This window comes from Tasmannia lanceolata, unplaced genomic scaffold (assembly GCF_043159265.1).
Source record: "Tasmannia lanceolata isolate RefF3 unplaced genomic scaffold, GAP_Taslan_0.1 ptg000005l, whole genome shotgun sequence".
Classification (NCBI taxonomy): domain Eukaryota; kingdom Viridiplantae; phylum Streptophyta; class Magnoliopsida; order Canellales; family Winteraceae; genus Tasmannia; species Tasmannia lanceolata.
In genome coordinates, this window is record NW_027518682.1 from 1,008,387 (window position 1) to 1,142,680 (window position 134,294).

General features: G+C 38.7%; 6 protein-coding genes, 1 long non-coding RNA gene, 1 other non-coding gene and 2 pseudogenes across 11 annotated transcripts; 6 read left to right on the forward strand and 4 right to left on the reverse strand.

Annotated features, from left to right (window-relative positions):
* Nucleotides 1-10,654: 10,654 nt before the first annotated feature.
* On the reverse strand, nt 10,655-11,904 carry LOC143876446 (protein transport protein SEC13 homolog A pseudogene; annotated as a pseudogene).
* Nucleotides 11,905-11,999: 95 nt separating this feature from the next.
* Nucleotides 12,000-12,073, forward strand: TRNAV-CAC (transfer RNA valine (anticodon CAC)). The gene has a single exon. It is a non-coding gene; the product is annotated as a tRNA-Val (tRNA).
* Nucleotides 12,074-17,114: 5,041 nt separating this feature from the next.
* On the forward strand, nt 17,115-25,795 carry LOC143876998 (Calcium-binding EF hand family protein). 2 transcript variants are annotated; one of them, XM_077378696.1, is made up of 4 exons: nt 17,115-17,286; nt 22,408-22,566; nt 22,672-22,744; nt 25,291-25,795. In XM_077378696.1, exons 2-4 carry the CDS (start codon nt 22,424-22,426, stop codon nt 25,558-25,560), a joined length of 486 nt encoding a protein of 161 aa, XP_077234811.1. In that variant the 5' UTR covers nt 17,115-17,286; nt 22,408-22,423; the 3' UTR covers nt 25,561-25,795. The 2 variants fall into 2 exon arrangements, with proteins under 2 accessions (XP_077234811.1, XP_077234810.1); XM_077378695.1 differs by having other exon boundaries at nt 17,133-17,286; nt 22,440-22,566.
* Nucleotides 25,796-31,763: 5,968 nt separating this feature from the next.
* LOC143876999 (uncharacterized) lies at nt 31,764-36,233 on the forward strand. The gene is made up of 4 exons (XM_077378698.1): nt 31,764-32,027; nt 32,767-33,351; nt 34,595-35,091; nt 35,897-36,233. Exons 2-3 carry the CDS (start codon nt 33,005-33,007, stop codon nt 35,085-35,087), a joined length of 840 nt encoding a protein of 279 aa, XP_077234813.1. The 5' UTR covers nt 31,764-32,027; nt 32,767-33,004; the 3' UTR covers nt 35,088-35,091; nt 35,897-36,233.
* Nucleotides 36,234-36,594: 361 nt separating this feature from the next.
* On the reverse strand, nt 36,595-37,074 carry LOC143878056 (18S ribosomal RNA; annotated as a pseudogene).
* Nucleotides 37,075-48,570: 11,496 nt separating this feature from the next.
* Nucleotides 48,571-72,113, forward strand: LOC143877000 (GPCR-type G protein COLD1). Of its 2 annotated transcripts, none has more exons than XM_077378700.1 (13): nt 48,571-49,043; nt 54,158-54,258; nt 55,700-55,807; nt 56,207-56,327; nt 57,816-57,945; nt 58,411-58,489; nt 60,976-61,064; nt 63,800-63,892; nt 67,466-67,492; nt 67,662-67,748; nt 68,357-68,428; nt 68,927-69,057; nt 71,804-71,943. In XM_077378700.1, exons 1-13 carry the CDS (start codon nt 48,829-48,831, stop codon nt 71,895-71,897), a joined length of 1,347 nt encoding a protein of 448 aa, XP_077234815.1. In that variant the 5' UTR covers nt 48,571-48,828; the 3' UTR covers nt 71,898-71,943. The 2 variants fall into 2 exon arrangements, with proteins under 2 accessions (XP_077234815.1, XP_077234814.1); XM_077378699.1 differs by having other exon boundaries at nt 48,572-49,043; nt 71,893-72,113.
* Nucleotides 71,070-71,637, forward strand: LOC143877001 (uncharacterized). The gene is made up of 2 exons (XR_013250510.1): nt 71,070-71,403; nt 71,485-71,637. It is a non-coding gene; the product is annotated as an uncharacterized LOC143877001 (long non-coding RNA).
* A 2,467-nt stretch (nt 72,114-74,580) lies between the features above and the next one.
* LOC143877002 (uncharacterized) lies at nt 74,581-77,766 on the forward strand. Of its 2 annotated transcripts, none has more exons than XM_077378702.1 (4): nt 74,581-74,984; nt 75,858-75,947; nt 76,029-76,077; nt 76,214-77,766. In XM_077378702.1, exons 1-4 carry the CDS (start codon nt 74,685-74,687, stop codon nt 76,306-76,308), a joined length of 534 nt encoding a protein of 177 aa, XP_077234817.1. In that variant the 5' UTR covers nt 74,581-74,684; the 3' UTR covers nt 76,309-77,766. The 2 variants fall into 2 exon arrangements, with proteins under 2 accessions (XP_077234817.1, XP_077234816.1); XM_077378701.1 differs by having other exon boundaries at nt 74,589-74,984; nt 75,852-75,947; nt 76,214-77,756.
* LOC143877003 (Prefoldin chaperone subunit family protein) lies at nt 76,707-83,792 on the reverse strand. Its single transcript, XM_077378703.1, has 4 exons — nt 82,712-83,792; nt 82,502-82,555; nt 77,062-77,131; nt 76,707-76,969 (listed from the first exon to the last, which is right to left on the reverse strand). Exons 1-4 carry the CDS (start codon nt 82,778-82,780, stop codon nt 76,920-76,922), a joined length of 243 nt encoding a protein of 80 aa, XP_077234818.1. The 5' UTR covers nt 82,781-83,792; the 3' UTR covers nt 76,707-76,919.
* Nucleotides 83,793-86,126: 2,334 nt separating this feature from the next.
* LOC143876447 (transcription factor MYB1-like) lies at nt 86,127-89,341 on the reverse strand. Its single transcript, XM_077378142.1, has 3 exons — nt 88,726-89,341; nt 88,140-88,269; nt 86,127-86,856 (listed from the first exon to the last, which is right to left on the reverse strand). Exons 1-3 carry the CDS (start codon nt 88,856-88,858, stop codon nt 86,310-86,312), a joined length of 810 nt encoding a protein of 269 aa, XP_077234257.1. The 5' UTR covers nt 88,859-89,341; the 3' UTR covers nt 86,127-86,309.
* Between the last annotated feature and the right edge of the window lie 44,953 nt (nt 89,342-134,294).

Sequence of the window (134,294 nt, forward strand, 5' to 3'; positions counted from 1 at the left end):
AAACGAACAGAAAATGGAAAAGAAATAGAAATGATATGGAAAGAAAAACCTATGAGATGCGTTAGCCAGAAAACTTGGAAAATAAACAGAAAATAAGGAAAATTGACATGATGGAAGGGAATAAAAGAAAGCAGATGAAAAGAAAATTGAAATATAGAGCGAAAATGGGTACTGATATTGACACTACCATGCTTTAATAATTGCACAAAGTCAGCTTGTCTTTCCTTTTTTTCAATGGGCTTCTAAGAGGTTTTTTTGGGAACTGTAATAACTGTTGACAGAAAGACAGATGAGTTAGTGCAATTATCAAAACATTGTAATGCCAATATCAGTAGCAAAAAATAATAAGTAAACAAATAAAGAGAACCACGATTCCAAACGAAGACATCCCAATTCCTTTTTGTTTTGATTGTAACTTCCAAAATATTGAATGATTGAATCACCATTCAGGATCACAGCCAATAACCATGATCCTTATGTGCCTGTGGCATCCCCACTTCTCATAATCCAATAATTCAACCACATTTCTCTCCCTCAATATGCAGAAGAATGCAGATAGGAGAAGAGTGGAAAAATCAAAAGTCATACTGAAATCGAAAAAAAATAAATTAAAAGAGATCTTCCCTTACGTTGGGTGTTGGAGGCCACTGATCTGGTGGCCCAAAATGTTAACACGCTAAGGCCTTAAAATGGGGCCAATCAGAGCAGTATATTCTGCATATATTTTGCAAGTGCATGCTGTCAGGACACTGAAAACCAATTGCCTTTGGCAAAACAAACAAAAATATAATGAAGAGATTTCATATTCAAGACCAGTGTCACACTGTCACATCAATATTGGCTTTGTTGACTGTTCAAAGATCCTAGATTGGGTCACAGGCTCACAACTTCAGGATTCTGAATTGGATGGCTCTTCATGAGAACATACCAGAATTAAGTCTTCATAGGCATATCTGGTTTACATGTGTTAGACTGGCATCAACAAGCTGTTACTGAAATTCTGATATAACGGTCTCTTATTGGCCGAGATATTGGATTTTATGACTTCCTTTCCCTTTTTTTTGCTTAAAAAGAGAATTTTGACTGGCAAATCTGATAAATAAGAAGTTTATAAATTGGAAATTTTTTCAAAAACAAAATATGGGCTGATGGATTGATATGAGCTCAACTCCTTTCATAGAACACTAAGTGTTTTCATCATAAGGGCATGTTATCAAATGGAAAATTCTAACACCTTCACTTTGAAGGGCTGAAATATTCGGGGTCTTAACCTATGCTATAGGATTTTTTAATAGAAAGACTACAATAAAACAAGCAGTTGAAAGAGCTACGTGGATAACATCTAAATTTTACCTGCCCCATCCACCACCTCGCGGCAAATATTTCAGAACATTGTCAACTGTTGCTATGAACTGAAACCCATATCCTTTCTAAGAGAAAAATATTCTGGTCGAGTAACTTCGGACAAAAAGGACAGGGAATTTCAATGTCATTGCAAATATTTAAGATGAAACATCACCACAAATGAATATTTGTAAAACTAAAAAATGTCAAGGGGCAATGAGAAAATGAAACAAAGAAAGATCAGTGGGAACGATTCAAGATGAAATAGAAAAAGGTGGTTAGATTGCAGCCTATAGCAAAATTGTCTGATGATGGTATGAACAACTCAAAGAAACTAAGAGATGAAGCACAAGAGGCTAGAATATTTGTTGAAAACAAAAGGCCAGCAGAGATCAAAGTCCAGAATCCATAGATTGAAGGAGATACATGTATTCATTTTAATAACCATCCCCAAGAGTAGAGCCCAAAATAATATAAATCAACTGCATGCTGACGGTGGATTATTGAAACAATAACAGACATTCACTCGAAAGTCAAGAATGTACTGGGAAATGCATAATCAGTCTGAAGGACAAAAGGATGCAAGAACTAAAAGGTGATGAAAATAAGATATTCTTCAAGTCCAGAGAATCATTGCCGAATCAATCAATCTGAACCCTTACAAGAGCCATCATTAGAAGTGTTTGAAAGCATGGTCTACTAAATGGCATCATAACGTACACTGGTTATTGAATTATTTACCTCCCTTCAACTGTCGAATTAAAAAAATTGAGAAGGGTTGATCAACATCCAAGGATGTAAATCTAACTGGTGGATTACTCCGATACACAAAAAGTAAATGTGGTAAAAATGTCTTTTGATAAATGTCTGATAAGTAAGATGCCGCTCAAGGTTTTGACTCGATTAGCTGGGGATCCTAAACCGTCACACTCCTGAACTTCTCATCGGGGACATTTCCTAAATGGTGATAGAGATGGACCTTTCCATCATAAGCATTAATATCATTTAAACTGCTCTTCCCATGATTGATAATCTGATAGTCTGGTACAAGCTCGCCTCATGGTATTTTATCAAACCATTAATCGGCATAACATGTACAAAGAAGGGATGAAAAGATAATAGAACAAAAGCAGCAAAGCAGACGCACGTCGGGGGAGGGGGGGGGGGGGCGCCAGACATAAAGGAATGCCATGTAGAGATCCAATGACCAAACATAAAGGAATGCCATAGATCTTCAAGCTTTCATCTTAAACGTTGTTTCTTCCATACCTCAACAAAAACACAGTATCACGTGCCTTTCAGGGATATAATTTCAAACAAAACAAACTAGGGAGTCGTGGGGCCCAATTCCATTCCGGCAGGCTCGGAGTACCTAAAATGAAAGAGCAGTGGGAGAATGATGGAGAGAAGCAAGAGTGTCGGGGCCGACTGATGTAGTCTTAATTGAAAGAAAAGCTTAAAGCCCAAAGAAAAGCAATAGGAAGAAAACAGTGGCTACTATCTAGGATGTAAAAAGGCGGAAGAATATGAAGATGCTAGGGTGGAAGAGGTAGAGGAGATGGAGCACCTCAAAGAAGAATACAACCGTATCATCTTCTCTTTTTTTTTGAAATAGAAAGAAAAAAGACAACAGTATCATCTTTCAAGAAGAAAACTCTTAGCGACAAAGATCTAGAGCGAGGTGACTAAAGGAGACAAAAACACAACTTATTTTCATGGGATCGCTAGTGTAAGGAGAAAAGAACCAACATGATTATAGCCTTACAGGTCGGGAATGAAGGGGATGAAGTACAAGAGGATAAGGAGACTATCGTGTAGTGGTACTAGACTTACCCAAGGAATTGTCTTCATCATAGGGAGGGGATCGCCCTAAATCTTTTTACAACCACCTTGTACCTCCTTCTGGGCCCTCCATCGAAGCTAAAATGTGGAAGAGCAAAGCGCCACCAAGAGTATGTATATTCAACTGGGCCGCATGCCGTGGGCGAATTCAAACGATTGATTTCCTTCGAAAGAGAGGAATGTCGCTAGTGGGCCATTGCCCATCATATCTTTATCCACTGCAAGGTAGCTAGAGCAGTCTGGAGTAGGATTTTATCAAGGTTCGGCATATGTTGGGTCTTTCCATCCAAGGGTTCGGAGTTGGTGGAAGCTTAGGGGGTAGCCCCATAGAGGAAAAAAGGAAAAGTACTTTGGAACATCACCCTAGTAGCAACCAAGGTTTTAAATTTCGGTTTCGGGATGCATTTCAGGCCCCAGCGAAACCAAAATTTCACCAGAAATTTTGGAATTTCGGACGAAATCCCGTATTCCGTATAAAAATCAATATTATATTAAATATAAAATTTCGGTCGAAATTCCAAAAACTTGGGGTGAAATTCCCAAAATTTTAACAAAGTTACTTTTTAATTAAAAAACCAATTTAATATTTAGTATTATTAAATTTCGACTGAAAATGGTTAAATACTTGAGGATAAATTCAACCCCTTTAACGCTTTTCTTTGCCTTGAAAACTGTACATATCCGACGGTTCGGATCCTTTATTTTGGGAAATGATATGCCCTAAACGGAGAAAATCTCCCCCTCGCCCCCCAAACAGAGAAAATGATATCCCTTAATTTGAGTTGGAAACCTACTACCGGTTACTCCGCTTGCCTCTTTCCCCCTTTTAAGGCTGAAAATCTGTTTCAAAAGGGCCGAAAATCACGAAATGATATTTCCATTTTCGCGAAACCTCTCTCATCTCTTCTTTGCCGAATAAAACAGGCGAGGAAAACATGCATAACAGAAAACTTCGACTAATCTCTGCGGTGGAACTCTCTGTAAATGCGAAGTTTTCTTTGAGATTTTCCTCACTGGTGAAATTCTTAAGAAAGATATGAGAAAGGAGTTCCCGAAAATGGAAAGATGAGATTGAGATCTATATTTTGTGACAATTTGCCTTAAAAAGACGGAAAGAGGGCAAAATGGCCTCTTAAAATTCACCCCCTTTATTTTTTCACAATCTTTGTTGAGATTTCCGAAGACCGAAATTTCAGTCCACATTTGGAAAATTTCGTCCAGATTTCATTGAAATTTCAACAACATTTGAAATTTCGAAAATTTTGGGCGAAATTAAATATTTACAGAAATTTAAATTAATATCGTTTCGGATATGTGGACTTTCGATTTCAGATAAGACCGAAATCCGAAATTTCGGTCCAAAATTTTGGATTTCGGCCGAAATTTAAAGCCTTGGTAGCAACTTTGTTGGGGGCCACACAGTCTCCTCATTTGGAAAGAAAGAAACGCTAGAATTTTGTAGGGGGCCGCAAAGTCTCCTCATTTCTTTTTTTTGAAAAGGAAAGTCTCCTCATTCCTTATTCATCAAAGTAATAGCATTGGTGATTGCTTGGGTAATAGTCATATCTTCTTTCTGTTTTGTCTCAGCTTATGGCCTATGGGTAGGGCTGCAAATGAGCCGAGCCGAGCTTTGGGGTATTCGGGCTCGGCTCGTTTAGTTTTTATGAAGGCTCGTGTTCGGCTCGGCTCGTTTAGTTTTTGAAAAAGCTCGGCTCGGCTCGGCTCGGCTCGGCTCATGAAATATTCGAGAAAGCTCAGCTCGGGCTCGGGCTCGGCTCGTTAAGTGGAACGAACCGAGCTTAAGCTCGGCTCGTCTCAAGAATGTTAAAAACATACATTTGTGGGATTTGAACCCAAGACCCCTCTAAATCCAACGCCTTAACCACTCGGCCAAACTTTCATTTGTGATAAACAACCCACATTCTTTTACTTTATATATATAAAACAAACATAATCCAAGCTTTAAAGCTCGACTCGGCTCGGCTCGGCTCGGCTCGTTTATGAACCGAGCCTAAAAAACTAGCGAGCTTTTCCGAGCCGAACTATACAAACCTCAAGTTCAGCTCATTTATTTGGCGAGCCTAATTTTTGGGCTCGGGTTCGGCTCGTTTAGTAAACGAACGAGCCCGAGCCGAGCTTTTAACGAGCCAAACCCAAACATGTTCGCGAGCCGGCTCGGTTCATTTGCAGCCCTACCTATGGGAGGGATGGAAGGAGGAATGCTCTAGTATCGAGAGTATCGACCATCATCCGTCTGTTGTCCGAGACTTGAAGATATGCTTGACCAACTTGCCGACTCTCAAGTTTTGCACAGTTGGATCTTAGGAGTGGCTATGGCTATCATCACATCCGGATGCGACCCGGAGACGAATGGAAGACTGCATTTAACACTCCGGATGGATTATATGAATGGCTTGTTATGCCATTTGGGCTTTCAAATGCTCCAAAGTACCTTTATGATCCTAATAAATCAATTCTTCTAGACCTACATCAGTAAGTTTTGTTGTATATTTTGACTACATTCTTATTTATAGGAGTCAAGAAAAGCATTTGGAGCATCTTCGGCAAGTTTTCACTACGCTTCAGGAGGAGAAGCTACATGTGTGAGTTCTTGACCAATAGTCTCATCTTCTTAGGCTATGTGATCTCAATTGAAGACATTAAGGTTGATCCAAAGAAATTAGAGGCTATTACAAGTTGGCCAGTGCCCCGCAACATTCATGAGATCCAAAGCTTTCATGGTCTAGCAACCTTGTATAGGAGGTTCATTCGACATTTTAGTTCTGTGACGACTCCTCTAACAAATTGTCTCGAAGGAAAAGTTTTCCAATGGGCCGAAGTTGATGACAAACGCTCCTTTACTCGCTCTCCATGACTTCGATGAAAAATTTCACGTGGAATGTGAAGCCTCCAATGTGGGGATTGGTGAGGTTCATTGTCAAAAAGGATGTCCTATTGCTTTTTTTAGTGCTAAGCATGGCGATGGGCGGAGAAACTATTCTACCTATGATAAAGAATGTTATGCTATTGTAGAAGTCATCTGTTATTGGCGTCATTATCTCAGAAGGAGTTTGTTCTTTACTCCAACCATGAAGCCTTGCGTTATCTCAACGGACAACACAAATTAAACGTTCGACATGCTAAATGGGTGGAGTTCATTCAATCATTTAATTTCCTCATCCGTCACCAGACCCTCAGTCAAAATCAAGTGGTGGGCTCTTAGTCGTATGCATGGTTTCAAATTTCGATTTTGGAATGCATTTCGGTCCACTACAAAACCGAAATTTTGAAATTTCAGCCGAAATCCCACGAAATAAAAAATACGACTATTTTATCTCCTACAAAATTTCGACTGTTGGTAATTTCAGCTGAAATTTTGGAAAAATATTAAATAATTATCAAAATCCAGATTTTTTTGGGTGAAATGCCTTAAATTTCGGACGAAATTATCGAAATTTCGGTTGAAATAAACGACGGTTTCGAATAATATCAATTTCGGTTTCGTTCTCGACCGAAACCTGAAATTTCAGATTTCGGTCGAAATTTAAAACCATGGTCGTAGGCACTCTCTTCTCTCCACTGTTGGAGTTAGAGTCATGGGTTCCGACTTCATCAAGGATCTTTATGTTAAGGATCCACAATTCGGCAATATTTGGTATCGGTGCCAAGAAGGTCCTTACTAGGATTACTCAGTCCATGAATGCTATATGCTCAAAGGAAGCCAGCCTTGTACGCATTCCACAATGCTCTCTTTGACAGGCCATTATTAAGGAGGCCCACAATGGAGGGCCTTGGTGGGCATTTTGGAAGAGACAAAACAATATCTCTTATTAAGGAACACTTCTTTAGGCCAAAAACTGGTAAAGACGTGGAACGTCATCTCCAACAATGTCGTATTTGTCACATGCCTAAAAGCATGGTGCAAAACACCGGTCTCTATACTCCTCCTACCATTCCTCAAGCTCCTTGGGTGGATGTGAGTTTAGATTTCCTTGCACACAAAGTAAGAAAGATTCGGTCATGATAGTTGCTGATCATTTCTCTAAAATGGCACATTTTGTGGCGTGTGAAAAGATCAATGATGCATCCAAAATAGCCAATCTCTAATTCTGGGAGATTGTTAGGTTGCATGGTAGTACAAAAACTTTCACGTCGGATAGGGATCCGAAGTTTGTTGGTCATTTTTTTAGAACATTATGGGCAAAGATGTAGACTAAGCTCCAATTTAGTTCTTCTCACCATCCTCAAACAGATAGCCAAACGGAGGTGATCAATCGGACTCTTGGCAACCTCATTCGGAGCTATGTAGGTGGCAATAAGAAACAATGGGATCTTGTTCTTGCACAGACTAAATTTGCATATAATCACTCTACTAGCCACACCACGAGTGTTGGTCCTTTTTAAGGTAGTGTATGGTTGTAATCCTCAGGGCCCTCTTGATTTAATTCATCCTCCTCTTACTACTAAGTTGGGTAGTGATGCGGAGGCACGAGCAAAGGAAATTACGAAAATTCATGAAAGAGTCCGATGCAATATTTAGAAGAACAACCACAAGTATAAGGCACAGGCGGACCAGCATAAGAGAAAGGCTAATATCAATGAAGGAGATAGTTGGGTAGTGATGCGAAGGCACGAGCAAAGGAAATTATGAAAATTCGTGAAAGAGTCCAATGCAATATTTAGAAGAACAGCCAGAAGCATAAGGCACAGGCGGACCAACATAGGAGAAGGCTAATATCAATGAAGGAGATTGTGTATGAGTAGGGGTGTAAACGAGCCGAGCCGAGCAGAGCTTGGCCAGGCTCGGCTCGGCTCGGGCTCGAACCAGGCTCGGGCTCGGCTCGGCCAGGCTCGCGAGCCTTACCGAGCTCGGGTTATATTAAGTTCACACCCCTCATCTTCCCTGGACAGCCCTATCTAGTGTAATTTGACTACTTTTTTTACACTATGGGGGTTGGTCCAAGTAACAAATGGGGTTCCAAAAATGAAGTGACATATTTTGCCTCCCCCTTTCACTCCCTGGACAACCCTTTTAGTGTATATATTAATATATAATATATATATATATTTAAATATATTAAATTCTTAACGAGCCTTAACGAGCCGAGCCTGGCCTAAATCGGGCTCGGCTCGTTAAGCTTAACGAGCCTGGCGAGCCGGCTCAGCTCGGCTCGTTAAGGATTCGAGCCGAGCTCCAGCCGAGCTTCCGAGCCCGAGCCAAAATTGACACCCTTATGTATGAGTTCATCTATGCAAGGAGCGTTTTCCTCCATGAAAGTTCAGCAAACTCCACGATCGTTCAGATGGTCCTTTTCAAGAGTTTAAGAAAATTAGGGATCAAGCATTCAAGATCGAATTATTTGGTGATTACGGCGTTTCAGCTACTTTCAATATTTCTGATCTTATCTCGTATCATGAAAATGACCCGGCCAACTAAGGAAAGTGTTGAACTAGGGGAGATTGATGTAGGTACATTCCCGCCATAATGCAACAACTAGATTTTGAACTTAACTTTTGGACTACTAAATGGAAGAATCTCGAAAAGCGGTAAACTAGGAAGTTGTAGATTTTTTTGTGCTCTTTCCAACAAGTATAAGAACTCGTAAATTGGACAAGTGGTTGGAGAGTCATGACAGTTTTTGAAGACTGTGTCTGTGAGTTTCTAAGCTAATTATACGCTTAATGCTTGTGAGTTCCTAAGCTATTTATGAGTACGCGAGTCCCTAAGCTAGTTAGTGGAGAAGCTTGGACATTTTTTTCTCAAAGATTGCTTCATTTAAAGTGATAGCAACCATCTGTAAAAGGAGGTTCTTTGAAGAAGAAGAAACGATTTTCTAATTATTTGGCAATAATTTTACTTTTTGTTCTTCCTCCACAACCCAAAAGATTGAGTTCGTCGATCCGAACGGTATCATGTAGGGAATAAGGAGATAAGCAAACACTCTAAGTCCTCTCTCGGGCATTATTGGAATGTGATTCATGATGGTTCGATTACAATCAATCACCCATCTCCCCAATGGTTCCCTCCATCCCATATGTTTATTAATTTGAAATTTGATGGTTCAATCTTGGAAACCCAAAACCAATTGGAATGGGTGTACTTACGGGCCACTATGGTATGGTGAGATGGGCTTTCTTCGGATGGTTGAATTCATGGAGTTGAACGAAGCTGAGGCTCTTGCTCTTCTATCGCAACATCCTTTGTGTTGATGAAGCTGAGCTTGATTCCTTTTTCATTGAACGTGTACATGAATGTGATCCAATGGTCAAAAATGAAAAGGGCTTTCGGTGGATATTTAACGATCTCGGTCATATTGACAACATTAGGTCACTATTCAGCACACCTCTTCTTTGGCTACTGGGGATGCCAACTCACTTGCTCGTAGTGGGACGTATGGGAGAGTTTAGTCGTATATTTAACGATCTCGGTCATATTGACAACATTAGGTCACTATTCAGCACACCTCTTCTTTGGCTACTGGGGAAGCCAACTCACTTGCTTGTAGCGGGACGTATGGGAGAGTTTAGTCGTATATGATCATATGCCTCTTGAGGTATGAGGGGCTTTCCTATGCCATTCCTTTCTATTGTGGGCCTTGGGCATTCTAGGTCTTGGTTTTCTCCTCTCTCATTCTTAATAAATTTCATTTTATCATATGAAAAAAGTGACACATAGAGCACCGAAAAGTGCCTGCTCCAAGTCTTGGTACCTTAGATGGGTGACGCATTCTTATCCATTATGGTGCCTCAGTGGAGATTTGGTAACAGGGGTGGCGAGAGAGAGAGAGAGAGAGAGAGAGAGAGAGAGAGAGAGAGAGAGAGAGAGATTGTTCATGGCCTCCAACTTTCTTGCAATTACTTCCCCTCATTTTAACAACTTTTAAGAACTCAAGACGAACCAATTTTAATGACTCCACACTATGTACCTTGAAAACTAACAGATTCAGGAGCAAATTTAAATTCTAACGCAGTGCTGGAAATTTTATTCAAACTGCAAGGTGTCTCAACAGTTCTTCCACCAAACTTCCTTCCAATTTTATTCAGTTTCAAAGGATCAGCAGCAAATAGCTTTAACTCAATAGCCCACAGCAGTAGATTTCGCATAGTGCTTCTATGAATTAATCTCTAATCGGAAAGCCACTAATCAACTAAAGACTTGTCGCAATTCATCCTTTCATCACAGCATAATATTACCACTTATTTCATAGCATGACAAATCCCAACTTAGAAACACCAACAAACTTTTGGTTTTCCTCGTCTTCTACTTCATGTTATTATATTAGCCACATTCCAATCTCCCCTTGGTGATACAAGAGTGAAAAGGAGAATGAAAAGGGAAGAACCCCTTACCTATTAGCCTACAATAACCACTTCTATAGAGTCAATCAAAATGCATGCATATAGTCAAATAAATTTGGACAAAGGAGCCATGACAATTTATCATAAAAACAGGGCTAAAAATGTGATGTAATAAAGCTAAAACAACAGATCTTGAATGAGATTAATTACTTGCAAACCAATTAACAGTACCGGGAAACTAATAGTTGCAAACCAATTTATAGTCCCATAGAAAGCTATTCAAATCACAAACAGAACAAAAAAAAAAGACTAGTAAGCAAACTAAATTGCAACGACCACTGAACATGAGGGAATAATGGTGGAGTGAGTAGCAAAAGAAGAACCCAAAAACCTGGATCTAGGGCTCGACTGTAGTGACCTGCTGCCACTCTCCATCAACCGCCGCTTTCCACAATGTCACGTTATTCTTCCCATCAGCTACAGCCAGCAAATTCCCAGTGAGCGACCACGAAACCCTCCACGCCGGCGTCTGGAAATCCTTCAAAACCTTCCCTTCCCATTGATCTCCTTCCTTGCCCACTGTCCATATAACCACAGTCCCATCCTGGGACGCACTCGCGATCGTTGATTTCGGAAGCCCTAGATTCGGGGCCCACGCATCAGGAGCGCCGGAAAGCAATCCAATTTCCAGCTCCCGTTATAAAGCTTCCAGATCTTGACAGTGTTGTCACATCCTCCTGAGGCAAGCTTCTGGACTGGAGGATCGGATCCAGATCCGACAAGGGATCCGGGAGCAGTAGATGGGGCCCATGAGACGGACGTGACCCCAACGGGATGGGCCTGATCGATCCGGGTAGTGTCCCAGGATCCATCGGGCCGGGCGGTGAAGATGGAGATGTTACCGTCAGAGGAGGTGGCGGCAAGGCAGAGTCCGATCTCGTATGGGACCCAGGAGATGGAATTGATGGAGGATTTGTGGTCCGAGAAAACGTGGGCTTGGATCCACTCGTTAGGGTTTTGGCCTTCCTTCACGCGGCCATCGTAAGAGCAGGAAGCGATGATAGATCTGAATTTAGGGTGGGCTCAGGCGACTTGCCAGACCGGGCCGAGATGGCCGGTGAGGGTGGCGAGGTGCTGTTGGGAGGAGGATGTGACGCCGATGATCTTGATTGTGGCATCGGAGGAGGCCGTGGCGAGACGCTTCCCATAGTAGTCCATGGCCACGTCGTGCACTGTCTCTTGGTGGCCCGTTTCGATCTTCTGAGAAGGCATTTTTTTCTCTGAAATTGGAGACGCTGATTAGGGCTTTTTCTCTCTTTTCAGTGCTATATCTTTCTTCTCTCTCCCTTCCCTTTGTCAATTTAATCTGGGGCTAAAACACAGTTCCTCTTTCTTTTTAGAGGCTGATTAAGCCTAATGATCGACAATGAATCATATCACTTGGGAAACTAGTTTGGTTTCTAGTGATCTTATTAATGTGTCAATTAATATTAAAAGTTTCAAGTTCCAACAAAGTCTGGGTGGTGTAGTTGGTTATCACGCTAGTCTCACACACTAGAGGTCCCCGGTTCGAACCCGGGCTCAGACACAATTTATAATTTTATTTTCGATTTTTTCTCTTTGCGAAAGTGAACGTGGGCCCCACTTGTTTTATAATCGAAACTATTTCAAACTTAGATGGCCAAAAGGAAGGAGAAAAGAAGCTCACAAACCCATCAATAATGGTACTCAAAATTAGGGCTAGCAATTTCACCAGGGAAAGCGGGGATCCGCCGCCTGGGGAGAGAATTCCCCGATTTGAGCGGGGAAGGGGAAGAGGATTTAAAAAATCCCCCGGTGCAGGGAAGGGGATGGAGTTGGCCCCGCCCTGCCCCACCTCATTAATGCCATTTTTTTCTTGTATTTTTTTAAGTGTTTTTTTTTTTGAAAAACTACTAGAAACCCCTTGGATCAAAACATATCTACAAGATTCCCCCAAAATTTTCATAATTTCCATTAGTACAGTTTTGTCCCTGAAATAGCTTTTTATATTTTCTTTTACCCATAATCCATTGGGCATTGTCCCTCATTATATTAGTATATTACTCTTAGAAATCCCTTAAATATCTCCATCGAACCATCACTGTAAGGCAACATTAAATCCTTTGAAAATCTCCCTCCCCCAAATAAAGGCAATATCTCTCTGATGAGTGAAGAGATTTTTATATGGTGTGCGCTCGTGTAGTCCATTATTTTTCAAACAGTTATGTATGGGCTATGCCTTAGGATGATCCAAACCGTCCATTTGATAGGCTACAATTTAAAAGTGCTTTACAAGCCACACCAGGGATATCCAAACCGTCCATTTGTTTGGCCACAATGTAAATAGATTGTAGCCCAAAAATCATTTTCATAGGATGATTGCAACCCTCCGATCTATAAGAGGTACCATAATATGCAATTCCTCTATAGATCAGAGGGTTGGGATTATCCTATGGAAATGATTTTTGGGCCACAACCTATTTATGTTGTGGCCCATCAAATGGACAGTTTGGATCATCCTAAAATGTGCCCATCAAGTGGAAGGTCTGGATCATCCTATGCCTATGGTAGTACGGTGTGCCCATCAAATGGACGGTTTGGATCGTCCTATGGTGTGGCACGTACAGTATTTTTTGTTTAGTGGGATTGGTAATTAGGGATCTGCTAGGGACTATCGATCAATTAAATGAATCTGAGAGCAACTTCCTTTGTCCCCAGGTTAATAAAATGAATAAGACAAAATCTTAGCCTGCGTGGGTTGTGTGGCTACTCTCACATGCAACAGTCAAGCCGCAACATGTCTGAAGTGATTGTCCCTAGCAGATCTTTAGTTTTAAACCTAACATTTTAACAAATTAAAGTGATTGTCCCCGAAAGATGCAGGGCGGGGAAGGGGAGGGGATGGGGATTAGATATTCCCCGTGGGGATGGGAGGGGAATTCCCCACGATCCCCACAGTGGGGAGGGGAAGGGGAGGGGGAAAATTCCCCGCAGAGGGGAAGGGGGTAGGGGACCCCAACATCCGGCCCCAACCCGCCCTGTTGGCAGCCCTACTCAAAATCCAAAACAAATGAGCAGTTTTTTTGATCTTTTGTTATAAAGGGCTTCAATCTTCGACCAATCGTCTTAGGAAGGAAATGAGACCCAAGTTTTTGGGATTGAATGATCTCTTCACGTTGCTATCCCGTTGGTTTACAAGGCATTACTCTAAACCACTTTCAAAACAGAGTTCCATTGAGAAAACAAATACGAAACTAAAAATCACCAAAGATTTGACTGGATTTGTGCTCTCTTAGGCCCTTTTCATTTTAGGGCCTGTTTGTTTTAGATTATGACACATAATCTAAAAGGGAAATGATATATGCCCCAATTGTTTTGATAAACATGCGCTTCACTTGTTTGTCGTGTAGTATTTAAAGGAATGTAAGAGGATATTAAGGTTCTAAAGAAGCTCTCTTAAACCCTTTAAATACTAGACGACAAACAAGTGGAGCGCATGTTTATCGAAACACCCGGCCCAGATATCATTTCCCAATATAAAAATATGCTAATAGTTTATATCTTATGTAGGGATGGCATTGGACCAAGACCATGTGGGTTGCCTGATGATAGTGACAAGATCGATGGTCTTGATTGCATACATGTCCCATAGAATTGATCATTTCCATTGATGGTGATGTCTTAAAAGCCGTTCACTTCTTAGACTATCCTTGCCATTAATGGTGATGTCTTGATTAACATTCTTTTATTAGGCTAAAATTTAGGCCATATGTGGCAGATGCGAAAGTTTTTTCCATGGAATATCAGTTTAACAATTCACCCCTTTTTTTTTTTTTAACTCGGGACAACCCTTCTAACATATTTACGAGTTACAACTTCTCTTTTATGCTCTGTTTGGATGCTAGGTTTTTTTTGTTCCCAGGATTTATGTGGGTAAAGTTTTAGTGGTCACATCAGCTTTTTCTTGCTGACATCAGCAAAATCTTCTCTTGAAAATGGTGTTCTCTCTTTCTCTCTCTACCCTCTCTCTCCACTCATCATAATATCTTTCTCTAATTAATGTTTGTCCCCTCTTTTGTCTCCTACTTTTACCCACATAAATCCCAGGAAAAAAAAAAAACCCGGCATCCAAACAGAGCATTAGACTAGCAGAGGTTGTCCCAGGTTTTAAAAGGGCAAATATATCATTTCCGAGAACACTATTCAAATGAGAGTTTTACCCCTTACTTTTCAGCCATACCGCACTATGTCCTTACCGGTCCCCCACACCCCCACGCCCCTCACCCCCCTCTCTCTCGCTCTCTATATCTCTCTCTACACTTGGGCATGTTTGGCTACCATTATTTTTTTTCCCATTATAAATAGGTGTCTCTAAGTTGAGATGAGGGTGAAGTTGCTAAAATTCAGGAAACAAAATCCAGTAAACCAATGTCAGGAAACATATAAGTCTACTTAAAATCGACTTTTATCTGATTTCCAGCAACTTCTCATCACCGCTACTTTCCGGGATTATATTTACTGATTTTTAGCAACTCTACTCGGAGACACCGATTTATGATGAAAAAAAAATCCCTGTAGTTTGGCCCGACTTAAACGGATCCTGTTATGTAAACGAGGCACCAGCGGCCCGATAAAGTGTTTGTCACTGAAAAGCCCAACAGCCACCCTCTGTTGAGCATCGAAAAGCAGCTAGGAAGACACGCCCGTTTTAGGGAGCTTCGTGACAGCCTTTCAAGTTCCACACAAAGCGGTGAGCCACATGATTAATTTTGTTCAAATCAGTGTGACAGGTGTCCAATTCTAAGCAAGCACGAGACAAATGGCGACTGTCTACTTGTTTGCAGGATTGTTATCCTCTCAAATAATATATGGAACAATTACCAATGGGGGACAAAAATTAGGCCGAATTATCAATAGGACTCATGCTTTTCTGAAATACGAGGGACAAAAGAGATCTCGTCAGTAAAAGCTGGGCGAAAATGCTATTTCCTTAAGCAACATGTTTTGTATTTTCACTTTTCCCTCTTGTCTCTTCTTTTCCTTTTTTTTTTAACCTTTCCATTTTCAACTTTGTTTTATTTTACCCTACCAATCATCTTCTTCATCGTCTAGCCACCATTGGAGGTAGGAAGCTCGAAAACTATACAAGTGATTTCATTCCCACCTATCTTTTTGTATCTAGGTTTCGTTTTTCATTTGTTTTAGGGTTTTGCATTTCCCCTTCTCCCTTTCAATGACAGATGAGGAAGATGAATCGTAGGGTAGAAAGAAACAAATGGTGAAAATGAACGAGTGAAAAAACAGGATGTAAAAACGTGTTTATAAGGGACTTGATAAGCCCATTCGAAAATTGGTAACCCCATTTTGATACTGGATAACCCTAATCCTAGAGACTTGAAAACCCCCTTCTAAAACTCCAGTTCCCTCGGCCAATTCTAAGGGACATGATAAGCCCATTCGTAAATTGGTAACCCCATTTTGATACTAGATAACCCTAATCCCAAAGACTTGAAAACCCCTTCCAAAACTCCAGTATCTTTGGCCAATTTTCAGGGACTTGATAAGCCCATTTGGAAATTGGTAACCCCATTTTGATACTAGATAACCCCAATCCCAGAGACTTGAAAACCTCCTTCCAAAACTCCAATGTCCTCGGCCAATTTTCAGGGACTTGATAAGCCCGTTCGGAAATTGGTAACCCCATTTTTTTACTACATAACCCCAATCCGAGAGACTTGAAAACCCCCTTCCAAAACTCCAGTACCCTTGGCCAATTTTCAGGCACTTGATAAGCCCATTCGAAAATTGGTAACCCTACTTTTGAGAGTTGCTAACCCTCTTACAGAGAATTGATAAACCCCCTCTACTACAAAACCCTCTGCCCATAGCGACTCTTCTAATGGCGTTACAATTATGCTCATGATAGAAATAACAAAAGAAATGATGTTGTCTTCATTAAATGTGTTTCATGTATTACATCCCAATTTGTGTATTACAAAAAATTTAAGTATATAAAAAAAATGTGTAGCCATCCATTCATGTATTACATCAAAATTTTCTTATACAACCACTTATTGTCCAAAAAGTGAGTGAAGCCATCCATGCATTATCTCTAGAACACACCCTAAAATATAAACCGCTTAAACCCTAAACAAGATAAATAAGAAATAGAGGAATGAAAAATAATGCAAAACTCTAAAAAAAGAAAAGAAAAAGAAAACCTAGATATGAAGAGATATGGTAAGAACTCAACATTCAAGTTTTCAAGACTTGCAAGCAACAATGGTGGATGAACAAGGAGGAAGATAACTAGTATGATAAAAAATTCAAAAAGTGAAAATGAAAGAGTAAATGAAGAGAGTGAAATGAAAGAGTAAATGAAGAGGGAAGAAGGAAAAATGAAGATGAAAACGTGTTGTAAATGCCAAAAGGGCATTTTCGTCCAGCTTTTACCGACAAGACTTCTTATGTCCCTTGTTGGTAATTTCTGAACAGCATGGGTCTGGTGATAATTCCGCCTAATGTTGTCCCCATCCGTAATTTTTCCATAATAAACTCGCCCTCTCGTCTTCGTTAAACGCCGCTCCCAATTCGATGGTGCCACGTGTACTGATACGGAGTATCTTGTTAGCAGATTCTCCGGTTCGCTTTCTCCTATTTTGAAGGTTTTCTTCACCTTCTTCACTTCACAGTTAACACGCCTAGGCATTCAACTCTCTCTCTCTCTCTCTCTCTCTCTCATGGGGCAGGTTTTCGCAAGCATTCAAGGAAAATTCCAAGGTATTTATTTTTCTTGTTTTTCTGATTTTCTTTCTTGCCGCTTGGTTCTCTGTAATTCATTTCTTTCAATTTCTACGAGTAGTTCCGAATATTTAAACGTCTTCCGTTATTTTTTGTGGTTCTCTTTTTATGGTTTTGGGATATTGTTTTAGGATTTTGGCGAGACGTGATTTTTGTTTTTCTGCAAAATCTTGCTCTGATGTGTAAAATATTTTATGCTCTGGATGTTTATCTTTTTTCGAATTCCATGAAATGTAGGGTTTTCATCTATCCATTGTTTAGGAGATCTGTTTTGGGGTTTGATTTCTTCGACTTTTGTGCTTTGGATTCAGTTGAATATTACTTGCGATTTTTGGATCGGGTGGAGATTTGGATTTTTCCCCAAGGTTTTTGGATTCTTTTTCTTCCACCCTTCGGCTTCAAACACCTAACCCTGCTCCTTATCATCCCTCTAGCAGAGATTCATTTTTTTTGTGTAAGGTCTTGATTGTAGACCTTTGATGTGATTTTGTAATGAAACATAGTTACAAAAAACTTCTTAGTTGGATGGTGAACTTAGCTTCCCAATTTTAGGGTTAGTCGCTTCCTATGCTTTTCCTCTTAATTAAGAGTACGCTTCCTATTTAGGTTATTTTTCTTCCTAAACGAGTATATTCTACTTTTGCTATTGCTAAAGGAGCGGCTTTAAAGAAAGAGTGCATTTAAAACTTGAAAACTCATCTCAAGTTTCAAATGAAAATTGTGTGGATCTTTTTTAAGATCTCAACATTAAATATGCATGAATAAAACATGTGAAACTGTAAATTCCTAAAACTTGTAATTCTAACTGGTCGCGAGGTCTTCTTTTTCTACTCATAATCCTTCCCTATTTTAACCCTTCCCCACCTAACCTACTACAATCCTACTATTTTTATGTATTTCTTGTTTGCTTCCATTGGGTTTATTACATGCTTTATCTTGACTTTCAGTGACGATTCCCACGGATTTTCTATTCACTTTTTTTTTTTGGAGCTTTTCGTTTCCCGCATTCTCTTTTCTAAATCCCTTCCTTCCTGCTTTCCCTTCCTGCATCTCTTCTCGCACTCGCTTCCCACTCAGGCCACTATGTGTGCAAGCCGTTTGATTGTTTTTACCTTTGATACATTTAAGTAAGAAGAACACAAAATAATTGGACAAATCCCACGTCTGGGGGAAACCTCTTAGAATAACTTTGTTGATTTCATAAAAAAACTGCTGATTACATGATCTCCTGCCCTTTTATTCCTCACCCCTACCTCCTAACTTTCACAACTCTCAAGCTGTCATTCAACAACTACATCTAACTTCAACTAATCAAGATCAGGCCTCTACTACCTTTAGCTTATTTTGATATGGACTGACTCCTAACAACTCATCCTAAGATAAGATATCTCTGATGTCTAAGGTGATGAGATCTCACAACCAACACTATCAACCTTGATTAATGCGTGGAATTGAAAAGATTCCCCAACAATCACGCAACATCATTTCAACGCGATTTAGACTGTGACCCGTACATGGTGGCCTACATCAAATGAATACAATCACTGCACAAATTAGATTGCAGCAGTGTACCGACTTTCTTAATTGGAGGACAACCATCCTATTAGCATTTATCTTTTGGAAAATGCTAAAAAGAAGATCTTCATTGGGTTCTTTCCACAGTCATCTTTAGGTTTTTTCCACGATCATTGGGCATTTTATCTTTTGGAAAATGCTAAAAAGAAAATCTTCATTGGGTTCTTTCCACAGTCATCTTTAGGTTCTTTCCACGTTCATTGTTAAGTTCTCTCCTTATGATTACTTTTTGGGTCCCACCTACGCGCGGATGCTATCCAGCCTGTTGATCCAACTAGTGAACACAAGTCTGGCCCATTTCTGTTGCCCTTGCCCTGATCGGATGATCATAGCCCCTTGATTTGTTAGGCCTTGTTCAAGGTTCTACCAAGTGATGGTAACATGTTGATATTTACGAGCCTTAATCTTATGGATTGAGTATCTGTTCGGCATGGGATGAGGAACATGCAGGTTGCCTCGTGATGGTCCACGGTCCACGAGATCAGTGGTCTCGATTACACAAGTAATATTGATAATTAGGATTGATCCTAACAGGGATCATCTACGTAGTTGGACTTGTATCTTGTCAGGGTTGAATAAAATTTTCACATGCATTTATCTAGCAGGCAGAAAACCCCCTTAATGATCTCATGGAGGGCTTGGCAAAGTGATATTTCATCAAACCTCTTAATGAGGGGTTGGGCCTGTAGGTCAATGGTTGAGGCTTCATTTCTCAACCTTGAGGTCCCAGGTTTGATCCCAGCTTACCAACCAAAAAAAAAAAACACTTAATGAATGCGCGCTATTAAGATGTATTTTCCCTTTTATTAACTCGTTTGTCTCTTTTTACTTTTTTAATTTACTTGTAGGGGATAATAAATGGTATTTAGTCATATTAATACTTAGTTGTAGTGAGAACATAAAGGAGAAACCATTACATGTAGAAGAGGACCCTTTTTGTTTCTTTTCTTTTTAATTGAAAAAGACTATTAAGCTTGAGGGAGCCTTCGAGCTGGGATCTCAGAACCTCTTTCTAACTCTCTTCTATCTCTTCAATAGTTTGGTCACGCTGATCATTCTTTTTCTGCATCATTTGGTATAAAAGCATGTTTTTACGCGAGTTCAATTCACCAAGAGATGTGCATGGATTGCAATTTATGATGGTTACGGTATGAGTCAGAGTTGCTTGTCACACTCATGCTGTGGATGCAGTGATAATTGAGTCAGTTCAATAAGTAAGGGGAAAAGGTGGTGATGTGTATTGTGTAGGCATAGATAATAGAGTCATTCCAAGAGTAGGGGGAAAGTTGGTGATGTGTATGCAGAGATGATTGAGTCAGTCCAAGAAGTAGGAGGAAAGGTGAAAAGCCGAGACTGGAATCAGCCAATGTTATTTTAAAAAAAAATGTTGAAGGATCCAATTTTATGAAATCTGCAGAGTTCCAAGCTTGTTTTTCAATCTCTCAAGAGGATGATGCACTTAAAGAGTTTGCAGTTAACGAATTCTGATACTTGTGATGACGATGATGATTCTGGAGTTCAAGAGAAATCAATATAAAAAAAATTCCTGGATCTGATGTTTATGATGATTATGACAGGAGCTTAGGTTTTTATCTGGTTTTAGAGGTCGTGCGAAAAGGTGGAACACCATTGGAGGTTGTCATAAAACTAGCGAAGTATTGCAATTAACTTGTTTGACAAAAACACCAAAGGGGTGTGTGGTTGTTGGGCATTGAACTGAAACCAACATCATATATGATTCATGGCAAATGCTAAAGAGGGATATCGTTTTTTTTTTTTAATGGCAGAGGGATGTAGTTTTCAAGCAAGTTATTCTTAAAGGCAATATGAATTTTATTCAAGTTAGGGGTGCACACGGAGAAAAATAGATAGTATAATACTTAAGCTCATAGGTAGAGAAAAATTGGCATGAGTTTCTATTCCAGATATTTAATTTGATGGGAGGGATTTCCTCAATAGATCTCTTCAAACTCTAATCTCTAGAGTCGAGTTTCTCCAATTGTGGGAAAATGATGCAATCAAAGAAAACTCATGAAAATTGAAATGAGTCGTCTACCCAGATATCTAATTCGATGCAAGGTATTCCCTCAATTCTTCTATTCAAACTCGTAGGAGTTGAGCTTCTCCAATTGTGGGAGAATGGTGCAATCAAAGAATGTGTAGACAAGTGATGACCTCATCAAGCCTCTTAATGGTGGGGCAAGCTATTAAGGAGACACATTTCCCCTTATATTATTTTATTTTATTTTTTGCTTCTTTACCTTGGTTTCTTTATTTACTTGCACATGGGGCTAGGAGATATTAAAGGGCACTGTAACCATTTTCATATTTAATTGTAGTGAGGATAAGGCAGCCTTTTTCTGTTGAACAAAAGCCTTTGAGCTTGGATATGTGAATCTTTCTCTATCCCCTCTCTCTTCTTGTGTAGGTTGATCAAACAAGGCCCTGCTCTCCCTTAGACCTCCTGCTCTAGATAGCCTATCTGCCTTGTATTTTTCGATCTCCTTACATGTCGATGGGAAATATCGTAATCCCTTGCTATGTCCATTATTTCTTCGACGAATTGCGCAAATCTCCATAGGTATGGATGGCTACCCTCCAACCATCTTATGACATTTAAAGTCACTCTCCACAATTAGCTTAGATAGATCTCAGATCTTCACTCTCCACTAGTCTGAATCCCTGAATTACTGCTCTGACTTCTGCTTCATTGGAATCCGTGATTCCTATTGGGCCTGAAAAAGCCCACCCGGTTGATCCTCTCTCGTCCCTATGTAAGCCTCCTTCCCCATCCAGTCTTGGGTTTCCCAAGCTTGATCCATCGAAGTTGAGCTTTAGTTTTCAAGAATCAGGGGGTATCCATCTAGGAGAGACAGTCTCTACTTCCCTAGCAGGGTTAATCTCTCTCCAACTTCTCCAAATGTTTGTGTATGAGATGAACCTGAAAGAAGGTAGGGTTTTCACCCACGATATAGTTAATGCTATCACCTTTATGTACATGTGGCATGGATTTGAACTTTTGCCTATGAAAATTCTTGCATTTCTTTCTTTCCAAATCACTAAAATAGTGGCCAAAATTACCACTCTCCATAGTTTTCTCCCCTTCTCCAGCCATGGATCGAGATAGCAACTCTAAATGAGTTCTGCTACATTCGATGGGAAAACTCATGAGATTCCAACTCTTGATAATATATGACACCAAATCTCTCAGACCGTTCTGCAATTTATGAGTAAATGATCTACGGACTCCCCCGCCTCCAAACACGCAATGATCCACTATAATGATTATGTGGCTTCTCAAATGGTTTACAGTGAGAATTTTGTCGTGGAAGGCCGTCCATCCAAATGCACAGACTCTTGGAAGCGATTTGTGGCTTTATTACTTTATAGTCCAATTTATGTGTTCGTGAGTTTCTTGATACTTTGATGGGGGTGTTTCTTTTTCGATTTTATTTTCCACGCTCAACTCTTTAGGTTTAAGGTGTTTTTTATTCGAACTGATGTGACTTTTTTGTGCCATTTTAGATTCTCCTAGAATTGAATGTTTATTTCGGCAGGTAAGCAATGGCGGGAAAAGCAACTAAGAAAAATAACAGATAGGGTTTTCGATCATCTTAAAGATGACTCTGGGAAGGATCATTTGGTGTTTGAAGATCTATATATTGCGGTCCTGTTTGTCTACAAGTAATATTTTGCTTTCTCTTCAATAAAAAAAATATTGACATTTGGATTTCTTTCTACCATCATTTGAGTGATTGTTACCAAGAACCAATGCTATCTTTGCTGCAGTGATATCAACAAGCATTTGCCTGGGCCACACATTGATCCCCCCTCTAAAATAAGTGTAAAGGCGATGATGGAGGTATGCATTATTTAGATCCTGGTCACCATGTTTCTAATGTTTAAAATGACCTTTCATGAAGTGCAATTGAGTGCTTGTAAGACAGTTATCATCAGTCAACACATAAATGATATTAAAATGCATGATTTAAACAAAAGGGTGAGTCATTTGATTGCCGGAAATGATTATATCATTCTTGAGGTGTCTAGATTCAGAAATGGATTAGAATACGCTTCTCCATTGAGTTATCAGCTGAAAACATTATCACCAACACAAAAACCCATTTTCATTTATCCATCTTCATCACCCTTTCACATTCAAGAATCGAAATATCCATATGGCACCCTGTTCTTGGCAGTCTCCTTGTTAAGCAAGCCCTCAGTTGCGGCGCAACATGGTCTTGTTTTTTTTTTGTCACTTGGCCCAGCAGCATTTGTGGCATAAGTTATTCAACTATAGCCTTTCTACCATAAGAAGGTCAAGCATAAAGGAAATAATAGCTCGTGGGAAGTTATTTGCCTTTTCTAGAAAGTAATTACTTTTTTATTTTTTTTAAATGATAGCCAATTTATTGATAGACGACCGAGATGGTCAATATACATAGGATCAAACCAAAGAAGTAGACACATAAGCAAAGATACAGAATTAAGGGGGGAGAGAATCATAAAGAGCTAACACATAAGCAAAGATACAGAATTAAGTGGGGAGAGAATCATAAAGAGCTAACACATCCTTAGAAACCCCAATCCTCGCAAGACGATCGGCCACATGATTCGAGAAAGTAATTACTAATTCTTTTTCACTTTGTTTCTTCATGTAATAAACTTGCAATAATCTTGTTCGCAAGTTTAAGGCATGAATAGAGAAGGTTTTGTAGAATAGAAATGAATGCAAACAAACAATGTCCAACTTAAGGAAATATATCTGCATCGATTCTGATGAAATTATTAGATTTGAATGGTAAACCTCGCAAATTTGATCCGTCCTTTGTTTGGACTGATCTTTGATAAATATATATGATGTGTGTGTGTGTGTGTGTGTGTTGGGGGGGGGGGGGGGGGTGTTGTACTAGAGCAGGAGCCTACATCTGACTATTTTTTTATGGCGCAGTGTATCTTTGAATGATTTATAATCCCTATTGTGCTATTAAATTAATCAAATTTGTTTTTTAATGGTGCCCCGAATTAATCAAAATTGTTGAGTTGAACCTTTAGAAAATTAGCTAGATTTTTGGAGAAAGTTTTTTGATAACAGGGAAACGAGACATCCTTTTTGGGGTTTTCTGGGAAAGGAATAAAATTTGAGAAATTTATCATTGAAGACCGACTGGAAAATGGAATGGCTTGCAAGTGGATGATCTTCCAGACTGAGGAGGGGTAGTTGAACCGTAGATTCCCACCGCAATGATTGTTCCAGTTGGTGATATTGCTTTCTGTGTAACATGGTCTCTCTCTGTTTTTTTTATCTTGATTGAAGCATTGTCTTTAACTGGACTAGAGTATGGAAGAGTCGATCAATTGTGTCTTAGAAAGTGCATCACTTACACAGGAGAATGGCAATCTCTTCTTCTTCTCTTTTAACACCAAAAAGGGCAATCTTTGAAAACATAAAAAGTCTTCCCTGTATAATTTTGTGAAGATGATAAGACGTTTATACCCCCTGTAACATAGGCAGAAGCCAATATGCATATCAACTCGGGACTAATTTTAACAGCAAGTTAACAGTGGTAAATAAACAAAGCATGGATAACCACAACCTTGAGTGCTTTAAAGTTAGGCCTTTTTCAGTGGGGCAGAGGTTATCAGAAATTGGAAGGTGGTCACATTGGTAAATACACAAAGCATGGATAACCACAACCTTGAGTGCTTTAAAGTTAGGCCTTTTTCAAAGGAATGTGGGGCAGAGGTTATCAGAAATTGGAAGGTGGTCACATTGATCAACTGCATGGTGGTAAGGGATACTGCATTAAAAATTGATTAGTCCATTCATTCGAAGACTAGCATGAGATACTAAAGAGAAAGAACATTTTCACATATAATAGTGTGTAGTTGGGCTTGAGTTTCCTCAAGCATGCTTTTGTGCCTGACATTCTTAATATTAACTTCATAAGAATAATATGCATTTTTCAGATACCTAAGGCTTTTTATCCGGAGAAACTGAAACTAGATTGAAATGGAGTTTTCATCCTTGGACTGTGAGTTTTCAGATTTGATGGTATTTCAACTGCCATAATCAGCAGGTCTATAAGACATGCATCGATTTGGCATTACTCAGTAAGGCTGGACATATCTGTTAATGTTCCCAATATATAATTGGCAATGATATCTGCACTCCTTGTTTTGATAATGACACTCAATACTTCATCAGGCACTTTTCTGATTGGCTCTTAGAGGTCATTTTTGGGAATAACAGATTTTAAAAGCTGATTAGAAAAGTGTAAATTAAAGAGTGGTTTCATTATTGAAACAAGGGAGTGTGGGCAATGTTTTCTTCATTACTTGATGTTACTGGAATTTATACTGATTTAACAAAATGGAGAAATGTTCCCTGACTATTTGTATGTGCAGACATATGACTCTGACCTTAATGGGCAACTCAACCGGGAGGAGTTTGCCGAGTTTATTCAGAAATTGACTGGTGATACATTGTGTGTGGTCAGTCGGAACTTGATAATCGCTATGATTGTAGCGCCGGCAGTGGCAGTACTTACAAAGAGGGCCACAGAAGGGGTGCCAGGTGTGGGGAAGGTGGTACAGAGGATCCCCAATTCGATTTTTGCCTCCCTCGTTGCTCTTGGAGTCATGTTACTCCAAAATTCTGGCGAGGAGCTTGAATAGGTGCTGATTATTTGTCGTTGGATTTTAGGTAAGGAAACGCTGTAATTTTCTTCAGTTTGAAGAAGTTACAGTTGTAATAAATGTGTTCATATTGATAGGAAAACTCTGCTGTTATTATTTGCTTCCAAACTCAAACAAAACCTTTGGTGCAAATATTTGATTGTGATTTGTAAGAATATCAAATAAATCTGTAAATATTCTCTGATATAAAACGATATTGCAATGGCTTTCTGTATTTTCAGGTAAGAGGTTTGTTGTGATGGTTTTGGTCGTTGTTTGGGCAGAAATTGCATTGGTTTTATTCTTTTTGCCAGGAAGAATATTCTGGGCGAAATTTTGAGCTAAACAACTGCTAAATGCCATCCGTGATCCGACCACCAAACTCACACTGATAATATTCAAACCGGCCTTCACCTAAACTTCACCTACTAGGGGGAAAGGGATAAATAAACTTAGTTTAAAGAAGGGTGCAGGGGTGGGAATTTAAATTTATTATCCTATGGGCGACAAATTTAATGTGAGCTGTGCCGTAGCAAGCCCCCACGTTAAATAAAACCTTCTAAATATAAATTCCCTTAGCCTTAGGCGATGTTAGGCAGCCGTGAATATTTTTTTTTTATAGAATATTATATTACCAAGTGTTTTGAGAGAAGGGGGGTATGGGAGAGAGAGAGAGAGAGAGAGAGAGAGAGAGAGAGAGAGAGAGAGAGAGTTGACAGGGCATGAGAGATGAGATGATGCATTGTGATAATGGCAGAAAAATAAGGAAAAATAAAACTCTATTTTGAATAGAGTTTTTCTCTGGGGAATGATATTTCCCCCTCTGTGACGGATAAATTCCTTCCCCCTCCCTCCCTCCCTCCCTCCCACCACACGTTATTTCGATAAGTTTTAAAGGCAAAGAAAAATGTTAAAAGGGGTCAATTTATCCTCAAGTAGTGGACAATTCTCACAGCCGTTAAAGGGGGAGGGGAGGACATCATTTCCCTTCTCTTTTCCCTACTTTCAACCGCTTCTGTCTCTCTTCACTCATGTCCTCTAAATTCTCTTAGGCCAGGTTTGGATACCTACAAGATTTAGATTTGGATTTCTCACATTTGAAGTTGTGATTTGGAACTGGATCAGATCCTTAGATTTCCAAATCAGCTACAACAGTGGAAACAATTCAATTATCAAATCTGTTGCCCAAGAGATTATTTGGAAATCAATATTTGTGGCAAATTACCTTCACCATCGCTGCTCCTTGACCTTGCTGCTGCAGCAGCCAGACAACTGTCCGTCCGTTTGTCCCTTTCTCTCCCTCTCCCATTCAATTATCAAATCTGTTGCCCAAGACATTATTTGGAAATCAATATTTGTGGTAAATTACCTTCACCATTGCTGCTCCTTGAGCTTGCTGCAGCAGCAGCCATCTGTCCCTTTCTGGTACAACATGAGCATGAGGATGATTGGTGTATTTTGTATCCAAAACTCAAATCCAAATCCAAACACAAAACATAAGGTATCCAAACGTGGCCTTAGTCTGTCATGGCTGCCAAACATGGCCTTAGGGTCCCTTTCTTTTGAGGTAAAATGGCCACAAAATTTGTTCTACTTCACATGGAAAGAAATAGAGATTTTTTTTTTCCTTTTATCTTTTTGGTGAAACTTTATTGCTAAAGGGCAACCATGTCCAAGACAGTCATGGCCCCAAACTCATTAACAGTACAAGAAGCGAATGGAGATTTGTTTTACACCCATTTTACGTTGTAACAAAACAAGCCTTGGCTATTAATCACTTAAAAAGAGTAATTTGAATGGAGGAGTCCTGTTTTAATTTTTGGAAGTAAGCTTTGTCTCAGCCGGCGGGTTGCACGAGAGGGCTACTGAGGAAAATTGTCTCGGTAAGGACAACCACGACTCAAGCGTGTCTTCATATCGTATTCCATTGCACAATTTGAAGTATTGGCTACATAAAAATCACATATTTTTTGAATAAATCACGTTCACTCATAGCAGATGATGTTTTCTTGTGTAATTAATGGAAAATTTAACCCTTAAGCTAAACTAACATGTCAATCAGGCTAGTAGTGTGGGAGAGTCAGCAAAACAGGAAAAACACAAACTCCTCTCTCACCATCACCCATCTATCACAGCTTCCCCCACTGATGTTCCATGATTTTTTTTATTGTTGCCAAACATACCCATAGTAAATTTCCTCCATCATGGAGCATGTAGCATTTGTCCGTATATAACAGGCCCTAATGAATATTACTAAGCTTACACAGGCAACATAATAGGGTATATTTGTTACATTCTGAACAGTCCATCTACCAACTTATACACCCGAGGGACTTGCAGTGCAAGCGTAGTACCAAAAATACAAGATCCCACATGAAACGATGATCTGAAGCTTTGATTTTTTTGGGCCCCGCAGTAGGTAGGCCGTGCCAAGAAAAAGGGCGCCAGAGGATCTTCCCAACCCTTCAATTTGTGGGCTCAAATTATGGACGGCGTGTTAATTAAAGCACCACAAATTGAATGGTTTGGACCATCCTATCTTATGGGTTATGGCTCCAATTTTCGGCCACGGCCTATCTAATTCTATCGCAGGGCCCAAATATTGAAGGATTTTGAAATCATCCATTCGTGCAAGCATGTGTGGCCTGGTCTACCACCCCCCCCACCCCCGGTACGTGATTTGTAGAAACCCAGCAAATGGAGGCTATGATGATAGATCTCATCACTTTCTTAAGGAGTATACTTATAATAGATTTTTTTTTCTCCTGTGAAACAGCTTGATCTATGATCAAAATGCTGTCCCACCCACATTTTTGATAAATTAAATAAATTGACGCCAAAAATATTCGCTTTCCAAGTACTTTCTTAAGTATGAAGTGCCCCAAAAGAACGATGAGTAAAGGGCAAATATTCAATGAATCTTTGGAAAAGTTTCAATGATCTCCATGCAGATATTTTGTTTAGTTAATTGACCCGTGATAATTTAAAAAAGGCTACTGGTTTGGGCACAACCATGTTTTGATAATGAAACCGAAGTCACCTTGTATTATAATCTTTAGGAAAAATTCTCAAAAAAATGTTTTTTTAATCTGAAATTCTCAAAAAGGGGTGGAGTTGGCTAATTTCTCAAAAAGGAGTTAAACTCATCCCAATGAGTGTTTTAGGACAAAAATGCCCTTGTGTTGGTTTTCCCTCCAAGAAAGTAAGCAACGGATCCCAATGCATTTCACCTAACACAGTTTTACCTTTTTATTACCTTCTTCTTCCCCATGCCAAAATAAAACTCCATTATTTGTTATAAAAATCCATTGAAAATCCATTGCAGAGAGGTGAAACTCCACTCTCACAAAATCTAGATTTTATTTGATCTCTTTATTTTTCTTTAGCTATCAAACCAAAGCTTCTCAAGTAGGTCCATTGTGATACATTTGCATAGGTTTAACATGTTTCTTACAATGCTATGGTGTATTGCCATCATCTTGTTTATTTGTCAGGGATTTGTTATGGTTTTGTTAGACATTTGTTATTGTTGTCATGGGGAAGAAGAAGGTAACAAAAAACCGCAAAAAAAAAAAAAAAAAAAAACCATCGACCTTTCCACCATCCCGTCAGACAAGTTTAAAACATATGAAAATGTTGACCGGTTTTTTGCGATTTTTTTTTAAAAAACATAACGTCGTTTGCAGAAACCACTCCCCATAAAGACCAATTCCACACCTCCCCCCATTATAACCATGTGTTTCCTCCCCAAACCCTAAATCCCTCCACTCCCCTCCCTCCACCATAACATCTGAGGGTTTAAGTTAATATTTTACAATTGTACATAAATTCATGACAACTTTTACGCCCAATGAAATACTATTAGATTGTGTGAAGTAATATTTAAACCTTGGAACCACTATTTATACCTTGGATCCACTATTTATACCTTGGAACCATTACCTAATGAACCATTACCTAATGGTAAATAGTGATTCCTAGGTATAATTAGTAGTTCCTAGGTAATTGAAACCCTATAAATATAACCACTATAACTTTTTATAGTGGTTTTGACTGCATAACTTCTTGTAATCACAATTTAAACTCTCCGAATACGTATTGGGCCATCTAAACTATGAACCACCATAAGATCTGACTGTTTAGACATATATTTAGCCTATTATTCATAAATTCATTGCAACATTGACACCCAATGAAGTACTATTAGATTGTGTGAAGCAATATTTCTACTCTGGAACCACTATTTATACCTCGGAACCACTACATAATGATAAATAGTGGTTCCTAGGTATAATTAGTGGTTCCTAGGAACCACCACATAATTCATTGCAAGATTGACACCCAAATGAAGTACTATTAGATTGTGTGAAGCAATATTTCTACTCTAGAACCACTATTTATACCTTGGAACCACTACACAATGGTAAATAGTGGTTCCTAGGAATCACTACATAATTCATTGCAAGATTGACACCCAATGAAGTACTATTAGATTGTGTGAAGCAATATTTCTACTCTGGAACCACTATTTATACCTTGGAACCACTATTTATACCTCAGAATCACTACATAGTGGTAAATAGTGGTTCCTAGGTGTAATGAGTGCTTCTGAGTGTTTAAAACCCTATAAATACAGTCATTCTCATTTTTTATAGTGGTTTTGACTGCATAATTTTTTCAATCTCATAATTTAAACTCTCGGAACAAGTATTAGGCCATATAAACTATGAACCACTATAAGATCTGACAGTTTAGACAACTATTTAACCCACTATTCATTCATTGCAACTTTGACACCCACTGAAATAATATTAGATTGTGTGAAGCAATATTTCTACTTTGGAACCACTATTTATTTATACCTTGGAACCATTACTTATACCTCGGAACCACTACAGTGGTAATCCTAGGTATAACTGGTGCTTCTAAGTGTTTAAATATTGGTTCCTAGATATCAATAGTGGTTTCGAGAATAAAATATTGCTTCTACACATTTAAATAGTGGTTGTAATTGTATAGACATGATTTTCATCCAGGTTTGCTCTAAATAGAAATATAGAGGGCAATAGAGAGATAGAGAGATTATGACAATACACCATAGCATTGTAAAGATGACGATGACAATAGCAAATGCCTAACAAAACCATAACAAATCCCTAACAAATACACAAGATGATGACAATACACCATGGCATCGTAATGAACATGTTAAAACTATACAAATGTATCACAATGGACCTAGAAGAGAAGCTTAGGTTTCATAGCCAAAGAAAAATAAAAAGATCCAATAAAACCTTAGATTATAAGAGAGGGAACTGTGTAATGGAATTTGAATGGATTTTTATAACATTTTCCTAGACAATGGAGTTTCATTTTGGTGTGGGGAAGAAGAAGGCAAAAAGTCAAAATGTAAGGTGAAATGCATTAGGATCCGTGCTTATCTTATTGGGGAAAAACCAACACAAGGGCATTTTGGTCCTAAAACAATCCTTGGGATGCGTTTCACCCCGTTTTGAGAAATTAGCCAACTTAACCAATTTTTGAGATTTTCAGATAAAAATCACATTTTTTTGAGAATTTTCCCTAATCTTTAAGCATCTGGCTACAATTTCCAGGAAGCTCTGAACAACTTTTGATAGCTGCTTAAAGAATATAAGACAAGGTGACTTTGGCTCATTATCAAAATATGGTTGTGCCAATATCAGTCACCTTTAAATAAAAATGGTAAATACGAAATAACAATAACGCAACTGTAGCCCGCCCATACGTCAATCAAAGATTCTTCTTAGACTGATTATTCTTCATCGATCTGGTTCGTTGATCCTACTAAGAAATACGATCCCACATAGATCAGATTGTCTATCTATGCTACCTATTCCATCAATCATGTTCCACAAAGAAAAGATAATAGTTGATTTATTTATGAAGACCAGTATGGGTCGCCTTATGATGTTTTTATAAGATCAACGGTCTCGATTGCAAATCATTAGCATTGATCCTGACCGTAAATATTCTCCTAGTCGGCCTGAAATGAAATAGAACCCGTAAATAAATTATGAATTCGTCATTCGTGAAAGGCGTGCCAGAGAGTCAAACGGGCGTTCGGCAGGCAAAAACATGAAATAATGAAACTACCAATCGCTAAGCGCCACGTAATCGCTATGATCTACGTTATTGATAGCGACTCCGTCTAACGAAACCAAAATGAGAAAAACAAAAAACCCTAGTGAGATACTTGAGAGAAGAGAAGAAAGGCCCACGGCTGCTTTTTATAATTTTTCTTCGCTGCGTTGGGACCGGAAATCGATTCCACCCCTTTCCGTCCTGATTCCTTCCCTTTTCTCTCGTTCTTCAATCAATCGAGGGTTTTGATTCTCAGAGATCTTTCCCATCGTAATCATAAGAACTCAGGAGCGTCTGGATGACGAATTTCATGCCATGAAGAACTCTCTCTCTTTCTATCGTTGGTACGTAAGTCGAGACCAGAAATCTTATCAAATATAAGAATAAAAACACTCAGATCGTTTGTTTGTTTTTTTTATGATTTTGCTTCGGCCATTAGAGTTTCTGTTCGAAATTTAACAGCTGTAATTTTTCGGTGTCATGTCACTTGAACTCCGTTTCCAGATTCCAGATTTTTTTTTTACTCTAGTTTTCAAAGCTCTTTTCGGAGTTTCAGAGCTGTAGATTGATGATTCTGCTTTAGTGCTCTGGATCTGAACTTTTTCCGTTTTTCGTACCATTAATAGAAAGATTCGATTTCTTATTATCTGGATCTGTATTTTTTTCGCCACTAAAGTTCCTTTTCTTTTTTCCCCCCGTGAAACAGGACCTTTTGATGTTCCTCTGACTCAATTGGTTTATAAACGACGGTCTTTTGTGTCCTCTTTCTCTATCCAGGCTCTGAACCCTCGTTTTCTAGATGCTTTTATATGGCATTGATATGAAGCTTTACAACTGGTCAAAGTCGAAAAGCGGAATATTTCTTTTTTCAATTTTTCAAATTTTTTTTTTTACCTAAAGCAGCAGCCTAGAAATTTTTTACTATTAGGCGTAAAATCCAAGCAAGGTGTTTGAAAATCGCAGCCATCTTTAATTCAACGTCGCTATAGTCTCCGGTTCCAATTAAAGAACCAGAAATTAATCTTTAGAAAATTTTCAGCCTGAAAAGCCTCTAAAAGTATTTGTTTTCGTTGATTTTTGCAGAGCGAGAAACAGAAAGAGGAGCTATCTAAGAATTCAGTTTTTCTGAAAAGGCTGATTTTTTAATTCGTTTTCCATAAATTTCCTTCAGAAGAAGAACAGAAACACGAGTCAGAACCATTGACTTGGATCTTGAGTCGGAAGATTTCATCCTTAAACCGATTTTCATTGGAAAACTACAGGTTATTGCTGTAATTTTGCGAAATCTGGGGTGTAATTTTCAGGTTTGTAAAAGAAAAAGATGGGATCTTTCAAAGGTCACGTTATTCCAGGGACTCTGTTTCTGTTAGTTGGGGTGTGGCATATATGGAGCTCGGTGGTGAGGTACGTGTCGAACCCAAAGTCGTTTAGGGTTAGGGTTTGGAGCCCAGTTCAAGGGTTTGGTGGGCGTCTGAAATACTTAGAGCTGTATGTTGTGTTGGTGGGGGCTTTCATAGACATGTGCATCGAGTTGCTCTACTCTACCCATCTCAAATTCTTCGTCAATGGTGTTTTGAACCCTTCCCATATGAACGATTTCGAGCACTCGGGCATGCTTCTCATGTTCTTCATCTTTGGATTGGTTGCCCTGCTCAACGAGAAAACCAGGTGAGAGAACTAACTCAGGTTAATCATATGGTACCAAAATGCCGCTGATATTTTTTTTCATTGGGGAAAAGTGTTTATACAGTTAGGTTTTTCCATTTAATTCAATGAGCAACCCAGTCGAGTCAATGTTTTAAACTCACTGACAGAAACAGAGAGGCCCTAAATCTGATCTTTTTTTTTATCAGCAGACCTTTTTTTTTTTTTTTTAAATGAATTCACATGGTTTCTTTATCTTGACTGTTGATTGATGAAAATTGATATGTATTAAGAGATAAAAGAGAAGGTACTCCCTGGAGTAGATAACTTATTTACTCCCTACCTTAAAATAACAGTTGATGCTACATTGTTTGGGTAATCCAAAGCATTCATTTGATGGGCCCTCACATAGATAGGGTGTGCCCAAAAAATAAGCTCGATAGGATCATCCTAACCCTATGAACTGTGGAGGCAAAAATAGACGTGTATAAACCTGCACAAATGTGGAGGCAAAAATGTATAAAACTGTCCATTTTTTGCCCCCACAGTTCATAGGGTTAGGATGATCCTATCGAGCTGAATTTTTGGGCACACGCTATCTATGTGAGGGCCCGTCAAATGAATGCTTTGGATCACCTAAACAATGTGGCCCCAACTATTATTTTAAGGTAGGGAGTAGATAAGTTATCTACTCAAGGGAGTACCTTCTCTTTTCTCTATGTATTAATTCTCGGTTTTGCATTGGCTGATAAAAGTACCCATCGTCCCATCTAATATTGGGATGTATCCCAGGATAACTCGAACCGGTTTTTTAAACTAAATGCTAATAACCTATGTCAAATGATATTTCCACCCCTTTTGTATGTCTCTTCCCGATAATATCCATAGTCATTTTGTGGAAGAGACAGCATTGGCTGATATTGTTGGAATGCAAACAGGGTCCAGGGGATGAAATTGTTGGAAAAGGGAATGGAAATATTGTTTCCCAAAACTAATTAAATAGACTTCATCTTTTAAGAAAAGGTTAGAAAAGAATTTTCAGCCATGATACACTTGTATGTGCAGCAAGTGTCTCAGATTTTATAAACCTCTGTATGGGACACGCTGACGCATGACATTAGCATGTTGCGGACCTTTGAGGACATATGACCAAAATAAAATTCACACTTATCCAATGATCTCAATTTTTCAATCATTTTTATGTGAATATATCTCTAAGAATCATTCATGTATGGAAGAAATCCTGCAACACTGCCTGTTTCTGCAGCTATCTTCCCCTTCCAGAAGGAGCTCTTTGCTTGATCGCCTCAACTGCCTTCTTGGGAGAATACCTCCTCTTCTCATTCCACTCCACATCCCACAAAGGCCTAGAGGGCTACTACCACCTCCTCCTCGTCCTCCTTATCGGCCTCTGCATAATCTCCATTGTAGCTGGGGCCCTCATCCCTACCAGTTTCCCCCTCGACTTAACCAGCGGCATTTCCATCACTCTCCAAGGCATTTGGTTCTACCAAACAGCCTTCACCCTCTACGGCCCCATGATGCCCCACGGCTGCAAGCTCAAGGACAATGCAATCATGTGCCACTCGACGGATAGTGAGGTCAGAGGAGAATTGCTCGCCAATTTCCAGCTGTTCACTGCAATTCTTCTCTTACTTGTCGCCGTTGTTGTGACATATGGTTTTGCGGCTTCAAGGTATGGGAATTCCGAGCTCAAGAGCATGCAACCTGCAGCTGCAGATGGGTTTGTGGAAGACTAAACAGGTATTCATCTTTTCTGAGTGTTTTACCCAACTTCTTATTTATGAAACAACCAATTACTCCAAAAGCTTAAGCTGTTAGAGTTGGTGTTATTTGATCATCTATACTTCAACACTCCCCCCCCCCCCCAACATGTGGCCCCTCTTTTGGTGGGTTGGCCGTACACAGTTAGAATTTTAATATCAAGGAGTTGTGGGGTTTTGAACCCAAGATTAGGTAATAGCTCTGGTACCATGTGAAACAACCAATTACTCTAAAAGCTTAAGCTGCTGGAGTTGGTTTTATTTAATCATTTAAAATTCAACTTATAAGCTGCTTTTAAATTATTGAACTGCTAGTTGCTTCACGGTTGGCTCTCTGGATTTCCCTGGATTTTTTGTAAGCCATAAATTTAGTTGGGGAGGTCCCTCGAGCTACCTACCGATCTCATATTCATCTTTATTTAAAATTGGTTTTGTCATCGTTTCAAATTCAATAAGGTGGGTTTTGTCAACTGCTTTCCCATTCACCAAATCAACTCTCTTTTAATTGAATATATCATGTTTAGTGTATGTTGCTGTGACAGAATCCATGAGCAATCACATGGATGCTTCGTCGTCTTTTTAAGTAATGAAAATAAGTGCATAAAAAATTTCCCACATTTTCTCTCTGACCTTTCAATTCAATTAAAAGCTGATGTGCTTCTTGGTATAGTTGGTCGCCCTCGAAAGCTACATTTGCTGCCATTTAAATTATCTTTTCTTCCTTACTATATAACTCCTTACAAATGTGAATATGTTATGGGCCATGACAGAAGCATTTTGTACAGATTTGTTAGTGGGCAAGTCTGGCGATTGTGAGTTACTTAAGAAACAAAACTGCAATTTAGATTAAATGAAGATGACAGCATCAATCTATGGGGTTATTTTCTGCGAGAAAGAATTGCCGTGAAACTAGAAAAGCCACAGCTAATGAGCATCGATTCACTCCGCTCAATTTTTTGTACCTATGTTGATTAGAGTCAGATTCATGTTGTAAACAAGTAGTTATTTGTAAAGGTCGTAATCAAGAAAAAATAAAGGAACACAACTGATAAAGGGTTTCATTGTGGAAGAGTTGTTTCATCATTACTTTGGGGAAATGATATCAGCACAACCATGTTTTAATAGTTGCACTGTCCCAGTTTGTCTTTTCTTTTTAATTGGTTTGCTAGAGCTTTTTGAGAACTGTAATAACCTTTTGACAGCTCTTAAAATACTAGAAGACAAGATGATTCAGGGGAAATATCTAAACATGGTAGTTCTCATATCAACTTTGCCTAACAAAAGCAAAACGAGCCTGTTTGATATTGTTGGTAAAGACATCAGGCTGATTACAGGATGCGTTGTTGCCGGACACTTTTTGAGAATGATGAGAGACCTTTTTCTCTCTCTCTGACTTTTTTTAATTATAAAAAGGGCATGAGGATTTCCATTGGAGTTGCTAGGAAATGGATGAAAATTTAACTAGATTGATGCTTTGCTGGACTTATGAACTGCAAAACCTGTAATTTTTTAGCCCGTGATGGGTGAACGGGGCGTCCTTGTAGATCTTTGACCATCTTCCTCTATAATCCCTCCGCATGTGCGGGCCCCCGTCAATTCCTTTGAGTTTCATTCTTGCGAACGTACTCCCCAGGTGGGATACTTAACGCGTTAGCTACAACACTGCACGGGTTGATATGCATAGCGCCTAGTATCCATCGTTTACGGCTGGTACTGCTGGGGTATCTAATCCCATTTGCTCCCCTAGCTTTTGTCTCTCAGTGTTGGCCCAGCAGAGTGCTTTCGCCGTTGGTGTTCTATCCAATATCTATGCATTTCACTGCTCCACCGGAAATTCCCTTTGCCCCGGTGGATTGGTAGGTTTAGGGTTCAGAAGCTAAATGGGTAACTCAAGGACTCCGATCAGAAGCAATCAATCGAATGCGTTATTATCGAGAATCGGCCACTCCAGATCGAAGTACTACGGCGTCGTCATCACTTGACACGTATTAGCCCGGCGTTGGTCTTTTGGTAGTGCCTAGCTCTACTTAAGGCAGCGAAGGAGCCCCTACCCGTCTTGTCGAGACTAGATGGACCCAGATAATCAATGTATTCATTGTACCCCTCCCCTTGATTTGACTTTGAATGAGGCCCAGGCCTCACTTTGTTTGACCATGAACAAATGATCGATGCCCTGCCTTAAATCTGCAGCCCCCCCCCCCCCCCCTCTCTCTCTCTCTCTCTCTCTCTCTCTCCCTCCCTCTTCTTTTATTCTCCCCATGATCTGCTTGAGCTTGGGGTTTTCTCCTTTATCCTCTCATAATGATCTTGCCATGTCATGGATTGGCGGAGTAAAAATTGTTGATAATGAGTTGTTGGCTTCATCATCGTCGGCATATAACAGTATCAATAGTGGTAAAATGATACTGCTCAAAGGAAATGGCACTAGTACTTTTTATCTTTCCATCCTTTTCTATGATGGTTTTCTTGGAGCTGCAGAGATGTGATGAAGCTCCCTAGTTTGAGAGGGTTATCAAGCTTTTACTACTGGATTTGGTTGAAACACCCACAAATATGATAAATGCACCTTCTTTGTTGATCAGAAGCGTCCCCTTACGGAGGTTTTTTGACTAAAGGTTGTGGTCTTTGCATACCTCAAACTTATTTGCTTATAACCTTAGCCTTAATGTCCTATTTGAAAGTAAAATTAAGGTAATCGTTTTTGCAAATAAAGACCAACTTTAGGAGCATCCAAATAGGCCGTGGGTAGTAATATTCAGCAATGTAAGGCGGAGAAAGAAACAAATGCACACAGACAAAACATACTTTTGGAATATAATGAGATTTCAATGTCGTGAGAAAGAAACAGGCGCCCATATCATTTCCTGAGAAATTATTTTTGATCCAACAGCAGCTTCTGATATCTCATTTCACAGGGGTCTAATTTCTCGACCCTTTGGAGCAGGCAAAAACAAGTCTTTACACAACCAACAACAGCCTCTGATATCTCATTTAGCCTATCCAAAGTGGCATAACCTTGTGATTAAGGCAAGGACATTTAAACTCACAGAAAAGCACAACGAGTGGAATGGGGAGGACTTGCATTGCCGCCCTCGAGAATACATACAATGCCTGAAGTGCTTTCTCTACATCTATACTATAGGCTACCTCTACTTATTCTAATGGTCAAGATCATGCCACACATCAATTATCTAATGGTCCAGTACCATCCTAGAAGCTGTTCTAGTCTAACTAGAACCTTCCTACGAGAATACACTAAGGCCACGTTTGAATACCCATAGGATTTAGATTTGGATTTAGTTGATATTTTGAACTGGATCAGATCCTTAGATTTCCAAATCAGCTGCAACAGTCCAAAAAATTCCGATTTTCAAATCTTGTCTGCGAGACATTATTTGAAAATCAATATTTGTAGCAACTTCCCTCACCGTAGCTGCTCTTCGACGTTGCTCCGACAGCAACGAGACACCCCTTCCTCCCTCCCTCTCTTTCTCTCTCTCTCTCCTAAAACATGATCATGAAGATGATTGATGTATTTTGTATCCAAATCAAAATACAAATGCATGTGGCATCCAAACGGGCCCTAAAATACGTTACAAATATCTACACTAAAACACTTTAGAAATATCTACACATTTATTTTCTTCCAATCCTGTCCACAGCCTGCCACTTGGTTCTGTAGTGGGACATCTTTTTCTCACATGTGGTGAGATATCTCTCTCACATGCGGCGATCTGCAAATGGGGATACAGATAACCTCGCCAAAGAAGTAGATAAACCAGAAATCGTAGTCACCCTGGCAAGTCTTGATTAGTGGTTGTTTCTGTTATAAACAGTGTATCACTTGGCAAGTTCAGTGATTGTAATAGTGTCTGGACACATCTTGTATCCTGATTTTAATCTTTTATTTCCCGGGAAATTTCAATAAATTTACCCTTTCTAAAGAAAGCCTGCTCCTTTCTAGAGCCATCTTGGGCCTTCTTTAGGCCTATACAAGTGAGACATATTTTTCATTGTGACAATTGTAATCCACCCAATTACTTTGGTCTCCTCGTCAAATGCGCGTTCACGTACTCTTTCCCAACTAGGCAATTGGCAAGGAAGACATGCAATTGGCATTAAAGAGGGGATGCGATGGCTAAAGTTTGGAGGATATCATTCCTACCTTATTTATAAGACTTTCCTACTTACATATCAAAACCCCTTATAAGCCTTCATGAAGACTCTGAACTATTGTGGTTGTAACTCCGTGGAAACAAAATCCAAAACAGATTGGAAAACAACAATGCATACCTCTCCACTGTCAAGAAGAATAAGGAACTTTATCTGGATCAGAAAATGTGAATATTATTACTCATCCCTTTTTATCTTTTTCCTTGGTAGGTAAGCTGGGTTTAGGCAGGACCCATGCCGGTAAAAAGAAAGATATTACAGTCAAGTCTGTTAAACACCAGCCCTATCACAGAAACACAAGATATGGAAGACAAAGGGGTTTTGATACGGCACATTCTCATTCTTTGGCTCTCTTACTCAGGGTCATCATACCATTTTTCCTCTTTTCTTTCTTTGGATAGATGTCAGTACATGAGTTAGAAAAAGGTAGAAGGGCATAGATAGTTTCATCCCTTCATGGGATTTGCTAGGCGATTTCGCGAAACGCGTGCTCACTTTAGCAAATAAGAGCAGCCACGCAGTCTCGCTTTGACAGATTTTGTGTTAAGGAATTGATGAGTTGTTCTATTCTGCAAAAGTGAACCGCGAAAGGACTTTCCACGAAATTGGCTTGCAAATCACCTCAGCCGATATATTCCCTGAAACTTTTCCGGGAGTAATAAATAGATAAGAAGTCATTTCCAAGCACCGAGGGTAAAATTGGTAAATGCTCGGGGACAGGAAAGGCGGGAAGCTGATCGAGCTTCTCAAGGAAGGGGACTTAGGGCAGAGAATTACTAGGGTTAGGGTTTTGGGATGGAAGATCCCTTCGACAAAATGATTCGTGAATGTCGGATTTCGGATTCACAGGAGGAGATTCTTCAACAACTGATTCCTTCCGAGTCACAGTCCAAAGATAGTGTCGGTGGGGATTTTCCTCCTAACGTTGAACGTCACTTTTCCGGTCTGATTCCGGCAGCTTCCACCGGAGCCGTGACACGCTCGGTCCCCGGCGGTGATGTTTCAGCATCCGGTGAAAGAAGAAATCTCGGTAAGGGGCTTGCTATTGAAGTTTCGAATCCCGCCTATGCTACTCAAAATCTTTCCTTAGATGTGAGAAGTGAAAGGATATCCGAAGTTTCAAAGGGAAAATATCCGGTCGGAGAGAAGGATCTTCGGTTTTCCAAGAGGAAAGCTCCGATGGTAAATGATCTAGGGTTTTCGAAATCTTCCTTGACACAGAAGGGAGTTTCTCCGGGTTTGGTAAGAACCAGAGATTTCAATGACCAGAATGCGATAAGCATCTCTTCAAATCTCGCCGGAAAAGTTAGTCTCGGCGGCAGTTCGGATCTAGGGTTTTCAGGGAAGAATGCTGAGGAAACCTGCATTTCAAAATCCACAGGGGATTTAGCTGTTCTAAACGTCACCAAAGATCTAACCCCAAATCCGACCAATAGAGTTATGGATTTTGGTAAATGTGACACAAATGTTGTAGAATCGGGGGATTCCACTAAAGATCTGCTACAAAATCCCACCGATGAACATCTAGGGCTTAATAAGGGTAAGTCGAAGCCTCGAAGGGTAGGGGATACCGTACATGCTATGTGTCAAGAGATGCGAAGTAGGTTATCTTCTAAACAAAGAGAACAGCTTGATGATTTTACGAATTACGTACTCAGCAGATCTGGTGATTCAACATCTAGTGATGCAGTTAAAAAACCACCAGAGAGGTTATTTGGACTGCCACCTTCTAGGTGGCAATTGGCTAGTTCTGATACAAGTGCACCTCTTAGTTCAAGTTTTGTTGGACTCATAACCTCACTATCGAAAGAGACTGATCACAGTATTGGAGATGAAGATATTCTCGACGTAGCCATTCGGGCTGGATATGAGTTTCCCATGCCTAGTTGGAGGCGCAAGCCTGAGGGTAACTCATAGACACACATACCAACAGGTGTGTTTTATGTTTTTTTGGGTATTCTGGATGAAATTAAAATCTTTAACTTGAGATTTCATCTGTATTTTGGGGAGGGAATGTGCATAAGTTAAATATTTAGGATTTGCCCATAAAAAAAAAAAATATTTAGGATCTAGAGGGATTTTGTGGAAGGTATTCAGAACAACACAAAGGTTGGGGCCGTTGAAGACTTGGGTTTAGCCTCCTCTAGAAAAGCTTGGCTGCCTTTCTGAAGTTATTGACTTTATATAGAAAGTAGACATGTCACTCATAAGCTCCTTTTGTATATGTAGCTTTGAATGGAAAAGACGAGTCAAGTAAAATGTCCATCAGTATATATGTCTGTACATGATGCACTGATCAACTGAAGCTTCCTTTTGTATATGTGGTTTGTACAGAAAGCACAATTCAAGTGAAGCCTCCTCTTATGTATGTGGTTTTGTATAACAAAAATTGATCAACTGAATCTTCTTTTTGTATATGTTTTCTTTATAGAAAGCCTTAATCAACTGAAGCCTTCCTTTGCCTCTATGCTCTTGTATTGAAAGCTCAACTGATTATTCCTTTTATATGTGTGTGGCTTTTGTAGCACTGATCAGGTAAAGCTTCCGCTATAACTGGATGTGTAATGGACCCCACTAGTGGGTGTTGGGCCCATTTAGATGAATGACGGTCCCTTTTTTTTTTTTTTTCTGTAACAAGTATTTGGTGTCAATTTTGCATTATCTTATTTTTTTTACTTTTCTTTACCTTTTATTTGTCTATGTCTTCCTACCTCCTTTTGTTATTTTGTTACATAATCATCTTGCTCATTCTTTTATGTCCACTTATTTCTACACTTCTAGTTTTAGTAGAATACAAAATCTTTTCAAGAAAATGTATTTTATAAAATAATTGACATACAAGCAAACAAGACAGGCCTAACAAACTTGCTAGCCTACTCGAAATGTTATAAATCACCTCAAACTTATCAAAGCATAGATTTTCGTTAAACTAACTATAAAAAAAAATCATTGATTTTTTTTTTGAATTTAATATAAAAAAATCATTGATAATAGAAGTAAACATGAGTTTATGGTGGAAACAATATGTATTACTGCAAATTTTGGACTATGAGACAAACAAAATTTTTCCAAAGGAATATTGGTCAATCTGTGTATTAGTTTGGGCACCGTCCAACGAACCTACCAATATTGATAATTTGAACCTTCAAGGCTCTGACATAAGAAGCTCCCAATTATTTCATGAGCTAATGATGCTTGCTCTTGTTTGGCTTGCTCATGTATTGTTGTTCTCTTCATCTTCTCATCCAAGGTCATAGTTAGCAGTTGCATCGTCTGATTTGCATTGACCATATATAGTGCATGCAAAAACTCTTCGATTGTCAAGGGTATTTTTTTTTATTGTTGCCTTCTTCGATTTCACATTTGTTCATCACTGTGAGCACATTCTTCATCCTTGAACATGTCATGAACATGTGATGGCTTTTGGATGCCCGATGCTCCTTTTGTTTAATGTAATATTTTAATCTCTAGTCTAACCTTTTGTGTAGCGGAGATGCGAATGCTTGGATGTGTGGCCACACAAGGTTAGATAGAATTAAAAATGAAGACATCTATGAAAAGGTGGGGGTGGCACCAATTGAGGAGAGGATGAGAGAGCACCACTTAAGATGGTTACGGCATATCCAACGTAGACCTTTGGATGCTACAGTGAGAAGAAGTGACTCGTGCCAAGTTGGAGGAGTAAAAAGAGGTAGGGGCAGACCGAAACAACTTGGGTAGAAACAATGAAGAAAGACTTGATGGCTAGGAACATAACAGAGAACATAACCTTGGATAGGAGAGAATGGAAGAAAATGATCCATGTAGACGAACCCAACTAGTGTCAGTATTAGACTTAGTCAATTTGAGCCGTGTAGATCCTTTCACCTTCTTCATGAAGAGTTGAGTTTGAGTCCAACCTTTTGTGTGCGCGTTTGGATCTGTAAACACCTATTTTATTATTAATATTACTTTTGCTTTCATTAGTACTTGTAAATTCGTAATCCCCAACAATTCTACGTCCATGCCTTTTCCTCTGAAAGTAAATGTGTTTGAATTTCATTTTCTATTTACAAATATTATCCTTCCCCTACTGAAGGAAAAGAAAATCCACATGCTTTTTCCCCAACCTACCCTTCTACCAAATCCTAAGAATCCTTTCTTTTTTCCGTGACGAAACACATTTTTAACTTAGACAGACACCTCTTGCAGTACTCGAGGGTCGTTGCCAATGCAAGAAATCGTGATTGTCCTTCACACCAATTCTTCAAAGCTAAGACGTTTTCTCCATGGGATTTCTTATTATCCTATCAAATTGATGGGTGACTGCATTTTCTTCCAAGCTATCACATTCCGTTAGCTTTTTTAATTACCAAGGCTAAGAGGGGTTCTACCAAAACTATCATTAAGAAAGGTCTGCAAGATCATACTGTTTCAAATGTTTCAAAGAACTCTCTGTTTTCCTCCTTTCACATTTCTTCTATGCCCCACAGCAACTCTGAAATCAGGTCTCTCGCAATAGTCACTCAGGGTCTCAAGACCCACCGCTCATCCCCTCTCAACGACCAGTATTTTCACATCTTGGAGATGGCCACCTGCTCGTGACTACTCGTAGAAGCGGAATTAATGACGGGGAACGGTCAGTCTTACGAACTTTGCTGTTCGACCAGATTAATGCAATAACTAGCAAAAATGTAAGATTTTCCTTTTGTTCTACTTAGGATCAAGTCTATACAATACGTAGATCTGAATTTGCAAGCTATCTATAAATATTTGCTTAATATAGAGTTCCTTAGATTAGATTTCGTTTAGGGCCCGTTTGGATGCCGAGAAGATTTGGATTTCTCATACTTGCAGCCCTTTTTGTGTTGTGGTTTGGATCCGGATCAAATCCTTTGATTTCTAAATCGGCATCTGACAGTGAAAAAAATCAGATTTCCAAATATGCGGCTGAAATAAGTAATTGGAAATCCTCAGATCTGGCAGTTTCCTTCACCTTCTTTGCCCTCCAACTCTCCCCTCCAGTAGGAAGTACCCCCTTCCATCTCTGCCTCCCTCAACATGAGCTGGCGATCTATTCATTTTGTATTCAAAACTCAATTCCAAATCCAAATACAAAGTATGAGGTATCCAAACGGGCCCTTGAGATATTTGTAATGAACTCTTACGATATTTCCCTATAAACAAAGGGGCAAAAAAAGGTTCCCTATAAACAAAGGGGCGGACTGTCATTTCACTTGCTAAATACTATTGATTTCAGACTTTATTTTTTATTGGCTTGTAGAATAAGATAGCTACTCATCATATTTTCCTGTTTCTCTGTTGTCCACATTCAACATACAGTGTTTCTATTCAATTCTTTTTTCCCCCTCTTAATAGTATCAGAATTTCATGAGTAGAAAATGAAACAGAAGTCCCAACCGAGACGATCAGGCTCAAAACAAAATATGTGAGTGCTACATTTTTATAATCCATCTTTACGACCATAACGGCGGATGGTCTCTAATAATAAGAGATGCACTAGCCAACCCTCCCTTTGCTAGTCTATCTGCCTCTGGATTATCCTCTCTCTGCGCATGACTAAACTGCGCCTGAAAGCCTTCTAATCTGTTCAATACTTCTCCAAAAATGTCATAAAAAAAAAGTTCAAAATGTCTCAAGAAGACATGAACTCCACTACAGTTTTCCCCTAGCTGACGAAGCCCTTCTGTCCATGCTGTTATGAATGAGTCTATCGACTTCAGCTTTACCCAGCAGCAACCAAACCATTAGAATATGAGGCTCCACATCTCTGCTGCAATAGGCCGGTGAATAAGGAGGTGGTTTTTGGATTCTTCGCCAGCCACACACATAATGCACCTGTTCTGAATTCTCCAATTCTATTGTTGAGATGGTCTATGTTGAGAATTTTATGAAGCCCTGCTTTCCAATAAAAAGCCAAGACGGCTGATACATTCAATTCAAATGAAGACTCAATGAATACGGCTGATATATTCAAAATCATGGCAACTGTTCCTGATACGGCTGATATATTCAAATGAAGTTTGTATTATATTTGGAAATATTTCAGCCTGCTTGGATTATCTGAATTTCTATATTCACCAATCCATTGTCATTTCTGATATCTATTAGAGCAGCTGATCTATTGCCATTTCCAGTCATCTTCAACTTGAAAATATCATTCTGCTGGATTCTTTGTTTATGAAAAAATATATCTTTATTATATTTCATGAATTCCTGGCTTCAAAACTGTTTAGTTTCAGATTGAACCTGCAATTACTGATCCATAGATCCTGACTCAGACTCTCATTTTCATCCTATTTAACCTAACAAAATATTATTGATACAAAAACCCATCCTGGATTCATTGACTGAATTATCATAAATATTTGAGTTTTTGAATGTTTCACATTATGTAACTGAGCTGAGCTCTTCGTGCAACCAGACTTCACATCATTTAGCTTATTTTGGTTACACGATGTGGATTCGAACAACCAAAGAGGCTATTTTGATTTTCTTCATAGAATAGATATAATGTGGACAGTTACAGACCTCAAAACTGGTTTGGGTTCCTTGATTACATTGTGCTTCTGCAAACTTTGAATGTCTCCAGTAGATTTCATACCATTGATTCTTGCACAATGCTGAGTTTATATAGCGCTTGCTGTTTCAGCCTTGTATTCATTTAACACTAGTTTGAGTGTGAAGAAGGAAAAAAAAACTCTCTTGTACCTGACTAACGGAGTTTAATTCTTTATTCTTTTACTGGTTAACTTAATTTATTGGTTCAATTAAACTTGGCATTGTTGTTGCATTTATTGTCATCTTGATTTAACATTCAAATTTGATAATTTGTTTCAGATTCATAAATTCGTAATAGTCCACCATCGTCTTGCTTCATACAATATATTATAAACATCTGATAGTTTCATTATCAATATCACCTCCTGGCTTTTTTACTTGGATTAGATTCCTTTAATTTTTCCGTCTCATGTGCGCCCTACTTATTTGCAACCATGTTTAGACTCATCTATTCACACATAGACTCATTTTTAGATCTTATTGAATTGGATTGATCACCTTGTACCGATCATTCTTTTTTGTTTATAGCTACATTTATTTCCTGTTGCCAGTGTAGACGTCTATTTCATATTCCATACTTTAGACTTCAACATTCTAAGTTTACCTTACTTTTCTAGGAGGCTTTTTGTATGCAGGGAAAATTTATATTGAAAAAAAATTTACCATGGAAAATGAAAATCAAGTGCTTGGCCAACTTATTCTCCATGACTTTTTTTCCAACATCGAAAATGGCTTCTAGGAAACTTGCAACCATATTAGCCTAATTCAACCTCTTAATTTTCTCATTTCTTATTTAATTGCTGCGGGCTGTAGTTTGTAGATTCACAGTGTCTTTTCAGTATGACTGGTAGAATACTCGGCATCCATCAATAATCTCTCACTTAGGCTTTGTTCACTTTACATTGTGACAACCGATTGTGAGTCCCAATTATGCCCTGTTCGTTTAAGATTATGACAACTGATTGCAAGGGCTAAACCAATTATTCCGAGTCCAATAATCAGTTCGGCACTCGCAACCAGCTGTCATAATCTTAAACGAACTGGGAATGCTGAGTCCAATAATTGGTGTTGGACTCGCAATCGGATGTCATAATCTAAAACGAACAGGGCCTTAGTTTATGGAAAGAGTGGACTGAAATGGCCACCACGCCCTCACCAAGGGGAGAGCGCGTTATCTACATCCACAATGCACTGAAAAAAAAAATCTCACCATAGAAGCAACTTGGAGGTTAAGAGCCCAGATTCTTTTTTCTTTCTAGTCACATGTGGTGAAGTATCAATTGACCATAGATTTAAGGGATGCAAAATTATCAGCATCTTATTTTTTTCGATGTTTCTCTTATGACATTCTCACAATCTCACCCTACATGGTTTATGAAGAGATATAGGATTGAGAAGTCATGGCGAAGAGGAGACTCATCTAACCAAACATCCTCACCCATCCATGGGTTACGATGAGTTATAGGTCCAAGAATGCATTAGTTCGGATGAACTTGAGCTTCTAAAAGATTGCTAGAAAATAGAAACAAGGGAAATAAACACAAATTATGCTCGAAAATGAGACGATGAAATATAGGAAACAAAAAGATTATAGGATGACGAGTGCAACTCCTCTTTTATTTACAGATGGGAATAGAAAAATTAAAAGAAAATACAGGAGAAGCAATGCCTGGTGGGGTAGAAGGAATAGCTGGTGAATTAGATGGTTGGAGGTGTTCCTTAGGTTGGTTCGTTTGTTAGATTCAAGTCTTTCTCTTGGTGTAAACCCACAACATTTTGTGAAGAGACTATTATGCTGAATTATAAGCCACAACTTAAGAAGGCTCGTTAAATCATCATCAACGACTTCTTAAGGAGACTGCCAAATCGTAAATAGCAGGGGTTGTGTTCCCTGTGCCACCTAGCGTAAGAAAGAGTAGTCATAAATACACTACAAAGGAGTGGCCAAGGGAAAAAAAATGGGCGAATATATCACTTCAAATAAAAAATAGCCAACAGTCCGCATTTGACAAATAACAAACAAAAAACAACGGATACGATGATTACGGGGTGCGACGTAGGACCATAAGACAATAAAAATAGGGCAGTGATAAATCAACTCCCCAAATGGATAAATCGACTACCCCGATTTATCCATTTGGGGAGTTGATAGAGGGGAGTCGATTTATCCATTTGGGGAGTTGATTTATCACTGCCCTAAAGATAACTTGAGGTGACATTTCAAAAAGTCCATCGATCAAACAGACTATCTGATCGTGTGATTGGTAGGTCATAGGTTCATCCAAGGTGGCCCCACCATTCTCGAATAAACGGAAGTGATATATTCACCCCTTTTTCTTCCCCAGCCCACATCTATAGTGTATTTAAGACTACTCTTTTCAAAGAGGCGGGTCAGGGAATAAAAAGTGGCGAATAATTATTGCCCTGAACCAAATGACATTTTTTGGGCAGTGATAGATTCACCCCCTGCTACAATGAGTTCACCCTGTATTTTTCAAAATGGGCAGTACAGCCCCACCATAGGATGATCCAAACCGTCCATTTGATGGGCCACAACGTGAACCTATTTACATTGTGGCCCATCAAATGGACGGTTTGGATCATCCTGTGGTGGGCCTGTACCGTTCGTTTTGAAAAATAGGGGGTGAATTCATCATAAGAAGGGAGTGAACCTATCACGACCCATTTTTTGTGTTTTGTGTTTTGTGTTGTTTTTTTCTCTAGGTAAACTAGGATTGAACCTCCTACGCCAAGGTTGAAGGAAAGTGTTAAGAGGTTGAGCTGGTATAACTTCTTCCAGTGTAAATCAGGGTGGACCACTCCCGCCATGCTCAAAGATTGAGTAGAGAGCAAGAGAAACGAGAGAAACTTCACCTGAAATTCCTTCCATATATTTTTTTGAATGGAAAATTCCTTCCCTATTACCCAATAGCATACGAAAAAAAAAACAGAAATCAGATCTAGAAAGGGGGAAGGGAAAGAAATGGGATGGGGATGGACGATCTACGAAGGAACCGTGGTCTTGGGTTCTCTGGCTCTACTTGGTTGGGCTGGCCTTTGGTTCCTCAACAGAAGGCTATATAAGGAATATGAGGAGAAGAGAGCTCTGGTTCAGATCCTCTTCAGCGTTGTCTTCGCTTTCTCCTGCAATCTTTTTCAGCTCGTCCTCTTCGAAATCATACCCATTCTTTCCAAAGAGTATTCTCCATTCCCCCCATCTGATTATATATATTTTTATTTTCACTTGCATTGATGATTTCGCTGCTATCCTCTGAGAATTTTCTTTCTAGGGTTTCAGCGCTATGAGATTTCGATGTAATAAGAATCTGGTAGGGTTTTATTCCTAATTTAGGGTTTCGTGTTTAATTCGAAATGCTGTGAGAGCAGATACGTAAATGATAGATGAGGCAATTTTGGAACGGAAATGTAATGGCAACTATTATAAAATTAAAAGGGGGGCAAAGCCCTGGGGATCAAGATGGTTAAAATACAAGCCAGTAAGGAAATCTTCTCTGTTTGATTCGGATTTTCTCGTTCCTTGTGTTTCAAACGGGTAATTTTAATTTTGCCCCTCAGCTGATACTATATTTTTCTTGAGTAGCTTTAGAGGATTCCAGTTGGACAAGGAAATGTGCTACATCAATTTGCTGATCTGGATTGTAATTGTAGTGTTAAAAACAGTTGGCTATGCCCTGTTCATCTGTTCCATTCTCTCTCTCTCTCTCTCTCTCTCTCTATATATATATATATATATATATATATATATATATATATAAAATAAATTAATTCATCACACTGTTTTCTTATGTACTTTCAACTGAGAAAGGTTTTACTATTTATGTTGGTAGTACGGACTCAGACAGTGCCGTCGGGATCAACGGTGACGATCAATTCTAGGGTCTCACGCTGGGATATTTAAGTAGAATTTGAACCATGATCTTGTAAAAACATCATAAGGTGATCATGTGGTATTGGCCCCGAGTCGGGTGGACATCCCATATGTAAGATAATGAACTACAGAACTCAACAGTTTAGCTTTAAAAGTGGCTTGATGGATCAAGGACCTAGAATCATCTGATGAAGATGCTCCCAACGGCATTTGGCTGGACTTGTGGTCTTCGGTCGGACTAACGGATCCAATCACCTAGGCATGATAGAAGCGGGGCCCAACGAGTCTATCTGGAATGAGCCTAACAGCCACTGTCTTCTTAGTATTTTCCTTATAAAAATAGGAGGTGGGCATATTTGTTAGGATTGCATGTTCTACTGTTCTATTTAGTCGAAATAATGAGTGTGTTTTCACATTTTATTCTCTCTCAATTTGGTTGAAAAGTTTTCATGCGGTGTCATACATTAACCATTGGAGTGGACTAGTGTAGAATTATACATACATGGATGGTACAGTTGTAGGTTTTGAAACAATTTGTAAATTTTATGGTTTCATTTATGTAGTTTCTTGTGCTGCTATGTGAGAAATCAGAATTAGTAGTCTCATTAAGTATAATATGGAGAGGGAAAATTATCTACCTTACTATATCAGAGTTGAGGATTCTTTCGGTCAGATCTTGTTTCGATGCTAAATAACGGAAGAAATGGTGAATTATGCTTAGGAAAGTCACCTATCTCTCTCAAGAGTGAGTTTTTCCACACAATATACGAGGAAGGATCCAATATAATCCTTTACACCGAATTTTTGGAGCAAGGGACTTCTAAAACCATCCAATTGGGACTGGATTTGGAAATTGAGTATGTGGGTCCCACCAACCTAGTAGTCTGTGACCTCCTGGTGTGACATCAAAAGATTGGATTGTTCTTAGATTTGCTTATACCTAAAAGTTGGCGTAGTGACCTCATTGGACCATTCCTTATGACATTTTTCTGGCTCTAATATTGGCTTTCTTGATCAAATGCACCCCAATGTTGACGGATAAATACTGGAAGGGAATCAAGTCAAATTGAGTTTGTTTCAAATGAAGTGGCGAGAAGACACTTATCTCTTTGGGGACTATATTGTGAACAAATCCAAGAGCGGCAAATGTTACAGAGAGGTAGCAACTTTTGCCCCATCGGTTAACCCTGAGAAGATGGGTGCAGAGGGAGTATATCCTTTTGTGCAAGGTATTGGTCTTTTTATGCGATTTTAGGCATTCTCTTTTCTTAGAGGTCTTTTACCATTAAACATATCAACTAGATAACTCTGTTGCTAATGATTTGGCTAATGAATGCTCCATTTGATCCATTAAAAAAAAAGCTCCTTTTGATAGGCACTGCTGCATTCAAGTATTTAGAGTTAGTTTCTATTTTTTTAGTGTCCTTTGAGTGACTTATTAAATTCCCTTTAATGGAAAGAGAAGCACTAATCATAGCTACTTGGTTTACTTTACGTGGCGGAATCTTGGACAGTACAAAATGAAGTACAAAATGAACCGGTTTAGGGAGTTGTATGGGACAATATGAAATTCTCAACGAACCTTTGTTGTTTTAAGTGAAAGGGTATGTATGCACTCTTAATAATACTGTTCGCTATATCTAAAATGCATGTCATAAATATTTTGTTTCCTTTTGCCGTTGCTTGCCAAATGTAAATAGCAGTCATTCCTCTTTTACAGGGTTGCAATTTATTAGTATATGGTTTGCTATTTCTTTAAAGAATGCATAGAAGAATAAAAGTAATTGAAATCATGGAATTATTGGCTTGGTAATGCAAAGCACTTTCATTGAAGAATGAAAAATTAAAGCAAACAATGGACCCAAGAAGATGATCAGGCTGAAGAGGCTCAAATTACTAAAGTGACATTATGTAAAGGAAAATGATAAATATGCGGAAATGATAAATTGGCCCCTTTTCTTTACATGGGACAGCCAGCTCCAATGTACATGGAAATCAGGCCCGTTGAATCCTTCCCACGTGAAGTACATGAGCCCCTTTGCAGTCATAGATACACTAGAGCTGCCTGTCCCAAGCAGTGTTTAAAAACTCGTTGACTCGACTCGGAACTCGCCCGAGTCGACTCCCTTTTACCTTGGTTGCGTTCCGCGTCGCACTACATTCGCATTCCGTGTTTTGCCCTATAGAGTCAATAAGACTCCTTTGACTCTCCCGAGTTATGACTGCGTCCGCGCCGAGTCGACAAGGATTTTTTCTTGGCCGCGTCCGCGTCACATCCGTGATTTTAAACACTGGCCCCAAATAAAGAAAGTGGGGGCGGATATATCACTTCCCTAAGGGCCTATTTGGTTTGCTGGAAAGGGGTGGAAAGACATGGAAAGGAAAGGGTTTTCCACCCTTTTACCCCCTTTTGTTGTTTGGTTGTATATGGAAAGCAAATCTTGGATGGATAGGTCTTTCCATCTTAGCGATAAAGTGGACACTAATCCACGAAAATCTTTCCTTCGTGAGACGTGGGATGCGCCTTTCCTTTCCAAATGGAAACAATTATCAGGCAGCTGATCTCACGTCTCTATTTAATAAAGAAGATATGCTTTGAAAACCCAAACCCTAGCACTGCCTTCTCTTCTACGAAGAGAAATACCTATATCATTCTCTGCTTCAGGAAGAAGCAGAACCGCCCTACCTTTTCTTCCATTGACCCACCTCTTGCAAAATCCTAGCCTTACCTTCTCTTCAGCCATAACAAATACCTGTACCGTTCTCTGCTTCAAGAAGAAGCAAACACTAATTCCTCTACCATATGTTGCCTCTTCATTATTCGAAAAAAGATCTCCATCTGTGATGGATACACACGCAGATAACGAACTTTAATGTGTTGGCCAATTGATCAATTGATGTTCATGAACACTACCAAACAGATCTGAGATCCTGTACTGCGGTTATCCATGAAGAGCCACAATTTTCGGATCTTCCTTGTAGCTAAATCCATGTTGATGCCTTCTTTTCTTTATCCTTCCAAGAGATATGTTTTGCAGGTTTCTTGTTTCCATGCCTTGTTACTAGGTTCTTGTGTAACTCATTTTGTTAAATCCTCAGCTTTTCATGGAACCCAAGTCGGCAGAACTTTCTTGTGTATTGTTGCCCTTTTGTCTTTTACCAGCAAAGACAATATTGTGCAAAGCTCTTTTGTGTAAATCTCCCATTTTAAATGAAGCTCCTTCTCTTTCTATCTCAAATCCCATCTTGCCAATGCCCTTTTATCATTTGCTGCTCCTTTTGGTCCTTCAAAGAGTTTCACTTCAGAGAAAGATAGTCTTGACATAGTTCATTACGATTGGGTACTTTGTTGTTCACAAAGAAAGATGGGTATTTTAACAAAGAAGAAAGTGTCAGTACCAAAATACAGGGTGCATATATAATTGCCAGGAACAGACCTCTAAAATATAAAATATTTATTTAGAAAGATGGGGCCAATGGTCATTGCATTGCCCATTTTTCTTTTCCATGTGACATGCATCCAAACGGGGAAAACGCTTTTCTAAGAAAAAGTTCCTCTTCTCATATTTGCTGAACCAAACAATCACAAAACCTTTCTTAGAAAGGAAAGGAAAGTACAAGGCTTTCCCAGGAAAGCCCTGTCTAGGCGAAAAGGCCTATCCTCCAAACCAAACAGGCCCTAAATATGTTCCTATTTGCTGTAATTAACAGACCAGTCCTCTTCTAGCTATTAAAACCATAGCAAACGTGATCCTTTTTCTCATCAAATTTGAAACCATAGGTAGTTGACTTGAGGATGATGCTCCATGCCAAGTTTCAAGTTTCAACTTTCAACTCATATGCTCTAATGTGGGCCCACAATAGTAATTTGAAGTTAGGCCCGATTTTGGGGATGCACTCAAATTGGAACCTTGTTTCTTCTTGCCTTGATCTTTATCCTTCTTCTTTGATATCTTTGACGCATATGGGATTATATTTGCACCACTTACAAACTAAGATTAATTGACTAGCACTTGTTTCTTTAACGCTTATATGTAGTATTTTATACATAAGATTGGGGTAACCTATAGTTTTAACTTATAAGTATAACTAAAGAACATTAGACTAGAGAGCCATAGAAAATCCAAAGATAAATCCATCACGCCTACTGCCTTTCTTTTTTGACAAGAAGTGAATTTTGGACCACAGACCTGTACCCATACTGGGTATACCACAGAACAGGTAACTGTGCTGAATATTCTTTGCGTTTTTACGAAATCCGTGGTTCAATGACTAGCTTCAACTATTTAATGGTGAAAATATTGTGCTTTTAGTTTCAATTTAATGGTTAATGTTCAATGAGCTGATACAGTGCTATTAATTTTTTGTAATTTGAAATTCTGTGCAACTGATTTGAAGAAGGTTGACTACCTTTTGGTTGCAGGGCAAGATGGATAAATTGGAACATAGATTTGTTTTGTTTGGTCACATTGCTGGTGTTCGTGTTGCCATATTATCATTGTTATTTGATGCTTTGCAACAATGGTATGTTTCATTCTCTTTGCCTTTTCTCACTCGTTGATCATGATTTTTATTTTCTATTTCTCGTTCCTTCTTAGAAGATAATAATATTGAATATTTCTTCCTTCTGGAAAATGTACGCGATTTAATATTTTCTAAATTCAGAATCTCCTATTATGTCTTTTGATCCAAACAATTTATAGACTACACCTGGCCAACATCAACCCCTTTCTAACTGTATCCATATTTAGGCATTACTTTTTTGATAAGCAGGCAATAGACAGTTGTTTTCCAGCTATTAATATCTGTGGTTCACACTTGTTAACGTGGAGCAAGAATTTGTTTCTAATAGTATCATACGTCAACCAAAATGTTTTAGATCTATAGCTTGTCAATCGGTCTTTTAAATTATGCAAACCTTAGACATTTCACCTTTCAGCTATTCATATGGAAGGTTTGCAAGAAGTAAAAAGATACATGTTAAAAACTTTGAAATTCAAAATATGTTGATTTCATTAGTAAAAACAAATCACCTCAGAAAGTCCCAATGTTTTTGTTGTGCTAGTTAGTTCACAAGGCAGGGATTACTTTTTTAGTTGCAATTTTTGAAGTTTGAGCCATGCATTTTTGAGATCTCAATGGTCATCGAAGTTAAACTGGCAAACCAAAACGGGTCGATACCAGTCACATTCATAATCATCAAAAGTGTTGCAAGATGGCATTGGATGGATCCTTCCCTTAGTGATGCTAATCACGTCTTTTCAAGCAACACCTTTATGGCCCAGTGGGTCAACTTGCAACAAGGCATGACTCTATATCCAAGTTTATTTTGGCTTAATGCGTATGCAACTGATATATTCCCTAAAATCCTCAAATGCTTGCCGATTTGACTTTCATAACATTGAGGAGATCTCTAGCAATTAAATAGAGGTAGCTTTTGCCAGTTAAATCCCCTTTAACCATATTTAAATGTCTTGATCATTTTCGTGTAATTTCTACCAAGTAATTGATTTTGTTTGTATATCTTAACTTCACATTGGTTATTGATCATTATTTTAGAATTTTGATGTGTTTGTTGGCGCATAATTATTTAGTTCTGGTTTACTTGATAACATAATAATTGTAAAACAACCATTCAAAATAAAAAATAACAAATTGTAAAACACATTTTAGTAAAAGAATACTGTGTAGATGGCTATATGAATTTGAATATTATGGTTCTAAATAATTATTTTTGATGTTGCCAAACTTTCTTAATTTATTTGTGTTCATTATTTTTCTTGGTCTAACAATGTATATATTATGGTAAAACATTTGTTGCTTTGAAGTGCTCCATTCTTTGCTTCAAATCAGAAGGCATTTAGTACCTTGTATGCCATTGCACAAGCATAATGGCAGGCAACTGCTTTGAAGATTGTGCTTCCTTCATGTTCATAAATTGATAAACATTTCCTTTTCATTGCAGGGGTGAGGAAAAAAAAGGCTGCGCTTGGAGCTATCTTATTCTTGTTGGCATTTCTCTATGCTTTTTGGCGAATGGGCATCCACTTTCCTATGCCTTCTCCTGATAAAGGTTTCACTCTACTTTCTATCTGGATTAATCTCAACAAATTCTCCCTATTGTTTGCTCTATGATGCCAATAACATTGTCTCATGCAACTTATGTTCAATGTCTCTTTTGGTGATAAATGGAAGTTCAGATTTTTTTTATTTCAAAGCCCATCCCTTACACTGTCATTATCTCATTTGTTAGTGTCCATTGTCTACAAGACAGTCTCCCAAATCCTTTTCTTATGTTGAAGTTTCAACAATGCCTATGCTTTTAAGAAAAAGTTTGACATCAACCATTCAAACTCTTGCATATTATTCTCTCTTTCTTTTTGTTAATAATTTTTCTCTGTTCTCTTTAATAGAATGTTCATGTACATCTTGATTCCCAGTTTTTATATGCTGACCCGTTTTGCTTTCCCAGGGTTTTTTACAATGCCTCAGCTGGTTAGCAGAATTGGAGTGATAGGCGTGACTGTCATGGCTGTCCTATCTGGTTTTGGAGCTGTTAATCTGCCATACAGTTATTTATCTCTCTTCATCAGGTTCCTAATATTTACTATTTTTTACTGTAATGAAAAAGAGGTTTTCACCGATGAATTTCTTTTTTTTTCTTCGAGCTAGTTATAATTCTCATCCATGATTCTTAATTCATTTTACTGTCATTATTCTTCTGAAACCCCACTCTAAATTATTGATGTTTTTGTATATTTTCTTGGAGTCAACCTGCTCCAATATGACCTGTCTTAATGGTCAAGACTTTAACCTCTAGCATGCCCATTCATTCATTTCTGCAGACCTCTACAGGCCTTTTCTTATTCCTGAGCAGTATATTATTTTGGTCAATAAAATCCAATGCTTTAGGTTTATTTATGGTAGTTTTAGGGTGCTTAATGCTTTTGCCACATGGTTCTTGTGGAATTGAGATTGCCAATAATTTTTATGTCTTGTGCTGGAGGAGAGTGACCTATATTGTTCAAATACATCTCTCAAATGTCACCATGACAAATTAATATCTAACTAAAGTGCTGGTAGCACAGCTTTTTGGTGCTTGAGCATCTCATCATGTACGTCAAGGGCATTATCTAATCTTGAGGTCATAGGTTCAATCCCAGCTTACCTATAAAAAATAATAATCAAGGGCATTATTCTGACTAATTTGTGTGCCTTCCCACCTTTCTCTATGTTGCAAGCCTCTTTTTTCCCCCACAGCTGGAAATCTTTCCTGTACCCAATCTTAGTGTCAGACCAGCTGTAATATATATTTTTTTTGAAAGAGTTTTTTTTTTTTTTTTTTTGAAAGAACCAGCTGCTAATATTATTGTTTAGCCTTCTAGATTACATCCATTTCTACTTTGTTTCTTTTTTTACTATTGCTGCTCCACTCTACAATTACATGGCCCCTAGTTCTTGCATCTCCTCGTCTTACATCACTCCATCTATTTCATTACGTCCCTCATTTCTCCTTGTTGCATTTTATTTCTCGCTGCTGAGAACTGAGAACTACTGTTGTTGGGTTTTGTAAGGAAATGTTTCAAGACTAGAAATTGGGTCTTGACTCTTAGTATAAAAAATGATAAAATAAATTGACTCATTCAATGAAAATATTTAAATTCATGGGACAGAAATTGAGCACTATTTTTACCTCAAAAAAAATGCCTTAATGAAAACATGGTAAAATAATTAGATAAATGAGTCATTCAATCAAAATATTTAAATTCATGATACAAAAATTGAGAAATATTTTTTTGACTAAAAAATAAATTGGTTTAACTTGACACGGAGTTATAAACATCCAAAATAGACGTACAATATGCATTGCTAAATTTCCCTTCCCTAGGAAGGCTTTCTTTTCTTAAGGGGACTACCCATTTCCAGTTACAAGAAAAGTAAAATTGTTAATTACATTCTTAAAGGTGAAGTGAAAGAGAACAACTATGACTTTAAACCAGTTCAAATTTCAGAACATAGACAAATTATTAATATTTACTGGTAGCTCTTACTGCGACTTTCTATCTATTTGAATGTGGTAGGGAGATCGAGGAAACGGATATCAAAGCCTTGGAAAGACAATTAATGCAATCAATAGAGACTTGCATCACAAAGAAAAAGAAAATCATACTTTCTCAGATGGCGATGGAGCGCATTCAAGGATCAGAAGAGGTACCACATGCCTTAATTACGTCCTTATTTTTTATGTTGGTTTCAAAATTCCAATGGTTATCATGTTTCTGGTTTCATAAATATTGAGTTGCATTTTTTTATCATTAAGTCTTTAATCTTGTTTTCAAACCCCATTTGATGGTGTTTTCTCAAAATCAAACCTTGTTGTTCAGGATCTTGGACTAGCCATCCCTTAGAAGGTATTGTTAAAAGATCATCAATTCCTAATGAAATGGATGTAGCGGTGGCTTGTTGAAAACCCAGTCTTCAACTTGGTCCATTATGCATGATGTATATTCCATTCTGAAGCAATCTAATCTACTAATACGTTGTTTCATAGCAGTTCCATCTATTACTTTTTAATTGGAGTGGACTTTGGAACTGTAAATGTTACAATTTTGAGAAACTTGATTTGATTATTGTTTATCTTTTTGTCGGAAGCTCATTGGGAATCTCTTGTTGCAGAAGCTAAATGGTAGATCTTTCTTGAAGCGTCTCGTTGGAACTGTTGTTCGTTCTGTGCAAGAGGATCAAAGGGAGCAGGGTGTGTTTTTTTATTGCTTCAGCTCAATTACGCTTGATATGGTTTTGGTTTCTTCAAGAGCTTCAAATGAAATTGATAAGGTTTTTATTTATTTTTGAATGATTACAAGGTTTTCATCTTTATTTCTCAAAAAAAAAAAAAGGTTTTCATCTTTTAGGCATTTATAATACTCTTAACATCATCACATTGTACTCTTTCCCTTTCTATTTTTTTGGCCGTAGGGTGGGGTTGTGGGTTTTGTGAAATGACAACAGAAGTTTCTTTTAAAGAATGTAAAAAAGCTTGTCGTGGGGCAAGTTTTTCCCCTTTTGTTACATTTTACCCATGTTAACTATATGATGTCATTCAAAATGGAAGCAGTAGTTGTTAGATCTTTGAATAAATGAGGCACGCTCGCTGAGATCTATTTGGGCAGAGATGCATGTGTTCATGTGAAACATTATCTAATTATGCTTTCATTTGATCTTTAGTGAAATCGTCTGATAGCTAATTGAGGTCACGGTAGAGTATAACTATTTGTGGTTATAACCATGGTTTTAAATTTTTACCGAAACCGACACTAAACGACCGAAATGTTTTTGCTTCCATCCCCACCGAAACGACCGAAATTCATACCAAAACCGAAATCGCTATGCTATATCATTATGTGTTACATAATTAATTATATTTATATGAATTGCATGAGAAATGTGGTGCATGTATTATGCATAAATATTTAGGTCAATTACATGTGAACTTTTGTATTTTTTTTGAATTATCAGACATGTCCGACAATACATTTCACTAGGTTTTTTATGATGGTTAACTATTATGGATGATTGTCTGTCTTATGATGCTTTATAAGCATGTATTTGTGCTTCTAGCATTTGCTGAAGTTTCATCTCTAAATTCTATCATTTGCATATGTTTCCATATGTTTCTGTGATGTTACATGATTTCCACCGAAATTTCCTACCGTGTTACATAATTATATTTATATGAATTGCATGAGAAATGTGGTGCATGTATTATGCGTATATATTTCGATGAACTACATGTGAAATTTGGTATGTACTGAATTATCACACATTTGCGAGTTGCGACAATACATGTCACTAGGTTTTTGATGATGTCTAGCTATTATGGATGATTGTCTTACTTATGTGATGGTTTATGTTTCTAAGTGTGTAATTGTGCTTATTCTAGCATTTGCTGAAGTTTCGTTTTTAAATTCTATCATTTGCATATGCTTCCATATGTTTATGTGATTTTATAGGACTTCCATTGAAATTTCCAATCGAAACCCCGTTTCCGTGGCGACCAAAATGGAAATTTAAACCCTGGTTCTTCTAACATGGGTAAGTCACATGCTATATGAGTACTGCAACATTGTGCCATATTGTCTGACACCCAGTTCCCAATGCCACTGTCTGTAATTGTTTTATGGGTTAGTATCTTGATGATTGAGTAGAGTCTAGGCTCCATATTGCGATTGTAATCTTTGCACCGCCATGAGTAAAAGAAATGTGCCCGTGAGGCCATTCAATTCTGCATCCACGACAACAATTGGCTGGATGAAGTGGTTGCCACAATGCCAATGTAAGCATTCAGTACTATAAGTGTGTCTCGATATGCCAAAGGAGTACGTTTTTCTGCTTGCTTCACAGTGTAGATTGAAACCCGACAGTGCATTGCCTAGTTGATTTGAGGTGCCATGTAGACATAGGTGAAGCTTATGCTTTGGTTTCAACACATTGATCAGGCTATGGCAACAAAATTTTGCGATCACCTTCTTTTTTGAATGCTTTCCATGGAGAGATTTCTACTAAAGATGCAAATTGTGTATATGTGTTTTTCGTTAATCGAAGCCCCTTTGGATCATATGTTTCCAAGGGTTTGTATATGGGTTTTTCATTAATCAAAGCCCCTTTGGATCATAGGTTTCCAAGGGTTTGACCTCTCTCTCTCTCTCTCTCTCTCTCCTCCATGTGTGTGTATGTGTTATGGGCTCTTGGGAAAAAAGCTCTTCTCTTATTAATTGACCATGCATGTGGCTTCACAAATCATGCGCGTTGTTTCTTCTGTTGACAAAACATATTTATTTGGGAATTAATATTGAAAGTATATTTACCCAGTTAAACTGTATAATTTAATAAAATTGAGCAATAGTCAACAGTATATATTATATTATATAACTTGTCATTGCATATGCATGGTTTGGCATGTGCATAGAGGCACATGTGGGCAGGGATGGGTGGGCTCGACGTGTGGTGCGTGGTTTGGTGGATGGCACATGCACATGAGTAGGCTTGTTTGCTGGTTGATATGCATTTGAGTGCGTGCAAGTTTTTGCTACTCAATTAAATTTACTACAACTTGCAATATAGTTTTTTTTTTTTTTTTTTTGTAATTGCAACTGAAAGCTATCATGCCTTACGTGTTTCCATGGTATTTGCTGCTCATGAATTGTTTTTTTTTTCCTGGATTCTGTTGTTGGTATTGTAAAGATATTAAAAGCATGGAAGCGGAGGTACAAGCTTTGGAAGAGCTCTCAAAGCAACTATTCCTGGAGATCTATGAGCTCCGCCAGGCTAAGGTATTTTCTGCTAGATTTATGTGTAGAATGCATGGTTCTTTTTTAATGGATGTACCTGCTGCACTTTTGTCTTTATTTTGTCTCATTTATGCTTGTTTTGTTTACAAATACTTTTTCTGGAATCAACTTATTAAGTTCATGGTTAATGGGCTTATATTTTTTATTGATTTGAAGTGTTCTTCGATGTCCTTGAGAAACACTTCAAATGTCCTCGGTCCTCGACCAAGAAGTGTTCTTCGAAGAATAATGAGGTAAAGGCTTACAGAACTCTCCTTCTCGACCAAGAAATCACAAAGAAAACCTCACTCCCATAACCCTTATATATGGTTCATATATCAATGCCACTAGATGGAAAAAATTACTGAAATACCCTTTAACTCAAAACTGAAAATTAAATTTTACAAACCTGACCTAGCTTGACCCTCATGTGCGTCGCGCACATTAGTTTGTCATGTTATTGTATAATGCTAGAATACAAGACATCTGCACAACAAAGCTAGTGTATGCCATGAGTAGACATTATATGAATATTTGAGGAGACTACGGACACAGGATCCAATTGCTACTTCAAATTTTCCTATAGCTATTTGTAATGGTAAAAGGGGTTGTACTAAACATCCAATTGTTACTGTCCTTTGATAATTTGTCTTCTTCCTACAAAAGTTATGTAGTGTATTTCTTTGGTGCCTATACCCTATACTTGCCAAGAGGCACTTTCTCGTAATACATTTACGCTATGGTTGATGAAATGTTACTCTTCGACAAAATCGTGTGGGATCTATCTGAACTGCCTGCAGGAAAACATGCAATTTGTTATAGATGGGTTTATACTATTAAGCATCTTCCAAATGGATCTATTGAGAGATTAAAGGCTTGCTTGGTTGGTAAAGGTTATACAAATACCTTGGATATTGATTACGTAGAGACGTTTGCTCATATTGAAAAGCTTAATTCAGTCAAAATGATTATACGTATCGCCACCGATAAAGATTGGCCATTGTGGCTGCTGGATGTTAAGACGCCTTTCTTCATGGTGACTTATTAGAAGAGGTTATACGGAGTGCTGTCCATGATATGTTTCTTAGGGGGGAGTTCTGTCAGTTTTGTAATTTAAGGAAGGCTATCTATAATTTGAAGCAGCCTCCTTGTGCTTGGTTTGATTAATTTAGTTCTATTATCACTTGGATTGGTTTTCATCGAAGTCATGTGGATCACTCTATATTTGTGTGGAGGCAAGATGCTATCATCACATGCAACATGATCAGAGAGCCATTGATGCAGTTAAAAGATTTTGCAAGAACATGCTAAAACAAAAGATTTGGGGTAGATGCTGTATTTTTCTTTTGTCATTGAACTAGCAAGTCACTGTTTGTTATCAACCTATCATATTGATATATATTTTCGATTTTTTGTCAGGGCCAAGTATGGTAGGGTTGAAGCCCATTAGTTATCCTATGGATTCAAATGCCAAAAAAAGAGAGATCTGTTTGAGGACCCTGGTAGTTGTTATCGCCTTGTTAGAAGTCTTATTTATTTAATGACTATACGTCTTGAAATTGCATTTTTTGTTAATGTAGTGAGCAATTTGTCATGCTCTGATAGTTTATCATTGGGACGCTGTTTGACAGATTCTAAGTGATCTAAATTATTCACCGAGGAAAATTGTTCTTAAAAAAGAATGGCTACTTGAGAGAGGAAAGTTTTTCTAATTATGATTGCGTAGGTTAATGTTTTAACAGATGTTTAACTGCGGGGTGTTGTACTTTTGTTGTAGACAACCAAGTTACGTGGTGCACGAGTGTAGTTGCATGCTTTAGTGAAGAGGTAGAGTGTGATAGGTCACAATGTATCTGACTTGATGTAATTGAAGACTCTTATGGAGGAGATGGGTTTTGAGGTTTACAAGCATGTAGCGATGTTTTGTGATCCCCATGTAGCTAAACATATGCTAGTAATTCAGTATCCATGAGAGACCTAAGCACATTGAAGTAAATAGCCGTTTTCTTCTTGAAAAGAGAACAAGCATACAGATGTGTATTCCATGTTTGAGGTCTAAAGGTCAGCGTGTAAGCATATTAATGAAGATGCTTGGTCATAGTTGATTTGGCATTATTTGTTAGAATCTGGGCATGGATGATATCTACGCTCCAACTTGAGGGGTTGTGTTGAGAGTTAGGAAGTTTACATAGCTTTTACATAGCTTTACATAACTTCTACATGTATGTTGCTAGGTTATTACTTATTAGTGAGTAGTTAGGATGGGGCCCATTATAATGTCAAAGATTATGATTATCTGTAACGGCTTATCATGGCTGTGACAGGGTTGGACATCAAACCCTATGAATTTCGTTCTCGTTTCTCTTTCTTCTCCTCTCTCTGAGTCTCTACACCTAATCTCACTACATTAGTGATCTCCATTAAGGTTTCTTCTTTCTACTTTAACAATTATATGATAGCTGTTATAGTTTTTCTTATGTAATGTTGTTTACTTAACTACCTTGCTTAATGGGGATCAATTATGTTTTAGGTCCTCATTTTAATTACTCGCTTCTTAACTGTTCACGTTCTTATTTTATGTGAGAGTATCTTTGGCATTCCAATAATTAACTGTTCACCTTATTTTATGTGAGATTATCTTTGGCATTCCAATAATCTGGTTGCCAGAGTTGTATATGCAGTATGCAAATGGTTGTGCTTTTGCATTTGGAATAATACTTTTAAATATATATTTTCAGGAAGCTGCTGCCTATTCTCGAACCTGGAGGGGACACTTGCAGAATTTGTTGGGCTATGCTCTTTCTCTTTACTGTGTGTACAAAATGTTAAAGGTATCCACTTAATTATTATTTTTTGAGGGTTTTAGGGTGGATTGTGGTTGTTTGAATACTGCTTGTGTACCTGCGTTAATTAACAGTAAATGATTTGGGGAAGCCGCTGGGGGATGCCGGGCTATGCGGTGTGCCCTACATGTAGGGTATGCTGCTAGAGGCAATCCTGGCCTATGGTCACTCATGCGGTGTCCTGCTACCGCTCCTCTATTAACTAAGGGTATATAACAAGTTATTTTATATGATTAATAGAGTTCGTTGCTGCCATTTCAAAAAAAATAAAATAATAAAAAATAATAATAATAGAGTTGGTTGCTTTATTTGACTACAGAGAGTTGATTTACATGTATATAGACTTGACCTTTCATTTGCCTGAATTGATGAAGTCTTACCTTGGGTGGTTTCTATAAACTCATTACTATTATTTTTTCAGTGGTAGCCTGGTTTTGGTCATAATTATATGATACTTGGATACTTAAGTATGCCTCATGCAATGTGTCTGGAATGCTGCGATACCGATATTCGTACGTATTTGGATACTTCATACAGATTTCTGTTGATCAAAATTACGATAATGTTTGAAACATATGTCATACTCTTCGAATTAACTATAATGCCTTTTACTTGTTAGTGTCACATATTCATATTGAACCTGTGAGTCTTATTGATGCTATTTTAAATTTAGCATTCGTTCCATCTTCTAGTCTAGCTATGTTTATGATATTTTATTTATACATATTTTGCGTCATATCTCATAGGATCTATGTTGCATGGATTCGGATTCGGGTGTCGGAATCTGACACGGATTCGAGGTGTCGGATTCGGCTAACCTAAAAATCAAGGATTCAGATTCGGCATTTTTATTAAATTAATTAAAAAATAAAAATAAATATTTAAAAATGAAACATATGAAAAAAGTACCAGATTTTGGTAATTCCACCGGAGTATGAAGCATATGAAAAACTGCCTCTCTCTCATGGTGGAATTACCAAAATCCTACCCACCAGTACATGAGAATATTCTGTGGAATTTGTGGCCGTAAAGCCCATGTCTGTCAAGAAGTACAGTGGGCCCACTGCATAGGATGATCCAAATTGCTAATTTATTGGGCTACAACGTAACTAGGTTATGTCTCTCAAAAAAGAACAGTGGGTCCGCTTAATAGGATGATCCAAACTGCTCCTTTGTTGGGCCAGAATATAACTCCGATCTATTGAGGTTTCCACAATGTATGGATCCTCTACATACCGCAGGTATAGGATCATCACATGAAAATGATTTTCAGGCTACAACCTCTTTATGTAGTGGCCCAACAAATGAACTGTTTGGATCATCTTATGAAGTGGGTCCCAATACTCTTTGATAAATACTGGACTTTACAGCCACACACCATATAATTGTATTTGTCCCTTTTTTTTTTTTACTTCGGACAGCCCCCTCTTGTGTATTTAAGACTAGTCTTTTATACTATAGTGGGCTGTCCAAGGTTAAAAAAACAGGACGAATATATCATTTTCCCATATAGAAATCATTAAATGCACCATACAATCTCAGCACGTTGCCCTCTCTATGGAATAGTCAAAGAGCTGGCAGACGTGTCGTGGGTTGAAGCTGGCAGACCTGTCTTGAGAAAAAAAGAATAGTCAAAGATATAAAATATTGTGGGTCTGTCTGCCAGCGCTATCTGATTTGCATTTAATATCTAGGGATTTTTTCCCTAAGAATCCTTTTTGGTGTATATCTTGGGGAAAAAATCGCAAAACATGTAATATCTAGGGATTTGTATTCATAAACGTTGGTAGACGTGTCGGATTCGCATTAAATTCAAAGTTGACCGTGGAGAGACGTTTCGACACGCATCTTGCCGAATCCAAGGCGTATCCGAGTCCGAATCCGTGTCGAGACGTGTCGACAAGCGATTCGGCACCGTAAGGAGAAGAATCCGTGCAACACAGCATAGGATGGGATGCTCATATCTCTATCTATGTCTTAGAATTTGGAAAATGCCGATTCATATCTCCATTTCTACGTCTGTATCTGTATCCATATATGTATCTAGGTATATCAGATAACTTGTCATTTTTGGGGACGATCTACATATGACAAATAACTCTTGTTGTCCTTATTAAGTACTATACTAACAATTGTCCCCCGTAGCAGGTTGTAGATGTTCCTACTAAAATGCTTGGCATTTTGGTCATTTTATTGTGTCAAAACTTAACTCCTAAAATCTTGGATATTCTTCGGTTCATTGGGTTTTCGAGATATCTCACACCCATCAAAGATGACTTTTGATTAAAGTGCTGATTTTTATTTATGAGATTTTATTATTCTTTCTCAAACACAAAATCCACACTTGCATTTTTGGTAACGATGCTCCTTTTTGTAAAGACTTTTGTGATTAACTGTTGATAGATTGTTGGAAATTTTAAGAAGGGAGTTTGGATGTCAGTTCCCATGCATACATATAAGCGCATGGTATCCTAAATCCCTTATAATGTCACCCTCTTTATTAAACAGATTTAGGTTGGCTATTGGTCGCTGCTTTTGGAATAGTAACTAACTCTAACAGCTAATTAACAAGTGCAAAATGAAGAAAGGAGGGACATTATTAAATCCATTCTGTTAAAAAAATATCAATTGCCGCATATATATATATATATATATATATATATATATATATATATATATATATATATATATAGAGGAAAATGATTGTGAGCTTGAAGCTCATATAGCTTATATGAGCTTGAGGGCCCAAACACATCTGGGCCCACATTATTAGGATGATCCAAAGCATTCATTTGAAAGGCCCTTACGATAGGGTGTGTACAAAAAATCAGCTCCATAGGATCATCCTAACCCATCCAATGGGTTAGGATGATCCTATGGAGCTGATTTTTTGGATGGGTCTGTCCATCTTGCCCTCCACTTTTGGATGGGTTAGGATGATCCTATGGAGCTGATTTTTTGTACACACCCTATCTATGTAAGGGCCTTTCAAATGAATGCTTTGGATCATCCTAATAATGTGGGCCCACATGTGTTTGGGCCCTCAAGCTCATATAAGCTATATGAGCTTCAAGCTCACAATCATTTTCCTCACACATATATATATATATATATATATATATATGTTTGGGATTCAAGTTGTGCTTTTCATTTGGCCTTTCTGTTTACACTAATTATTAATTTGGCATTCAGAAGCGTAATAATAGCTACATCTAGGAGATTACCGTGGAAGTTGAAAATTCCTTTGTACATGGAACCATTGCTTCGGAATTCTTTGAATTTATTACCTTTGTAATTTTTTAGTAAATTCTCCTTTCCAATATTTACAGATACAAATTCCAGATTAGTGTTTTCTGCGTTTATTTTTCTTCAATAATTTCTTCTAAATCCTATTCCCTTTCCTTCATCCTTTTAGTACTTTTTAAAAATGACTCTTAATGGTTATTTGTTCATTCTGTCTTACACTAAGATTTATCCTTTTAGCATTTGTTCTTTCTTTTCCTTTTTTTCACAGTAATTGCCATTACATTAGGTATGTGACTTTATTATTGATTTTTGCAGTCTCTGCAGAGTGTGGTTTTCAAAGAGGTATGCTTTTGTCAAGGACCCTTTCTTAAATTGAATTGTTTACTATTATTTGTGATATTTCCATGAAAATATCTTGTAAGATATTGTCCTTATGTTTCAGCTAGATTTTGTGCACTTCTCATGTTTATGTATCTTGTAAATTTATGTCCTCATTTTGTCTCTTTAACAGGCTGGTTCAGTTGATCCCGTGACAAGGACAATCAGCATTTTCTTGCAATTTTTTGATATCGGCATAAATGCAGCACTGTTATCACAGGTTTGACTCTAAATAGTTTTTTTTGGGCAGTTATTTGTTCAATATTTCTCACACTAAGACATATCTGTCTTCGCACTACACACTGAATTATATCCACTTATGCTACCAGAACCTCCAGCATGCAACTTATTGGAATGAAGACTCACAGTTCCCTAATTATTTTTTTTCAAAATTTGGGTTGGGAAATGCATGGTTGGGGATCCTATTGATAGTTTGATACACCTATAGGTGGCCCAGTGCACGAGGCTTCTGCCATTGCGGGGTCTGGGGAGGGCTAGATGTACGCAGCCTTACCCCTGCTTTGCAGAGAGGCTGTTTCCGTGACTCAAACCCGTGACCACCAGGTCAAAATGGAGCAACCTTACTGTTGTTCCAAGGCTCGCCCTCTCCTATTGATACACCTATACAAATGCAAAATGAATTACTAGAGTGTTATGGAAAAAAACATATTGTAATAGTTTGTTTGAAGAAACACACATGAACTGATAAGTGCACCTTTAGCATCCTTTTCATGGTCATTCTTGAGTGAAGTTTCTAATTCTTTGATTGCAGGTGATTAGGCTAGCTTCAGTTTTGCCTTCATGTGTGTTATTTCTTTTTATGTGCAGTATATCTCTTTGTTATTCATTGGAATGCTGGTTGTGATTTCTATTCGAGGATTCCTTACAAATCTCATGAAGGTAAACATGATATTTTTCTCTGTTTTTTCCGTTTTAATTATTTGTCCTTTTGGCATAAATTAAACTCTTGTTATTAAATTGTAATAATATTGGTTTTTGTATTGTAAAACCAAGATCAAACAATCTATCAATTCTATTAAAGGGCATTATCTCTCTTTTAGTGCTGGATTAAAAAATTATTGTCTTTAAAACTGGAGAAAACAGAATACCCAACTTTGCATATGAAATTTAATGAATATTTAAGGGACAAAAATACATTACCAAGACGGCATGATCCACTAATTAAATCAATACCGTTAAAGGGCAGTAGCTCCCTTTTAAGTGCCCCATTAGAAATTAAAATCTTGAGAACCGGAGAACCCAACAAATTGTTGTCCTTTCCCTATGATTTAAAGGTAAAAAATACATTTTAAGGAACAACGGATATAGACTGAGTTAGTTTTGATGAATGGGGGTTGAATTTCCAATGGTCAACTCACATTTGGTTTATCCACGCAGTTCTTTTTTGCGGTTTCCAGAGTTGGGAGTGGATCATCAACAAATGTTGTTCTTTTTCTGTCTGAGATCATGGGCATGTATTTCGTCTCTACAATCCTGTTGATAAGGAAAAGCTTAGCAACTGAGTACAGGTATGCTTTTTATTGCCATCTGATGAAGTTTATTGACATTCATACTCTGAAATCATTGTTTGTTAAATTCGTTTCCTGATTTTCCCAAATGTTGAAGTTTCTCTAGCTCGTTGCAAAATTTTTATGCTTTCTAGGGAACACAAGGTATTACCTAGGATTCCACCAGTTCAATTAAAGGTCCATAACTGGAAAAACTTGCTCCGACGTTAGAATATACTAAAAGTACCTTCTTATCTATGTAAAAAAGGGGAATGATATTCCCATACCAAAACCCAACAGGACACGCCATTGTTTGCCATTTTCTAATATCCTACAGGCTCGGGTTGTAATAATTGCCTCAACAAGTAAAAAAGAATATTTTTTAACTATTGAATTCAACTCCCTGGCTTCTGCATTTCATAAAACATTTAGGGGCTGTTTGGATATGCGGATTTTAGAATCTGGGATTTCTTCAAAATTGTAGCTAAGAGAGAAGAGAAGAAGCGGACCAGCCGTCGTTTTTGTCTCGTTTTTGACTTCTCGCCTTTCTTCCCGACAGCAAGAGAGTGGCAGATCCTCCCATTTTTCCTGGTTTTAGAAATCTCGGGATGCAGGAGAGATTTCTAAAACCTGGTTTTCTTACTTAAAATCCAGGAAACGCTGCCAGGACAGTGGTGGCAGCTTGATCATGAACCCTCTTTTACACTGTTTTCAAACTAAAAACCTGGATTCTAAAATCCGCGTATCCAAACGGCCCCTTATAGTAACAATATTCTTCCTCATTTCTTCCCCACCCCACTCTCCCACCGTCCCACCACAATCTCTAAACACCCTTGAGCTCCTCACTTTCTAACATACCGCCTCTACTCATCCTCACCCTTATGTCCATCTTCCAAACATCCTCCAACAGAGCATTCATCACGGTATTCTTTGATTTGGGTGTAGAACCATGGTGATTGTCTGACTAGGGTGCATGATTCAATTTAGTCAGCTTAGCACCTGTTAAATTTGTTTTTTCCCATTGGACTATTGCACGTGTTATTTTTTTAGCTTCTAATTTATACAAGAACCCGGGGCAGCATCTTAAATTTTATTAATAAGAATAAAAGATACAAGAGGAGGACATAAAACCTTGTCTCTAGTCTATCATAATACAATAAAAATTTAACATAAAACCCTTTTTCCCTAAAGAAAAAGACAACATTATTTATTACGTATACAAGAATACACAATTGGTCGCATCTAACAACTCATCTAGAGCCTTTTGAAGGCTGGTCCAATCCCAAAAGCCTGTATTTATGTTGGTGTTGCAAGCATAATTTGCCAAGTTGTCTACAACGAGATTACCTTCTCTGCAAATATGAGTGATACCAAATTCCATAGAATATAATATTTTCCTTATTTCTTTTAGGGCAATGATATTTTCACCCCCCTATTAACGTGATTTGATGTCAAAAAGCGTTAAAGTTGCCCTCTGTTCACGTTATAAGGGGGCGCGAATGCGTACTTCCGGGCGGTGGGGTGGGGGGGTTGAAAATATCATCGCCGTTTCTTTTAATACAAAATGAATGTTCCATGGGGATATGTTTTTACCTTTAATGATATTTACATTGACCGTACTATAAAAGTCAATCCATATTCTTTTGATACCATGGGTAGCGCTGTAGCTAAGACCACCTCTCATAGCTATAGCTTCAACTTCCGTAACAATTTTCTCATCGTAGAAGTGAGTAAAAGCAAATCCTTGCTCTTATTGTCTCGGACTCTGATGACCACTCATCCAGATATACTGAGGTTGCCTCTTGATGCTCCATCAACATTCAACTTCAGGATGTTGCCAGTAGGTGTTTTTTTTATTAGTATTTTATTTAGCCTAGATGTAGGAGATGTCCCCAATTGACGAGAAGGGAAGATCTTGTGGTTGGTTATTCAATTTGTGGTGATTTAGATTCTTTGGCTGAAAGTAATAGAAGTTTCTTCAATAATGGGGCATCTAATAGAGAGGATTTTAGCTCTTTGGCAATCAGAAGGTATTCAAGGGGTGGGTGCTCTATTCAAAACCTCCACAAATGGGGAGAAATCATGTGGGATAGTGGGGAAGGGTAAGAAGCTAGTCTGGTTGTGACCCCCTTTCATCTAATGTCATCAAGCTGAACTTTGACGCTGGTGACCTCGGTAGCCCGGGCATGGCGGGGTCTTTAGGAATCACTTGCTTTCTCTGGTCCGATCATTATGACTGACTCAAATGAAGTAGATGTTAAGGTTCTATTAACTGGTTTGAGAGTGTGTACAACAGATAGAGGTAAGACTGCTAGTGGAGGGTGATTCATGTACTGTTTATCTCAAGGGCAGAGAAGCAATCCGCAGGTACGTGGAGGTTGGCAATATTATCTAGACAATTTTTGATTATGTCAGTCCCTTTTAATATCTTTCCCACATTACCTGTAGGCCGTATTGCGAATGAAATCACAGATGTTTTGGCTAAGAGTGGTGTGAGGACGGAGGGGCTCTTCATGGGGCATTCTCTGACTCCATTGTAACTCTTTATTTCTGTTCATGTATGTATTTTACTGTTTCTGTTTTAATAAAGGCCCCCCCCCCCCCACCCACCACCCAAAAGAAAATCACAAAGTCAGCTTCTCAATAGTTTTTGAAGTATTCACTCGACTCCTTTTTTAGTTCATTTGTTTGTTCAGCATATGGTCATCTTGCATTTTTCCCTGCATGTTATCACTGCGAACTCTAATACGGTTTTTTGATGCGTAAGCTTGGGACCAAGTTCATCACTTCAAATGCAACTACGGCACATATGGTGGGAGGATAGCCATAGTAATATTCTGTTTGGTGTCTTGGCAGGGTGATCATCACAGATGCTCTGGGTGGAGAAATTCAGTTTGACTTCTACCATCGATGGTTTGATGCCATATTTGTTGCGAGTGCTTTCCTTTCTTTACTATTGCTTTCCGCACATTACACTTCTCGCCAAGCTGATAAGCACCCCATTGATTGATTCGATTATGTAATAATATCTTCTCTCTGTTTGTATTAATTAGTTTGGTGTATTTCTCTTGCTGATCTTTCTTTCTATTGTTTTTTGCCGGGGGTTAAGGCATCCACATGCAAGAAACCGTATGCCTTTTTATGTAGCTCATCAACCAATTGTCATGCATTCATTCGCTGTTACACCATGCTGCATGTACCTCATTGGTAATGGGGGTGCAACTCGAGCCGGGTTGGGTCGGGTTGAGGCCAACCCTAACCCAACCTCTAGGTAGTATTGCCTCAACCCTAACCCAACCCGTCTAACCTTATTTTCCAATTTGGGTCGGGTTGGGTTCAGTGTGGCCGGGGACAAGAATAGAAAACAAAATATGAAAAAAGGATATTGGGTTCGGGGTCAGATCTTGTTCTGTTAGCAATAAAATTATGATAAAATCAGGTGGGTAGGTTGGGGCGGGTCGGACTGTGGCCTCAACCCTAAATCAATGGGGAATTAAATCGGGTTGGTTTATCCCAACTCAACCCAACCCAACCCATCCCAAGGGAAGGCTAACCCAACCTGAGCTGAAATTGGGTCGAACCGGTTGGGTTCGGGTTGGACTTCACCCAAGTTTCACACCTAATTGGTAATGCTGAACTTTCACCCGGTGGGGATGATCTGGTGTATAGTATATACCATGCGGATGGTGTACATAGAATTCAGCACTGTACCTTGATCAGGTGCTAGCCCCACTTTGTCTGTTTTATCATGGCCAAATGATGTGTATTGTGCTTTACAAACGAATTTCCTGGTGTAGAAAGATATTCAGCGACTGTTTACTTTTTGAGAGAAACAGTAGTCATTGCCGGTGATGGGGCTTTACTTTCATATATTGTGTGATTTGTCTGACGGAAATACAGGAAAAGCTCGATAGGAGGAAATATGAAAAAGTTGCCAATAGATGTCTTGAAGACGAAGTTTTGGCTGCTACTGTTTTTCACTCATATCTTCTTGGCAAATTTCTTAAATTATAAAGCAAGATGATATTGTGTTGTCCTCGACCCAGACGACTCTAAAATTATACAACTGGCTGATATTGCCCTTACGATCAAGTGTCCAACTTCCTCTCTATTGTAAGCTTTTCCAGTAGATTAGTATGTTTCCTAAGAAGCAACAGGCAAACAATGAGAGGAGTTTAAAATAGTGGAATGCCAAAATGAAAATCGGTACTTTTCTTCTTTGATATTACAATTTCCAGCAACCTGTCAACAGCTAGCTGCAAGTTATAAATTATAGTTACATAAAGGACGATGATAAATTCACACACCTTGTAGGATAATTCGCACCCCTTTAAAGGTGGGTATGTGGCAGGCTTTAAACGCTTTTAAACGTCAGTTCACGTTAAAGGGGTGCGGATTATCCTACAGAGGGTGCGAATTTATCACTTCCCTATATAAATTGCCGATACAGAGAATCTGTATATTTTCCAAAAGGGTGCAAAAACTACATAAGAAATAGTCTAGATAAAAAAGAGGATAAGGGTTGTTCAATTTTTTCTTATGCTGGAAAAGGGAGTAGAAACATCATTTTTTTATCCCCCCATTTTTTCTGAATTATTGTTTGGATTTTCCAAGACTCAGCCACGAACTTTGCAGCAATGGTTATAAAGAGGAGGGCTATGGAAATCTGAGAGTACGCAAATACAAGTTCAAACTTTTATTTAGCACTTCATAGGTTCCAGAATACTTAGGACATTTTGCTCTAATCAAAAGGAAAAAAAAAAAAAAACCTTTTATTTAGCACTTCATAGATTACAGAATAGTTAGGACATTTTTACAACTCTTATCTGACGGATGTGAGTTCCTTCTAGGGCTGCAACTCGAGCCGGGTTTTACCCGACCCGAAAATAACCTGGGTCGGGTTCAGGTTTCATGGGTTTCGGGTCGAGCCGGGTTGAGCATTCAAAAGCCCGCATGAATCTCGGGTCGAGCCGGGTTTGAAGGGGCCCGACCCGACCCGACCCGACCCGAGTTACATAAGTTATAGAGTTACATAAGTTATAGTATGTATATTTTTTTCTATTGTTAGTTACAAGTTAAAAGTGAAAACCCACGCACCCACTGTTATTGTATGTGAGTTTAATTTCTGCTTCTATGAGTTGAGTTGATTCAAGCGTTTGATACAGCATTGTTTGATTGTAATTACAACATTGTTTGATTACGGCATTGTTTGATTCAAGTGTAATGTGAGTGTAATTACATCATTGTTTGATTCAAGTGTAATGTGTTTGTAATTTCTACTTCTATGAGTTGAGTTGCCTTGCCAAACAAGAATTTTCCTTAAAAAATTGCGTCAACATGAAAAAACCCGACCCGACTCGACCCGAGATTTATCATGGGTAGGGCCGGGTTTGGGAATCGTGGGTTTTCCGAAAAAAAACCCGACCCGACCCGACCCGAGATATTTCTCGGCTAGGGTTGGGTTCTCCAAAACCCGACCCGCCCGACCCGAGTTGCAGCCCTATGAATTTGGACGCTTAAGTCCCGAAGTAATTTAAATTTCAGAACCGACCGCGCAATGAACCCCCGCCCTCACTATAAAAACCGGAAATGCAAATCAAACCTCACTTTTCTCTGCATCGGAGAGTGGAAGAGATTGAGAACTGAAAATGAAGAAGAGAGCAGCAGCGAAATCCACTTCAAACCTTCTCTTTTCTCCTACACCTGTCGCATCTCCTTACCTTTTTGGCAAATCTCCCAGACCCTATGATTCCAAGAAAACCTTACTTTCCTCTCCTCTCCTCAATCCTATCAGATCTCCTCCTCAGGAAAACCTTAAGACCATCTCAGATGTTAAGAATCTCGCCTCTTCTCATGCCAACTCCATCAAGAGGAAACTTGATCTGTGCCATGCCGAGTTTCTCAAGGAAATCGACTCCTCTAGATCCAGACTCTCCAAAAGATTCAAGGTGATTGCCAACTACTCTACTCTGCATTTTTTTTTGATCCTTCGTTTTCAATCTCGTCTTATATTTATGAGATCTGACTGTTGTAGATCTGGTCCAGATATGTTGATTTAGTAGTTGTTTGAAGAAATTCAACAAGCAAAGAAAATAAAGCAGTTACTCTGCTGATAATTTAGTAATTTCATTCTTTAGGATGATGAAGCTTAGATGTTGAAATACTTCCAATTACCTGGTGTATGTGAAATTTCATAATGTCAAAAGAGAAATTCAACGAACTTCAGTGGTTTATGTCTAGATTCAGTGAAATGAAAAGGAAAATGCAGTTACGCTGCTAATATTTTATTCATCTCCTTTCACTCTGCTTGGATAATGAAGGTCAGGTGTCAAATGATTGTTAATTACCTTACCTAAATTCAAGATTTGTGTTGTCGATGATGTGAGCTTTTGGTTCGTTGTGAATAGATCTAGTTCGATTGAACATTGTGTCCTTAACAATTTTCTCTTTTAAGTTCGATTAGATCCGGTGGATCTGGTTTGTTTCTGACCGGTACTTTCCATGATCTGTGATTTCTGGAAGAATTAAAGCTTGGATCTATACTTAATTTCTTGGCTAACTTTAGTTATTATTCCCCTTAACATTTAAAGCTAGTTCAAAAAATCAGTAATAACAGGTCCCTTCTTTCCTACTCATCTCCATTCTATAGATGGTAATGTCTGGTTATCTAGAATCAGTATGGATAGGGCATAAATTGGGCTCTGAACTAGTAGTATGAGTACAAGTAAATACGCCTAAAAGTCGAGCTGATCACTAAAAAGCATGAAGCTGATTCTTTCATCTTTTAATTGGTTTTTTGTTTCATCTTGTGCCAGCTTCAGTCACATGCCTGCATGCAAGTATCGGACCAAGCAGAGAAGGAATACAAGAAGACATCTGATCGAATAAGTGAAAATACGGCAGCAATGAAGGTATTAGCATAAACATGTACCATAAACTTTCTGTTGGGGTCTCATTGCTTGCACGATTATAATATGATGTTTATTGGTCAGGCTTCATTTGCGGAATTCATTACAGAAGCACAGGCCACTGCATCATGCGGTAAATAAATATAGCTGCATTTTCCTTTGATGTCTTCTAATTTATCAGACATGGTATACCACAATAGTTAACTAATTTTTGTGAAATTTGCATCATTTTATTATTTTTGACGTCTCAAATTGGTTAAATTGATCAGTGTGCAAAGTATCAATCCCTGAGATTACACGATCCATGGAGAAAGCCATAGAAAGTCTGAGCAACGGTTATGGGATCCTGTCAGCTCCAATATAACTGGTGAAATTCTCAGCAAGTACTTCACTACTGCTTTCCTTCATCATCCAGCTAGGAGGCTTTTATACTGTAGGAGATTAATAATGTGCTGTTGTATGTGATTTTTCTAGTGTAAAGTTGATATCGAGTTCAACATCTAGAGTTAGCAGTCTCTTCCATTTAGTCGATGCTAGATAGAATCCATCCAATACTACTAAGTACAAGGAGGATTTTGAATTTTATATCAAAATTTCAAAAGCAAACCAAGAAAATCTTTTGAATTTGCCAACCAAGATAACATTGGAAGAGTAGTAAATCTAGAGTAAAGTCATTTGCAAGTCCTCAAGTGAAATAGTAACCAGTGTGAAGTCATGAACCTGTTAAATCCTAGCTTAACTACTCAAAAAAAGTCATGAACCTGTTCAAAAGATTTCAGCCTGTTATCTCCTTATATCTTGGCAAAGGTTCTAACACAGGCTCGCTTGACAGTTATATACAGTTGCTCTTGTGTAGACAAAAAACTTAAGTACTGCATTACTACTGCATGTGTGTTCCCGGAATATAAATAATCAAGAAGTCAAAAGTAAACATGAAGTGACAGCCCCTAATGCCAGTGCCAAATGCACTAGTTATTAAGCTGAATTCAGCTTTTGCAGCTGAGCCTTTGCCAAATCAACTTGCCCTGACCATTGCAAATGACAGAATGAGCAAAAAATAGAGAGACAAAAATGATTATTCCATGATGGTTGGTATAAGCATTTGAAGAATGATTACTTTGTTCTGCTGCTGCTGCTGCTCTGATACTTGTCCTGAAAAAGATATTGCCACTTTTCTGATAGACAACCTGTGCTTAGGAAAACAAGCCATCAATACAAGGCTAGACACCAAGTTCCAACTCCCACAACAAAGGAGACAAATAGATACCACTAATGGAATTGAAAGAAACACCAAGATTCAATTGATTTGACCTAAAAATTCCCAGTGGAAGAAACTAAGAAATTTACAACAGTTAAGAGGAAATTTATAGAATGGCAAACGGAAATAAATTAAGGACATCCATCTGGCTGAGTTCCCCGACATGGTTAACTTTTGACACAGAAAATTCATAGGATGACAAACAATATACTCTTCTACGCACCTACTATATTGCTATGATTTAGCCGACACTTCGAATTTATTGCTGACACACATGTCCAGCTGTGTCTGACACGACACGCGTGTCGACACTGCTTTGGACACTTTCCAATGCACAACTATAAGTGTAAGACTTTAATGTGGGTATGTGGACACGTTTTTGTGCCGTGTCAAGTGTGACGCTTTGTTTTATTATTGCATATTGTGTTTACCTCTTTTATTATTAACTTCTTTTATTATAAACTCTTTTTAGGTTTTTTATATTTAATATTTGCAGTTGTATCATATATATACTTTCTATTTTAGCTGTGTCCCCGTTTCTAAATTTTGGGGGTTCGCCGTGTCCGTGTCGGCACGCGACACCCGTGTCCGTGTAGCCTAGTGGAGTTCTGGCGAATTGAATGGACGTGTTGCCTTGGATCTACTGTCTTTAAACTTCCAGAGCAGATTATCAACTTGAGTCAACTTGGTTTTACCTTGGCTCAATTCTCGTCCGAGTCTAAGTTTAGCCCTACCGAGTCAATCAAAATCTCCTTTCAATTGCAAGAATTAATGGGAAATTGACCGAGTCAAGCCGTCAGTTACCAACTGACCCGAGACCACTTTGTTTTCCCTGGCCAACTTATTGTATATTTCTGAGTTTCTAAACAATGCTTAGGTCATGGAGATGTGTTGACTGAGGTAAACTAGACAGGAATAATACATTAAGCATCTAGTCTTAAAATCTGAATTTAGTAATTTAATGGAAGCTTACAAAACCAACCATTCTATAATTAATACTACATTACTTGGAAATAGTTCTTGGAAACTTCCTAGTTGAATGAGAAGCTCGCTTGAAAATTGCTTCGGAAGTTAAATTGATCTCACTTCCCAAATTTAGGGGAAGCACGCCTCCCACATGCTTCTTGCGCTTCCTATTTAGGTGATTATTTGTTCCCTAAAAGAGTGTTTTCGCCCTTCGGAAAGATAGAAGGAGCATATTTTAAAAAAAGTAGGGCATTTAAAACTTAAAAACTCAAATGAAACTTATGTAGTTTATGTGGATCCTTTTCCAAAAAAAAAAAAAAACACATTAAAACTACAAATCCTTAGAACTTATAATCCTTGTCTACTCTGTGGGATTATCTTGATTAGAGACACCCATTCACCGTTGTATAAGCACTCTTTCTTTAAGCTTCTTGGGGTCGGAAAAAGGGTCGTGAGGAGGCTAAAATGGGATGTGACTCAAGCGATGGGTATCCTGCTGGTGGAAGAAAAGCCTATGAGCATAAGATCTCCAGGATTCCTAGACAAGATTCCAGAGGTTTTTCTCTTTTTCCTGCCAGAGTCCCACATCCAGCATAGTATGGAGGAAGTTTTTTTCGGGTTTGATGACTTGCCTAAAAGCACAAACTGAATGACTATCTAAATGGTGATGACAAGTCTGTTTTGATGAATGCCTTGTCTCCCCAGTTCTTGAAAAGGCGAGAACGGGACCTCAAGAAATAAAGGGTAGTAGATGAAGAATTCAAAAGGGAAGTGAAATAGTTATTCGGCAGGGTGGCAGCGTATGAAAGTGTAGACCTCACTGTATTGGTTGACCCTGAAGATCTTTTTTGGCTTGTTACTGGCCTAGGAGTATGCTCCTAGCCACCCTTAATTGATTCTATGTAATGCAAGTTGGAGCCCCTGGTCCCCAATGTAATTTTCATAGTATCAATAAAATTGTCAATGTTCAAAAAAAATAATCCTTGCCTACATTAACCCTCTCTCCAATCCACTATAACCCTACTCTTTCTATATACATCTTGTTCACTTCCAATGAGTTATTACATGCTTCATGTTGACTTTCAATGACGATTCCCACACGTTTCCTCTTTAATTTCTTTATGGATTTTATTTGACATTTTGTTTCAGCATTTCCTCTTTTCTAAACCCCTTGTTTCCCGCATTGCTTATCGAAATCGCTTTCCACTTTGGCAACTATGCCTAGAATACATGCTGGTACGGCGTACAATTATGGCGTATGTGGTAGGAATATGCTCCTTCAGGTTTTCTCCTCTTGAACACCGTACATTAGAGGTCGGTTTGGATTGCTCTAGTCTATGTTGTTGAAAACATTATGCACAAACTAAAGGTTGAGGTCCCATTTCCACAAAAAAAAAAAAAAAAAAAAAAAAACTTGTAGACTGATGTTAAGATTGGTATAATTCTATTTTGCTAATAGCAGAGGAAGAACCTAGAATTCACCATAAATTTTGACATTGAAATTTTAGAAAATTAGGAAATTTTAGATATTTTGGAGAATTGAATAATTCTGGAATTGTGATTCTAGAGCATCGGAAGGTATTCACAGGTTATTTTAATTTTTCACTTCAGGTTGAAAGTGACCCACAATATTCTAGAGCATCGGACGGTATTGGCAGGTTATTTTATTTTTTTCACTTCAAGTTGAAAATGACCCACAATTTTGACGAACCAACCTGGATTGTGGAAGACAGAGTAGCAAGTGCTTTTTGGTAACCTTAAGACTTAGACAGCATACTTTTGAAAATTGAGAAATCATTACTTTCCAAGTAAACCGACCTTTTGAAATCATCAACGACCTTATCTGATATTTATGGTTCTATAACATGGAAAATTTCAGTTAGATAAAGAAATTGACTATCATCAAAATAGAGCTACGCAATGGCAGGAACTAGAAGTAGGCAATATGAGTAAATGAAAATGCAATATAAGGTCAGTAGGCAAATCCCAAATCATTCAACAACATAAAATGTGTAATCGTTTGTTTTGGGAGCTGCAGATGGAAGAGAAAATATTGTCTTGGATTAAGGAGCCTCCGGCAAGATAACATGCATAATATTTAGTTTAAAATTTATCTTGCTTTTTATCTACACAATATAACTTGTGCATTCTAGAGTTATCTTACCTTTTTCTGCACAACATTCACATGATAATGCCTTGGACATGGTTTACTGTAGTTAAAGGGGCTCAAGTGTGTCTCTTCAGTTTATGGACACAAAGTCACATGTGATACGTAAACATCAAACTCTTTGTAGAATTTCTCAGGGTTGTGACGATGATAGGCTAGTCCTTCAGTCCTCTCTACGACAAGTTATAAGAAAACCATTGTTCATTGCCTTCAGAATCAGATTGTGGATGGTGCATTTAGGAGAAGTGCTTAGAATTATTTGATGATGGGATTTATATTTAGAATAATATAAAATTGAAAGTACACAACAAAAGATTGTTCATTGATTGCCATGCTATGCCACCAAAAAGTCCAGCGATTTCATAAACATAAGGTTCCTAGTTACACAGTTCTGTTGTAGGGTGATAGTTTTGGGTTAATTATACATGCATCAAGGTATGGAGAGAAAGGGGGGGCAAATAATCCTCATTATGTGGAGATTGATGATGGAGTTCTCAACGCAAGCGATAGCCATTATTGTCAAAGATCCATTCAACGTCTCATTTCATCATTAGCTATGCTAAAATTCATGTCAACGATTGTGAAGTTGGGTTATTATGAGTGCATTGGGCCCTTTCTTTCTAGATCATGTTTTATTGGAGGCAATGTCTAATATCTGAACATCTATAGGCATCAAATTAGTGAACTTTTTTGGTTTGTTCCCCTCTTCCTAGAGTTCCCTTAAGAAGCAGTTATCCCATATTTCAGGGGTGTGCTTAAATGTAACTTCTCTCATTGTTCCTCAGTCCATTGCGCTCGCATTCTTTACAAATGCTTTTTATATTTAATATTTGTACTCCTTAAATTCAGGGCAATCATCAGATATTACAACACAGAGAGTAAAGCTAGAGAATGACAACACGGACCTTTGAAAGGATTCAGATTTGTTCGTTAGATAATGCTAGTAAATTGTGATATCTTTGACAACTATGTTATCTAGGATGTCATATTGGGGAGAACATTGGATTTTATTTCAATGGTTCTTGCAGTACCTTTCCTATTGTTGCAAATCTTACAATTGACTAAGATCTATCTGGAATTAAAGGGATGTGGCCCATGTGGGTACCAACAACAAGAAAAATGCATAGAAATACAAGTCAAGTAAAATAGCCCAAGAGTATAAAAGAATGTCTGAAGTTGCATCTTACCACACCCTAAATTTTCAGATAACTTGGTACAAGTAGGGTACACAACTAGGCTGTTTCGAAATGATGTTATGCAGATATGTCAGATAAGAAGAAATTGGCCGCCAATGAAACACCATCCAGTGTTTATTCTGTTTACAAGAATAAGTTTAGACAGGACATGTTTTGAGATAAATTTTGGAATAGCCAATGACCAAAATGGAATATTGAACAGGTCTCTTGACAACAATCGCAGAAGATTGTCAATCCATCATTAGTAGTTTGTCTGGCTCAGAGGTGACTGGTTTTACAAGCATTCCATCAGTAGAAAACTAGAAAAATAATGGCGAACTTCCTGTAGAAACCTGCATTGTGAAAACCCTAAGCATAATCCCAAATTAGATTAAAAAAGATAGTAACAGACACTGTTATGGTCATGACTGGGGGCCTGCCTTTGTATGGCACTAGGTGGGACACAGCCTAGTATGGGACGGGTTTTAAGGGCCTAGTCTAACGATTCCATTGCCTCTGGAGCTTCTGGTGTATTGGTTAGGTACCTAGCATTTGGCATCAGTGTAGGCTGTGTAGCAACCGCGTCCCATGTTTTGAGTCATGGAAGGGGTGACCAGTGGAGAGGACTACATGGTAAAAAATAGGCATGAGTGAAAGCCGTTGGGAGTAAAGTTACCACAGAGTGGACTACCTGGTAAAAAAAAGCGTGATGGAATGTTAAGGTCCTGAGTGGTGGCCTTCTATGAGAAGGTTTAAAGGGCTTAGCCCAACATGTTCCATCACCCCTTGAGCTTATGGCATATTGGTTAGGTATCTAAAGACACTCCTACGGCATGATTTATGGTGACTGAATCTTTTGTTTCTATCAAATAAAAATGTCCTTCTAAAATGCGTCAAAGGAATCAGACCACAAAGAAAAGGCAAAAGTAGTTTCAAGAAATAAATTACTTTTTTTCACGCTAAAAAGGAAGTAAAAAAATAGGAAACTTACTCGCGAAGTCGAGAGATTATTCAGTTCATCGACCGCAACCTCGTGACTACGGATCTGAAACGTTAAAAATAGGGTTTTTAGTTTTTGTTCATCTTAGTTTATATCCCAATTTAATAATAGATCAAATAAGAAGAGCCTTGGTAGAAGTAAAAAAAAAAAGAAATTTGAGTCGGAGAAGATACTATGGGGAAGAAACAGAGAAAAACATGCCTTTTTGCCAAGCTTGAGTTTCGGATCTTCTGCAACTGAGATGGATGAGGGGACTGAAGGAGAAGCCATTTTCTCCTTCGCAGCTTCTTGTTGGGCGTCTTTTTGCAAACAGCGAAACAGACCTTGGAAGCCAAATTGAAGTCGCCAAAATACCCTCAACAAAATAAGGGAAGTGATATATTCACCCCTCCTTTTTAATTTGGGACAGCCCCAGCCCCCTCTAGTGTGTTTCTCCTTTACACTAGAGGGGGCTATCACAAGGGGAAAAAAGAGCTATTTTTACATCAAAGATCCAGAATCATCGATGAGGGTGCGACAGAGTACTTGCGATGACCATAGGACCTGATCATCGTACACGTGGCAATTAGCCCATGTTATAGGATGATCGTGTCTCGTCTTGAAAGATTTATCCATCTAGTCATTCTCTCAAACCTTGGGGTTATTTTAGTAAATCTCTCATACGAGCAGATAAGCCTCTAAATCTACAACCGGGAAAGTGAAGAAGGTAACTAACCATGGAATCCGCCTTCACATTCCTCCGCACTGCGCCCTTCACTTATCTTCATCCTCGTTCTTCCAGGAAGAATTCCATCTCGCCTTTTGCAATACCCTTCAGGAAAAACCCTTCGCAGTACGGCATGTTTCTAGCCACACGTCCCTATGCACTAAAGAGCCCAAGAGGCTTTGGGCCTTCATCTGAGAAGAGAAAGAAGCAAAAGAGAAAGGAAATGGAAGTGGAAGAAGAAGATGAAGAATACGAAGAAGCGATCGAGGACACGATACCAGAGATAGTAACGAACCGTATGATGAATAGGATGGGGTTTTCGGTAGGGATTCCTCTGATAATCGGCCTTCTGTTCTTCCCTTTTTTCTATTATCTGAAGGTGGTGGTGAAACTGGACGTTCCTACGAATCTTAGTTGTTTTGCATATGATGCAGTAATACCATTTCTGATCTTCTTGTCGTCTGTTGGGTTTCTTTTTTTTTTTTTTGGTTGTGGGTGGAACATTTTCCTGACTACTTCATAGTTCAAAAATGACCAAAATATCCTTAGTTTTGGGATAAATCTTCAACATCATACCTAGTGATTTCCAACGTCTAGATGCCACACCTTTTCCTAGTCGAATTTTCGATATTGTAATAGCCAAGACAGAGCAACCTTGTTTGGCATGTATCCCAAACAGCCAATAGTGATTGTGTTATTTAAGATGACGTTGATTTGAAAATTTAATCCTTAGTTGAAGGTATTTTGGTCAATATCCACCAGAATAGAATCCAGTTTTGAAGGTATTTTGCAGCTGTTATTGAGCTGCCAAACGACTTTAAATTATGAACGTAACAACGTTTTCAATCTTACCCTCACTCAACGTGGGGTTATTTTGTTGAGGAGACATACAATTAGGAGATTTTTTACTGTGTAAGCCATTATAGTCCCTTATTTTTCAAGAAGTACTGTACGGACCACACAATAGAATGATCCAAACCGTCCATGTGATGGGCCATAACGTAAAAAGGTTGTGTCCAAAGAATCATTTCCATAGGATGATTTTAGCCCTCCTATCTATGTAGGTTTCCATAATATGCAGTTCATCGTTAGATCGGAGGGCTAGGATCATCCTATGGAAATGATGTTTTGGGCACAACCTGTGTACGTTAGGCCCATCATATGGACGGTTTGGATCATCCTATAGTGTGGTCCGTACAATACTTCTTGAAAAACTAAGGGACTGTAAGGGCTTACACAAATCTCTACAATTAGTTCCCTAATTTTTAAGAAGATTCTTTCAATTGAAGATGACTTAACTCAATTGACACTGGATCTTAATATCTTATGTAGTCCTCTTCCATGTTCTATGTAAATTTTTTTTATTAATGTATAAAAGCTTGGGGGACGACCAAATATTTGGCAAACATTATTTTTTAGGGTGATGTCATGACTGGTGATTTTTAATTAGAAAAGAAAAGTTACTAAATTCTCCAGTGCAGACTTAGACAGGTTCCACAAAGAAGTGGACCTCTTTTCTACATTTTCACCCCTCTTTACTTGTCTTTTCCTAAAAGTGACAAATACTGGAAAAACGTGCTGACTACTTATTGTTGGGATTAATCCTGGCCTTTAGATGGCCTTTGCAAAAATCAACGGTTTGGATCATGTGTTAAAGTAAACCTATTCTAAGTGTTTGATGAAATCAAACTAAATGAAGAAGTGGAAACGTGGGCAGTTTTCAGTTGAGTTGCTACCCCTATAGGATGGCTTCCTTGGGTCCCCTACTTTGAACCTCTTTTGTAACTATGTCAAAAGAGAGTTCGAGGCAGCTTCCTTTCGCCAAATCTCGTGGAGCAAGGAGAAACCTAGAGGAAGGGAGGTTTCTAAAAAGTTTCAAGCTTTAAGATCACCATCAAAGGCTTCCAGTGAGTTTCTTTTACCGTTTACTTTAGATAACCATTGAAATCTGTTGTTTTCTTCAATATTAACCGCCAAAGATCCATACCATTCTTCTCTGATGGATTCGAGGATAACACTTATACCACTACTTATATAGATTTTCTGATTGGCCCCATTTTGCAGCCCATCCACTGGCCTAGGAACTCTTGGTTGACAGACACCAAAACATAGCGAAAACTAATCCAACCTTACTAGTATAGTCGGGTGTCATACCATGTATGGTTTCATAAAGGAGCCAAAATCCGAGGAGGCTACCAATTCAAAAAAATAAAATAAAATAAAAAACTACTCTACTTGCCAGTCCCTTGTCTGTTGAGGTGGCACCCTTTAATCTCTGTACTAAAGAACTTAAAAAACGGAAATTTTTGTTGGCTGAAGAGTTGTGGAATTTGTCTTTTTAACTCTCTCTCCCCTCTCTTATATCTTTCTACTCAATAAGGAGACTACTAATCCAACCTTAACAACCATACACATCATGTGGTTCACCACTTATATCTCTCTACGACACGGAGTTTAAATATTTTACATCGATTTACATACGGAAGGCTCTACCCTGATCATCGATCTGCATCATAAAACAATAGGGCCTGCCACAATATAACTGTTAGCCTAATAAAACATCCCATTTTTGCTTGGGCTGAGCCTATCGTGAAATTTGTCTAAGGGGGCATATGACTAAAATCAACTCATCAGATAGTTAGGATTGTCTGTTCATTTCGACTCTTAAATTAAACATCCCATCTACCATTTGGCCCATTCCATGGATGATCTAGTTCACCATGAAGGCCGGTCAGATGTACGGTTGAGATTGGTGGACTATCTAACAGTATATATAGGTGTTGTATTAAAGGTGAACTGGAATTATTTTTTTGCTTTTAGGGGCTAACCCAAACGGTTAGGTCTGCTTTTTCAAACTAAATCGAGAGGATTTTGTGATTTTAGTGACTGTAGAAACAAAAAGTAGCATTGCAATGGCCAAAAGTATTATCAGGTGAAGCCAGGAATGTATAAACAGATGCTTCCATGGATTTGATTGTGCTTTACAACTATAGCTTTCACACCTGTGCATTTGGGAGCATTTCCCAGATATCAAATTCACATGCTTTAAACATGAGATTCTAGGGTACTAGAGCACTTCAAATCCTAGATTAGCTAAAACAAGAATGAGTGCCATAAATCTGCATCCAGAAAAGTGGAAAGACTCTCTTCCTCCAACTCATCACCCAGATAATTATCCTTATTTTCACCCGAAGGCGAAATTTTATCATCAATACTTCCTAAATAATCTTCATTTTGCTTATAAAAACAGTCTTCAATTATCTGCAAGGGCGAATTCCATCTCTCTAAAATATCTCCCTTGGACAAGTCATCTGTCTCTAATGTAAGACATGGCTCGCCCAAGTCGAAATTCAGGTGGAGATCATTGTTGATGTTGGGAATTGGATGAAAATCTTGAAAACTGTTTATGTGATCAGGGAGTATGACTTTGGTACAGCGAATAGCCTTTGTTCGGATGACATTGACTTCGTGCCTTGCCACCATCTCTTCAACAGGTTTTTTGAGAGCAGGTTTCAATTTTTTCAAAGGTATCAGTTTCTTTGAGCCATCTTCAGATAGTTGTTTCCTGAGGTATGTATTCCAGTAATTCTTTATTTCATTGTCTGTTCGCCCTGGTAACCGTCCTGCTATTAGCGACCATCTACACCAGCAGCAGATTAAGAGATAATTAGAAGAAAAGAAATTGGTGTTTACTTCAGAAGATGAAATTCTAAAAAAGATGATCATTTTAAACTTCTTTTCTACTGATCACTTTTTGGGCCCAAATATGGAACGTTGATTTATTGGATCCATTGATCCGACTAGCAGACCAGAAGCCCGGTTTATTTCTCTTAGCCCCTCTTGAACTGATGATTTTAGCCCTTTTTTAGGGTTCCACCAAGAGAAGCTAAGGTTGTGTTGTGTTCATCAACCATTCTCTGCCCTACTTGTTTTTTCAGTGCAGAGAATGAGAAAAATGAAAAAAATTCGTGCGCAAAAGCCCGATTCTTCAAATCCCGTCAAAGCTTGGCAGAGTCACTTTGGGCAATTCTGATTCTCCTTTTTGTTTCGAGAGAATTAGAATAATTTATGAAGCCATCCTAATTCCTAAATTGTTGATTTTTGTAGGCTTTAATCTTACGGTTGAGATGTCCTTTTGGCATGGGTACCGGGACAAGTCCACCAACTCCAGTTACGCACGGAGTGTATGACCCAATATTGCTCATTAGGGTTGGCTCTGAAGGTGTATAGTCTGAGTAATAGTCAGACTCAAACATCAATCGATGTTGCTGAAAGAAATATCAAAAGTAAGTATCCCACTACTAGAGTCATCTAAGTGAAACTCATAATTGCCATGGGATATTGGCATAATCTAGGCCATTCATCCGGTTTTCAACACGGCAGCGATGCCATAGCCTAAAATTTGCACTCGTTTGTGATCTAACCATCCGTTTGGAGAACTGCATGGAACACTGGTACAAATTCAAGTTTCCCTTATCAAATGGTTAGGGTTTAGAATCGTCTACCGACTGCCATTAGTAGGATTTTTCAACAGGGGCCCGCAAGATGAACGGTCTGGATCTTGATTATGTGCAACCCACTCTTACAAGTGTCTCATTAGATGCATTTCATAATACCCCTCCCGTGATTTCCCAAAATCGCAATTTGCGGTTTTCATCCCAAGTAAAATCACAAATCACGATTTCTTTGCCGACCTGACATTTCTTTCAGTGGCAAAATGCAAATTTGGTCGCGCGATTCCAAAATTGCGAATTACGATATCAAATGGTCGATGATATTTTCACCGCTTGAAGTACGCATTCCCCCCCTTTTAATGTAATTTGAAAGTAAAAAAAGCGCGGGGGCGAATACGTACTGCAGAGTGGGTGAAAATATCATCTCCCTATCAAATAACAAATACATGATGCCCGGATGTTAACCCACCTATTACCAAGCAGCTTATGAAGTCTAATTATGAGGTCTTCTTCTTCCTCAGTAATATTCCCTCTCTTGATATCTGGTCTCAAGTAATTCAACCATCTCAACCTGCAGCTCTTCCCACACCTTTTCAACCCTGAAGCAAGAAAAACAAGACCCAATGATAATGTTGTCAGATTTCTTGTATAGTATTTAAAATAAAACTTATATATTATTTAGCATGCTGTTATATGGATGCCATTTTTTAGGGCTATGTTTGTATAGATTGAAGTTAGTCATGCATATTTGATTTTCAGAACACCACATTACCAATAATCTTCTATATTTACTACAGCTTCAGCGATCTTTCAGGAGTTTTGATATTTCTCTCTTTATCTTCTACTTAATCAGTAATATGAAGATGATTCATTTAAAGAACTAAAAGAAAGGAACAAGGGGGGAGTATATAGTCCAACACAAAGCCTTGTTATTGAGCTAGTTGCTTAACCCCGCCTTGTTAAATTCTTGTATTTGGATATTTCGAAAGGTTTTACTTCTAGATTCTTGAATTTTGATATTCGCTAAGTTGTTAGCACATAAATTCCCAACGGACCTGCTTTCTTGGGTAAGGTTCTCCATCTTCCATGCCCATGAACTTTGATGTAGTCTGATAATGACTTGTCTTCTTGGTTTGTCCAAGCTCCTTTGTTGAGCCCTTCCTTACAGCAACATGGCTTCCTCACCATTCTCTCTCTCTCTCTCTCTCTCTCTCTCTCTTCCCCCTACACACACGAAAAGCATCCGCCAAGTTCCCCTTAAATAGATGACCTTGTGAGGGATACAAAGCATCTTTAAATGCTAACCACTTGAGAATCTCTACACATCATCTTTAAATGCTAACTACTTGAGAATCTCCAAGATGTTTAGATAGGGTGACTGGGTAGTGGCTTTAGAGATAGGTAAAATATTAAATTCATTACTCTACGGCACCCATCTCTCTAAAATTTCAAACTTATGCGAGAAATTTCAAGGAGATCGACATGTATGATGATCTCGTCTTCGTCTTGATGAACAAAAACGACCATGATCCAACGCACAAGTGGCGTGTGCTTGGTGGTCGGGACTGTTGATATGATGGGACATCCTAGGACAACCCAGCGGGTCGAGGTCTAACGCCCAATGAGGATCTCATTCGCTAGATTGAGTTAGATTTTTCATCCTGCTTGATCAAACGTCTAGAACCATGAGGGTGGGAGCAATGGCAAATATGATTACATGGCATAAAGAAAACTATGCTTTTCATAAAAGATTTCCTTAAAAAAAGAGGATGCTCTAAGCCAGTGTGTGGATTGCAGGAATTTTATAGAAAAGTTTGGAAAAGAAAAACTTTTCCAAAATATTCTGTTTTACCATTGATTGATTACACATGAAAAAAGTTATTATACATGCCGCACTTCAAGTGTTTTATTTACAGGGACCTTTAATTAGGGAGATGATATTTTCACTCCCCATGCATTACACATGTGCTCCCCTTACAACATTATTTGACGTGAAAAGTGAGCAGCCTTAACGCTTTTGACATCCAATCACGTTATAAGGGGGTGCATGCGTAATGCAGGGGGGTGAAAATATCATCACCTTTAATTTATAATGATATCATTTTAAATAATCTATTACCATGACAAGTAATCTACACTATTTTCTTTATTTATTTTTTTGTAACAAGTGGTTATAATGGAAACTGTCCAATCTCAATCGTCGCACGTGTTCCCTTGCACCAAATCAGACATTACGTTTTTGAGAACCGCTGAGATAAACAACCACAAGGAACATGGCTGAATAGGCCACCAAAAGGTATGGATTTTCGTGCCACAAACTCATCCCATATGGATCTTATACCACTTAGACAAAATGCTCGGAGAGAGAAAGACACATGGGGAGTCGATTTAAAATATTTGGGAGTCGATTTATCACTCCCAATGTTCTACAGGACTTCTACGATAATTCAAATAGGCTACAGATGTTGGCAGTACCATGTCTTTATAGTTGCACTAACACATCTTGTCCTTTATTATTTAAACAGCTGTCAAAGGTTATTATAGGGTTCGAAAAGAGCTTTCACCATGCTAATAAAAGAAGAAAAAACAAGCGGAGTTTGTGCAATTATTAAAACATGGTATTGCCAATATCAGTAGCATCCAATTTTCAAATGAAATTGTTTAAAAAGTAGATAAATATTAGAATGCTTGGGCATCAAGGAAAGAAATTTCATGTTGTAATGTAATTTTGCTGATGAAAAATACGGCCATGCCCCCATAACACTGCAGAATGCAGAAAGTTGTGTCATTTTGCAAGAATTAGGAAATCACCGAGTTGGGGTCCTTCTTGGATCCTGTGTGGACGAAGGAAATGATAAGTGACTTATTTCCAGTTAACTGCCATCTTTAGAAGCTCTACCCTACCAAGTAGCCCCAAAATCATATTTGAATTTTAAGTAGCTCCTTATTTTTTTCCTAAAAGATAGAGATTACTTTTGAGAAGAGAGAGTTTCTAAGCTACCGAACATGGGTAGCTCTCACTTACATGTGCCATGGGCTCGATCAACATGGTTTTACCAACTTGCAGTGGAAATGGGGTCCACCATTATTAAGGGTTTTGAAAGGAAAAAGGGTGATGTCAGAAGCCTAATAAAAACACCCAGACAAACATGATCTAGACCCTTCACTTGGAAGCCCTATCCTTGATATGGGATTACCAAAATTTCAGGAGAAATAAGCCGTAGTCCACATTCAACCGTACGTTACGGCAAAAATAGAAAAGTGGGAGAAATGAGCAATGGTCCACATTCAAGATCCATGACTGATTAATTGGGAATGCGTAAGTGAAGTGGTTTTCACGTTATGTCATCTAAAGTAAGGGGGGCTTTGAATGGGACACGTGAAATGCTAGATTGTGAAGTATGTGAAGCCTTTACAGAGTGTGGGCCATGGCATTTTGGTCCCACACCTTCATTAGGGGTATCCTCTCCATTTAAGTTTAAATTTGAGTCCATTAATCACTTTTGGGCTCACAATTAACGGTTCTCAAAATCCATAACAAACAGGACTTAAGACAGTCTGCATATACCCAAAGAGAAGCTTAACAAGCACATAGACATAGAGATATACACAACAGTCAAAAGGTTCCTGATCAATGACAGATATTTTGTACATGAAACACAAGATTGTGAAGTATGTGAAGCCTTTGCAGAGTGTGGGCCATGGCATTTTGGTCCCACACCTTCACTAGGGATATCCTTTCCAATGAATAATTTTATAGCGGTATAACACGTGTAAGTTCCAGATAAACATCCTTGTGTTCCCATGCTTGTCAATCTTGTGACCACTTGGCACTATCATTTATAAACAGAAAAAGAAAGATAGAAAACGGAATAGAAAAAGAAAAGAGAAATTTTTTAATATTTTGATAAATAAACCTAAGCCAAGAGCCTGTTTGATTCTAATAATTGATTCCAATGCGAAAGCAATTTGAGAGAAAAGAAAGCAGCATTGAACTTCAGATAGCCATTATTGTGTGGGAAGGCTTATTGCTTGCATTAGAAGTAGAAAGGTGGTTTGGCCCTAATTAAGGAGGGCAGCTGATTTTGGACTGCCTTAAATGTGAATACCATGGGAAGTCTCCTTCCTCATTTTGAAATCATGCTGGCAAAGCTTCAATAATAAGGGAAGTCTCTGAAAATAAAGCAAGAGTCTACGGCCATTGGCTTTATTGCACCCATGTGTTCTATAGCGTGGAGAAATTAAAGCCATAAGGTGGAAATTTCAGTGAAACATTGATGTATCATATCTGACTACTTTCGTTTCACTAGAATAGAATCAATAGATTTTAAAGCTTGTGTCAAATGGAAGCAGGCACGTGATAGAGTGTCTTACGAGACTGGCTTAGTTAGGGATGTTGTCATTTTGAGGCCCGATTCAAAGACAGTTTTAGTGAAAAGATGTACCGTGGGGTAAATTTTGGGTCCGATTGGTATCAATGGACCCATGAATCACGATGGTCCTACGAACTTAAACATACATGATCTAGACACATTACCATGATCCATGGACACATTTCCCGTCCCTATCATTAGATCTGAAATTATTTTCAGATCCGAATTAGACAACTAACAAAAACCGACATTCCTAAATTAGGGGTGTAACTCGGGTTGTTTTTTTGGAATTATGGTTTAGCTTTTACCTTAAAATCGAGTCGGGTTCGGGTTGATTACAATTCATTTTTTAGCAAAAGCTCAACCTGACCCGACCCAAGTTGCACCCCTATCCTAAATCCAATTTTATTGTCCTATTTTATGAAAATACCCTCCGATTTTTTAAAGTATTTTCCATAAGGGATTTTCGCTGCTCTCGAAGGTACACCCGGGTTACCGAGATCTTCCTTGATGGAATTTCACCGTCCTCGAGGTTACACCCAGGTTACCATGCCCTAACTCTGATAACACTTGTTGAGTTGTTGGGACTCTGGTAGAACTCACCCTTAAACAATAGTCGTTAAGGAGAGGGTGCCCAAGTCCATATAAGCCCATCCGAATCTCCTTACTTTTCCGATCCTAGATATTTGCTTTTGCAAGGAACCCAAACAGACACTTCCATGGATGGTTCAATTAGAAATGGATTGTGATTGAGAGACATGGGAAGTAGGATCAGAAGAAAACTCTGAATCTGATCAGACCGATAAGGGATCTACATGGATCTGATCCGAAGTGGATCCCTTGACACCCCTAAATAGCCTGTAGATCTGGCCGTGGCAACATGGGTAGGAGACAATATTTTTAATCCTAAATGTTTCTGCAACTGCTTCTCATATCAAACTTCTTTTGATTTTCCAAATGAAAACTCGACCAATGGTTTTAACTTTACTAAGTTGATAATGTCAGGAGTGAAGCCAAATCCTCATTCTCTCGCATATGTTGTGGGAAGAAACATTACGAAACACAATAACAGTGCATCAGCTTTCTCACATGTAAAAGCAGTGACGAAATGGCTTCCCGCTAAATTGCCTAGGGTATCCCCTATTATACTATATCATTGGAAAGAGGTTGAAGAGCTCTAAAGGAGCGCGAATCAACCAAGGTTCATATGCAGTTGGGAAGCATTGCAAAAAGAAATCAATTTGAGGGTCAAATTTGAGTCTATAGTCAAAAACATAATATTTTAAGTGCGAATGTGCTAGTGACCATCCCAGAAGTCATTTTGTGGGTGCCTGTTGCACGAGAGAGCAACCACCTCGGATGAATTGAATGAACAAGACAAAATCTGAGCCTTTGTGGCTGCTCTCCCATGCAACAGTCGGCCTGTGAAATGCCTCCTGCGATGGTCCCTTGCAAATCCTTTTTAAGGAAGTTTTTATATATCCTTCATGTATTAAGTGCTTTAAGCATTTTGGCTATCCCAGTACGTTAGACGTTAGAACTAGTGGGATTTAGATAGAGTCAAATTTTACTATTTTAGAAAGTCTAATTTTGCTATTTTAGGAAATTTACAATTTTTTGTTAAGTGTGTAAGTTGGGTTAAGTTAAGAGTTTTGGTTGGATCAGGAGTCTTTGTTTCTTACTTAATTAAGTCATGGGAACGAATTTTAATTTAATGGAAGACTTTTGATTATTATCAATAAACTATCACATTTTTAGGGAATATCGGTTTTCTTCTCTCTCTTGTTTTTGAAATGTTAATGATGAGAAATTATATGATGCCCGACCGTCAAAATAAAGGGCGGAGAGAGACAAACCCTCTCTCCCTTGATTTTTAATCCAAGGGAAAGCACCATTTTTGAATTTCCTTTGGTTAAAAAACCAAGGCAGCACGTTTTCTCCTTCCGCCCTTTACAATTTGACGGTCGGGCATTATATAATTTCTCGTTAATGATTATCAATGATAACGATGAACTCACTTACCGATCAAAAAAAAAAGATGAACTCACAACCAAGAGGGTTGAGAGCACAGGGAGAACATAACGAAAGAGATCATCAAAAGAGAACAAGCAAAGCCAATGAGGAAGGAAATCAGATATCTCTAATGGCATGCGATCAACTCTAGCCCAAGCGAACCTATCAGCCTCCCCAATCTGCTGTCCTCCGAGTATGCTGAAACCAAACTAAATATGTTGACCTCCGAGTATGCTGAAACCAAACCAAATGACCCTCCACAATGTTCAATATCTCATCTGCCATCTCAGCAAATCTTCAAGGGGGACTGTGCCTCCCATAAAGTCAACTGATTACATTCAGGGAGTCACCCTCTACAATGGAGTTATGATCTCTGCTAGCCAGCAATAATGCCTTCAAGCATAACTGTAACGCCCCGGATTTTTGGAAATACCAACTCGGTGCGTAGAAGAATATTACATCATCTTTCTCAAAAACTTTCATTATTCCCAAGATCTCAAATACAACAACTACGTTTAGAGGGTTAACAGAAATTAGGTCTAACTTATTACATCTTAATTCAAGACATAGTTGATACATATTTAAAATATATTTGTCATTTAGAACAGTTCTGCATTCAACTACTAGCATTCCTCATCTTTCATCTATACTTCACCTGGGGGTTGGAACAAGGAAAAAAAAGAGGGGTGAGCTCAAATAGCCCAGTAGGGTATAAACAACAAGTGATGTAGAATTGTCAAGCTCATAAGAACATGATATTTTGTAGATAGGACATCTCACATTATAAACATGGAAAGAAAGAATAAGCACAACATACTTTCCAAACGTATAGAGAAAACTTACAGAACTTGATATCAAGAATTATATATATAGACTTCATTAAGCATATATGCTTTCATTCATAGCCATATCTCGGCCCATTCATAGCCATACCTCGGCTCATAATCCTCTAGATTTACACTCTCTAGAGTCGTCTTTACCCACATGCACATGGAGGATTATAACACGTCCACCAGTCATCATATCATAACTCAGTCCATATTCAGAATTAGGGTATCACAAGATAAACTCTAAACATAAACATATCTCACGGAAACAAGTTTTGAGGATACAAAATAGAATTATAGCTTTATCAGTAAAATCATTTATCTGAAAGGAATGGGGTCTGAAAGAAAGGATCCCCCTTAGATTCTCATCAGTTGTGGATCTTAGAAGGATAGAAACTCTTATAGCAATTGCGTATAAAGAGAATCAAAGAATATGAAATATTCACATCCAGTATATCAAAAGAGAATCAATGGAAGAAAACCCTTACATATAGCAAAAGAGAATCAATGGAAGAAAACCCTTACATATAGCAAAAGAGAATCAATGGAAGAAAACCCTTACATATAGCAAAAGAGAATCAATGGAAGAAAACCCTTACATATAGTTTTCCGGTCACAGGTTTGTTTGAGCTTACACCTTGGAGTAGATAACCTGTAAATATATTCTAATTTTATCAAATTCATGTTTTAAGGCAGTGTCTTTTTTGTCCAGGTAATGTCCATCTATGTCTAAAATAATGTTCCCTGTGTTCAGTGTTCTTTCTATTAAATTTTTAAGATCATGGGGCCCAGCATGCACTATTCATATGGACCCCACATGCTACTATTCATGTGGACCCCACAGGTTACTATGCTCAGCAGTTCATCATTCTTTGATTTAGTTTATTTCTTGGCTACTATGCTCAGCAGTTCGTCTTTCTTTGATTAAAGTTTACTTTACGGTTACTATGCTAGCATTTCACCGTTCAAATAAGATGAGCTACTATGCTCAGCAGTTCGCCTTTCTTTGATTAAAGTTTACTTTACGGTTACTATGCTAGCATTTCACCGTTCAAATAAGATGATAAAACTTGCATAATCTATAGCGAGTTATCGCCTCTTATGCATGCTTTATCCTAATATTTACATAGGTGGTAGAACCAACCATATTACCCATAATAAATACTTTAACTATCTATATGAAAGACTTACCTTGGTAGTGATGAAGTGGATTTTCTTTTCCTTCTCCTCTCTCTCTTTTTCCCTCTCTCTCTTACTCTTTCTTCTCTTTCGTTCTCTTTTCTCTCTCTCTTTTTTTTTCTTCTTCTTCTCTTCCTCTATTTATAGGTATTTTTTTCAACTACAGTCTTAAATTCACAACTACTCTCTTAAATGCTTTTACAAAAATATAGGAATAGTAAAGGTATAAATAAATGAATAGTAAAGGCTGCTTGAATAGTAACAGGATGATTAATATTATTTAATTATTATTTTCGTCGGTGAAGCGCAACTACTCATTAATGATAGTGGTTGTGGAGTGACCCGCTTAACCAATGAGTTAATGAAAGTGGTTGCGGTGTGTCCTTCTGGTAGTGGTTCCCACTAGTGATGGGTCCCGCTATTTGTGGGTCCTGCTTGTTGTGGGTCCCACTGGTGGTAGGACCCGCTTGTGTGGGGCCCGCTGATGTGGGACCCACTGTTGGTGGGACCCGCTTGTGAATAGTACTCGATGGGTCCTACTGTGAATAGTAATTTTGAATAGTTTATCTCAATAGTGAACTTGCATAGTATTTCTGCATAGTAATCTTACGTAGTATTTCTGCATAGTAATCTTGCATAGTGACTATTGTGAATAGTAATTATGAATAGTGACTATTGGTAATTTTTAATATGTGCAAGTATCTACTCATTTTTAGTTGACATCTGAGGCGGTGGTTTAATGGTAGGAAGCCGTTCAATCCTCGCTCAGCGTTGGGTTCGAATCGCGTACGCCCCATTATGCCAGATGTCCTCATGCCCGATTAACTCGGGAAAAAATGAGTAATAGCCGATGATTACCCACCTATGAGGCCATTTTTATTTATTTGTATATATATATATATATATATATTTTTTACCGGTTATTACATTCTACCCCCCTTAAAAAAAATTTCGTCATCGAAATTTTACGTACCTTAAGAAGTAAATAGATGATGATACTTTTGTTTCATCTCCTCCTCCGGTTCCCATGTTGCTTCCTCGGTGGCTTGGCTCCTCCACAGAATCTTCACCAGTGATGTTCTTTTTGTCCGAAGAATTTGTTCCTTTCGATCAAGGATTTGTACTGGTTGCTCTTCATAAGACAAATCTTGTTCCAACTGCATTGGTTCTGTTTGCAGTACATGTGATGGGTCCGCCAAGTATTTCCTTAAAAGTGAGACGTGAAACACATTGTGAACATGTGACAAGGCTGGTGGCAAAGCTACACGGTATGCTACTGGTCCAATTTGTTCAAGTATTTCGTATGGTCCAATATATCTGGGACTGAGCTTCCCTTTCTTTCCGAACCTTATCACACCCTTCCAAGGTGATACTTTTAAGAAGACACGGTCACCCACTGCAAACTTCAGGTCTCGACGTCGATGATCGGCGTAGCTCTTCTGTCTGCTTTGAGCCGTCCTCATATGTTGTTGGATCATACGTACTTTGTCAGTAGTTTCTTGTACTAACTCTGGGCCTAGAAGTTTTCTTTCTCCGACCTCATCCCAACACGTCGGTGTTCTACACCTCTTACCATAGAGAGCTTCATAGGGTGCACTCTCTATACTAGAGTGATAACTGTTATTATAAGAAAATTCAACCAATGGTAAGTGTTGGTCCCAATTACTTGTTTCTAGCGTTGGCTGTAGGTTGTTCGTTTTTTGCTTGCCTTTCTCTGCGTGGCCTGCCACGTCCCCTCCTTGCCTCAGCCTCGATTGCAAAAATCTGTTCCTGATTCTCCGCCATCTTCATATCATAGTATCACATTAGTAATCTAAATTATAACTCATATTTAAAAGCATTTATATACAGAAGTATCACATAAGTCATAAATAGCACATAAGTTCTATATTAACCAACGACTAGCGGTATAGTTAACATATTCTAACTTAACATTTAGATAGGGTAAATTCTGATCCTATCTTTTTGAATCCTAATTTCCAAAACCGACTAAACTTCGCTCTGATACCAAATGTAACGCCCCGGATTTTTGGAAATACCAACTCGGTGCGTAGAAGAATATTACATCATCTTTCTCAAAAACTTTCATTATTCCCAAGATCTCAAATACAACAACTACGTTAAGAGGGTTTACAGAAATTAGGTCTAACTTATTACATCTTAATTCAAGACATAGTTGATACATATTTAAAATATATTTGTCCTTTAGAACAGTTCTCCATTCAATTCTAGCATTCCTCATCTTTCATCTATACTTCACCTGGGGGTTGGAACAAGGAAAAAAAAAGGGGTGAGCTCAAATAGCCCAGTAGGGTATAAACAACAAGCGATGTAGAATTGTCAAGCTCATAAGAACATGATATTTTGTAGATAGGACATCTCACATTATAAACATGGAAAGAAAGAATAAGCACAACATACTTTCCAAACGTATAGAGAAAACTTACAGAACTTGATATCAAGAATTATATATAGAATTATATATATAGACTTCATTAAGCATAGATGCATTCATTCATAGCCATATCTCGGCCCATTCATAGCCATACCTCGGCTCATAATTCTCTAGATTTACACTCTCTAGAGTCGTCTTTACCCACGTGCACATGGAGGACTATAACACGTCCACCCGTCATCATATCATAACTCAGTCCATATTCAGAATTAGGGTATCACAAGATAAACTCTAAACATAAACATATCTCACGGAAACAAGTTTCGAGGATACAAAATAGAATTATAGCTTTATCAGTAAAATCATTTATCTGAAAGGAATGGGGTCTGAAAGAAAGGATCCCCCTTGGATTCTCATCAGTTGTGGATCTTAGAAGGATAGAAACTCTTATAGCAATTGCGTATAAAGAGAATCAAAGAATATGAAATATTCACATCTAGTATATCAAAAGAGAATCAATGGAAGAAAACCCTTACATATAGCAAAAGAGAATCAATGGAAGAAAACCCTTACATATAGTTTTCCGGTCACAGGTTTGTTTGAGCTTACACCTTGGAGTGGATAACCTGTAAATATATTCTAATTTTATCAAATTCATGTTTTAAGGCAGTGTCTTTTTTGTCCAGGTAATGTCCATTTATGTCCAAAATAATGTTCCCTGTGTTCAGTGTTCTTTCTATTAAAATTTTAAGATCATGGGGCCCAGCATGCACTATTCATGTGGACCCCACATGTTACTATTCATGTGGACCCCACAGGTTACTATGCTCAGCAGTTCATCATTCTTTGATTTAGTTTATTTCTTGGCTACTATGCTCAGCAGTTCGCCGTTCTTTGATTAAAGTTTACTTTACGGTTACTATGCTAGCATTTCACCGTTCAAATAAGATGATAAAACTTGCATAATCTATAGCGAGTTATCGCCTCTTATGCATGATTTATCCTAATATTTACATAGGTGGTAGAACCAACCATATTACCCATAATAAATACTTTAACTATCTATATGAAAGACTTACCTTGGTAGTGATGAAGTGGATTTTCTTTTCCTTCTCCTCTCTCTCTTTTTTCCCTCTCTCTCTTACTCTTTCTTCTCTCTCGTTCTCTTTTCTCTCTCTCTCTCTCTTTTTTTTTCTTCTTCTTCTCTTCCTCTATTTATAGGTATTTTTTTCAACTACAGTATTAAATTCACAACTACTCTCTTAAATGCTTTTACAAAAATATAGGAATAGTGAAAATCCGATATAGGGGGTCCCAAGTTTAATTAGAAATGGCAACTATGAGGAGGGAGAATACGGTTGTTTAAGAAAACTAGAATTTACCAATTTGAAAAACTTAAACCGATTAAGAGATCAAAAACAATATTCAAAGCATACAAGTTAAATCTAATGGTGCAATGCAAATGAAAGAGCAAAGAGATAGAAAGAGTGCACCCGAGATTTAAAGTGGTTCGGTCCTCAAACTCGAGGCCTACTCCACTCCACCAACCAAACCCGTTGATGGCTTCACTATTTGATCTTCTTAACCTTGGCGAAGATCGGTGCCAATTACAATTGCTTTAACCTTGGTGGCAATCCTCACCACTGTAGACACCCCATTTTGACCGTGCCCTAAGCACTCCAATTTTGTGTAAATCCCCATCAGATGATTGAGTTAGGGTCCTAAATTTCACCCTAAGCTAAAGTAGGATCCTACCAAGCTCCTTGTAAAATTTCATCGAAATCCGAGCGTGTTTGCCTGGCGAACAAGTCAAGCAATGTCGTGGTGCAAGTTCGCAGAAAGGGGGGTGAATTATTCTAGGGGGGGCTGTCCAAGTAAGCTAATAGGGGTGGAAAATTTTCATTTTTCTCTTATATAAGAGTAGCTCGCTCGTTTAAAAAAAAAAAAAAAAAAAAAAAAAAAAACCATTTTCCAGATCTGAGAAAGAGGGATCGAGGGAGAGGAGAAAAGGGTTTTGGGGATTAACTTCCCGCCGGCAAGTCCTCGTCTTCTCCGGCATCTTCTTCTCCGGCAATCTTGCCGGAGATCCAATCGTCATTCACCAGCTCCGGTCAAGCTCCGACGAACACAGATCTGAAAAAGCAGAGGAGGAGGAGAGAAAATCGCACAGAGAGAGCTAGAGAGAGATAAAGGGGATCTGTGAGTCTTCTTCTCCGATCAATTGCCGGTCAGATTCAGGCCAGATCCCGGCCAATCTACCTTCTACGAGCTCCGGCCGACTAGCTCCATTTATTCCGAGGAGGAAAGAAGAAAATCAAGAGAGAGAGAGAGAGAGAGAGTTAGGGTTTCATTTCCCCCTTCTTCTTCTCCTGCAATGCTCCGATCTTCTTCTATGGTAAATCCTTGCCAGATTCCGGTTATATTCTGATCAATCTTTATTCATAACAAGCTTTTATCTTTCCTCTGTTATTTTTCTTCTCCGGTGAATCCACCGGCGGATTCGAGCTCCGGCTGATCTACCTCCCTCAATCAAATCCTAGCTCTGGCCATTAGCACCTGCAACTTAGATCCATACTCTTTTCCATTAGATCCAGCCGTTGATCCCTAATTTTCCAAACCCTAATCCCCTTGCTTATCTTCTCCGACGAGATTCCAATCGGAATCTGGTTATTTTCTCCAAGTTTCCGGCCATGCTCCGGTTGTTCCTCCGAAGAAGGTAGTAAAGGTCTGTTTTGATTGCTTCCTCATCATTTTTGGCAAGATCTGTTGGAATCGGAGCTTGTGCATATCACTTTGCTCTTATTGTTCATGTAAACTGGTTTGTCCTACTTAGCCTCATTAAACAAGAAGGTAATGATCGCAGGACCTCGCTCCAAATAGGTAACACAATTTTTTTTTATGCTTCATTCTCTGTGTTGTTGCCAATGCTTATCCATTTTTATTTCAGCTCTGAATTGATTGCATCATTATTCATGGATGTTATTTTCTTTGCAATCTGAATTTGGATCTTCATTTTTATTTAGAAGAAAATGAGAGAATTGATTTTAGATTCATGGGAACTGTTTTAAAAGAGGATGTTGATGTAGATATTGTTTTCATTTGGTAATGGCATTGAAAATGATTTATTCTTACATTGCTGCCTACAAAGTAAATCCATCGCTTTGATGATATGGATGTGAGATTGGGGATTGTTCTTCGAATTTGATTTTATCTGCAAGCTATTAGGATAATCCTTTCTTGTATATATATATATATATATATATATATATATATATATTTTATTTTATTTTTGTTTTTTTTTGAGTTCATGATTAGCACAACCAGTTTTGTGTAATTGTACAAGAATAGTATATAGTCATTTTGTGAGATATAGGGGTATAACTGGATTAATAACCTTGACCTTTCTTTGATTTAATTCATCTCTGTCTGTATTTGTGTATGTTTAAATTCAAGGTATATTTTAACTCAACTGTGTGTGTATGTGTATGTGTATGTCTGTGGATGTGTACTGTTACTTTTAGCCCTTGTTTTAAATTGACCTTTGTTTCAACTCAGAGCACATTGGCTGCCCCCTGTTTTGCGCACTGTTGGCCTATGGCCCAGTCATTGTTTTGCACACTGCCGGCCTATGTCCCAGCCCCTGTTTTGACCCTTGTTGAATCAATCCATTATGTGACAGTTTAGTCCAATGAATAAGTTCCCTGTTTGCACATATTCTGTTCACGTATCAGCCCAATTTTTGCACAGTGGTGGTTCATTATTTAGTGCAGCTTTTGTGCATTGCTAGTTGATTAAGCTCATTGTCATTCGCACATAAATCCAGCCTATGATTTGACATTTGTTTTGCCATAAATCTTTCCCAATATTGCACACAAATTGATCACATTTTTTCACACAAATCTGTCACAATATCACTCACAAATTTGTCTTAATTTTATATATATTGGTCTCGGTTTTGGCACATTGCAGCTTGCATTTCTGTCCCAGTTTTCATAACAAATTTACATATATGTCAGCCCCTGCTTGGCATCAAAATCTGCACACAGTTCACCCCAGTTTTAGCACAAAATCTGCTATAGATATGTTCCTAGTTTTATCAGATTTAGTCCATAAATTTACACATATGTGCAATCCTCACACCACATTGGCACTTGGAACACTCCTATGTGCAGTTCTCACATCACTTTGGCATTTGGAATATTTTTTTCATTTTAATATATGTATTACTCTCTTCATTTTAATATTTATAGCCCTCTTATACCATAATAGTGGTAGTCATCTTCACATTGACTTTGGTAGCCACATTTCACCCTCATTGTTTTTACACTTGAATCTGCATAAGTGATACCCCCCTGTTATGCACTAAAATTTGTATAAATTAGAATTATCATAATCTTTTGATCTTTTTAATACTTTTCTCTTATATTAAGCATTTGAGTTAGGTTTGAAGATGGTGATAAATGAATTGTTCAGGTGAGATTATCTTGAAAGCTTATTATACTTGTCTCCTATTTATTTAAATAAATTGTTAATAGGAAGAAGGAGATCAGATGACTACTCTGTTCGATATTATCGACATGAGTACTGTCTGATCTCAAGGCGGGATTAGAAATATTATCATGTGTATTTGATATCAGATGATTACTTTGGCATCATCTGATTTCATTGGAGTCCCCGCATTGGGGTTTGTGGTTGGTTTTGAAGTGTTTGATATTGTTTTTACTTTATTAGGCTATCCAGCGGCTGGTCTGGACTAATTAATGTTGTTTATCATTTTATAATTGCTATAGATCGTGTATTGTTTTATTGAAAATTTTTCTTTGTTTAGTACTTGATTTATTTTTATAAGAATAGAATGGAATTTGTGATTATCTGGTAGACTTTCCTTTCTCTTTGATAGACTAACACAGTCTTTTAGATTTTTGTTAAATTCTTTAGATATTAGAATTCCTTCTCGTTGCAAGGGCGATGAAGGCGCTAGCCCAAGCCCATCCTTAGGGGACTTGCTCAGTCCAAGTTGCATACCTCTCCTTTGTATATAGGAGACTTGCCCAGTCTCATTCTCTTACTAACCCTCCTCTTTGTGCGTCGTTTGGTTTTGGAAGAACACCCTACTCGGCTTGGCTTCATACCCCTATCCTATATGGGTATCTGGTTGCACATTTGTTGCACCCTAGGGCTAGGTAGCTTTCCGGCCCGGCTGGGTGTTTTACCTTTGCCAAATATGCACAGGGTCTTTTTTTCCTTTTTTACGTCATTTGTGTCTCGGAGACAAGCCTTGTCTCATGTAGAGAGTTTCCCCTTTAGGAGGCTTACCTAGCCTCATGTTAGAGTGGCCTCCTCTTTTAGAGTGAGTCTTTGACTCGGTAGTGTTATTAGAGAGTCTCTGACTCATTTGTTCCTCCTCTCTAGTGTTATTAGTTAGGAGTTTTTTCCATTAGAGACTAACTCAGTCATATAGAGCCTTCCCTGCTTAGGATCTTAGATTATTTTCTCTGTTCTTGGGGCACTATCTTTCTTGTTGTGGTTTGTCTCTTTGAGACGCCAGTTTCTTGTTGTGGTTCGTCTCTTTGAGGCGTTAGTTTCTTGTTCGGGGTTTCCCCTTTGGATTTAGGGCTTTGCCCTAGTTTGTGGTTGTTCTTGTGTGTTCCCTGGAAGATTGAAGACATTTAAAGGTCCTGAGCATTGGAAAAGCTTTAAAATCCAAAAACATTAGAAATTTAAAACCCAAAAACATTTGAAAACTTTAAAAATATCAAAAACATTTAAAAATATAAAAAACCTTAAAAAAATATAAAGTGTTGAGTGTTTCTTTTAGAAGCGTAGTTTGAGAGTTCGTTTCGAACTACGTTGGCTTGATCCTCTTCCACGAGGTACGTAGTGCAGCTTGAGATTCTTATCTCAGGTCCAGCCAAACCTTTGTAAATAAATCATTTACCCATTTTAAGAAAAAATACCAAAAATCTTCAAAACCTTGTTTTCAACAAGATCTTCCTCTAGAGTTAGTAGTTTGTCCTAGATAAAGAGTTTTAGAGTTTTGAGTTTGTCTTTGATGTATTGTGTGGTTTGTTTGTGTTTGTGTTAGAGTTAGGAGTTTGTCCTAGAGTTATAGGAGCGCCTCCGTCCGGTCAGTTGGCGATCCACATCGCCAATTGATGACTAGGTCTAAGATGCGATAGATCCTACTGTTTTCCTTAGGATATACAGCCTAGCTACACATAGATTATAGGAACCACCTGCATTAGCTTAGGGCTAACCTGCATTTAGTTAGGGCATATAGGGTGTCCTAAAATCTACAATCCATTGGAATTTAAATAATCACACAAGAAGTTTTAAAAACTAGTCTGGTCTTTTAGATCAAGTCTAGGATAGAGGTCTAGATGTCTTAGGCATCATAGCTTAGAATAGGTGCGAAGAACTACGTTGCCTTGATTCTCGTGGAGGCGGGGATACGTAGGCTTCATTGGATGAACATCAGATCATCTAAAGACTCGGGCCTAGGTATAGATTAGAGTCTTAGGGTCGTATGGTATCGAGTCATTTTCTATGTTTTGCAGTGTTTTCTTACTTTATTGCGCAGACCTTATACTTTTTTGGTATGTCATGCATGTGTTTGCACACCAGAACTTAGACACCCATTAGGTATGTCACTTATAACCTAGTTATTCTCAGGTGACACTTTTATTTCTTTTATGTGTGTTTATTATTCCTCCGAGACATGCATGATTAGATAGACGTCTTCTCGGAGATTTGTGTTCCCATTTCATATGATTCTCGTCCAAAACTCTTCAAAATTATTAAGTAAATGGCATAAGAGACCAGGTGTTTGCACTTGGGCGGATGAGGTGCTCTTTAGACCTTCCGAATTCGTAACCAGGCACGAACCTTATTTTATATCTCTGGTTATCCGTTGCAACAGAGCATAGTATGGGATCCAGGGCCCATTTGCCTTTTTCCTTGGATAGCGACTCTTCTTTGTTTAAGGTACGCCTCGAATCTGGGCTAGTCCCCGAATCGAGAGGTATCTCACCTTTGTATCGCCACTCATGCTGTGAGAGGCATTTTCTTTCGAGAGTTCCTTGGTAGAGCTCTCCATTCACGTGGATGATCCATAGAGACTGTTCGCACGTGGGGGCACGTCCCTCACCGCTGCGCCTCTCTCGGATCGGGGTCCACAGGCTGGCGACTCTGCTGGGGAAACTCTTTCGAGATATTGCCTAACTCTGTTAAAATGCCATTTTTATTAATTTTGAAGAAATTTGGTCTAAAATCATTATAAATGGGAATTTAATCGATTAGAATCCAGGGGCACCAGATAGGTGTTTAAAACAAGGGATTCACACACTGCACAGCATACATCATTTTGATTTTATTTTTTTCTTTTCTTTTATTGATTTTCTTATTATTAGCTCCATGGGATAGATATAATGCGTGCCTCATGGGATATCACTATCCAGATGGTGATGTTGTATCTATTACCAAGCTATGCGTCGGTGCTGCAGTCGTAAACACTAGGCGTACTTGTGTTTACAGCAGCCGATGAGCAATGAAGCATACTATGTATAACACTAGGCGTACTTGTGTTATACATTTTAAGTATGGATCATAAGCATAGTACCTGATATATTGAGTCCGGAGCTCTACTTTCATTTTACATATATTATGTACATGGATATATTTGTTGATTTAGTGAAACCCAATTAGGATCTGCATGTGCTTATATATATATATATATATTGCATTCATATAAGGACGAACATGTGTTGCTTACACATGTTGGAGCCTAGATTTAGGAGCCATATCCTATCCATAGATTATTGTAGCTCACCTTATGTGGCTACAACGCGGTCCTAGTACACTCACATGTCTGTCTTGAGTCAAGCTTCTTGACTCTGCGGAATTATATTTAGGGCTGGTGCCCCTGGTTAGGATATATATGTATATATGTATATATTTGATTATTAGATTAGGGCTTACTCCTTTGTAATGTTTCCTATCTAATCCAATCAGTCATTTTCTTTGAGATTTAGATTTGGTCAGTGACTTCTATTTGTCATCGTTATGACCATGGTCTTTGTTCTGATCTTTCGATCATAGATCTGGTTCATACCTTGTATCATTGATCCTATATGTGCATTATTAGATTAGGGTTTACCTCTTAGTTAGGTTCTCCTTCGTAATCTAATCAATCCTTTCTATTTTATCCATTCTGTGGATTATCATTAGATTATTGGTTCTTTATCCATTATCTATTCCTTGATCTATTGGTTTTAAAATTGATCCATGTTTTTCATTGTTAGATTAGGGTTTACCTCTTAGTTAGGTTTTCATTCCTAATCTAATCAATTATCCCTATCTATTCATTCTTTTAGATTATGATCAGATCGATGGCTTCTAATCATCATTCTTATGGTCACGATCTATCCTTAGATCTTTTGGTTGCAAATTCAACCCATCTCTAAATGTCGTCGTTCATGGTCAGTCCCTCACATCCCTCCGATGACCATATTCTATTTTTCACTCATGAGCCTATCTTGCCACCAGCATTTGAGTGCAAGTATCCTTGCTGGGAGTTCTATACTACAGAGATTATTCATATACCCTTGAGATGACTTGTGGGGTCCCTTTTGTGTGGCCGTCATGCTGCCAATTTTTACCCAACACATTTTCAATGTGATCACCATCTTTTGGGATTGTTGATGAGTCATGTGTTTATCTTACCATAATCCTTCTTCCAATTGTTATGTTGTTGGTTCTTACCCAAGGGAGAGATGTGTTTGTATTATCTCTTGTTTCAACTTGTGTATAACATTCAACGAGATTGTCTCACACTAAAGTTAGTGTTTGTCATTTCCATGACAGGAGTCAGACCTAACTGACTTCACCCATTTGTTGAACCAGTTTCCTTTCATTTCACCCAGCCAGGTCAACAGGACCTACACCAGGGTTGAACCCCCAGTTATGGACATCATGGAGGAAGGAGTGCCACCCATAACCTTTCAATGCCAGTTCATTTACCATCGAAGAAGTGTCCTGTTTTGTTAAGTTTGTCTTTCGTTGAGTGTACACCAACTTTCTTCTCTCAAAGTTGGTAAATCTTATTGTGTTAATGTCAAACAAAAGAAAGAAATGTGTGTGTCATGTTTGTCAGTCGTGTTCATTCACAGTTTGTTGCTTCCATCCTTTGTCAAGTTCAATGTAGAGCTCATTGAGGCGTGTCGAAAAAAAAAAAAAGTTACTGATGTACTTCAGAGTCTTCAATTTAATAAAGTTGTTCATTTTATATCTTTGATGTTCTATGATTCACTTTTAGATCTAAATGTTTAAACTAAAACTAAAGACACCCTTCTCGAATGAGAATGCAGACGAAATTCCCCTCGAGATCTGAAACATGATCAAACGAGAGGAAGAGCGTCGAGCGTAGCCACTCAAAGAAGAAATCAAAGCTGTTGATAGTGGTATTGAAATCCGAAACTCGGGAAAGATGGATTGGCAAAACTTTATCTCCCGAGGAAAGCGAGGAATTGATAAACCTATTTAGAGGGGTTTGAGGTAGTCTTGCTTGATCCTATAAGGATAAACCAAATGAACGCCCTGTTGTTGTGAAAAGCAAGATTTCATCGGCTTAGATATCAATCGAAAAGCAAAATTCAAGAGAGTGAGGCATCAGACATCCAGTCGAGCTGATGAGAAATTTAGCGAAGACTTTCAGAAAATGAAGTCATCAATTCAAGCCTGAAAAGAGCATTTGAGCTACATATTTTCAATGAGATTCCGAGATGGAATACTTCAAGAGTAAGGACATTCCTAATGTCTAAAAAGAAAGAAAAAGAGACAGAAGGAGAAGGGAATGTGTCCCTAAGACAACATCTTGGAAAAATCAAAGACCCAAGTGATGGAGTCTATGAGATGGATTGAATATCAGAATTGTCTCCAACATTTGGAGACTATTGAGAGCAGTATAATCTTGAGCATGAGTTCAATATTCGAGAAGCGCACAAGTTTAAGTGGAGCACCATGGTTGAAGTCTTGCTTGCAAATACCGCCAGACTCTAAAAAAAAAAAAAAAAAAAAATTTCAAAGTCTTGAACCTTAAACATTCAAAAGCTTGTACATCAAAACACCAGGAGGCCATCCTTGGACGTTTGAGCCTTTATAGCCAAAATCCCAATGTTTAAAAATCCTTTTGTGAGCCCTTTGAGCCAATATTTTAAAAACCAAATAATTCTTTCAACCACATTATAAACCAGGGGCATTTTATGCACCTGAACTACGTCATGACCTGATCCCCAACTCTTCGGGGGTACGTAGGCAACTTGATAAACTCAAGTTCGGTCAAACCTTGGGGATAAAAGCTAAATCATTCCCCTTCCAAAATTTTGAAGCTAAAAAGCTAAACCATTCTTTGTTAAACCCCAAAGCGAACTACGCGGATCTGATCCTCCATTTTTGGGGTACGTAGGTAGTCTGGCAAGACCAGATTCGGTCCAAATCGTTTGAACTTTTGATATCTAACCCTTTTGAACCCGAGCCTACCTATAAAGTTTTTCTGGTGAAACGAGCAAAGGTTCAAGGCAATTGAAAAACAAAAACAGAAAGAAATGAAAAGAACGAGAGTTTGAAGACCCACTAGGTTGAAAACCCGAAAGGGCGGCCTAAAGTCATGCGTTTGCTAAGTCAACAACCAAAAGGGATGGCTTATGCGAAAATGAGGGTAGCGGTCTGATGGCGTGAAAATTGAAGAGGTAATCCAGTCAGAGGCAAAGACTTCCCACAAAAAGTGAGCTGATAAGGCATGGAAGGAATTCCTCGATTATGGAGAACTCTGACGTTTGAATAGTGTGAGAATTCCAGGCAAAAGCTGAGGCAAATGGTTTGCTAGACCAGAAACCTGGAATGCAATAATCATGAGTTCCCACCAGAGGAAATTCGAAGAGATGAAGAAGCAATCTCTACACTGGGCAGGATTTTGGAATCCAAGTAGTGTCAGTGAGACTTACTTTGACACCTTTCTAAACTAGGGGCATTGAAACTGAGCAATCCGAAGGGGGTAATAACCATGACGGAAATACCGATGGAGGAAATTAATGCCTTTTGACATGGTTTTTGAAATTATTCTGAGAGCGGCTAGCCTTACCATTTAAAAATACACATAAGGTCTAAGGGTGAATCAAAAGTGAGTCAAGTCCCTTGAATAATGTACATTTTCTTTGATAGAGTATTGGAAGTTTGTTCCTCATTCATATTTGTTTTCCTTCAAGGTCCAAGTCATCTGGCACTGGAAGAATGGGTGTATACTTTCTGAATTGATAAAAATGAATAGACCCTGGTTTAAGTACCAGAGAAAAGCGAGAAATATCTTGTTCAGAAATGTTGAAGATGTCAAATTTCAAGCAGAAGGTGGTGGAAAGAGCGAACCTCAAATAGTGGTCAATGAAAGGAGAAGTCTTTGAGCTTAGCCATTATCCCATCTTTATTCCAAAGAAAGAACCTATACAAACCCAAATTTTCCTACCTATCGTGGTTTTACTTTCCTTGGGACTCTTGTTATGGAAGTACAATACACTAGGGGCATCTTTTATGACTTGCGTCATAAAAGATATCAAGCAAAAAAGGCAATCAGTGTCAATGTCTTCAGTAAGTTGAGATAAGAGATGTAAGAGTATATCTCGAACCAAACTTCTAAACTCCTTAGACGAGTCCACTCTCCTGAAGAGTCAACTTCCCAAGAAAAATCAATTTCCTCAGTGGAGTCTAGAATTTGCTCCCCAACCTTCAAATCTCAGCATAATGCTTTTTACCTGTTAAAGAAGGGTCAATACCTGGAATTTTCTTCAAGTTTCTTGAGTTTTATTTTCAGCAACGATCATACATTTTCAATCATTCTTGGCGAAGAATGACTTATTCACCTTGTGAAATCGATCAAAGTTGGTCATTTCTTTCACCATTTGAAAGATTTTAAAAGCTGTTTTCGCCAATGGCTCCGCGATTTGGAGTTTGGTCATTTCTTTCACCATTTGAAAGATTTTAAAAGCTGTTTTCGCCAATGGCTCCGCGATTTGGAGTTTGGTCATTTCTTTCGCCATTTGAAAGATTTTAAAAGCTGTTTTCGCCAATGGCTCCGCGATTTGGAGTTTGGTCATTTCTTTCACCATTTGAAAGATTTTAAAAGCTGTTTTCGCCAATGGCTCCGCGATTTGGAGTTTGGTCATTTCTTTCGCCATTTGAAAGATTTTAAAAGCTGTTTTCGCCAATGGCTCCGCGATTTGGAGTTTGGTCATTTCTTTCGCCATTTGAAAGATTTTAAAAGCTGTTTTCGCCAATGGCTCCGCGATTTGGAGTTTGGTCATTTCTTTCGCCATTTGAAAGATTTTAAAAGCTGTTTTCGCCAATGGCTCCGCGATTTGGAGTTTGGTCATTTCTTTCGCCATTTGAAAGATTTTAAAAGCTGTTTTCGCCAATGGCTCCGCATTTGGAGTTTGGTCATTTCTTTCGCCATTTGAAAGATTTTAAAAGCTGTTTTCGCCAATGGCTCCGCGATTTGGAGTTTGGTCATTTCTTTCGCCATTTGAAAGATTTTAAAAGCTGTTTTCGCCAATGGCTCCGCGATTTGGAGTTTGGTCATTTCTTTCACCATTTGAAAGATTTTAAAAGCTGTTTTCGCCAATGGCTCCGCGATTTGAAGTTTGGTCTTTTCTTTCACCATTTGAAAGATTTTAAAAGCTGTTTTCGCCAATGACTCCGTGATTTGGAGTTTGGTCCTTTCTTTCACCATTTGAAAGATTTTAAAAGCTGTTTTCGCCAATGGCTCCGCGATTTGGAGTTTGGTCATTTCTTTCACAATTTGAAAGATTTTTAAAAAAAAAATGTTTTCACCATGGCATTCCAAGTCCGTTTTCACACGGCATTCAAGGTATTCAAGTCCATTTTCACATGGCATTCCAAGTCCGTTTTCACACGGCATTCAAAGTCCGTTTTCACACGGCATTCAAGGTATTCAAGTCCATTCTCACATGGCATTCAAGTCCATTTTCACATGGCATTCAAAGCCCGTTTTTACACGGCATTCAAGTAATTTCAAGTCCATTTTCACATGGCATTCCAAGTCCATTTTCACTCACACGGCATTCAAGACCGTTTTCACACGGCATCCAGATTCATTTTCTCTTCAAATTTCAAGATCATTTACAATCAAATCTATCTTTTAATGTTTTGCAAGAGAGGCTATCTCGTCAATATGTACTGAGTTAAGAGTTGGAGAGAGGCTATCTCACCAGCGTTTGCAGAGTCAGAGTCCGGCGAAAGGCTATTTCACTGTGTTATCTTGTGGATATCATTTTCAAAAATCAAAAATCAAAAATTTTAAACTCTTTAATTTTGGGCCAGTCAAAATGTGTTGTCTGTTCAGCTTTAACATTCGCGCGACAAGCACGCTCTGCCAAAGAGGGGCATCTGTAGACACCCCATTTTGACCGTGCCCTAAGCACTCCAATTTTGTGTAAATCCCCATCAGATGATTGAGTTAGGGTCCTAAATTTCACCCTAAGCTAAAGTAGGATCCTACCAAGCTCCTTGTAAAATTTCATCGAAATCCGAGCGTGTTTGCCTGGCGAACAAGTCAAGCAATGTCGTGGTGCAAGTTCGCAGAAAGGGGGGTGAATTATTCTAGGGGGGGCTGTCCAAGTAAGCTAATAGGGGTGGAAAATTTTCATTTTTCTCTTATATAAGAGTAGCTCGCTCGTTTAAAAAAAAAAAAAAAAAAAAAAAAAAAACCATTTTCCAGATCTGAGAAAGAGGGATCGAGGGAGAGGAGAAAAGGGTTTTGGGGATTAACTTCCCGCCGGCAAGTCCTCGTCTTCTCCGGCATCTTCTTCTCCGGCAATCTTGCCGGAGATCCAATCGTCATTCACCAGCTCCGGTCAAGCTCCGACGAACACAGATCTGAAAAAGCAGAGGAGGAGGAGAGAAAATCGCACAGAGAGAGCTAGAGAGAGATAAAGGGGATCTGTGAGTCTTCTTCTCCGATCAATTGCCGGTCAGATTCAGGCCAGATCCCGGCCAATCTACCTTCTACGAGCTCCGGCCGACTAGCTCCATTTATTCCGAGGAGGAAAGAAGAAAATCAAGAGAGAGAGAGAGAGAGAGTTAGGGTTTCATTTCCCCCTTCTTCTTCTCCTGCAATGCTCCGATCTTCTTCTATGGTAAATCCTTGCCAGATTCCGGTTATATTCTGATCAATCTTTATTCATAACAAGCTTTTATCTTTCCTCTGTTATTTTTCTTCTCCGGTGAATCCACCGGCGGATTCGAGCTCCGGCTGATCTACCTCCCTCAATCAAATCCTAGCTCTGGCCATTAGCACCTGCAACTTAGATCCATACTCTTTTCCATTAGATCCAGCCGTTGATCCCTAATTTTCCAAACCCTAATCCCCTTGCTTATCTTCTCCGACGAGATTCCAATCAGAATCTGGTTATTTTCTCCAAGTTTCCGGCCATGCTCCGGTTGTTCCTCCGAAGAAGGTAGTAAAGGTCTGTTTTGATTGCTTCCTCATCAGTTTTGGCAAGATCTGTTGGAATCGGAGCTTGTGCATATCACTTTGCTCTTATTGTTCATGTAAACTGGTTTGTCCTACTTAGCCTCATTAAACAAGAAGGTAATGATCGCAGGACCTCGCTCCAAATAGGTAACACAATTTTTTTTTATGCTTCATTCTCTGTGTTGTTGCCAATGCTTATCCATTTTTATTTCAGCTCTGAATTGATTGCATCATTATTCATGGATGTTATTTTCTTTGCAATCTGAATTTGGATCTTCATTTTTATTTAGAAGAAAATGAGAGAATTGATTTTAGATTCATGGGAACTGTTTTAAAAGAGGATGTTGATGTAGATATTGTTTTCATTTGGTAATGGCATTGAAAATGATTTATTCTTACATTGCTGCCTACAAAGTAAATCCATCGCTTTGATGATATGGATGTGAGATTGGGGATTGTTCTTCGAATTTGATTTTATCTGCAAGCTATTAGGATAATCCTTTCTTGTCTATATATATATATATATATATATATATATATTTTATTTTATTTTTGTTTTTTTTTGAGTTCATGATTAGCACAACCAGTTTTGTGTAATTGTACAAGAATAGTATATAGTCATTTTGTGAGATATAGGGGTATAACTGGATTAATAACCTTGACCTTTCTTTGATTTAATTCATCTCTGTCTGTATTTGTGTATGTTTAAATTCAAGGTATATTTTAACTCAACTGTGTGTGTATGTGTATGTGTATGTCTGTGGATGTGTACTGTTACTTTTAGCCCTTGTTTTAAATTGACCTTTGTTTCAACTCAGAGCACATTGGCTGCCCCCTGTTTTGCGCACTGTTGGCCTATGGCCCAGTCATTGTTTTGCACACTGCCGGCCTATGTCCCAGCCCCTGTTTTGACCCTTGTTGAATCAATCCATTATGTGACAGTTTAGTCCAATGAATAAGTTCCCTGTTTGCACATATTCTGTTCACGTATCAGCCCAATTTTTGCACAGTGGTGGTTCATTATTTAGTGCAGCTTTTGTGCATTGCTAGTTGATTAAGCTCATTGTCATTCGCACATAAATCCAGCCTATGATTTGACATTTGTTTTGCCATAAATCTTTCCCAATATTGCACACAAATTGATCACATTTTTTCACACAAATCTGTCACAATATCACTCACAAATTTGTCTTAATTTTATATATATTGGTCTCGGTTTTGGCACATTGCAGCTTGCATTTCTGTCCCAGTTTTCATAACAAATTTACATATATGTCAGCCCCTGCTTGGCATCAAAATCTGCACACAGTTCACCCCAGTTTTAGCACAAAATCTGCTATAGATATGTTCCTAGTTTTATCAGATTTAGTCCATAAATTTACACATATGTGCAATCCTCACACCACATTGGCACTTGGAACACTCCTATGTGCAGTTCTCACATCACTTTGGCATTTGGAATATTTTTTTCATTTTAATATATGTATTACTCTCTTCATTTTAATATTTATAGCCCTCTTATACCATAATAGTGGTAGTCATCTTCACATTGACTTTGGTAGCCACATTTCACCCTCATTGTTTTTACACTTGAATCTGCATAAGTGATACCCCCCTGTTATGCACTAAAATTTGTATAAATTAGAATTATCATAATCTTTTGATCTTTTTAATACTTTTCTCTTATATTAAGCATTTGAGTTAGGTTTGAAGATGGTGATAAATGAATTGTTCAGGTGAGATTATCTTGAAAGCTTATTATACTTGTCTCCTATTTATTTAAATAAATTGTTAATAGGAAGAAGGAGATCAGATGACTACTCTGTTCGATATTATCGACATGAGTACTGTCTGATCTCAAGGCGGGATTAGAAATATTATCATGTGTATTTGATATCAGATGATTACTTTGGCATCATCTGATTTCATTGGAGTCCCCGCATTGGGGTTTGTGGTTGGTTTTGAAGTGTTTGATATTGTTTTTACTTTATTAGGCTATCCAGCGGCTGGTCTGGACTAATTAATGTTGTTTATCATTTTATAATTGCTATAGATCGTGTATTGTTTTATTGAAAATTTTTCTTTGTTTAGTACTTGATTTATTTTTATAAGAATAGAATGGAATTTGTGATTATCTGGTAGACTTTCCTTTCTCTTTGATAGACTAACACAGTCTTTTAGATTTTTGTTAAATTCTTTAGATATTAGAATTCCTTCTCGTTGCAAGGGCGATGAAGGCGCTAGCCCAAGCCCATCCTTAGGGGACTTGCTCAGTCCAAGTTGCATACCTCTCCTTTGTATATAGGAGACTTGCCCAGTCTCATTCTCTTACTAACCCTCCTCTTTGTGCGTCGTTTGGTTTTGGGAGAACACCCTACTCGGCTTGGCTTCATACCCCTATCCTATATGGGTATCTGGTTGCACATTTGTTGCACCCTAGGGCTAGGTAGCTTTCCGGCCCGGCTGGGTGTTTTACCTTTGCCAAATATGCACAGGGTCTTTTTTTCCTTTTTTACGTCATTTGTGTCTCGGAGACAAGCCTTGTCTCATGTAGAGAGTTTCCCCTTTAGGAGGCTTACCTAGCCTCATGTTAGAGTGGCCTCCTCTTTTAGAGTGAGTCTTTGACTCGGTAGTGTTATTAGAGAGTCTCTGACTCATTTGTTCCTCCTCTCTAGTGTTATTAGTTAGGAGTTTTTTCCATTAGAGACTAACTCAGTCATATAGAGCCTTCCCTGCTTAGGATCTTAGATTATTTTCTCTGTTCTTGGGGCACTATCTTTCTTGTTGTGGTTTGTCTCTTTGAGACGCCAGTTTCTTGTTGTGGTTCGTCTCTTTGAGGCGTTAGTTTCTTGTTCGGGGTTTCCCCTTTGGATTTAGGGCTTTGCCCTAGTTTGTGGTTGTTCTTGTGTGTTCCCTGGAAGATTGAAGACATTTAAAGGTCCTGAGCATTGGAAAAGCTTTAAAATCCAAAAACATTAGAAATTTAAAACCCAAAAACATTTGAAAACTTTAAAAATATCAAAAACATTTAAAAATATAAAAAACCTTAAAAAAATATAAAGTGTTGAGTGTTTCTTTTAGAAGCGTAGTTTGAGAGTTCGTTTCGAACTACGTTGGCTTGATCCTCTTCCACGAGGTACGTAGTGCAGCTTGAGATTCTTATCTCAGGTCCAGCCAAACCTTTGTAAATAAATCATTTACCCATTTTAAGAAAAAATACCAAAAATCTTCAAAACCTTGTTTTCAACAAGATCTTCCTCTAGAGTTAGTAGTTTGTCCTAGATAAAGAGTTTTAGAGTTTTGAGTTTGTCTTTGATGTATTGTGTGGTTTGTTTGTGTTTGTGTTAGAGTTAGGAGTTTGTCCTAGAGTTATAGGAGCGCCTCCGTCCGGTCAGTTGGCGATCCACATCGCCAATTGATGACTAGGTCTAAGATGCGATAGATCCTACTGTTTTCCTTAGGATATACAGCCTAGCTACACATAGATTATAGGAACCACCTGCATTAGCTTAGGGCTAACCTGCATTTAGTTAGGGCATATAGGGTGTCCTAAAATCTACAATCCATTGGAATTTAAATAATCACACAAGAAGTTTTAAAAACTAGTCTGGTCTTTTAGATCAAGTCTAGGATAGAGGTCTAGATGTCTTAGGCATCATAGCTTAGAATAGGTGCGAAGAACTACGTTGCCTTGATTCTCGTGGAGGCGGGGATACGTAGGCTTCATTGGATGAACATCAGATCATCTAAAGACTCGGGCCTAGGTATAGATTAGAGTCTTAGGGTCGTATGGTATCGAGTCATTTTCTATGTTTTGCAGTGTTTTCTTACTTTATTGCGCAGACCTTATACTTTTTTGGTATGTCATGCATGTGTTTGCACACCAGAACTTAGACACCCATTAGGTATGTCACTTATAACCTAGTTATTCTCAGGTGACACTTTTATTTCTTTTATGTGTGTTTATTATTCCTCCGAGACATGCATGATTAGATAGACGTCTTCTCGGAGATTTGTGTTCCCATTTCATATGATTCTCGTCCAAAACTCTTCAAAATTATTAAGTAAATGGCATAAGAGACCAGGTGTTTGCACTTGGGCGGATGAGGTGCTCTTTAGACCTTCCGAATTCGTAACCAGGCACGAACCTTATTTTATATCTCTGGTTATCCGTTGCAACAGAGCATAGTATGGGATCCAGGGCCCATTTGCCTTTTTCCTTGGATGGCGACTCTTCTTTGTTTAAGGTACGCCTCGAATCTGGGCTAGTCCCCGAATCGAGAGGTATCTCACCTTTGTATCGCCACTCATGCTGTGAGAGGCATTTTCTTTCGAGAGTTCCTTGGTAGAGCTCTCCATTCACGTGGATGATCCATAGAGACTGTTCGCACGTGGGGGCACGTCCCTCACCGCTGCTCCTCTCTCGGATCGGGGTCCACAACCACGGAGAAAAAAGGGCTCCGCTTCTCCGAATACTCGCCCGAATACAAATCTTGAAAGATGAAAGAAAGAACTAAAAGATCCCTTCGCAAGGGTTACAAAAGATGTACAATTGAGAGCCTATGATCCAAATCCTAGAGTTGGTGATGAGAGGCACAATTGAAGCTTGATTCACTCTTGGGTATTCAAATGAAGTTTAAGAGTGTTAGGATTGATGGTTTGTATGTTTAGAACACTCATATTTATAGGAAAACCAAAATATGACCGTTCAATGGCATTGAGGTAATTACAGCAAAATTCCAAACGGCTCTTTTTCAGACCGTTGGAGTGTTCTCGGAGTTCCGAGAATAATTCTCGGAGTTCCGAGAATTCTCGGAGTTCCGAGAAAAAATCTCGGAGTTCCGAGAAGCCATACAGAAATTGGAAAAAATCTACTGGACCATTTCTCGGAGTTCCGAGAATAATTCTCGGAGTTCCGAGAATTCTCGGAGTTCCGAGAAAACCTCTCGGAGTTCCGAGAAGCCTATGCAGAGCAGATTTTCAATTCTGTTTTTGGGCTTCCAGTTCTCAACCAAGATGGGATTGCTATGAGGGTTCCAAGGTGTTGGAATTCCACAAATACAATCACTTGTCTATTTAGGGTGTGTGAGATTTAACTTAATTATGCCTCTAAGAACCTAATCTAGGTTTGGATCAATTACATTCTAAAAGACAAAAAATGGTCTTCAATATTAATTTCTTCATGTCTTCAAGTCTTCATGACTTCTTGCTTGATGACTTTGGCCTTCCAATTAGTGGTCCAATGTGGGCTTCTTGGCCTTCAATCCAAGCATCCTTGATCTTACTTTATCAAGATCTACAACTTAGACAAACAAACACATTAGTGATAAATGATCACTTGTGTATTGGAATCATCAAAACAAGATGGGAATGCCAAGGTAAAAACCATTGGGCTTACAAATAGTAAAGGTATAAATAAATGAATAGTAAAGGCTGCTTGAATAGTAACAGGATGATTAATATTATTTAATTTATTATTTTCATCGGTGAAGCGCAACTACTCATTAATGATAGTGATTGTGGAGTGACCCGCTTAACCAATGAGTTAATGAAAGTGGTTGCGGTGTGTCCTTCTGGTAGTGGTTCCCACTAGTGATGGGTCCCGCTGGCGTTGGGTCCCGCTATTTGTGGGTCCTGCTTGTTGTGGGTCCCACTGGTGGTAGGACCCGCTTGTGTGGGGCCCGCTGATGTGAGACCCACTGTTGGTGGGACCCGCTTGTGAATAGTACTCGGTGGGTCATACTGTGAATAGTAATTTTGAATAGTTTATCTCAATAGTGAACTTGCATAGTATTTCTGCATAGTAATCTTACGTGGTATTTCTACATAGTAATCTTGCATAGTGACTATTGTGAATAGTAATTATGAATAGTGACTATTGGTAATTTTTAATATGTGTAAGTATCTACTCATTTTTAGTTGACATCTAGGGCGGTGATTTAGTGATAGGAAGCCGTTCAATCCTCGCTCAGCGTTGAGTTCGAATCGCGTACGCCCCATTATGCCAGATGTCCTCATGCCCGATTAACTCGGGGAAAATGAGTAATGACCGATGATTACCCACCTATGAGGCCATTTTTATTTATTTGTATATATATATATATATATATATATTTTTTTTTTACCGGTTATTACAATAATCCTCACTTCTGCTTCACTATAGTCTTTGAGTCCAAGATGCCCAATACTAGCCGGACATGGGCTGCTAAGGCGGGAGCCATCGAAATTTAGCTTCATGCACCTTGGCTCAGTGGGGCTCCATCTTGGCTATCTCTCCGCCTCACGATCAAAACTCATATAAATCTCCCTCCAAAACTGCCTCATTTCTGACGGTGAGCACACTTTGAAAAGAGGAAGAATTCGAGCCCAAGCAATTGTTAAGGAAATAATTCTCTCAAAGGAGTATGGAGCGCTTCTGATTAAATTTTTGAATGAGCGAGCATTCTGTTCCTTAGTTTCCTACTCTTTGTGGATTCAAAGTTCTCTTTTCAATTGAAGATGGGGATTGTCACCTTCTTTTGTATTGCGTCCGTAGTGTCGTTATGCTACAGTTACTTGTTGCAAGTGATTAATTATTTACATGAGGTTATCGATGTAATTTCACAAAAAATAATTTCGGAAGTTCTCTTTCGAAATGGGTTCCTAGAAAGTTGCCTAAACACATCTAGACACTCCCTGTTTACGAGAGCCTATTGTAGACACCCCATTTTGACCTAGCCCCCATTTCCCCAAAAAAACAAAAATTTTGAATAAATCCCGAAATCCGAGTCCCGAAATCGAATTCACTGAATTCCCGAATCGAATCCCCAAATTTTTGAAACTAAATCCAAATGTGAGAAAAATCCAAAATTTTATCCAATTCATCGTGTCCTTCAATGGATATAGAGCTCCCGAAAAGTTGTTACTGCTCTAAGGAATACCCTCACAAATTTTCAAAAAAAAAAATCGAACAAAATTTGAAGGAAAAGACAAGACAATTTTTGTTCCATTATCAATTGTGTTAAGCAGAAGTGAGGTGAATTATCCAGCCCAAGAAAGCCAGAATCAACTCAGAAGTTAGCTAAAGAGAAAAAGACAAGTTAAATTGGAGCAATCATCAAAGTGTTTTTGTGCAGGTATCAATTCCTTAATCAAAGAAGTAAGGGGTGTGAAGTTATCATTTCCCTCTAAATAAGCCTCAAAATTAGGGCTTGAAAAGGAAGAGGGGGGTTTTCTTGAGAAGGGAGAGAAAAAAAAAGGAGGAGAAAAGGGATTTGCAGCCACCTCATCTTCTCCTCCTTCTACCACCGCACCAGCCACCATCCTCAACCTCAAACCCGAAACCCAAAACCCATCTCCACCGCGCCACCACCAGCCACCATCCTCCACCCCAAACCCGAAACCCAAAACCCATCTCCACCGCACCAGCCACCATCCTCAACCTCAAACCCGAAACCCAAAACCCATCTCCACCGCGCCACCACCAGCCACCATCCTCCACCCCAAACCCGAAACCCAAAACCCATCTCCACCGCACCAGCCACCATCCTCAACCTCAAACCCGAAACCCAAAACCCATCTCCATTTTCAACCTTTGCAACCCACCTCTTCCACCTTCACCATCCTCCACCTCCATCTCCACCCCAACACCACCCTTCGAAAACCCTCTTCCATCCTCCACCTTCACCTTCCTCAACCCCCAAAACCGAAACCCTTTTTTCTGCACCTCCAAAAACCGAAACCCACCTCCACCGAACCACCACCACCACCACCCTTCACAAAACCCTCCTCCACCTCCACCAACCGCAGCCACCAAAGAAAACAAAGGGATAACCAAAGAGAGAGAGAGACAGAGGGAGAACCAGAGAGAAAGAGAGAGAGATAACAGAGAAAGAGGGAGGGAGAATCGGCTCCACCTTCATCTTCCTCAACCTCCATTTCTTCTCCTCCACCTCCATCTCAGCCATTGCTACCTCTAAACCCATTTTCTGCACTTCCAAACTGTGGACCCCGATCCGAGGACGAGTGCGGCGGGACGCGAGATCCCTCCTGCAATCCTCTAGATCTCCACAATGTGAAGGAGAGCTTTGCCAAGGAACTCTCGAAACGGATGCCACCCTCACAGCATAGCATGAGTGGCGATACAAAACGAATGAGATACATCCTGATCCGGAGCCAGGGCTCGAAACCAAGATATATCTAGAAATAACTCAGAGTCGCCATCCATGGACACGCCATGGAACCAAAAACAAATACTCTGTTTGCAATGGATAACCAGAGATACAAAAGGTCCGTGCCTGATGACGAATGGAGAAGGTCCGAAGAGCGCCCCCAATTCGCCCGAGTGCGAACACTTGGTCTCTTATGCCATTTATTATTAACCTCGAAGAGTTTTGGGCAAAATCATGTGAAATGGGAACAAAATATCCCCGGAAAGACGTCTACCTAATCATGCATGACCAGGGGGTAAAATAATAAGCACACACAAAATAAAGTAAAAGATGTGTCACCTAATGACAGCTAGGTTATGAGTGACATACCTAACTGGTGTCTAAGTTCTGATGTGCAAACACATGCAAGCTATAACTAAAGGTATAAGATCAGTACAAGAAAGTAAGAAAACGCAACAAAATATACAATATAACAACACCACAAATCCTAAGACTCTAAACGATCTAGCCCGAGTCCTCGGATGGTCTGGTATTCATCCAAAGAAGCCTACGTATCCCCGCCTCCACGAGAATCAAGGCAACGTAGTTCTTCGCGCCTATTCTAAGCTATGATGCCTAAGACACCTAGCCCTCTATCCTAAACTCGATCTAAAAGACCGGACCAATTATTAAAGTTTATTGTACGATTATTTAAATTCCAGTGAATTGTGAATTTTAGGACACCCTATATGCCCTAACTAAATGCAGGTTAGCCCTAAGCTAATGCAGGTGGTTCCTACAACCTACGTGTAACTAGGCTGTATGCCCTAAGGAAAACAATAGGATTGCTAACGTATCCAAGACCTAGTCATCAGTCGGCGATGTGAATCGCCAACTGACCGGACGAAGGCGCTCCTAGCTAGGACAAACTCTTAACTCTAACACAAACACACAACAAGCACACAACAAAAGACAAACTCCTAACTCTAAAACAACACAAACAAGCACACAACAAATAAAAGACAAACTCCTAACTCTAAAACTCTTTATCTAGGACAAACTCCTAACTCTAGAGGAAGATCTTGTTGAAAACAAGGTTTTGAAGAAAAAGGGTTAAAGCATTTATTTACAAAGTTTGGCTGGACTTGAGATAAGAATCTCAAGCTGCACTACGTACCTCGTGGAAGAGGATCAAGCCAATGTAGTTCGAAACGAACTCTCAAACTACGCTTCTAAAAGAAACACTCAACACTTTAGATTTTTTTAAGGTTTTTTATGTTTTCAAATGTTTTTTTATATTTTTAAAGTTTTCAAATGTTTTTGAGTTTTAGATTTCTAATGTTTTTGGATTTTAAAGCTTTTCCAATGCTCTGGACCTTTAAATGCTTTCAATCTTAAAGGGAACACGCAAGAACAACCATAAACTAGGGCAAAGCCCTAAATCAAGGGTCCACAGTGATAAGCCGTGAAGAGCCAAGGAAGCAAGGATCAAGGGTCCACGGTGATAAGCCGTGAAGAGCCAAGAAAGAAGGAATCAAGGGTCCATGGTATTAAGCCATGAAGAGCCAAGGAAGCAAGGATCAAGGGTCCACGGTGATAAGCCGTGAAGAGCCAAGGAAGAAAGAATCAAGGGTCCATGGTAATAAGCCATGAAGAGCCAAGGAAGTAAGGATCAAGGGTCCACGGTGATAAGCCGTGAAGAGCCAAGAAAGAAAGAGTCAAGGGTCAATGGTAATAAGCCATGAAGAGCCAAGAAAGAAAGAATCAAGGGTCCATGGTAATAAGCCATGAAGAGCCAAGGAAGCAAGGATCAAGGGTCCACGGTGATAAGCCGTGAAGAGCCAAGGAAGCAAGGATCAAGGGTCCACGGTGATAAGCCGTGAAGAGCCAAGAAAGAAAGAATCAAGGGTCCATGGTAATAAGCCATGAAGAGCCAAGGAAGTAAGGATCAAGGGTCCACGGTGATAAGCCGTGAAGAGCCAAGAAAGAAAGAGTCAAGGGTTCATGGTAATAAGCCATGAAGAGCCAAGGAAGCAAAGATCAAGGGTCCACGATGATAAACCGTGAAGAGCCAAGAAAGAAGGATCAATGACATGTAAAAGATATGAATGGAATGACTATGAATAGTGGGTCCATGATATATCTGAGAGGATACATCACGAAGAGCCACTCAGGAGCAAGGGTTCATGGTGTACCTGATTGGTAGACCACGAAGAGCCTTGAATGAATATAGAGGACTAATTTATTGAATGGAGAATTGATTTTAGGATTTTTTTAGATTTTTGGATTTTTTAGATTTTTTTTTTTAGATTTTTCTGGAATTAGCTTTCTCTTGCCAAGAAAATTGGGAGTATGAGTTCCTTGCTGAGGATCAGACTTAAGTACTTGACGGGGCTTTCAGGTGTTTACCCTTCTTTAACAAGTGAAAAGTATTATGCTGAGGTTTGAAGGTTGCGGGAGCAAATTCTAAACTCCGGTGGGAAAATTGATTTTCTTTGGGAATTGACTCTTTTAAGAAAGAGGGCTCATTTGAAGAGCTCGGAGATTTGGCTCAAGACGTGCTCGCATCTCTCTTACTTCAACTTGTTGTAAATACTGGCACTGATTGCCTTTGTATGCTTGATATCTTTTATGACGTAAGTCATAAAAGATGCCTGTGGGACATGATCCCGCGAGAGGGGCGTGGGGCGCGAGCCGCCGCGCGCTCTCTCTTGGTCTCTCGTTCCCACGCGATTGGCGTGTGCATTTTATTTGTTGATTTGAATTCGTCTTTCCTGTGAACTTGGGATCACTAAGGCAATCCGAATTCCACACGAAAGAGATTGACAGAGTCGCCACCTAGATGTGGGATCTAGGACCCATAATTAACCAGAAATCTAGACTCGCTACCTGGTTACGAGAATGGAAGGTATGGGGAGTTATCCACCACATGCACCATTCTTGCCCGATAATCGGTCTTCGATTCCAAAAGCTAACTCTTTTAAATTTATTTTAAATGGCTCATTCAACTCTATGTTATTGTGCGAACTAAGTGACATGCATCCTATGATCTAATTTCAATGTGAATCCTAAATGTGTATCTTGATTTCTTAATTTGTCTGGATTCAATCTAGGTGAAAGTTCTCCTAAAATTCTAATTTCATAAAAAAACCTAAGTGATTTGATTAAGCATTTACAAGAAAATTAATATACAAAACACCACAATTTGTTGTGGTGCCGACTCGCGGGTGGTATGCCATCAGACATCCAAGCTGCCTACGTACCCAAGCCTCACTGGGATCAGAGTCGACGTAGTTCGGTGCACCTAAGCTAAGCTACATATGCCTAACTCAACTAGGACACCGACTTAGACGGATTTGACTGTTTCAACAGTTTTAAGAGGAATTATTTAATTCAAGTTGAGGATTTTATTATCTTAGGATTTCATCTAAGATGCTATATGATTCTTATCTGAATGCAAGTTGTCCCTTAGACTAATGCAGGTTTGCCTACATCCTAGTTTACTAGGCTTGTCCTAGGGAAGGATTGGGTGACTAGTGTAACTAGACCTATGGTACGGTTGCTATCTATAGCAAGCGTCCGTGATGAGGCAGGACTCCTAACTCTAGGACTCCCTAAAACATAGGACGCGACACAACACCAGTGTTCCTAAATTGGGCTCTAAGGGTTCTATGGGATTTCGAATCCAAAGCTCAGGAATTTCCAATTCTTCTGGATTGGTTGAGTCTTTTAAAGTTTTTCTTGAAGGCTTTTAGTTATCTTGAGGCCTTTAATGTGTGTTGTGTCTTTTGAGTTGTTTATTTAGAAGGTTTTGGTTTAACTTGAAACTTTTAGTGGTGTTTCGGTTAATGACTTTTAACAGATTTAGATTAGTATATTTATTTTTATTTTATTTTTTAAGTGAGCGAATTTTAGGTTCGTGACTTTTAAGTTAGGTGCATTTTAGATTAACAGATTTTAGGTTTGGTTTGTTTTAGATTAGTGACTTTTAAGATTGGTGTATTTTAGATTAGTAGATTTTAATTTTTGTTTGGAAAAGGACATTAATACAAACATGTTTTGACAATTTCACATATTCGACAAAACATTGACCATTAAAAGATCTAACAAACGCAGCCCACTAAAACAGTCATAACTCTTTAACCGCTTGGCCAAATTGAATGTACAAACATGCGTTGGAAAGATAATTTATATGGCTACAACTTTTTAATTTATCATTTTCTGTGAATCTTTGATTTAGTGGTTCAAAATTGTGTTACAAAAGGGGGACAGCAGCATTAAACTAGAAACTCCTAAGGGTATAGGCTGCAACCATTTTGGCCATAACTTTTTAACCGCTCGCCGTCTGATCTAGCACGAATACTCGTTGGAAACGGCGCGAAAATATCTACGACTTTGTAGTTAACCATTTTCCACGATTCTGCTGTTTAGAGGTTGAAAATTCTATTCAAAGACGAGCAGTTAAAACCAAGGCGGGAATGATATTGGCACCGCCATATTTTTGTCTTATCATTTCTTGTCAAATAATGGGCTGTGATTATCATTTGGGAAAGTAGGTTGTGTCTCCTTTCAACTGAAAAAAGGGGTTGTGATTATCAAATTGAGACGGGTTGTTTTGTTTATCAATTTAGAAAAGGAAAGGGTGTTATTATCAAATGATGCTCGAATGGGCTAATGTTGCAATTGGATTTTTTTTTTAAGGGTTGTTTGGGAATGAAAAATATATTCTAGGGGCTGTTTGGGAATGGAATTTGTAATTCAATTTACTGTTTATTGGTGGATTTTAATTTCCAAAGAGGGTTTGTTAGTAGATTTTATGTGTATTCGAATTGGAGGGGTGTGGCTTTATCAAAAGTGGAATTTGGTGAACTGTTGGGGGTTACAAAAAGTTGGTTCTAAAATTGAATGGGTTTTGCAAAATTGGGTTCTTGATTACGAAATTGGGTCCTTAGGCTACGAAAATGGGTTTTTAACTTAAGTTTTGGACTGTGTTGTGGTTGCAAAATTGGGTGGGTTTCGGATTATTGATTTTGCCCAAAAGGAACCGAAAATCCCATGAGCCTAAGATTCAAGATCCCCCTCAAAGACTTAATTAATGAACATAAAACAACACTTGAACAAAACAAGATTATCTAATAAGAAAAACTTACTTTTAATAACATATATCTAAGTCAAGAAAGAAACTAGAAAAAAAAACTAGTACTCACCTGAGAGAGGGTATGAGGAGGCTGCTCCACAGATGAGATAAGAAGGTTGTTTTCCCAACTTTCTTCCTTCCAACCATCCTCCACTTGAGAGAGAAAGAGCCCTTTTTCCTCTCTTTTTTTTTTTATTTTTCTTTCCCTCCTCTGCTGTTTTTTTCTTTTTACTGGTTTTTTCTCTCTCGTTCTCCTGGTTCTCCTCTCCTTTTTCTTCTCTGCGAGAGATCAAAGCTCTCCTCTTGAGTGGGGAGACTCATGAGGAGAGTCATCATCATTTTTTTTTGTGTCCCCCTCTTGTCCCCCCCCCCCCATTTTCTTAATTTTTTTGCAAAAATTCAAAAAAACCATCATTAGATGGCATAGGATACCAAAATAAAACCGAGATACTCATTTTGCTTGCAAATTTAAAACCAAAAGAAAATGATGATCTTTCTTCTTTCTTTGAATATAAGCGGATCCCACATCAGCGGGCCCCCACACAAACGGGTCCCACACCAGCGGGCCCCACACAAACGGGTCCCACACCAGCGGGCCCCGCACAAGCGGGTCCTACACCAGCGGGCCCCACATTCTCTTTTGCTCGGATTTTTCTGAATAATCATTCTCAACATTTAGCGGGAAAATGCGAAACACGACGGAAACAACCAAAAATATTTAGAAATGTAACAAACGGACGTGGGAAGGAAAGACATTGGAAAACCGATGGAAAAACCCTAATTTATTTATCGATTAAGGCAGAGCAAAATGGGGGTGTCTACAATGCCCCTAGTGTATTGTACTCCCATGACAAGAGTCCCAAGGAGAGTAGAACAAAGATAGATAAAGAAATTTTGGATTTGCATGGGTTCTTTCTTTGGAATAAAGATGGGATAATGGCTAAGCTCAAAGACTTCTCCTTTCATTGACCACTATTGGAGGTTCGCTCTTTCCACCACCAACTGCATGAAACTTGACATATTCAGCCTGTCCGAGTAGGATACCTAAACCAAGATCTTTCATTTTGGAAGGTATACACCCCTTCCTTCCAGTGCCATACAACTTTTTAACCTTGAAAGAAAACAAATATGAATGAGGAATAGACTCCCAAGGACTCTATCAAAGAAGGTATAGATTATTCAAGGGACTCGACTACATTTTGATTCACCTTTAGATAAAATATGTTATTTTTTTATGGTAAGGCCAACCACTCCTACAGTAATCTCGAAAACTATGTCAAGAGGCACTTCCTTCCGTCATCGGGATTTTCGTCATGGTTATTACCCCCTTCGGATTGCTCAGTCTTAATGCCCCTAGTTTAGAAAAGTATCAAAGCAAGTCTTGCCGACACTACTCGGATTTTGGGATCCTGCCTTGTGTAGTGGTTGCTTCTCCGTTTCCTTAATTTCTCTCTTCAAAAGAAGTCACAACTCAAACTTTGAAAATTCTGCACAACTGAAGAACTCCTTCGGTATCTCATCAATTTTCAATCCAGCAGACCGCTACCCTTGCCTTTGCATAAGCCAACTTCTTTGGTTAATGACTTAGCAAGCACATGATTTCATTTAGGCCGCCCTTTCGGGTTTTCAACCTAGTGGGTCTTCAGACTCTCGTTCTTTTTTCTGTTTTTGCTTTCATTTGCCTTGAACCTTTGCTTATTTCACCAGAAGGACTTTCTAGGTGGGCTTAGGTTCAAAAGGGTGGGATATTTAAAGTTCAAACGATGGAGGATCAGATCCGCGTAGTTCACCATGGGTTAAACAAAGGATGGTTTAGCTTTAAGCTTCAAAATTTTGAAAGGGGAATCATTCAGCTTTTATCCCCAAGGTTGACCGAATCTGAATTAATCAGACGCCTACGTACCCCTGAAGAGGTGGGGATCAGGTCATAACGTAGTTCAAACTTCTTAAAAAAAATGCCCCTGGTTTATATTGTGGCTAGAAAGAAAGGGTTTGATTTGACTTTTGGCCCAAAGGGTTTACAAATGGATTTTACGACGTTGGGATCTTGGCTATAAAGGTTCAAACGCCCAAGGATGGCCTCCTGATATATTTGATGAACAAGCTCTTTTGAGTGAAGAAGGTTCAAAGGCATTGAATCTTTTTGTTGAGGAGTCTGGCGGTTTCCTGACGAGACTTCAACCGCGGTGCCCATCTCTCGTCTTGAAAATCTCGAATCCATGTCTAAGATTTTCCAACTCTCATGAGTCTCCAAATGTTGAAGACAATAATTATATTCAATTTCTCTCACTGACTCCATCATCTGGGTCCTTGATATCTCTAAGGAGTTGTCCTAGAGACTCATTCACTTCTCTTTTTATCTTTCTCACACATTTTTTTTTTTTGCCTTTATACATTAGAAATGTCCATACGCTTGAGATGTTGCGATTTAGAATCCCATCGAATACACGTAGACCAAATGTTTCTTTTCTTTAGGGCTCAAATCTGCGACTTCAATTTATGAAAGTCTTCTCTCAATATCTTATCAGCTCTACTGGATGTCTGATGCTTCACTTTCTAAAATTTTCACTTTCAACTTGATGTCTAAAGATGGTGGAGCCCTGTCTTGCATCACACCCGAGCATTCACCCGGTTTATCCTTGTAGGATCAAACAAGACTTCCCTGAACCCTTCTAAATAGGTTTATCAATTCTTCACGCTCCTTGGGAGATAAAGTTTTGCCAATCCATCTTTCCCGAGTTTCGGATTTCGATACCACTATCGATAGCTTCAATTTCTACTTCAAGTGGTTATGCTAGACGCTCTTCCTCTCGTTTGACCTTTTCAGATCTTGAGGGGAATTTCGTCTGCAATCTCATCCAAGAGGGTGTCTTTAGTTATTTAAACATTAGATCTAAGAGTGAATCATAGAACATCAAAGATTCGAAACCAACAACTTTATTGAATTGAAGACTCTTAAGTACATCAGTAACTCTTTTTTTTTTTTTTGGACGCACCTCGATGGGCTCTACATTAAACTTGACAAATGACGAAAACGACAGACTCTAAATGAACACGACTGACAAACATGACACACTTTTTTTTTTTTTTTTGACATTAACATAGTAAGACTTACCAACTCTGAGAGAAGAAAGTTGGTACAAACTCAATGAAAGACAAACCTTAACAACACAAGACATTTTTTTTTTTTTGATAATGACGAACTAGCACTGAAAATATATGAGTAGTACACCTTCTTCCATGACGTCAATGACTTGGGGTTCAACCCTGGCGCAGATCTTGTCGATCCGGCTTAAGCTGATCTTCAATAACTGGCAGTGGTGATATTCTTTCTGGCATATAACCACCTCCTGACATCTCAAACTCTGACATTCCCAAATTTGTAACTGAAGAACTCCCTAACTCAAAGGTGGGATGAGCGGTGATAATAGGATCCTCAAAAGGCTCAACGATCGAGTTAGCTTTAGTACCAGCTGAAGAAATTGTAACATGTCTTGGCAAAGGATGTTGTGTAGCATTAAACCCGGGCCAAATGGGACGATCTCTATCTACGAGGTCTTGGATTGCAAATATGAGAGAGCGACAACGATTAGTGATGTGACCAGGGCCTTGGTGATATTCACAATATTCATCCTTGTTGTAGAACCTTGGGAGAACCTTAGGTGGTGGCTTTGGAGCCATAAGTTTCAACTGCCCATCCTTAAACAAGTTTTCGGAGAATGACTGCTGGAGGTCTCGGCAATTGAGTGAATATCTTCTTAGGTTTCTTTACTGATTTCTCTTCTACTTCATCAGACTTATGCATGACAATTTGAGATGCCTGATGAGATGACTCAATACCGCCGATCTTCTTGGAATAAACAAAAGGTTTGTTATCGCTCTTTGGGTTATTCACATTCTGTTGATCAAAGGTTAACTTCTTAAGCTCTTTAACAAGTTCTTTCGCCTTTTCTTCTGAAGTAGGAGTTAGAAGACACTCCTTTTCAACATGTTGCTTACCTTTAAAATCATCAAGACACGCTACTGCGGCTGGTATAGGAACAGAGACCATAGGAGGTAATTTCTCAACTTCTTTTGCAAGTTCTTCCTCTTTTCTTACGGCAGTGGGAGGTGGCAAATTCTTCTCGTCAACATGCTCCTTGTCTTTAGAACCACTGATTGGTTCTACAATGGCCTGGACAGGAACAGAGATCAGAGGAGGAGGATTTTGGACTACAGAGTCCTCAACGGTCAAAGACTTCTCATTACCTAGGTTTTTCAGCTGGTTCCAATCGTCCTTCACATTAGAGAACTCCCTAGATAGGTTCATTACCGATTCTTGCATTTTCTTTAGGAAATCTTCAGATATGGCCATTTTGTCTGAGCAGGGAGGGAAAATTGATGCTGTCAACGGGTAAGGTGAATTAGGTCAGACTCATGTCATGGAATTGACAGACACTGACTTTAGTATGAGGCAATCTCATGAAAATGATATACACAAGTTGAAACAAGAGATAATACAAACACATCTCTCCCTAGGATAAAACTAACAGCAGAACTGTAAGCAGGATCATGGTAGGTAAGCACATGACTTATCAATAATCCCAAAGGATAACAATCATACTGGAAATGAGTTGAGTAAAATCCGGCAGCATGACGGCCCTAAAAGGATCGTGGTAGAGTAAACTCATGGCTTATCGATAACTCTGAAAAGATAGCGATCACGCTCAAGGTGTTTATATAAAATTCGGCAGCATGACGGCTATACAGGGTGATCCTCACAACTCAACATAAGGGTAAATGAATAGAAACTCAGCAATGTAGGACTCTCAGCAAGGATACTTGCACTCAAATAATGATGGCAAGATAAGCACACAATCAGTAAGCAGAATATGGCCACCACGGAGATGTAATCACATGAAGGACTGACCATGAATGACGACGCTTGGTCATGGGTTGGATTTGGGACCAAAAGATATAGAGACATCAGACAAGCCATCGACCAGATCTAAGACATAACAACAGAATAGATATACAATCAAAAGGGCAGCAAGTAGACTGTGGCCATGAGAGTGACAAGTACGGACCACCCGTCAAGTGAATCTGAAGGAATGTGAATACAAATGATTAAACTAGGAATCCCCCACTAGAAATGGGTCCTAATCTAATCAACCGACAGAATCATATACAAACAAGAGATATGTACAATCCGATGACGAGAAGACAGATAATGGTTTCAACAAAGGCAAAGGAAATGCCACCAACCAAATCAAGAGAATGTAGATAGGATGAATTAGACCAGGAATACCCACTGAAAATGGGTCCTAATCTAGACAATCAGCTCAACAAATGGTGTAGGTACAAGAAGGTAACTACAAATCGACTCAGCAAATAAGTTATGTACAAAGGAATGACACAACTGTACACTCGAGAGACAAGAGGCAGACCATGGTCAGAATAACGATAGAGGAAAATTATTGACCAGGTCCGAAGGCTGGGGAATGAAACAATGTGGCTAATGGATAGACTAGAAAACTTCATTGATAGACAGGCCCTGGTCTAACAGCTAGCAAAAGGAATGGATAACAAAGAATCAAGAAATGAACCAAGGCTATAAGAGGTGGTGAACAAGAATCATTGGCCTGATCCAAAACTGAAATAGTGAACGAAACCTAATCGATGATAATAGGTCAGAAAATCTCAGTAGAAAGTAGGCCCCGATCATACAGCTGACAAAACAGATATAAATCCAAGATACAGGAATAATCATATGATAAAGATGACAGGGTAGACCGCGATCTGGATGATGACCAAGCAAGAACAAGAGTCATCGACCGAGTCTGAAAGAATGGTATGACTGAAATAGATAAGGAACCTTATTCGAAAGGATAAGCCCTAATCTAAGAATAATACAATATACATACATATATACATATATATACACCCTAACCAGGGGCACCAGCCCTAATCTATCTAACGGAGTCGAGAAAGTCTCGACTCGTGACAGACCAGTGAGTGTACTAGGACCGTGTTGTAGCCGCACAAGGTGAGCTACCCTAGTCTACAGATGGGACAAGGCTCCTAACTCTAAGCTTTACATGTGTAAGCAACACATGTTCGACTCTTATATGAATGCAATATACTTATATACACAAGGGTACTTCCTAGTTGGATTTCACTAGGTCAGTAAGTATATACATAATATATAAAACAGAGTAGGGCTCCGGACTCAATCTAATGGGTACTATGCGTATGAAACATACTTAACATGTATAACACAAGTACACCTAGTGTTATACATAGTATGCTTCATTGCTCATCGGCTGCTGTAAACACAAGTACACCTAGTGTTTACGGCTGCAGCACCGGCGCATAGCTTGGTAATAGATACAACAGCACCATCTGGATAGTGATATCCCATGAGGCACGCATTATATCTATCCCGTGGAGCCAATAATAAAAAACAATAAAAACAATGAAACAAATAACAAATATGAAAATGCATGATGTGCAGTGTGTGAATCCCTTGTTTTAATTACGCACCTATCTGGTGCCCCTGGATTATAACGATAGAATTCCCATTTAAAATGATTTTAGCTCAAATTTCTCCAAAGTTAGTAAAAATGGCATTTTTATAGAGTTAGGCAATGTTTCAAGAACTCCCCAGCAGAGTCGCCAGCCTGTGGACCCCGATCCGAGGACGAGTGCGGCGGGACGCGAGATCCCTCCTGCAATCCTCTAGATCTCCACAATGTGAAGGAGAGCTCTGCCAAGGAACTCTCGAAACGGATGCCACCCTCACAGCATAGCATGAGTGGCGATACAAAACGAATGAGATACATCTTGATCCGGAGCCAGGGCTCGAAACCAAGATATATCTAGAAATAACTCAGAGTCGCCATCCATGGACACGCCATGGAACCAAAAACAAATACTCTGTTTGCAATGGATAACCAGAGATACAAAAGGTCCGTGCCTGATGACGAATGGAGAAGGTCCGAAGAGCGCCCCCAATTCGCCCGAGTGCGAACACTTGGTCTCTTATGCCATTTATTATTAACCTCGAAGAGTTTTGGGCAAAATCATGTGAAATGGGAACAAAATATCCCTGGGAAGACGTATACTTAATCATGCATGACCAGGGGGTAAAATAATAAGCACACACAAAATAAAGTAAAAGATGTGTCACCTAATGACAGCTAGGTTATGAGTGACATACCTAACTGGTGTCTAAGTTCTGATGTGCAAACACGTGCAAGCTATAACTAAAGGTATAAGATCAGTACAAGAAAGTAAGAAAACGCAACAAAATATACAATATAACAACACCACAAATCCTAAGACTCTAAACGATCTAGCCCGAGTCCTCGGATGGTCTGGTATTCATCCAAAGAAGCCTACGTATCCCCGCCTCCACGAGAATCAAGGCAACGTAGTTCTTCGCGCCTATTCTAAGCTATGATGCCTAAGACACCTAGCCCTCTATCCTAAACTCGATCTAAAAGACCGGACCAATTATTAAAGTTTATTGTACGATTATTTAAATTCCAGTGAATTGTGAATTTTAGGACACCCTATATGCCCTAACTAAATGCAGGTTAGCCCTAAGCTAATGCAGGTGGTTCCTACAACCTACGTGTAACTAGGCTGTATGCCCTAAGGAAAACAATAGGATTGCTAACGTATCCAAGACCTAGTCATCAGTCGGCGATGTGAATCGCCAACTGACCGGACGGAGGCGCTCCTAGCTAGGACAAACTCCTAACTCTAACACAAACACACAACAAGTACACAACAAAAGACAAACTCCTAACTCTAAAACAACACAAACAAGCACACAACAAATAAAAGACAAACTCCTAACTCTAAAACTCTCTATCTAGGACAAACTCCTAACTCTAGAGGAAGATCTTGTTGAAAACAAGGTTTTGAAGAAAAAGGGTTAAAGCATTTATTTACAAAGTTTGGCTGGACTTGAGATAAGAATCTCAAGCTGCACTACGTACCTCGTGGAAGAGGATCAAGCCAACGTAGTTCGAAACGAACTCTCAAA

Bases quoted from the DNA above. Each gene is read 5' to 3' on its own strand.
- LOC143876998 (XM_077378695.1), top strand. From the start codon at position 17,247: ATGGGGCAGGTTTTCGCAAGCATTCAAGGAAAATTCCAAG. The intron at 22,567-22,671 runs GTAATATTTTGC...TCTTTGCTGCAG, and splicing joins GCGGTCCTGTTTGTCTACAA to TGATATCAACAAGCATTTGC. The intron at 22,745-25,290 runs GTATGCATTATT...TTGTATGTGCAG, and splicing joins GTGTAAAGGCGATGATGGAG to ACATATGACTCTGACCTTAA.
- LOC143876999 (XM_077378698.1), top strand. From the start codon at position 33,005: ATGGGATCTTTCAAAGGTCACGTTATTCCAGGGACTCTGTTTCTGTTA. The intron at 33,352-34,594 runs GTGAGAGAACTA...CTGTTTCTGCAG, and splicing joins CTGCTCAACGAGAAAACCAG to CTATCTTCCCCTTCCAGAAG.
- LOC143877000 (XM_077378699.1), top strand. From the start codon at position 48,829: ATGGGATGGGGATGGACGATCTACGAAGGAACCGTGGTCTTGGGTTCT. The intron at 58,490-60,975 runs GTGTGTTTTTTT...GGTATTGTAAAG, and splicing joins AGAGGATCAAAGGGAGCAGG to ATATTAAAAGCATGGAAGCG. The intron at 68,429-68,926 runs GTAAACATGATA...TTATCCACGCAG, and splicing joins TCCTTACAAATCTCATGAAG to TTCTTTTTTGCGGTTTCCAG.
- LOC143877002 (XM_077378701.1), top strand. From the start codon at position 74,685: ATGAAGAAGAGAGCAGCAGCGAAATCCACTTCAAACCTTCTCTTTTCT. The intron at 74,985-75,851 runs GTGATTGCCAAC...ATCTTGTGCCAG, and splicing joins GACTCTCCAAAAGATTCAAG to CTTCAGTCACATGCCTGCAT. The intron at 76,078-76,213 runs GTAAATAAATAT...TAAATTGATCAG, and splicing joins ACAGGCCACTGCATCATGCG to TGTGCAAAGTATCAATCCCT.
- LOC143877003 (XM_077378703.1), bottom strand. From the start codon at position 82,780: ATGGCTTCTCCTTCAGTCCCCTCATCCATCTCAGTTGCAGAAGATCCG. The intron at 77,132-82,501 runs GTAAGTTTCCTA...TCCTAAGCACAG, and splicing joins ATAATCTCTCGACTTCGCGA to GTTGTCTATCAGAAAAGTGG. The intron at 76,970-77,061 runs GTAATCATTCTT...TGCAATGGTCAG, and splicing joins AGCAGCAGCAGCAGAACAAA to GGCAAGTTGATTTGGCAAAG.
- LOC143876447 (XM_077378142.1), bottom strand. From the start codon at position 88,858: ATGGTGAGGAAGCCATGTTGCTGTAAGGAAGGGCTCAACAAAGGAGCT. The intron at 88,270-88,725 runs GTCCGTTGGGAA...TTCTTGCTTCAG, and splicing joins AACCTTACCCAAGAAAGCAG to GGTTGAAAAGGTGTGGGAAG. The intron at 86,857-88,139 runs GTGGGTTAACAT...CTGCTGGTGTAG, and splicing joins CATAAGCTGCTTGGTAATAG to ATGGTCGCTAATAGCAGGAC.